The sequence below is a fragment of the Hermetia illucens genome, chromosome 1 (assembly GCF_905115235.1).
Source record: "Hermetia illucens chromosome 1, iHerIll2.2.curated.20191125, whole genome shotgun sequence".
NCBI classification, from domain to species: domain Eukaryota; kingdom Metazoa; phylum Arthropoda; class Insecta; order Diptera; family Stratiomyidae; genus Hermetia; species Hermetia illucens.
The window spans coordinates 93,094,373-93,238,551 of record NC_051849.1 but is presented as its reverse complement, the minus strand read 5'-3'; the positions used below and the strand labels follow the sequence as shown (position 1 = coordinate 93,238,551).

Genomic DNA, 144,179 nt, shown 5'->3' with positions numbered 1-144,179 from the left:
CTATTGTCGCCTGCCACCGTAGAGTAAGATCCCGGGAAATGAGTTCTGAAAAACAGGTGTACCCTGTCCTCCTCATTCTCGGTAAATGTTCCCTCTTCATTTTTCAAGCAGACAGAGGATATTCCCCCGTCTTTGGCTACAGCCTTGTACAGCCTGGTTGCTTCTGTGATCTGTTCGATGCCTTCACAGAATTCCCTGAAGCTGTTCCGCTTCGCTTTCCTGATCGCGTTGCTATACGCAGTCATTTTTGTACCTCTGCCAGTCCCTGGTTTGTTTTGCCCAGTTAAAGAGTTTTCGTGCCTCACTCTGGTTAGGTTCATGTTCCACCATGGTACATCCCTTGATGACTTGACTGTCTTAGCCAGACAGCTGGCCTCATATGCGTCAATGACGATTGTGTTGAGGTTTTCCACCACCGTTTCTATTCCAGTTTGCTCCTGATGTCACCGCCCTCTTGAAGGTGGGCAATGTTGTTGCTCAAGTGCGTTGCGTAGGATTTCCAATCCGTTCTCTTGGGATTCCTTATTATTCTTTCTATTTCGGAGTCACCCTCAATGTCGAATCTGATTATCCTGTAATCAGACATTGAGGGTTCATCCGACACCCTCCAATTCCTGATCATTCCGTTTATTAGGGTATTTCCTAGAATTATATCTAGTACCTCCTGTCTAGTGCTGGTCACAAATGGTGGAGTGTTCCCTACGTTCCTATTTCTAACTTATTGCTAAGAATAAATTCAAGAAGGTACTCACCTTCCCCAGATTTCGTGGTGGGCGTTGGCATCGCAGCCGTGAAGAAGTGGTAACGCCCTCTCCTCGCAATACTTCGTCAGTTTTGCGACTTGTTCCGCTGGAGCCCGGATTTCGTCTCCTGGGAAGTATCCCGATGCCACAACTGTCTCTCGAGTGCTCCTCCCGGCTTCTAATGAGATTTGGATAGCCACAAGGTCCCCGGTTAAGAACTCTGAAAGACATATGTATTTTAAATTACGTTTGAGAATTATGCAAGCTATTGGTTTTTCACAAGAGGAGTCCCAAATTACCTGCATGCTTCCTCCTTGCAGACCGCGAAACTACCCCCGATATACCCAGGGCTCCTGAGCCAGCACTATTCCAATGTTCTCCTTGGAATTTGCCCTTGCAATCATTGCAGATGCAGCTCTCGCATGGTGGAGTTTTATCTGGGCTATCTTAGTGCTGGCTATTGGCTCCGTTACTGTTTGGAGCTCTTCTCCACTGTCGGAGTGTCACCCTCCTCCTCCGACATGGCGCTTTCCTGCGCATCGCTGTCCACCCCGAGCCCTAGGAGTCCTAGGTCTAGGTCGTCCAGCTTCTGCCCTTCACTGGGCAGCAGGTCTATTTCCCTGGTTGATCCAGTCTTTTCCGCCTCTATGGCTTTCGAGACTTCTTCAGGAACCTCGGCATGTTTTCCACCCGATGCCTCCTCCGAGGTATCTTTCCTCGGCTTTTCCCTGTGCACATGCACGGGTATGTTGCCAAATCGATAGTTGATATGACAACTCCAACGTTTAATTGCCTCCAGGGATCGGTCATCCACCCCGATCGTGAGGAGTTTACCCTTGCCCTCCACCTTGCTTCTGAAGACTCTCCATAGTCGGGTATGGAGATCTTCATTCTGAGCAATTAGGAGGCTCATAAGGTCTTCGATTTCTATTGCCGCGGCTTTTGGCAGGAAAACTGTTACCATGTGGGCTCCTGGTATATCTTGTTGACAGTTCCACCGCTTCCCAGCCTGACAATCTAGGAACTATGGTTCTAACCCATTCTGCGGTGTCTTCCGTCGCGCAGTCCACCAGTATAAGGCCTGGTCGAAAGCGTATCCTGGTGAATATCAGTTTCGACGTCCAGCCCTTGATCGTCTGCTTGGCGACAAGGTCCTCAATGATTTCCTGCTCCTCACGAGTGAGTATTTGCTCGGGAAACCTTTTTGGCAGTATGGCCAGTCGAATGTCCTTGACCGCATTAGCATAGCTAATGGCAGGCTTCCTGGGTCCTGCCTTCACTCCTGACCTGCCTGGGTTTCTCCCCCTTGGGTTCAGGTTTGAATTTTTGGGAGCATTCCCTTCATGCGGGCTGATCTCTGCTGCTCCCCGACTCCCCAGTCTAGATCCGTAACGTCTTGTTATTAGTAGGGTCACCTCGTACAGGGTGTGGCTATCACCACTCACTAACGGTCTTGGTAGAGGCTTGGCCCCTGAAAAGGCACACACCGTCCCACAGGAGAGACAGCTCATCTTCAGAGAGAGATAGGTTGGCTTCAGGGAACTATGTTCCGCGTCAGTCTATCCTGCAGTGCACTGCTTGACCCCTTCAAACCCCTTCAAAACCGTAAAGGTACACTACATGACCGGAGTACACTGTAAGAGGCAATATGGTCAACATTGCGCTCGCCCGTTATTAGAACCCTGATTTGTCTAAGGTACTCGCTCACAGCTAGTGGACTGGTATCTGACATCCAATTACGATACAAATCTCTCCACCACCAGTAGGATTTGAACCGCAACTTAAGCTATTCAAAAACGTCACATAGCACAAGAAATATATAAGTGTATAGTGTATATTACATATGTATATATAGAGAATAAGACGACATAAGGGTTGAGCATAAGGCAACTGGCACTCAAAATTAGCTTAAATGAGAACCATCATACCATGAATTATTGTATTCATGTATTGTATCCGTAAGATTTACATTCAATTGGCTGTCGGTTAACTAATACTGATTTCAAAAGCAGTAAATAGAAATCTATAATATCCCGAGGAACACTTAGAGAATATCTGGTGTCGAAATAGTGTTGGTATTACATTCATTCGCCTTTCTAATTATCACTTCTGTGCATACCTCAAACTGCTTTGATATAGCCCCAATCAATGCTAACTTAATTCCCTGATAAGTCTTTCCTTAATCTCATTACGGACTTTATCCCGCAAACCCAGCGAAATTTTCATACTCCCGTGAGTAATTTGCAATCGATTTATCAATGATAAGGTAGCTGATAAAATGACGTTTAATATGACTAACTATTCATATATTAATGTTTTATTAGTTACAACAAATATTCCATAATTAGGCGTATGTCCCTAAATTGCGTTTCCTAAGCACTTTCCTTTTATTTTTGGCAATGCAAAGTTAATCCCTTTCATTACACAGATTATACAATTCAAAATACCCATTCTACGGCTATTTTCCATGCACTCCTATCTTAGTTGTATATCACTATCTAACAACGAATTCGGCATGCACAAATGGGCTTTCGTTAAAATGAAAGCTTCGATAAATGTGAATATATAGATGCTTGTGGAAAATAAACTAGACAGCATAATCGAAGTTAAAAAATTTAGATAACACACTTTTGTATGTATATCTACAGCGTCTTGGAAGACTTGAGACTTGGAGTAAATAATATTCAGTTTATTAACTATCTTCAGTTACACTGGAAGGCTGTGCGGACGGGAGCCTCCAAAATGGGAAATACATTGCGTCTTGTTTTTGTTTTTATATTCGCGTCGTTGATTGTAAAAAGCGAATCAGCCAAAATTCTGGGTTTGTTCGCAACATTTGGCAGATCGCATCTCATAATAGATGAAGCGGTCATGCAGCCGCTAATTGATAGAGGACATGATGTTACGATCGTTACTACGTTACCTCTACACAGCCCAATTAAGGGCTGTCGTCATATACAGTTAAACGTTCCGCCTCCACCGAAAAATTTAAGATCAGGTGCAAACATGGAGTCCGGAAAATTCACGAACATGTGGCAAAACTATAAGAAGTTCATGGAGTTTTCTCTCCAATATGGCAATAGAACTCTTAATGATCCAGCAATGAGACAGCTAATGAGCGAGGAGGTTTTCGACCTGGTCATCCTCGATGTTTACTTCAACACTTTTCAAATTGGTCTGGCTGCCCATTTCAAGTGTCCATTTGTTTTCATCATAATGCAACGGCCCATCAAACTTTTCGGCGATCTCGTTGGGAATCCCTTGGAGCTGACTTACGTACCTAACGTGATCATGGGAAACATACAACCGATGAGTTTCCTAAATAGAGTTAAGAACGTTTTAGCAACATTTGTCGGAGAATATGCTTCAGCTTGGTATCTAAACTACAGAATGGAAGAGTTTTATAAGTAAGAGGTAAATTCGTTGAGTACCAGTTCTGCAATTTTAAATATGCTTTTTATCTTACACAGCTACAACTTCCCATCGGGACGATTCCCCAGTTATAAAGAAATGATCAGGAATATTTCACTTATTTTGACCTGCAGCCATTTCTCAGAAGGAACCGTGAGACCAAATGTTCCAGCTGTGATTGAGATTGCAGGAATTCAAGCGAAGTCGAAACCATACCCACTTCCAAAAGTAAGTATTATTGCAATTTTGTTGATCTAAGTAGCTTTACTATATTTTTGGCTTTTAGATGATAATGAATGGTGCCTATGAAAATAAACTAATTTTCATCAACGGCGCAACAACCGGTATCCGGTCTAGGCCTGCCTTAATAAGGAACTCCAGACATTCCGGTTTTGCCCCGAGGTTCACCAATTCGATATCCCTAAAAGCTGTCTGGCGTCTTGGTCTAGGCCATCGCTCTATCTTAGGCAGGGTCTGCCTCGTCCTCTTTTTCTACCATAGATATTGCCCTTATAGACTTTCCGGGTGGGATCATCCTCATCCATACGGATTAAGTGACCCGCCCACCGTAACCTATTGAGCCGGATTTTATCCACAACCGGACGGTCATGGTATAGCTCATAGATTTCGTCATTGTGTAGGCTACGGAATCATCCATCCTCATGTAGGGGGCCAAAAATTCTTCGGAGGATTCTTCTCTCGAACGCGGCCAAGAGTTCGCAATTTTTCCTGTTAAGAACCCAAATTTCCGAGGAATATATGAGGACTGGCAAGATCATAGTCTTGTACAGTAAGAGCTTTGACCCTATGGCGAGACGTTTCGAGCGGAACAGTTTTTGTAAGCTGAAATAGGCTCTGTTGGCTGACAAAAACCGTGCGCGAATTTCATCATCGTAGCTGTTATCGGTTGTGATTTTCAACCCTAGATAAGAGAAATTGTCAACGGTCTCAAAGTTGTATTCTCCTATCCTTATTCTTCCGGTTTGACCAGTGCGGTTTGATGTTGTTGGTTGGTTCGTCTTCGGTGCTGACGTTGCCACCATATATTTTGTCTTGCCTTCATGGATGTGAAGCCCAAGATCTGGCGCCAATCGCCGCCTGCTCGATCTGGATGAAAGCAGTTTGTACGTGTCGGGTGGTTCGATTCGATGATGTCGATATCGTCAGCATAGGCCAGTAGTTGGGTGGACTTAAAGAGGATCGTACCTCTTGCAGAGCATCCCAGATCACTTTCTCGAGGGCCAGGATAAAAAGGACGCATGATAGGGCATCCCCTTGCCGTAGACCGTTGTTGATGTCGAATTGTCTTGAGAGTGATTCTGCTGCTTTTATCTGGCCTCGCACATTGGTCAGGGTCAGCCTATAAACTAATACATCTTCTAATTTGGAAGACTAAATAAGCAAAGCTCAAAACTGAAGTGATTATTATTAATTCATACCTGCTTGTCTACTACGAGCTGTAACCTGGACCTACGGAAAAATAACAAAATCCATTCTATTTGTTATTTAATAGGCTTTGCTTTAGTTTAACATCATTTCTACATGAAATCTATGGTTTTCGAGTAATTTGCGAAAAATCGTTGAAAAACAGGAATTTTTTCGATGAAAAACCGACACGTTTGAACATGAATAACTCGAAAACTAGTATTTGTACTTTTTTCATTGCATTGTGTAACCTTAATAAGTTTTCTTTTTTATTTTTCTCTATGATGTGTCAGGAAATCTTCCTTGTTTTTTTTCATTTATGGCCTAAGGTAACTTTTCCATTGTTACATTTTTGAAGTTGTATGTAAAACAAAACCTTACCAAAATGAGTTCATTGCCTCTCTGTTCGTTTCTCCGCCTAGCTCTATGTCTGCTACACGTTCTTTTCTTGGTGGAGGAACTGTGAACGGACAGGCAAGCAGTGAGTTACATTCTTTTATATTTTTTTTTTTTTTTTTTTAGGGTAGAGTAGGTAAATGCATTTACGCACATAATGTTGGATTTCCGCAACGATGGGGAAACGGACTGCCAATTAAACTCTTCTCCCTTGCGTTTTATGTGGCTTTACACTCCTTAGCAAAAAAGGCAACGGGAATCACTTACACAATCACCATCCAAGCCGGATCAGAGACAGTTCGGCGGGTAGGCGCCACGCGCAAAACCTTTCACCTCTGCGCTTGCTCAAGGTGCCTACGATATATCTTCTTGCCAACAGCATCAGCCCATACCTCCCCGTCGTAGAGCAGAACATACTGGATTGTATTCATTAGGAGACGTCGCCTGCGAGATGTACGGCCCCCAAACTTCTGCTGCAGCCTTGTCCTGTACTGTCTTGATTTGCTCGGAAAAACTCATTTTTGGGTCGAGGTATTTGACCGGTGGTTTTGACTCAATTATCTGCTCGCCGATCGATATGGGAAGCAGAGTCTGAACTCTCTCGCAGTGAAGATGACTCTTCCGTTTTTACCAGTGTAAGGGTTTCTTGCACTCTCTGCCTCTGCAGAATGTTCCCAGATTTGCAAAACTCTGCGAACACTTCAGCCGGGAAACCACTGAATAGGTGATTTCCGGGGATAGGAGGATAGGAGAAAAAGTTTCTGAGAAAACTCCATATCAAAGACAGACGGGCAAACAGAAAAACGGTAAGCCAGTTTTAATAAGGTTTTACTTTACATAAGACGGAGGCTGTTCTTACACAGCTCGTAGAAGAATTATGTAGCCATAATTCTAGATCAAGGATATATGGACAAACCAACTACAGTAAAGGTGACTACCGCCAATAAACCACGATGCAACACTGGCAGAAATGTAGATAATGCCAAATTTGTTTGCTCCTATTCGCAGATGAACAATGACCGAGAAGTATTGTAATGAATGTAATGAAGTTGCCACACAAATAATTAAAAGTTTGTAATGCAGCCGAAAAAATTCAAATTATGCCGAATAAATTATAATATTGTTGCGCTGCGTCCTAAAAGAACTACTGTGTCTTTTTGCTGGTTATAGTATACTTTTTGACGAAAGTATGTCAAACAAGCCTATAGCTCACAAGAACTTTATTATGTTCCCTACTTCCAAGCATTTCAACTTGGCATTTAGTATTAAATATTCTCCCACGCGCCTCAACCCACTTTCAGGACACCGTCCTAGAACATGTGTGGAGGTTTCATCACTCTTCTCATAGAATCAGTGTCCGTGGATATGCCTAACTTAACCAGGTGATAGTTTAGCCTGCAGTGACCAGTGGGAATTTCTATTGTGAGGCGGAGGCTTTCTTTGGCGAGATTTAAACAATCTTTCGAACGCTGGGTTCGTACCCTCCTCAGCCGCTTTTCTTTGTTTTTTGGCGTGGTAGCCATAAACCCATTTCAAAATTCATAGAATCGTTCTCACCCGTATAACGGCACTCAAGCCCCCTACCTGGGGACTCATTTTTGAGTCGAGAGTCAGTCCAAGGTATTTGACCGGTGGTTTTGACTCAATTGTCTGCTCGCGGATCGATATGGGAAGCAGAGTCTGAACTCTCTCGCAGTGAAGATGACTTCTTCCGTTTTTTCCAGTGTAAGATTGAGCAGCCATCCATCTTTTTACCTGTCACATCAACATGTCAAATTTACTTTGCGCCTATTTTACAGTGCATCCGGCAACGAACGCCGCAACTGCATCTTCATAACTGACCAGATGCGACTCTTCTGGCATGCCGAGTCTTAGCAGAGTATCGTAGGAAGCGTTCCAGAATTGGGGCTCTAGAATGGATTCCGCGCTATCCCGACGAGACCTTCAGCCGCCTCTGACCCTGTAGCGTCTCAATGAGCGGGGAGCGGTTTCTCAGTTAATCTCTGAAGGGAAGCTTCTCATTTAGAGCCAAACCAGTTGCTCAAGTCTTTAGAGAACAAGTGGACCTAAAGAAATCTTCAGAAAATGTGAGGCTTATAAGTCTGCTACTCATCCCCTCAAAGGTGCTTGAAAAATTACTGCTTTAAAAAGTATCACCACATTTAGTGGGAAACAAAGTAATTCCTAATCAGTTTGGCTTTTGAGAGAAGCATGGCACTATATCGAGTATCGACCGACACTCTACGTCATCTATACCTCAGGTCAACCAATTGATATCAATTTTAATCTTAACTTCAACGTTTGCAGATGATACTGCCATTTTGAATCTCCACACCGATCTCAGTTTGCTTCAAAAAACTTACAAATCCATGGAAAATTCGAAAGCCGAAGTTGCTGAGATCGCTCTTTGCACTCTAGCCGATAGAAAATGGTTGAGCATACCATTGTCCAAATACTTTTATAGAATAAAATCCTCTCTAGGAAAATACAATATAAAAGTGGTCGGACACATCAGAGACACAACACTTAAAAGACAATTAGGAAGCGAAAAAGACCCATTAACGGAAGAGGAAAAAAGTGGAATTTACAAATTTAATTGGAAAGATTGCGAGATGGCCTACATTGGCCAAACAAAATGCCTTATCACGACTAAGTTTCAAAAACACTTAAAGAAAGTACAGAAGGGGGGTGGGGACGAGGTACCAACACGGTGCGTTCATCGGTAGCGATGCACGTCATCGGGGAGGGTCATTCTGTGACGAGGCCAAATCTGGAGCTGGTACGATAAGTGAATAAGCCAAACACCTTGGACGCATGTTAAGTCGTTAGAAAAACCTCCTGGGCATGGAAACTTTGGTTATCGGGTTCATGAATTGAACAATGTCAGCTATAGCGCCACCACCCCCATGGAGTGTCCTCCAGCATGGCCTCATTTGCTCTCAGAGCTTCAACAAATCTGCCGGTCTTCACTTTCGCGACGTTCTTCTCCCAGAAAGAATGCCCGTGTTGCGCACACCGAGAAGTGGCGCCAACCACTTCGAACGCGATATATTGATGGTTGCTTGCCGAGAAGTCTTTCAGAACTCGCTACTCGTCCACCAGCGACACCGGCGAGTCCGGTTGCGTTTCCCTGGCAGCCTAGACCCCGGAACGTTGGGGTGGATCTGGTATTCAAAGCTGCGAGTTCTGTTTTGGCCGCAGTTCGAGAATTCGTTTCTCTCTGGAGTCGAGATGAGGTAAGCCTTTAAGTCACCCCGACCAGAATCAATCGACAAGTTTGTGCCGGTTTTGCCGTTCTGAGTCTGACTTGCCTCACAACGCCTCCCGGATCTCTAAACGACTCGGTTACTGGCGCCATGCTACGAATCAGTGTATAGTGGACTCTTCCATTTGTAGCGTTTTTACAAGTCGCCTTAGTAATAATTTTTAAATTTCGATCAAAGCTTCCTTTGTAACTCCTGGCTCTTACGCCACCGCTTCATTGCGGGTTTTCTCTGAAAGCCCGTCCCATTTAACATGGGAGAAGACCACGTTGAACTGGGAAATGTACTGTGGTTAACACCTAAAGATAATCTTGATTGCTCAAGGGGTTATATTGGTCTACTATAAAGAATGGCTTCCCAAATACATACTGCGGTGTATTAACCCCCAAAAGTCACGCCACGGATAGCATTCTTTTCAAGTACCCAGAATGGTAGACTGCCTCTGATTATTAGTGTCCCATGTGGTAAATGAGCCACATTATAAATTCCTTCAGTCTTCGACCCGTTCTTCAATTGAATGGTCTATCCAACAATTGAGAAGAAGAAGAAGAAGAAATCAAATATACTTTGAAATGATTTAAACTAACTCAAGTCTCTGCTAAAGGTAGTAATTTCTTGCACCGGGGAGCAAGGACAGAATCGATTCTTCAATAGTCAACCCTCAAAATGGTACGTACTTCGACTACGATCATAGCATCCAAAATCTCTCAGGACCGGCAAAGTAGTATCACTGGGGCAAGTGAAATGGGCATTCAATTCGTTCCATAGATAGAAGTCTGTAGTCTGTATGCATATTCGGAATATGTAACGTGCATGCCAAGCACATGCATATATTCCAATTAACAGGCGTGACCGCTTGAATGCAACTCTGCATGTAATCCACAGCTGGTGCCTCTGTAACAGACTCACGGTGAACGCTAAGAAGACTGGACAGTTCACTAGGAACGTCAAGTAGGGCAGTTACACGCTATTCACTTTAACAGAAGCGGAAATCGTAGTGGTGCAAACAGTCAAGTACTTAGGAGCATGTCTTGACTCCAAACTAATGTGGAAGCACGATATCCTGGAACATTATTAGATTACTCCAGTGCAGTACTGCGATATATAAGACATGGGAACTTTCGCTGCAACGGATTCATTGGATGTACGTATTCATAATAATAATCGTTGGCACAACAATCCAGTTGGATCAGGGCCTTGAAGTGCGTTACAGCACTTCATTCAAGACCCTAACGGTACATTACAAGATTACAGTACGCTGTAGAGACAATGTGGTTAACATCGCGCTCGGCCGTGATTATTACCCTGGCTTGACCCAGGTATTCATTCACAGCTGAGGGAACTAATATCCAACGTCAAGTCACAGTACAAATCCCACTGTCACAAGCGAAATTTAAACCACTTCCGTACGAAAGCCTAGTGCGCTAACCACTGAGCTATCCGGAGAAATATATCCATAATAAAGCAATTTAAATGGATTCCAGACGGAATATATTGCCATTCCATTGGCAGCAGAAGAATGCTCTCGACAATAATGGCAGGTTCACACCATTCGAGTCTGTTCCGACAGTGGGACAGCGTTATCAGCACTAAAAAGCAACAACATATCAAACCATTTGGTGTGAAGTTGCCACCAGTTGCTACTGAAACTTGGCGGACTAAACGAAACAGTCCTGATGTGGGTGGCAAACCACTCAAACATCGCTGGTAATAAGGGAGCTGACTGACTGGTTCGTCAAGATTCTGGATCCACAATGGTGGGGCCGCAGCCAGTTTTTGACATCCGTTCATCCACTGGGCCCTACCCTGAAAGGTGAAATTGCAAGGAGTCAAGCAGCCGAGTGGAAAAAATCTATGTGGAAAAAATTGGGATGATAGTTTCAGCTATATGCAGCCAATCTGAGGAAGAGGAAGAGAAGACCCTGCACTTCATATGAAGCCGTCGGGCCTCCTCAGATCTAAGACGAAGACGGTAAGGTTTTCTTCGAAGGAGAATCTGTGCACTCTCTGCCTCTGGAGAATGTTCTCAGATTTGCAAAACTCTGCGAACACTTCAACCGGGAAACTATTGAGTAGGCGATTTCCGGGGATAGTACAGTGAGACGTGCTCTATTTTATAGCCTATATTACTGCAGTGTGTCGTGATTCTAGGATGAACTTAATAGGATCTGCAAACAATTTCTAAAAAATATAGTAACATACTGTTATTAACTTTATTAGAGCAAATGTTAGCATGTAGGGTATTTTTGGATCCACTTTCCAGCCCCAAGGCTCACTCCTCTTGTATCAAATGCTGGAACTGATGCCAGCTTTGAAAAGTACTAATCTATAATAAATCTTTCATTTCATGCACCACATACTATGTTTGTATGTATGCCCCTCCCCCTTAAACTCAACGTAGAACAATGTTACTTAATGCATCCGTGGGCGTTGAGAGTTTCTACTTTCCCAACAAAAGTCACATCAATAGGAGAAAAGGTTTCTGAGAAAACTCCATATCAAAGACAAACGGGCAATAAACCGCGATACAACACTGGCAGAACTGTAGGATAATGCCAAATTTGTTTGCTTCTATTCGCAAATGAACAATGACCGAGAAGTATTGTAATGAATGTAATAAAGTTGTCACACAAATAATTAAAAGTTTAGAATGCAGCCAAAAAAATCAAATTATGCCGAATAAATTTTTTGCTTTGCTGGTTATAGTATACTTTTTGTCGAAGGTATGTCAAACAAGCCTATAGCTCACAAGAACTTTATTATGTTCCCTAATTCCAAGGATTTCAACCTGGCATTTAGTGTTAAATATTCTTCCAGCGCCTCAATCCACTTTCAGGACACTGTTCTAGAAGATGTGTGGAGGTTTCATCACTCTCCTCATAGGATCAGTGTCCGTGGATATGCCTAACTTCCTCAGGTGATAGTTTAACCTGCAGTGACCAGTGAGAATTCCCACTTTGATCCAGAGGCTTTCTTTGGCGAGATTTAAACAATCTTTCGAACGCCGGATTCGTACCCCCCTCAGCCGCTTTTCTTTGTTTTTTAGTGTGGTAGCCATAAACCCATTTCAAAATTCACAGAATCGCTCTCACCCGTATAACGGCACTCAAGTCCCCTACTTGGTCATCTCGTCTGTTTCTTTATTTCCTTCTAATCCAGACTCTGTTGAGGACTTCCACTACTTTTTCCAACTCTATTTTCCTCCTAATGTCACCACTCACGCGTTGGTGAACCATGTTCTCAGTCAGGTGTACAGATGTCCCAATCTGTTCTTCTGGGATTCCTTATTATTTTATCTGCTTCCGAGTTGCCTTCAATACCGAATCTAATTATTCTGTCATCTGACATAAACGACTCATCCGACATCCCCAATTCTTGACCAAGCCGCGCCTCAGAGTGTTCCATAGAGTTATGTTCAGTATCATGGCAAATTGAAATTGCTATGGTCACGAAACCATCCTCAGTGGCCACACATAGTGGGTAGTTCCAGGTCTTAGTGCACGCGAAACAGTCTAACTATCAACGTAGTTGCATAGAGTTAGCGGGACTACCTTTTCCTCGCGAGGCCTTTCGTGTCGTTGTCTAGGTTGCACTACTTGTGGCTGTCCTAAATGAATACACATGGTTGTATTAGGAACAAATTGAAGATAAGAAGAAGAAATCACACCTACCCGTCTTGGCCCTGGACGAAGCCGAAGGTGGATAGTCATGGGCATAGAACAGCATGTCAACCACATGCGAAGGCGAAGCTACAACCTTTTCCAGCTGCGCACTCACGAGCGTGGAAATTTCCGCTAAATTTCGTGCGCGGAGCTCTTTCCGTTAGGTGTGCATTCTCAAATATATGAACCAATTACGTTTAAATACAATGTCGATGTTCCCTTTTGAATGGTCATGTAACATTCAACATATTATATACAAATCGACAATTTGGAAGAAAAGATGAGAATATTGCATATTAGCGGATGCATTCCCTTTTTGGTCGTCTCTAAAAAGGCGAAGAAAGGGCTGCACCTTCCGCATAGACGCGGACACTACCTCGATTGACGTCGATGTTTCCCCAGATCTCATAGAGGACATTATCGAGAAGTTCTGTGCCTTCCTCTTGCAGAAATTTGCAAGTATAATGACTAATTCCCGTGAGATCTCGATGTTGTCCCCTGGGAAGAATTCTGACGCCTCGACTGCCTATCAAGTTGCTTTGCCGACTTCCAGTGCAGCTTGGAGAGTCACGAGGTTTTCAGTTAGAAAGTCTGAAAGACATATATAATTTGAATTTGGCTTGAGAATAATACAAGATCTTGGCTTTTCGCAAGAGGAATCCGAAATTACCTGCATGCTTCGCTTGCTAACCGCGAATCTGCTCCCGTTCACCCAGAGTTTTGGAACCAGCACTAACTGTACGTTATCCTTAGAACTTGCTCTTGCAATCACTGCCGATACAGTGTATAGCGGAGGTTTATTTAAGCTATTTTAGTGCTGACCATCAGTTCCATTAGTACTTGGAGTTCTTCTCTAATACTGGAGTATCTTCGTTTTCCTCCGACATGGCACTTTCTTACATTTCGTTGTCCGATCTGAGCCCTAAGAAGTCCAAGTTTAGGTTGGCCAGCTTCTATTCATGGCGGCAAGTCTACTTCCCTGTGAAATCCAGCCATTTCAGTCTTTATGACCTTCCCGAAGATCTCTGTTGGTTTTCCCCCGATGTGTCCTTAGATATATCTTTCCTTGGTTTTTTACTGTGCACGTGCACAAGTATGCTGCCAGATCTATAACTGATAAGTCAGTTATAATCTGTAATTGCCCCAAGGATCGGACGTCGACCCGGATGCTGAAGAGTTTGCCTTTGTCCACCTACGCGTAGAGGTTCCCCGTACCAATCGCTGTGGCTTTGAAAAGGTCGACCGCCACCATGTGTACTTTTGATATATCATTCCCAGTACATGTCTGTTCCTTGCAATTCTGCCAGTTTAGGGACCATAGTCCTAAGGCAATCGGCCGTGTCCTCCGTTGTGCAGTCTACCAGTATAGACGAGCTCCTTATTTCCTCCCTTACACATCTCCGTTACGATGAGGCCCTCAATTATATCCTGCTGTATGTATGATCAATGTAGTCACTATAAACATAAATAATATTTCGTAATTACTATCCTTTTACCAGACTTAATGACAGTTGATTCAACTATTTAATATTTTCATTGCATTGCTCATCAAGATAATTACTCAGAAAAATGGTTTCACTCAAAGCATCAATTCTTTGTTACATTTTTGAGGCAGATTTGAAGGCGAAATAAACTAAGTGAAGATCAGAAAAGATAGAATTTTATATTTTCATAAAGTAGAACATTTGAAGCTGAGCATTTTTTGAGTAGAGATTTCAGAAATTATTCACAGCCTAATATCAACTAATTAGTGTTCTAACATAGCTGTAATGTTTGAAACAATTTACATCCTATTTACTTCACTAAGTAGTTGAAACTTATCTTCAGTTTAAAGAAAATAGATGCAATTTTAAAATTAATATTCCGTACTCTTTCTCCATAGGACATTAAGGAGTTTTTGGATAGCGCTAAAGATGGAGCAGTGTATTTCAGTCTTGGTTCGAATATTCGCAGTGTTGATATGAATTTAGAAAAAATCAAAATTCTCTACAAAGTTCTTTCTGAATTGAAACAACGTGTTATATGGAAATGGGAAGAAGGCGCACCTCCTGGCCGTGCATCCAACATTTTATTCAAACAGTGGTTTCCTCAAGATGATATTCTAGCACACCCCAACGTCAAACTGTTCATCACACATGGCGGACATGGCAGCGTAGTTGAATCGAAGTATCACGGAGTGCCGATGGTTGGTATTCCACTTTTCTCTGATCAGTTTTCGAACGTGAACGATGTAGTGAAGGCTGGATACGGTCTAAGCTTGAGAATAGAAGAAATTACTGTCGAGAAGTTTAGGTCTACTGTCGAGGAAGTCCTCTACAATCCCACATATAGGATCAAACTTCAGGAGTTTTCCCGAATTTACAGAGATAGGCCTATGAGCCCCAAAGACACAGCCGCTTATTGGATAGAATACGTTATTAGACATAGAGGTGCCAAGCATATGCAGAGCCCAGCTGTACACATGAATTTCATTCAATTGTATGGGCTTGATGTGTTTGCCTTTTTATTTGTAATACTTTATGTAGTATTTAAGGTTTTATTCTTTGTGTTTAGGAAGGTCGTTCATTTACTTTTCGGCAGAAAATATAAAAATCAAAAGCAGGATAGTAACAAGCAGAAGAAAAATCAGTAAACGTCGACTTTGAAATTTTGAGACTTTTGAGATTTTTGAGACTATTTTAAATAAATTTGTATTTTTATAAGTAGAGAAGTCTTTGCTGAGTGTTTCATTGACTACTTCTGGTATATCTGACAGGGGTCGTATGTGACATGACAACTTTCAGCGCAAATGCAACACTTTCTCTATGCCTGACGACAGGCAACAAGAGAAAGAATGGAGTGTGAATAACAAAATTAGAATTGCTTCCTGAAAAATACAGGTATTTTAGAGATCTATCTATTAAGTCGAGTTTGTGTCACTACACCTTAATAACAAGGAGAGAAAGAAAAAGACAATTAGCGAAACATATGCCCAAAAAGGAAGCGGAGTTTATGTTCTCCGCGGGCGTCGCGGGCGAGAGTGCCAAACCAACACCATTGTATGCTAGAGTGATTTTAATGAGTTTTCGAACGAAAAATCGAAAGCCAAAGTCCTATATATCAGTATTAAAGAGATACAAAAGGGAGGGACATTCAGGCTTTAAAGAAACTGACTAGAAAGAAACTTAACACACGGAAAGGGTTAACAGTTTTATTAAAATAAATAGGAATAACGTTGGAATATTTCGTTACACGATGACTTCTTTGGTACGCAGCTTAAACTCACACAAATTAGGCAATTTAGACCTACCATAACGCACATCCAAAAGATTTGACATACAGCTGGTAGGATCAAGTCGTATTTACAAGCTAAAATCCCAGCTGGCTAAGGAAAAGGGCCGAAAAACGGTAGAGGAGATGACCGGCATATATAAAATCTCTTGCTCAGATTGTCCGAAGGTGTATATCGGACAAACGAAAAGATTGGTAACTACCAGATTTAGGGTGCATACGAAGGAGGCAGAGTTGGCTGTCAAGTACTACAGAAAACTAACAAAATCCACGGTGGCTAAACATATGGTGGAATGCGGCTATAAAATAAGCGCCGATGATTTGAAAGTTTTAAAACAGGTAAGGAAAATTAACCAGCTGGACGCCTATGAAAGCTTGTTCATTAGCAAACAACCGGTAGACACTAGGTTGAATTCAGATCTGGGTAGTTGCTAGTCATCATCATCAACGGCGCAAGAACCGGTATCCGGTCTAGGCCTGCTTTAATAAAGAACTCCATCCCGGTTTTGCGCCGAGGTCCACCAATTCGATATCCCTAAAAGCTGTCTGGCGTCCTGACCTACGCCATCGCTCCATCTTAGACAGGGTCTTCTTTTTCTACCTTAGACATTGCCCTTATAGACTTTCCAGGTGGGATCATCTTCATCCATACGGATTAAGTGACCCGCCCACCGTAACCTATTGAGCCGGATTTTATTCACAACCTGACGGTCATGGTATCGCTAATAGGGTCCCAAAAATTTTTAAGAGGATTCTTCTCTCGAACGCGGCCAAGAGTTCGCAATTCTTCTTGCTAAGAACCTAAGTCTCGGAGGATAACATGAGCACTGGCAAGATCATAGTCTTGCACAGTAAGAGCTTTGACCCTATGGTGAGGTGTTTCGAGCGGAACAGTTTTGTAAGCTGAAATAGGCTCTGTTGGCTGACAACAACCGTGCGCGGATTTCATCATCATAGCTGTTATCGGTTGTGATTTTCGACCCTAGATAGAAGAAATTATCAACGGTCTCAAAGTTTTATTCTCCTTAATTATTAGCCATTAGAATGTAATTAAATATTTTTCCTTTTACAGGACCTAAATATAAGTTTTTTTAATCTAATTTAGCCATAATTATAATAGTATAGTACATAGTATAGATTTAGACAAGTATATATACAACTAATAAGCCTACTGATGAGCAGACTTGTTAGCACTGATGAAGGAAACAAGTGGTTCTCGAAATATCAGTATTTGCAAGAATAAATATCTACACCAACGAAAAAGAAACAACAAGTTTTTCATTATTTCAGACTACCATAACTTTTTTAATATTATTGAGATGGTATCTACCATAATAGCAGCATTGAACGGAAATACGTGGAGAAGAAAGTCAAACATGAGGCACTGGCTCGGAAAATGAAAGAAATTTAGCATCCCGAAAAAGCGGTTGTAGTTTAGATAATATTGCCAGTCACAGGTATTGTACTAAAAGCACTCATGGCTTCCCTTGATATCCTGGAGCTTTCACGGAGTCTGGTTCAAACCATGCAGAATTATACCATCCTGCATACGTGTTCGTTGTTGCGGGGAGTTCTCGATGGATTCTTCCATTAACCAACGACCACCAGAGCCCCTTTATCTTCTAAATGGGAAGGATCGTCGGAGCCTAAATGCTTGGCACTTAATGCTAGTACTAGGTAAAATCCATCATCTGCTGTGATTGTGACAACTTGGAAATAAGTCCTATGATTTTTTTCAAACTTATCCTTGTGTAAAGTGATCCCAGGTTAAATTTAAGGGAAGTTTTCCAGTAAAATTTAGAAATATACTCCAGGGAACGAGACAGCAGGTGGACTACAATTTCCAGTCTGGAAGCCCTTGCCGTCGAACTGTTCTTTTTTGTTTTTTAACTTCATTTATTATTGTATTTTCCGTTTTTTGCAGAACTAATAATATGTAATCGATCGAAGGTTAGCTTACGCAGAAGAAAGGCTAGATGAATAGATTAATTTTGACACTTAATTTTTATTATTAAATTATTTAACAATTTACTGGCAAGAACTTTTGGGCGATCTTTCGGTTTTTCTTAATAATTACTAGTTTGAGTCAGTATTTCGTCATCTAGGAGGGAAATATTTAGATCCCGATGTAAGCTACAAGTCATGACGAACCTAGTCTTTCTAGAGCAGTTTTATGTCGAAAATGTTTGTTACATCTCATAGTTAAATTCTATAAGTCTAGACGGGATTAACTAATGACTTGTATAAAAGTAATTTGATATCTGACTGCAATTTCGATTGATTGGCAAATAGATAATTTTTTCTCCTAGTTTTATTGGCGATGTTCCTTCTCCAAGTAAATAGTCGATGAAGGTGGAAGCCAAGATATATGACGTTGTTACTTGCAGAATACCGTTTTCCGTTTTGTTCAAGGGTTTTAAAATAAAATTCCAGGAATTTCGAGGAATCTTCAGGGTTTTTATGAGAGCTCAGGAGCCCCGTATCATCCGCAAATGAAGATATAAGAGATTATCGCCAACAGGCAGACTGAAAACATATATCACATATAATAATGATCCTAGTAAGCTTTCTTGGAGAACACCTGCTTTTCTAGGATGAACTACCGAACAATATTTTTTTTGGTTGAAAGGTTGTATTATTGTGGAATCGATGCGGCGCACCTGTTCTGTTGAGCCATACTTTTCCCAGTAGCCGAATTGACGGTCGAGGATTAAATTGCGGCTTGTTAGGAACGATGGAATCGTTGATGCCAACCGTTTTTCAAGCACTTTCTATAAGGTAGGAAGCAGACTTATCAAAAGACATGATGCTACTTGCGTCAGATTTTATCCCCCCGGCGGTCCCCGGGCGGTCGTTCGGTTGTAGTTTCGAATTCTTGGACGGGGCTAATTGGTTTCTGTTTTACTACGGCGCATACCGGGCATTATCGATAGTTGACAGTATGTGGTCCACCACACAGTATGTGGTCCAGCACTCGACGTCACGGGTGCCCCAGAAATCGATTGCAGATAAGAATGGCAGCTGCCGGAAGCGAAGAAGCAGAAATCCGATGGAGTTCTACTCAAGAGCAAGTATCAGAAGGCTTTCTGAACCTATTCTGAACCAGATTGTAAAGAACAAGGAGACCGATACATTCGACGAGTGAAACCAAAAGTACCTCGTTAAATCCGATTTAGTATCAGGCACGTTTTTCAAGGAATATGATAAAAAACACGTAGAAAATCGACAGAGCGAAACCCATTGGTTTCATCTCACAGTGAGGTCAGAAGAATAGAAGAAGAAGCTCAGTTTACTAGAGCTCGGACGGAAAGCAACCACTGCAGATAGCCAACCAGCAGAATCGGCTGCCCGGATACGTACTGCGAAGGCCTTCAGCGATGTAGCCAGAAATGGCTTACAGATGGTAATTTCGTGATCAACACCAGCTTGCTCGTTGAGAGCACATATGTATATGGTTACATTGAAATGATCATTATAACTGAATGAGGAGCCTGTTCGAATCAAAGATTGTGGCTTTTTAAAGTCTTGTATCAAACAAGTCCTTATAAATACCGAATCAATGAATGTCTATCCGTCTGCCCGTTTATTTGTTTGTCCGTCCGTCCCCTTGTTTTTTTTTTTGTAAAGAGGTGGAAATCAACAAAAGACTCTGGCTTAGACACGTTAGAGTGTGGGATTTTTACCCACTAAAACCACAATCGACTCCCCCTTGCCCCGTGAACCAGGTATCACATCACGGGGAGGAGTTAGCAAACTTTAGTTATTTCCCCTATCTTCTATGCACATTTTCCGTTATCAATGCTTCACCTAAAGTTTTCTCTTTCTTTTTCTTTCGTTCCTGAATTTTGGACAGGGGGAGAATATGTGATCTGGGTTCTCGGGGATTCTCGCGCCGTTTGGATAATTGGGCGAATTGTCCAATTCGAACCTATAAAGGTACTGGCGAAATCAAGTAACATTATACTTAATCTCCTTATGTTGTCTCCTTAGCCACTCTTTAATGGTAAAGATCAGCTTGAGTGTAAACCGGCTCTTCCCCGAGCGGTCCCAACGCTCCTACCATCTATTTACGGATATCTCCCTTTCGGCGTCCTTCGTCTGCCACAAAGGAGAGACTGACTTCAGATTGTATGTATGTACTCGTCATCTTATCTGCAAAGATATCAATTGGCGTCATTCCGGAAATAATGCAACCTCATCTGGGCTCCTATAGATTGCACTCAGCTTATGAGCATTACATAATATGCGAAATACCTTCCCCCAAATAGGGGCATAAGGCAAGTTCGTGCTCCCCACTCTGACAATAAGTAGCCTATAAGTGTACCGCGACCCTCCCACGTTTAGCATTAACCTTCTATCATGACTCCCAAGTATTTGATGGTCCGATGGAAGTGATGATGCGATTCCCGATTCTAATTCGGGCGTAATTTCGCTTCCGGCGTTTCGTGATGAGGACCGTTTCCGTTTTTTTCTCCGCAGATCTCCAACAGCTCGTCCGCAGTTACTGCAGGAATTGCCGCCACATTCAGAAATCTTTGAAATATATCAGTGCCCCTCTCTTACTGAGAAAATCACAACTGGATGGTTTGTAGGGATGACCGGCCTCTCAACTGTCCAAAATTCACATCCGTTTCCGAGCAGAGCTCTTTAAAACATTCTCTTGCTCCGTTTGGATTGCCAGCTTGAGGTTCTTGCGGGGTATCTTGTAAACATGTTGCTTTTGTCACTGTACATTCCTACCTACTGCCCTCTGAGCCGTTCGTCTGACTCGATGGTAGACTGATCGAAGGCTGGCCAATCCACTATCCTACCAGTAGTTGGGTCTTCTACTGGGGAATGAGTATCTCCTAGTGACACACACATGCTTGGCGATGCATTGTGTAACATGAAAAGCTCTCTCTTTGGGACTGCCTGCTTTTGTAGATTGGTCTAACCAAACTTCCAAGAAGTTTCCGTAGTCCAATGTTTTTGCACATCAGCCTGATGCCCTGCTCGTTTTTAGGTATCCTGTTTCTTAGTTCAAAGATGATTGCCTGGGGATCGCTGCCGGTATAGTTCTCGCTAACGTACCAGTGTTGGGCTGGTAAAGGTCGGTCTTCGATTGAGGAAGATTTTCCTTTGTGAAGAGGGCTTAGATCACTTTCATTAACCAAAACTAAATCTAACTGGATAAAATAGACCTTTAATAGACTTCGACCCCTTGCACCACTCACCTTGCTTCCCCACTCAAGGGCCCAAGCGTTAAAGTCACCAGGAATCACATTTGGTCTTCGTTCCCCTGCATAGAGAATAAGGTTGTCTAACATGCCTTAAAATTCCGACAATGGTTGGACACGTACATATCGTTTATTTTCTCCCACAAAAAAATATTGGCTGACTCACTCATGGAGCATTGTATAGCTTGACGACCGCACCCCAATATCTTAGCTCGACCGGTCGAGCATGTGACCCATACACCACGGTCATGGTTTCTGTATGGTTCACTTATGATAGCAATTTCCATCTGAGATTCATAAGTGGTCTACTCAAATAAGTCGTGATAATGCAATAATTGAGGTTTATTTGAATAAACCTCATTTTTCCATTGCAGTTGACGTCTTCTTGAATTCAGGTAATTTACGCATCCGACAATTTGCCGGTTATCTCTTCCTTTCTTTCCCCCGCTCAATAGGCATTTGGGTTCCCTATTGCACTCCTTGGCAATATGTCCTTCATCAGATCGATCGGATCAATTAATGCCCCTGGTGCATACCTTCGTGAAGTGTTCAACCATGACGCACTTGAAGCACCTTTTTAATGGAACCTGATCTCGTGGGTGGCAGAAAACGCATCCAACTCCAACCTTTCCGCCGACAATAATTTCTGCGCTGCCTCCAGTTACCATAGGGTTTTCTCAAGCTCATGATGGATTATTCTTCCAGTTCCTCCAAAATAAGTTGCTCTTCTTTTCTGGATGTCATTTCGTCAAGATTCTTACACTGTATGTAGATCTCATGCTATTGGGCCTGAACTGTGACATTCTCCCCAAGCCAGTTCTTCCCTTGTTTGCGAAAGCCTTCAATTTTGTCCAGGTTGGATTTTTTCAGTTCAAAGATAAGATCGCCTTTCTGGGTCCCTCAGATTAGACCTTTTTTAGAATCTTCCCGTATGACAAATTGCCCCTGGGCGAATTCACATTTTTGTTTTCTTCTTCGCCTTTTTATTAACGGCATTCTTCCATCCACTATTTTCGTTCCCCTTGGGATTTCCTTTAATTGCTGGCGCTCGCAGTTAGGGCATCGGTTTTTAAGTTCCGTTCTTCGGAACTGCTTGTGTACTTTTTTTTCTTCTTTTTTTCCTATGCTCTCCTCTGTGATTCCCTAGAAGATCATTATCTTTCTCTCGTTCTCTTTTCTTTGCTGGCAGGTCGCTAGCACTACGGTTCGGTGTCAATTAGGTCATGTGAGACACTGCTGGAATGGCAGGTTTTGACTTTCCTTTGTGACCCTTTTCCTTTTCCTGCGATCTACTATAGAGAACCCTAATGGCTCTCACCATTTTTTTAATAGATTGGTGCACGTTGTGCTCGTCCTCGATGATTTCGGACAGCTCAACTATTTTTACTCCAAGCTGCTTGAAAAGTAGTTCCTCTAGGTCAAGCCTCTATTTTCAATGATTCTTGGTTAGATTACTTACCTTCGCCCATAATATTTAACGTACTTTCTTGCGTTTTATTTTTTCGCATCCCTGGCATTGGTGGAGGTCGAAAGATTGAGGAGCTTCTCCTGAATGGATCAATTTCTTGGCCTCGGTGAATGTCAAAACCGCCTTATTTGGAATCCCCTTTCAACCCATCATTTTTACCGTTATTGATATTCTTGGCAAGGCTTTGCTTCTCATGAACACTGCCTTCTCCAACTCTAAAGCACTTTTAGTATTAGATGTCTGTCTCTCTTTCTGTCTATTATATCCGATTCACTGGGAAACCGCCCAGCCTATTGTTACGAAATTTGGTGAGAGCGTGTTGCCTGTGATTCATTTTACATATAGCAGCTGGTACCCTTTTCCGTTGAGTTTAAGGGGGCTCCGCATACATGAAAAGAGAGAAGAAAAATTAGTGGTGGGGGGAGGGCTTCCGAATACTTCGATCTCTCACTTGTGATTGTACGAAAATTCACATGTCCTTTCCGATGCGCGAGTTTTTATCGGATCTCGAAAAATAAACAAACAAGGGGATTCGCACAAAACTACCGAACTACCTGTCAAGGTAACACACGCGAGCTAAAGCTGAAATGAAAATAGAACAAGTCGGAATATCGGAAGTTGGTGCTTCGGGTATAAGGGTTTTGTGTTCATCTTATGTGAGAAACTCAACGTATTCCATCATATTTTTTCAAACTACACGATATACGTACATATTACAGCCGTAGATATTATTCTTACGTTAAACAAGCAAATATCACCTATTACCGAATACTGTATTCTATTTGCATGTATATAAATTGATCGTGCATCAACTGTCAATTTACTTCCAGTCTAAAAGTATACATATGTACGTATAAAGGACATATATTGAATACCGCTTGTTCGATTTACAAATGTGAATTAGGCACTAACCCAAAGCATGATTTACATATACATATAAATACATACATACGTAAATGATTAAAATGGAAAACGAAATGTTTGCCTGCACCCTCCCATTTACGTAAGCTTACTTTGTGTGGGATTGGCGAATTGATATGTTATGATGACCCTGCATTCTTAACAAAAGAAGTCATATTGGCCTAGTTTAGGTCTGAACATACGACGGATTTCACTTCAATATAAATTACACTTATGTCGTGTTTACGATTATAGCGGGAAACACAATTATCATACAATGCCTGCGGAATGGGGACGAGAGAAGCTGCGGACCGCACGCAGCTTTAATGTACAATGAAGATTTTAGATCGGCAAAGTTCGCTCCACGTCGGCAAAGTTCGTTATGATGACAGATTACGCCATTTACAATTTGCCAGCACTTTTCGTTTGCGGTTCTACTTCATAATGTAATTAATTTGAATGAATTCGTTTTGAGAACTGGGGAAGGCACTATTTGCGTTGGCAGTACTAATTATTAATGTCACTTGCTTTAGTTCCGATGCTTCCATTCATAAAAATTGGATTTAAGTCGGAGGTATACATATACACTCTTAGTGGCATTTAATTGTATGATTTTCATAACATAAAATATGCACGCAGATCGATTGCCCGCGCACAAAATCGCGGCATTGCATATCATTTTCAAGTTTCTACAATTAGCGTATACAATGAAATGCCACTAAGAGTGCACATACGTCCGGCTAATGCAAGCGACATTAATAATTAGCATTTGCGACACAAATAGTGCCTTTCACAGTTCTCAAAACGAATTCAATCAAATTAATTACAATCAAACATAGTAGCCGAAAATAAAAAGCGCAACCATATTGCAAATGTCACAACAAACTTATCTGTCATGCATCGCAAAAGTTCAATTTTCCGAACTTTTGTACGTGCCGCATGTCGCATTGGACTTCTTGTATATTACCTCATAAAGTCCGTGTCACAGTAGATCTACTATAGGCAGTACCCTTACAAAAATGACCCTACTTGCAAATGTGCTTGCAGAAGCTTATCTGTACACATCAGAGACGCTAAACAAGGAAAGGGCATAATCTTCGTCAAATCGTATTGGTAAGAGAGAGATCGGTAAGCTTCTGCTATTCTGATACTACGGCGTGGTCACCCACATAGCAAAAAGTTGTTTCACGTATTCACTTATCCATAAGCAAAAACTTGCCAATCTCACCAATACATTGGCAAGTCCGGGCGGTATGTCAAACACAGCCGATCGGGTTTTCGGTACATCTCGCTCATGCTCAAGGGCAAAACAATTTGAAATCGTGTGTACTCGCACTGATTTCCGCCCTTGAGGGGCAAGGGGGAGTGAGGTAGCTGTCTAGTATCTAACTGTGGTCCGTGTAATGAACTTAATTTGACAGCTCTCTTTCGCATGCAGTCACCCTGCTGTTGTGTTTGGGTCTTATTTATAAATGGAGGGATTACCACCCCTCGCCACTTTCGCCACGCTGCTCCCAGGGCACAGTTCAGGCAGCGTCTGATGAGTTGCCCCTGCGCTGGACGAAACCGTCAGTCATCTTTTTGGAATACTTGATATTCATCCCAAAAAGAAAGATCCGTGAACCACAACTGATTAACTTTATTTATTTAAACAAGAAATGGTTGTTTATTTTTTCTATTCAATTTCCAGGTTTAGCTCGCATGTGGATCTGTCGACAGGCGTGAAAATTCTCCTGTTGCATTGCTTAAAAGGACACTTCAATTTTTGTGTGATGACTTGTGAGGGATCGAAGTGCTCAAAGACTCACCACCCCTTTTCCAAGCCTGCCTAGCATAGAGGCATGCAAGCACGTGTCGAAATAAACCACTAATTTGTAATCAGTATCCTAAAATATCGATTTCTGGGCGATATTAAAGATATATATCTAATATGGCAAGTCGAATACATCGATACATTCATCGCTTGTTGCCATCCTTAGATATTCTCCATTTCATATCGTTGGTCATAAGCTTAATTTTAGGTTTTGTGTAATGATTTCAGCGCAATTCATCAGCTCGTTAGCAGTAACTTTACAGAATTATCGTGATCTTTTCTCATTTAGCTCAACATGTGAGCAACATAGCTAAAACTTTTTCTATCTTTTCCTATTGTATGAAAAGCTTTCATAACTCCCAGGTTGAAGCTCTTTGCTAAGTACATTAGCCGATTTAGAGGGTCACCAGCTTCTTATACGTTTATACACTCATTCTTCATTCAGAATAGATCAATGTATCTAAACTAAACTGTGGATAACTTGAAATTGTTGGCATTTTGATCTTTGGTTAGTATCTTTACTACGAAGTTCGAAACACTTTCCGCAATCATCATCAAATTCTGGGTTTGTTCAGCACATAAAGAAAATTCCACCTCATCATCAACTCCACAGTTGCTAGAGTATTTGCTGAGAGAGTCCACAAGATCACTGTTGTAATAATTGTTTCGCTTGATGAATCGAATCAAAAACATCGCCATATTCAGGAAAAGAACATTGCTTACGGATGAATCTGACACGGTTAATGGATGGAGGCAATCAATCCCTAATCGACTTAGCTCTACATTTGAAGTGTTCGCTGGTAATGAGCTTCATGCAAAGACTAACGGAAATACTCAATGTTTAGATACACAATGGAGCCTTTGTACGTTTGCCGCTTTTATTGGAGAATGTGGTCGCGAGGTTCCTAGACATGCCATGGTTCGCATTCATTCAACATAAGGTGAAACAGCTTTTTGAGTATGTTCTTTAAAACCTTGAAGAAACTGTTTAAGAACAACAAGTTTTTGTCATATTGGAAGACTTTGAGACAATATTTTCCACTACATAAATATCCTACTTATAAAATTATGTGGAAGAACAATTGAACCAACAAGAGGTGGGACTTCACTGAATGTAATACGGTTCTGAACCCTGGTGAAATGCTTCCTCTTCAACTGCTTGCTGCTGTATACGGTTTTGAAATCATTGCTTTCTACGGCAATTTCTGCTTGCCTGATCAGCGCAGTAATAAATTTTCTCTTGCCACGACTGACACTAAGCTGAACTTCCTAGAATTTCGCTCGGCATCGGAGCTCGAGCGCATTACTCTCGCCACCAGCGATTCTCACTATTATCGTTACGGTCACCAAGATGCTGTTTTCCCATCACATATCTGAGCAAAGTATTGGCAGAGTCCACCTTGGCATTCATCTTTAGGATGTCTCGCCTGGACTGAATTCAATTACTTCAACTACTTCTCCTTTTCCACTGAATTGGAAATCTCCTTTGGTGCTTAGCATTGAACTATTGTGTCTCATGTTGGAACGGAATCTCGGAGTCATTATCCTATCGGAAACTGGCTCCCAACTAACCTTGCTATTTCCATAGGCATCATTAATCTGGATTTATGTTTGCTTCCGTCAAATATTCTTAGGTACAAAAGTACAGGAGAGGTTTGCTCTTCAGAGTCGCAACATCTAGTTTTACTAAACCCCGGTATGTCCACCTTGTAACGCACACTCAAGTGGGAGAAAGCGAGCACTCTGGGCAGCCCTCGATACCGTTGTCGAAAAAGGAACGCACATTTCAAAAGTCAACTCGTTTTCTGAAACGATAGTAAATAGTTGTTATTATCTGTCTACCTTTATCTGTTTCTGTCACAAGATTGCGAAATAGTCAAGTTTGCTAAGAACTTTTCCCTGGCGGACCTGGTATTACTCTTCTTTCATCGAAAAAAACTGTAAAATATGGTATATAATAATAATCATTGGCTCAACGATCCAATTGGATCAGGGCCTTGAAGTGTATTAGAGCACTTTATTCGAGACCGTAACGGTACACTGCAGGATAAGAGTACCTTATAGGAAGCAATGTCGCTCGTTCGAGATTATTATCCTGATTAACTCAGCTACTCATTCGCAGCTAAGTCGACTAGTGTCCGACGTCAAATCACTATACAAATCCCACTGCCACCAGTTAGATTTGAAATAGTATATATTCTCTTAATTGCGTTTATCTTTGATACCAGCCCAAGATTAAAATTGAACCATAATTCCATAGTAGTACTGGGAAGTTATAAATAAAACAAATCAGGAAACCGCTTCAGGTATGGAAGGTTTTATGTATTTATTTTATAAAGACATTTGAATGGGCATTTGACCCATTAGTACGTAGCACGTGATATATGCATATATTATGTGAGAATATCCACATTCAGATGATATTGACATTCAAAGTCTTGAGTTTGCAAAGAAGCGGCAACTTTGACGTATTACAACTTTGTTAGTAATAGTACGATTTCCACCAAAACTTGATAGGATCATGCTCTATGTTATACCCTACATTCGTGCTAGAATGAACTTAAGGGTGTTTTGCGGCTAATTACTAAAAATTATAGTAAACAGTTTATTTTAGCCGTTTTGTAGAAAAGTGCCTGTGACAGACAGACAGATAGGCAGTGAATCGATTTTAATAAGGTTTTGTTTTACACAAAATGTTGGGGAGAAGTAGATGGTTCATGAATGGAATTTTAATATTTCAAAAGAATGTCAATTATTCTCGTTAATGATGACGTCAGCATCTTATTTGTATGGCTTAGGATGCGGTATATTGAACTGCTATAACTTTGGCGTTAATGGTCAGATTTCCATGAAATTTGGCACCTCTATATCTGTACTGATGCGAAATTCGGTAGACCTATGATAAATTTAAGGGGGGTTTTTGGTTAATTTCTAGTTGGTAATATACTATTAGTAAATTTATTTGAGCAGATACCGAAATGGAACGTATTTTGAGGCCTAGATTTCATCTAAACGTACTTTCCTGATTTTTTTCTCGGATTTATGGGCTGGCTAGTTTCTGAAAATGAGCCCTGTCTCACTTTAAGTGTGTACATTTTCATTCCTTACTCGCGCACTTTACAATTCACGTCAAAGTTAATAACAGATTCTATACTAATTGAGACCTGTCATTTGATATCCCACATGACTACATACATTTACATGTATGGGGAGCCATCCTCTAATTTCTCGTTCGGACCGGTTTAGCTTTTTTGGGAAAAGTGTATATGGCACATATGCAGACAGACATTGAATCGATTTTAATAAGGTTTTGTTTTACATAAAATCTTAAAAACGAGAATAACCCGTTCTCCCAGGTGCAGTTCGTTTGAATTCAAAATTCGTGGTACTTTTTGATCACTGGTAAAACTGTCGCAGAAATGTTTTAACACGAACTACTTGTTATCTTTCCAACGTTTGATTAAATTTATATAACGGAAAATCAAGGTCACTAAAGCCATCAATTTGAAAAATAATGGATTTCTTTTTACTGTACTTAATATTATAGAGTCAGGGCATCACCGACAAGAGAATACAATCTTCCAGGAGCTTGACTGATTGGCAGATTATTTCAACCAACTACTTAAAAGTTTAGGTAATAGTAGTTTCTAAATGAACAGAAATATTAAAAAAATTTATGCGCAGGCTTGTTTGCTAATGTGAAAGTATGATTTTAAAAACTAAAATATATTTCTTTTATAAATTAGGGTTTTGCTAGATTCCCCTTTTAGTCGATGACACCTTTCAGCATTTTTATACAGATTCAAGCAACTTCCGTGTAGTTTGGGGAATTACTTCCTGCGTTATTTAATTAAAACTTTTGTAGTGGCCACGGCTTAGCGACATTGACAAGATTTGTTTCCCTTCCTTGTCCAGGGACAATCTGACGGCAGAATGCATTTAATAATATGCATTATTCCTCCGTTTTCTCCCGTCCTAACACTCCTTAGCTTTCCAAATTTACTACTTTCAGTTTATCCACTCCCATCCCTACATTCCAATTTTAACTTTCAACTTCAACGTACAACCTTTAAATTGGATAATTTTATTTTATTTTATTAAAACAAAAACAAAAACATTTGCATAATTTCAAACTTTATTTTAATTTCCCAAATAGTGCAAGCCAATATTGAACGGTCATAACGAATATTCACTTCAATTGCATTACCTACATACTTTTGGAACGTTGCTGTTTTTGCAACCAACGTACCAGCATAGCGAAGGGATCACGGTGTTGGTGAATGCATACTCTAAGCCGGCATAAACTTCAAAGTTGAAGGCCAGGTTTAACGGGGCTGGCTGATCGGAGAGACAGCTAACGAGTAAGGGACGTGGAAAGGGAGATCGGTTTTTCCTTGAGAAGGAGGTTGGTGGCGAGAAGTTCCGCTGTGCTCTTCTTCTTTTTTTTCAGCCTTTATCCCGTTCACAAGCGGGGTCCGCTCGTCGTGATCGGCTTCGCCATTTGGCTCTATCGAATGCCTGCAATATCGAGGCTTTTAAATCCCCATCCAGCGTATCAAGCCACCGTTGTTTAGGCCTACCTGTTGGTCGTTTACCATCGACTTCGATGTTCAGACCAAACTTGCCAAATGAATTCTCATTAGCGTGAATTGCGTGACCACACCATCGAAGAGGCCTCTTTCGGAATTTTTCCACGATCGGTGCAACCCCATAATGATCGCGGATATCCTCATTCCGGATGTGATCAGAACGTGTCACACTACTAGCCCAATGCAACATCTTCGTCTCCATCACTCGATCGCAAAGGACACCAGTTGTGGAACACCACTTCATCCAGGTTGCGTTAATACGTGAAGCAATTTCATAACGCAGTTCTCCATTGGCTGATAGCGTTGATCCGAAGTATTTAAATCCCTCAGTTCTGGGCAGATCACTGCCGCTGACAGTGATTGTGCTTGTTTCATGGGGATTGGTTGTCAAAAATTCAGTTTTGTTTAGATTCAATCTGAGACCGTGTTGCATGAGGCAATCATTCCATTTTTGGATAAGTTGCTCGAGATCATTTTTGCAATCAGTTGCTAGAAAAACATCATCTCCGTAAAACATTGTGTAGGGCGCTGGACGTTGGATGTCCCGTGTGACGGTGTCCATAACAAGAACAAAGAGGAGTGGTGAGAGGGCGCTTCCTTGATGAACACCAACAGAGACACGAAGCGGTTTTGATACACCCGCCATACTTTGAACTTTACTTTTCGGATCGTGGTAGAGCAATTGTTGTCGTGAAGCATACCAGATGAGTTCGTGTGGCGCACGATCAAACGTTTTCTCTAGATTCAGAAATGCAATGTAAAGAGGGCGATGTTTCTCACGGTGTGTCTCCATGAGTAACCGCACAGCGTGTACTGTGTCAGTAATTCCGCAGTTTTTGACAAATCCGGCTGGATTCACGGTTATTTCAATGATTTCGCGAATATGGTGGTCAAGAATGCGTTCAAAAATCTTCATAGTATGGGAAAGTAACCGGATCGGTCGGTAATTTGAACATTCTACTGAACTACCTTTCTTTTTCCATGTTGGAACAGTGGTACCTTCTTGCCAGTCGGATGGTGTTCTTCCTTCCTGAATAATCCGATTAAAAAATTCACTGAGCCACAGTGTTGGGCCCCAGCTCTTCGCTTTACAGAACTCAGATGCGAAGTCATCAGGTGCTGTGGTTTTTCCCGATTTCATTCGTTTTATTATCTCCTCGACTTCAGTTGCGCTGACAGTTAAGTCCTTGAGTGTTTCACGTGAGCACCTGTCTGAAAGACGTAATTCCACGGTCTTCTTAGGACACGGATTGATTTTGTGACCACAATCAGAGCCCCGCTGAGACTAGCAACAACGGTACCAGTCTATACCAAGTGGTATGGCTTAGCATTCATACTGGTGGATGCAAGACCTACCTAAATCTCTACCGAACTAAGTAGTACAGCACCCGTGTTGAAACGCAACACCACGCCGAGACCCGAAGGTCTCTTCTCGCTTGAGCATAACCAACAACCCCCGTGAAGCTCCCACTAGGGGGTTAACTGCAAACAGCCGAGCTGTACTCATATACAACGGGAGTTCACCCGAAGTATGAGAGTCCAGGGGCTATTCCGGTTCCCATGGTACCAGTAAAGTTTCGTGTCCAATTTGTCACTTCAGATGAGTCCCCGTGCAGACTCGGGTCTGATCGCCCTGATTAGGCAATTGGCGCACTCGCCTACTGCATCATAGCCGGCAGGCCAAAGTGAGTACAGCGTCTCCCGGTGCCACCACTATGGAGGTTCTTGTCGGCCACTTGGGTTTGATTTGGCCGACCGGGTTGCGGTCCAGTCATCCTCTCCGCCACATCTGAGCACCAGTTGCGCTGACAGTGAAGCCCATAGTGTTTTACGTAGGCACCTGTCGTGAGACTTAATCCTACGGTCCTCTTAAGACACGGATTGATTTTGTGACCACAATCAGAGCCCCGCTGAGACAAACAACAACGGTACCAGTCTATACCAAGTGCATGGCTTAGCATTCATACTGGTGGATGCAAGAATTACCCAAATCTATACCGAACTATGGAGTACGGCACCCATGTTGATATGCAACACCATGTCGAGGCCCGAAGGTCTCTTCTCGGTTGAGCATAACCACAACCACCATGAAACTCTCACTAGGGGGGCCAACCGCAAATAACCGAGCTGTCCTCACGTACAACAGGAGTTCACCCGAAGCATGTGAGTCCAGGGGCTTTCCCGGTTCCCATGGTACCAGTATACCCCTGGTAAGGTTTCGTGACCAATTTGCCACTTCAGATGAGTCCCCGTGCAGACTCGGGTCTAATCGCCCTGATTAGGTCTTTGAAGCATTCGCCTACTGAATCACGGCCGGCAAACCAAAGTGATTACAGCGTCTCCTGGTGCCACCACTATGGAGGTTCTCCTCGACCACTTGGTTTTGGTTTGGCCGATAGCGTTGCCGCCCCATCTTCCTCGCCGCCACCTCTGAGCACCAGTTGCGCTGACAAGTGGAACTGGTCCAAATGTCGGCAATGATTGTGGAAGTGAAGGATGAGCAAATTCTTCAGTTGAAATCTGCTCGAAGTATTCTCGCCATCTATCCGTTGCGGGTCGATGAATGGTAAGCAAAGCACCGTTCTTGTCATTAACGCAACAGAAGTGTTTGATATCCTGTGTACGTTCGTTACGGATTTTAGCAAGTCGATACAGGTCTCTCTCGTCATCCCAAGTGTCCAGTTTATCGTAAAGATTTTTGTAAAGGTTCGCTCGGGTGACAGCGACCGCTTTCTTTGCTTCTCGGTTGGCATTCTTATAAATTGGCCGGTATTTTATCGTCGAGAAATTTGTGGTAGAGGCGTTTCTTTTCAGGAACCTTCATTTCAGCACCATCATTCCAAATCCAAGTATCTCGGTTGATGTACCGCTTACCCGGCTTGGTGATTCCGAGGGTTGCAGGGGCCGCTTTGTGAATCGTGTCTATCATTTGGTTCCACGATCCTTCCACATTGGTAATGGTCGGTAATCGTGTGTGCGAGATCGTTTCTTCTTTCTTCTCACCAAATCGCCGCCATTTAATGCGCGGCGGGCCAGTGCGTTCCTCACACTGTTTTATCGGTGGCTCAATTCGCAGGACGGGTAATCAATAGGGGACGGCTTTGCCATCAATGACAGTGGTAAAATGAGAAATTAGTCGATTTGCGTTTTACTGATCGCACTATAAAATGTAGGAAGATGAGACAAACGTTTGATGAACCATGTATTCATAAGTACAAGGTCATGGGTGCCCGCAAAATCGATTATACGCTCGCCACCCTCATTGCCTTCTCACTCACATGACCATTAAGGTCGCCGGCAATTATAATATAGTCGTCAACAGGCACGCGACAAGTCTTTTCATCGAGAAGTTGCCAAAAGGCATCTTTCTCGTCAGGTCGACCTGTCTATGGTGCGTACGCGGTGAAGAAGTGCATAGTGCGATCAGCTGATATAATGGTGAGGTTCATTAACCGATCATCAAATCGTTCGACTTCTTTAATGGCATCACGGAGAGCCTCTGAGATGGCAATGCCAACACCATATTCAGTCTGTGGGCTACTAAAATAGAGAAGTTTGTAGCCATTTTTACCGCGGTCACGTTCAATGTTGCAGGTTTTGGCACCAGACCATCGTGTTTCTTGCAGAGCGCATATATCAACGCGCCGTTTCCGAAGGGCTCTTGCGAGTCCCTCGGTCTTTCCACTTAGGATACCAACATTTAGCGTCTACGCGTCAAGAACCCTTGCCCATTTCTCGACAGGACCGGCCCGTCCTGCCGCGTCGACTGAGGTGAACCCGCTGGCATTTCTCCGAGGCTTGTGACTCAATCCGATCATCATGTTTGTAACGGCATTGTATGCATTTTTTTGGTCGGCCTGTTGCGGGACCTGTCACTAAAAGAGATCGGGAAGGATTTAGCATAGTAGAATAACTCCAACTATACTCTATTTATTTCTTTCCCTGATCTCAGCATTTTGTTTTACTCAGGATAGTACAAAGTACGTTGCCTTAAACCCTCCTCCTTTACCTGGGCTTGGGACCAGTATACTATGTTTATAGCATGGCGGAGTTAGAAGTCCTGCTGTGCCGACGTGATAGAACTGACTTTTGACTGTTGGGGAATTAATTGGCGATTGGTGACAACAAGGCGTTACAATGTAACGTGTTAAGATTTAAAATTATGGCGATTATCGGGAAATTTTTAGTACATTGTGAAATTTTTAGCACGTTGTCTTCAATTGTGTTGTGCGCATTGCGAGAACCTTTTTTGGATTATATCGGCCGCGAAAAAAATTGGGGAATACTTCTGGCGACCAAGTATAGGCAGCGGTTTCAATTTGACTTAAGCGACAAGTGGACATTTGGGAATTATGAAATCCTACGCATACAGAAAGTGACTTAAGGAGGTCATCCCGTGTGTCGGGTTGGAGAAATCGATTTTTTTTTTCATGAATTGTATCTATATATAGTGGAGAATATGTGGGCAAAGGGATTTTCCGATATTCCGAGCCGTTCAGAAATTACAGGGTTAAACAGGTAAGGAGTTTGCAGTCGCGGCTAGAGTACTCGATGAAAAAGAACATCGAATCTTTTTCTACCTGTTAGTTTTTTACCTGTGCCTTATAAATTTGAACACAAGTAGAGATATAAAAAGATGGAAAACCAATCAACTGTTTAAGCTTATTTGCTGTTTGGAATAAAAAGGATAATTCAGTCTAGAGTGACCACTGAAAGGCTTTCAAGCTATATTCAGTTATATTTTGTTGTAAGTATTATGCTGTTTGTGTGTTCACTGATTTTTTAAATGGATCGTACGAAGGGAGATCGCTTTAACGTTCAACGTCATGCTCGCACTAAAAAACGAGTATTTCATCGGAATCGATACTTATCAGAGAAGAAAAAGGACTTCGCATCAACATCAGCAAAGAAACTTTTAGCAAGCATGAACATGGATGTTCCAATTGCGACAAGTTTTGTATATTGTATATTGGATTTTGGTGGAGTTTTCTCCGGTATTTCTGCAAATTTCTGCAAATAATAAAATATACGTAGTAGTAAAAAAGGAATGCGTAGGATATGTCGAGAAAAGAATAGGAACGCGACTTAGAAATGCAAAGAAGAATCACAATGGCATTGGTGGAAAAAGGGCTGGAAAACTTACTGATGAGGTTATTAACGACCTCACTACATTTTTTGGGCTAGCTATTCGTCGACACGCAAATTCGATAGAAGGAATGAAGCAAGAAATTTGGGCAACTTTCTTCCATAAATTTTCTACAGACGAAAATCCTCAGCATCAAAATTGTCCAGCAGGCGAGGACAGTTAGTGCAAATGGCGCAAAGCGAAAGCTAAAGGAGAACTGGATAATTTCCACCACGAGAAGGCACCTTTGACCGAAGAAGTTCAAACAGTCATCAAACCAATCTACGAAGATTTGTCACGAGATGATCTGTTGAACAGATGTTGAGGAGCAGAGACCCGGAATAAGAATGAGTCGTTAAATGCATTGATCTGGACTTTCGCTCCTAAACATCTTCATTCTGGGGCCAAGGTCGTACAAATAGCCACTTTTCTGGCTGTAATTATTTTCAATGAAGGATTCAATGGCATTCTCAAAATCGTAGTGACAATGGGATGTCAAGTTGGTCACATATGTCAGGTTTATGTCGCCCGCCGTAATGAAACGCGAATTTGCCGGTCCGAACGACGGTCGACTGACCTCGCTAAAAGGGCCAGAATTGAAACCAGAGAGCAACAATCGGCCTTACAAGACTTTTTTGAAGAAACGGAGGGTGCTCTCTATGGACCAGATATAGAAGATTAATGGTGAGTTAAAATTTTACTGTTGATAATTACATTTAAATTTTCAAATGCGTTTTTCTCGAAACTGCATCTTGAAAATCGGCTGCCACCATAGCTCAAAATCTATCCAACCAAATTCTTTGAAATTTTCACGACTTCTTTAATAAATATTTCTACGGTCCGCAAACTAGAATAATTGCAAATCGTAGAAAAACACCAAAATCTAAAAAATTAAGTTTAAAAGCCCACCAAAAATTTACCTTTTAATATTTCCTGATTATCCTAGTTTGGGGACCGTGGAATATTGTCCACATTAGAATGCCGTTTAGTTTTTTTTCCTCAGATGAACACAGCACCCTCCAGCGTGGCAGCAGAAAAACACCTTTTTTTGGAGATGGGAGCATAAATTGACACGTATTCCAAAAACTAGCTACGATATCAAGCTGAAAAATTTATCACATATATCAAACACATGGTGAAAAAATCACATTTCTATCTTTATCCAGTCCTTCAAAATAATTTTTCAAAAAAAGGCAAAAACAAGTCGGGAAACCGGAAGCTAAACGCTTCAGGTACGAAAGGTTTTGTGTATCTCTTAGTACGTAGCACGTAATATATCCATATATTATGTGAGAGTATCCACTTTCGGGTGATACTGACATTCATAGTCTTCAATTTTCAAAGAAGCAACAAATTTGAGGTATTATAACTTTGTTAGTAATAGTGCGATTTCCACCAAACTTGGTAAGATTATGCTCTATATTATAGCCTATATCACTGCAAAATTTCATGGTACTAGAATGAACTGAAGGGGGGTTTCTAGCCAATTACAAAAAATTGTAGTAATATACTATTATTAACTTTATTTAAACAGATATCGGCATGGAAGGTATTTCGGAACCCAGGCACCATATAGTGGCAGCCTCCTGATTTTTTTCAGATTTTTCGGTTTGGTAGTTTCTGAGAATGGCCCCCTTAAAGAAGTGATCACTTTCAACCCCCCACGCTCCCCACCCTTCCAACGAATGTCAAAACTAAGATCGGCTTTGAAAAGTACTAATCGAGACCTTTAATTTGGTACCCCACATGACTATATTTGATGAAAAAAAATTTTACACCCCCCTTTTGCATGTATGGAGACCACCCCTTAAATTCGACGTAAAATTATGTAATTCACTGTATGCGTGAGCGTTCACAGTTCCCACCTTTCTACCAAATTTGGTATCAATCGCTATAACCGTCTCCGAGAAAAATGCGTGTGACGGACAGACAGACAGACAGACAGTAAACCGATTTTAATAAGGTTTTGTGTTCACACAAAACCTTAACAACGGCCTTCACACGGGATGACCCCTTAAATTTGTGTGTAGTTTAGTGGACCGCTGTGGGTTTCTCCGCTGAATCTGCGGGGTTTCAGCGGGGGGGGGGGGGGGAGTGATGTGACGGTACAGCGGAGACGTGAGCCACCATCTGCTTCGCCGCCACTGTGAACGAGGCCGGTGCGTTACGCTTCAATCTTCTAGTTGCAGTCGCCGAGTGTATTTATTTTTTTTTCTTGCTTTTGTTTTGTAGTTTAAATTGACAAAAATGCATGAATAAGTCTACATATAAAAACATCCGAGTTTTGCGCAAGACATTTGTCTCTTTCTCTTTTTAAATTATTGTGTTGAAATACATATAATTTAAAAGCTTGTGATCATTACATTTGAGCACTACAATGTTTGCATTTGGAAAGATATAACGTATATACAGTTTCCTCTCTTTTTACAAATAAACATTCATTTTCTAGAGTGAAATACTAGTTGCGATTCAAGATTTATTCCAATGCTCTAGTTATCGTAGTTTTATAGTTTTTATGATTTTAGTGGTGTAAAGACGACAATTTCTTTTCAAAATAGAAGCACCTGGTCTGGCAGCTGTTGCCACTGCCCAACGTGTCTGGCTGCAGTCCTCTGTCCTCCGCCCTCTGTCCCCTGGCCTCTGTCCGCTGTCCGCTTCACTCTGTCCTCTATCGCCTGTCCGCTGTCCCTTGTCCCCAATCCCTGTCTTCTGTACTCTTTCTTCTTATAGTAAAGTATATAAAATTCAACCTTTATACTAGGACGGAGATAAACCCACATATTATTGAACTTTGGGATGTTTGGCGAGGGGTTGCCACCATGATAACTATGTAGCAATATAAAACTTGATTTCTAACATTACCCCCATTCCATATAAAAAAAGTTTCCTTTATACGTTTTAAGTAGGAATTTTACTCACCTTTGTTACCTGCCGAGCCCACTGCGACTCATCCTTTATAATACACAGTTGTTCCTATACGCGTGGGGACTTCCAGTTTTAATTTATTTATTTATTTATTTATTTAATGAGGACAATACACAGAAAGCTAATTTCTTCTTACTTATGAATACATGGTTCATCAAACGATTGTCTCATCTTCCCACATTTTATAGTGGGAACAATAAAACGCAAATCGACTATATTCTCATAAGACGTCAACATTTTACCACTGTCACTGATTGCAAAGTCGTTCCCTATGAGACCATCGCACCTCAACATCGGCCGTTGATTGCTGTCCTGCGAATTAAGCCACCGATAAAACGGCGTGAGGAACGCACTGGCCCGCCGCGCATTAAATGGTGGCGATTTGGTGAGAAGAACGAAGAAACGGTCTCACTCATACGATTGCCAACCATTACGAATGTGGAAGAATCATGGAACCAAATGAAAGACACGATCCACAAAGCGGCCTCTGCAACCCTCGGGGTCACCAAGCCGGGTAAGCGGTACATCAACCGAGATACTTGGCTTTGGAATGATGATGTTGAAATGAAGGTCCGTGAAAAGAAACGCCTCTACCACAAATTTCTCGACGATAAAACGCCTGCTAATTGGCAAATTTATAAGAATGCCAACCGGGAAGCAAAGAAAGCGGTCGCTGTCACCCGAGCGAACCATTTCAAAAATCTTTACGATAAACTGGACACTCGGGATGGCGAGAGAGATTTGTACCGACTAGCTAAAAGCCGTGATGAACGCACACAGGATATCGAACACTTCTGTTGTGTTAATGACAAGAACGGTACTTTGCTTACTGATCGTCGAGCCGCGACGGATAGATGGCGAGAATACTTCGAGCAGATTTCAACTGAAGAATTTGCTCATCCTCCACTTCCACAATCATTGCCGACATTTGGAGCAGTTCCACCAGTCAGCGCAACTGAAGTCGAGGAGGCAATAAAACAAATGAAATCGGGGAAAGCAACAGGACCTGACGACATCGCATCTGAGCTCTGGAAAGCGAAGAGCTGGGACCCAACACCGTGGCTCAGTGAATTCTTTAACCGGGTTATTCAGGAAGGAAGAACACCATCTGACTGGCAAGAAAGTACCACTGTTCCAATATGGAAAAAGAAAGGTAGCCCAGCAGAATGTTCAAATTACCGTCCGATCCGGTTACTTTCCCATACCATGAAGATTTTTGAACGCATTCTTGACAACCGTATTCGCGAAATCGTTGAAATAACCGTGAATCAAGCCGGATTTGTCAAGAACTGCGGAACTACTGACGCAATACACGCTGCACGGTTACTCATGGAGAAACACCGTGAGAAGCATCGCCCTCTTTACATTGCCTTTCTGGATCTAGAGAAAGCGTTTGACCGTGTACCACACGAACTCATCTGGTATGCTTTACGACAACACTTCGTGCCAGAAGAACTCGTGCGCTGGGTTCAATTGCTCTACCACGATCCGAAAAGTAAAGTTCGAAGTATGGCGGGTGTATCAAAACCGCTTCGTGTCTCTGTTGGAGTTCATCAAGGAAGTGCCCTCTCACCACTCCTCTTTGTCCTTGTTATGGACACCGTCACACGGGATATCCAACGTCCAGCGCCCTACACACTGCTTTATGCAGATGATGTTTTCCTAGCATCTGATAGCAAAAATGATCTCGAGCAACTTGTTCAAAAATGGAATGATCGCCTCATGCGACACGGTCTCAGATTGAATTTAAACAAAACTGAATTTTTGACGACCGATCCCCATGAAACAGGCACAATCACTGTCAGCGGCAGTGATCTGCCCAGATCTGAGCGATTTAAATACCTCGGGTCAACGCTATCAGCCAATGGAGAGCTGCGTTATGAAATTGCTTCACGCATTAACGCAACCTGGATGAAGTGGCGTTCCACAACTGGTGTCCTTTGTGATCGACGTATCAACGAACGTCTCAAATCTAAAATTTACCGCAATGTTGTCCGTCCAGTAGCTCTCTATGGTTCTGAGTGTTGGCTGACCATAAAAGACAATGAACGGCGTCTCGCGGTAATGGAGACGAAGATGCTACGTTGGACTAGTGGCGTCACACGTTTAGATCACATCCGAAATGAGGATATCCGCGATCGTTATGGGGTTGCACCGATCGTGGAAAAGTTGCGAGAGAGGCGTCTTCGATGGTATGGTCACGCAATTCGTGCAAACGAGAATTCACTTGCAAAGATTGGTCTGAACATCGAAGTCGATGGTAAACGACCAAAAGGCAGACCTAAGCAACGGTGGCTTGATACGCTGGATGGGGATTTGAAAGCCTCGAGATTGCACCCAGATCAGGCATTCGATAGAGCCAAATGGCGAAGCCGATCACGACGAGCCGACCCCGCTTGTGAACGGGACAAAGGCTGAAGAAAAAGAAGATATTGTCCTCAGAGGGAGGAGCAAGTAAATGGCATATTTTGCGCTTAAAGCTAGAGAGGGACATAGAGTCAAATGAACCAAGCTGTAGGGCATTGTACGACCGGCAAAACCTCGGGATCAGAGAGTAAAAGTAAATCTCGAGCTCGGCGAAGGGCACATCAAAAATGTCCGCATTACGTGTGTCATGAGACGAGGCGATACGGAGAGTAATATCCGAGTTGGCGGAGCAGTCCATCAGACCATTGCAGAGTTTGAAAAGAGTACACATATCAAGGAAAATACGGCGTTGCTGTAGGGAGGGGAGATTGAGGGTGCGGAGTCGTGACGGATAATCAACCCGTGGAAGGTTCTTTTTGTAAAAGAGGGTCCGGGTGAATTTGCGTTGTACAGCTTCAAGAGCGCGGCCGTCACGGATGCGGTAGGGGGACCAGACTACAGAGCAGTATTTAAGGATGTTTTTGACAAGGGAATTGAAGAGTGTTAAGGAGGGCTGGATTGAGGTAAAGTCGGACGAGGAACGTAGGATAAAACCAGACATTTTGGAAGCTCTATTGATGATGTCAACGTAGTGGGAATTGAAACGAAGTTTATCGTCGAATATTACACCCAGGTCTTTGAAGGAGGCCAGTAATGAAAGGGGTTGACCACTGACAGAATAGGAAAAGGATGATGGGGAGGGTTTCAGGGAATAGCGCATCCAGTGGCATTTGTTGACATTCAGTGTTAACTTGTTGACCGAACACCAACGGGCTAAATTATCAAGGTTGGATTGTAAGAGAGCACAGTCCAATGGAGAGGAAACAGAGGCAAACAATTTAAGGTCGTCTGCGTAAAGCAAATACGGACAGGTGAGGATGGAGGCGAGGTCATTGATAAAAAACAGGAAGAGTAGCGGGCCAAGTATAGAGCCTTGGGGAACACCAGAGGAAGGAGAGAAGGAACGAGATGAGTGACCATGAAAAGAAACTTTGCAGGAACGGTATGACAGATAGGAGGAAAGCCAGGAGATGACTGAGGGAGGGAACTCTAGCGAAGAAAGTTTAGAGAGGAGAATGTTATTGTCAACGGTGTCAAAGGCTTTGGAGGAATCAGTATAAACAGCATGTACCTTCTGTCGTGAATTCAAGCGTTTAGCAACAAAGTTGGTAAAGACCAGAAGATTTGAGGCCGTTGATCTATGTTTCACGAAACCATGCTGCTCTTTGACAATGAGGTGACCGAAGTGCGCGGTCAACCAGTCGTTGACGTATCTTTCTAGGATTTTGGAGCAAGAGGAGAGAAGGGAAATGGGGCGGTAGTTCACAGCAAGGGAAGGGTCTCTGCTCTTGAGGATAGGAATGATAAGGGCCTCTTTCCAGAGACGGGGAAAGTAGCATTCGTCTAGACTTTTGTTGTAGATTATACACAGGGGGAGGGAGTCTACAGTTAAGGAGGAAGAGATTAGGAAGCCCATCGGGGCCAGGTCCGACATTGGGGTCAAGGTTACCAATGAGGAACTCAACCAAGGAAGGCGTAAGGAGAGGAATGGCTAGTGATTCGGAGGAGTCTGTGGTTATGAAAGATGTAGAGGGTGAAGGGCACGAGGGAGAAAACACTGAAGAGAAGTAGGTGCAGAGAAGGTCGCAGGATTGTTGTGGGGAGTTGGCAGTGGAGTCAGCGAAGCTGATAGAAGAAGGGACAGAATGAGTTGGATTACGAGAGTTGCGAGCGTGAGACCAAAAGAGTTTTAAGTTACCGCGGGCAAGGGCGGCTTCGACGCTCAATAGGTACCTTTTACGCGCCTTTCTGACCATTGACTTCACAGTAGATCGTATAGCTTTAAAGTGAGCAAGGTCGGCGTCATTTTTAGAAGCCCGAAACTTCTTCCTCAGTGTATGTTTCAAGCGCATGTTAATATGAAGTTCCGTTGTGAACCAAGTTGGGAAAGGGGAAGAAGGGACATAACAGGAGAGGAGATCAGAGAGGATATTGTAGAAGGTGTTAAGAGCTTGATCACACGATGAATTACTTAATATATGAATCCAGTTGAAAGACGCTAAAGCTGAGTTCAGACCGTCAAAATTGGCTTTGCGGAAGTTGAACTTAGTGGGTTTGCGCTTGGTTTTGGGTTTTGAACGAGTGAGCTTCGCTTGAAATTCAACCGCGGGATGGTGAGCGTCGGTTTTTACATACGGGGATGTGCCAGGAAATAAAGAGAGGTGGCGCTCGGGGAGGTTGGAAAGGAAGATATCGAGAGTGCGGCCCAAGGAGTTTTTGGTGGTGTTGAAATTCAGGGCCGAGCAAGTATACATAAAGGAAGAAAGTGGGAGGGAAGAATGGGAGAGGTTGTTGGAAGGAATTGGAAGACTAGGATGATTAGGCCAGTTGAGCATGGGGAGGTTGAAATCTCCACAAAGGAAGAAAGGGAGGGAAGGGAATCTGACGGTAAGGAGTTCAGACAAACTGTCAAACAATTCTTCATACAGGTGAGAAGGGCTAGCACAGGGGACATAAACACAAGAAACAATGAACGGGAGGAAGATATTATGACGTAGGTCTGGGATCCGCGAGCTCTCACTCTAAACGTCCGTAATGAACAAAGAACTGGGAAAGGGACAATGGGGTAGGTGTTAATGTCTCAAGAATACGTAAAAGATCCTGGAGTGTTTTAATGACCGTTTGTATTGTACTAAACTAGTACATAGACACATACATTAAGCGACTCATTGGGTGTCCAATATGCATATGCAATCTATATATATAAAAGAAAGTCGTGTTACTTGCACTATCTATAACTCAAGAACGGCTGAACCGATTTGGCTGAAAATTGGTGGAATGGTAGCTTAGAACCAGGAGACGTTTTGCAAACAAAACCTTAGCAAACGCATCTGACATGGAATAGCAAAACGCAAATGACAGCTAAACGTAATTTTGTCTATGGTTAAGCAGAAAATTTGATAATATAAATTTTGTCAAAAATATATAACCATCAGTAATTTGTATTCTCTTTGAATTATCATTAACAATGCCGCGACCAAGACGATCAAATTTTTCCCGACACTTGGAATGCTTAATCGAAGAATTTTCAACGACGGAAGCAAAGTGATACGGTTCCTGGTTATCCGGATGCTCTTGGTCGTGTGTATACAGTTCATCCAAAGAATGATGAATGCTTCTTTTTGCGGTTGTTGCTGGTAAATGTGCGTGGGCCAACATCATTTCATTACGGACTGTTAATTGTATAATATTCCCAATATATGGTGCTGCAAATGAAGAACTCAATTTACTAAAAAACGATACCCGTTAGGATACGACAATCGTTGAAGCCATTATCGCTACATCTCCAAGTCAGATACATCGAACTCATCTAACCAAGGATAATATGTATTTTACATCAAGTTCGTGTCAGTTCCAGAAATCCCGATCTTGAGATGAGCGCAAGGCTGTCGTACGGTCGCGGTTCAAATCTCACTGGTGGCAGAGGGATTTGTTATCGTGACTAGATGTCGGATGCCAGTCGACTCAGCTGTGAATGAGTACTTGAGCCAAATCAGGGTAATAATCTCGGGCGAGCGCAATGCTGACCACATTGCCTCGTAGTGTATCGTTACGGTCTTGAATGAAGTGCTCTAACACACTTCAAGGCCCTGATCCAACATGGATTGTTGCGCCAACGATTATTATTATTATTATTATATAATCGGACTTTACTCTTGATCGAAGACATGTGTTACCTTATGTACGGTAGTTTATAAGTCAGGTTAGGAATGCCACCGCCAAATCGTGAAATGAATGACGTATTTTATAGAGAATTGGAACGGGAACGTGAATGTGATCACCAGGAATTAGATTTAGTATTCAAATCAATGTACCACTGTTGAATCCCCAACAAAAGGAAGGATACAAGGATACATTAATGAAGGCAATTGATGATGGAAATGTGGTTTATATTTCCTGGATGCCCCTGATAGAACTGATAAGACATTCCTCATATCAGTAGTTTTAACCACTGTTCGTGCGAGATCCAACATTGCGTTTGCAGTTGCTTCTTCTGTAATAGCGGGTTAGAGTGATGTTGTACGGCTCATTCAGCATTAAAGTTGCGGTTAAATCTCCAAACTATTGAAGAACCAACATGTAATATTTAAAAAAAAAAACTCCGTAATGGCCAACCTTTTATCAGCATCGAAAATCTTCATCTGGAACGAATGCACGATGGCGCAAAAACGTGCGTTAAAAGCACTTAACCGAACATTGAAAGATCTATGCAATGACTCGAGATGTTTTGGAGGTATAATACAATGATTTTACTGTCTGGCGATTTACGCCAAACACTGCCAGTAACTCCAAGATCAACGGTAGCCGACGAAATAAACGCTTGCCTCAAATCATCGAATCTATGGCGCTATCTCAAGAAACTTCAACTGACAACAAACATGAGAGTTGCATTGCTTAATGATACATCTCCTGGAGATTTCTCTGAGCAATTGCTGACTATCGGTAATGATCGAGTACCGGTGGACGAATCAAGCGGATTGATTTCATTTCCTCAGAATTTCTGTAATTTTTTCCCATCGAAAGACGAACTTATCAACAAAGTATTCCCAAACATCATTACTAACTACAAAAATAGTGAATGGTTGAGTGAGCGAGCATTTTTAGCGGCTAAGAATAAAGATGTAGATGACCTAAACTACATAATTCAGAATGATATCATCATGATCATCACCACACAATTTACGCCTAAACGTTGGCTCCATAGTGATCAAATACTCAAAGAAAAATTCAAAGGTGAGGAAGTTTTCATTCCGAGGATTCCGACGATCCCAACCGATATGCCGTTTGAGTTTAAAAGAATTCAATTTCTGATCCGTCTTGCATTCGCCGTTACCATTAACAAATCATAAGGCCAATCCTCGAGAGTTTCTGGTCTGAATCTGGAAAATCAATGTTCAATTACATGTTCACGGGTCGGAAGACTATCTGCGTTGTTTGTTCTTGCACCTGATAATAAACCAAAAAATGTCGTGTATTACAAGATGCTTAACTGAAGAGTGCAGCCTATTAAAGAATCATTGAAATACTTGATTAATAAAAAAATTAACTTAATATCAAAAATTTGCTTATTTTTTGCCTCTAAGGCGGAACAAAATTTGAAGGGTCAGCTAGTATTGTATAAAAAGTGCAACAACTTCAGAGTGCTCATATGCTCCTCTATTTCATTCAAATTAGTGGAGATGTTTGTAGTAGCGCTTTAGCCCTCTCTTACTAAAAAATTCCACTCATAACTAGAATATATTTAAGAAATAGCTTTGGAATCCCAATTGATCCAGGTTAACTCGATTCCAAAATACAAGCATATAAACACCTATATATGTATATAGATGCATAACGAGAAACTCAACTAATTGAGAAAATCGGCACCATCTTTTCAGTATTGTTTTCCGCAAAATATTTAGAGTCACACGCGGTGCGTACAAATCAATTCTGCTTTCTTAGAATGGCTCAGGCTAAATTGCTAACCTGATCCGGCAGCTACCTCTCCATTAGTCACTTATCAACCTGTTTTAACTTCTTGCCGGTGAGGTGGTGAAGTGCTTCCACGTGCTCCGAGCACGTCTCACCTTGACCGAGAGGCGCTAACATACGCTGATTAGCATTCAACTTAACCCTAAGCACACATCGTTGCTTTACGATTGGACTGAATGAATTTAATTGATGTTAATTGTGGGTTGAAATGTTCGTAAAGATTGTGTTATTTGTTTAAAATAAGTCTCTCACTACAAATTGGCAAGGTAGTAACTGATTGCCAATAAATGAAAATTCCTCATGTTTGCGTTGACGACAATTGAAATGCGCACTTCCGCTAATTTTAACTCTGCATTTTCCTATATTTTAATTCTGCTATAAAAAGGATTATATGATTGTAAATATTGTCGTGGGAATGACCCTTTTGAAAGAGACAACTATGCAACTATGTTGGGAATTATTACTCATCCTATAGTACATACATAGCTGAGTTGAGGTGCTGTGATTTCCCTGGGTACTTGAAAAAGTTTACAATTCGAATTGTTGATGTTTTCATTAAATAAACCTTATTAACTCAAGTTACAAATTCGTAACGCACTAGAAGAACGTTAGGGGTAATCATAAATCAACTTAATCCATTTTAGAAAAACTCGGTTTAACCAGTTATTCCCAGTTACCATAGAATTGCGCGGTTTGTTGTAGGCGGGCTGCTTCACTGGACTTTAACATTGAAACTCACACTCGAAAAAGGATACACTCGGCTCGAAGTTCTCAAATAATAAGATTAGATAAGATAAGGTGTTTTATAGAATCACATGACAGAAATTTTTAGTCTAATCTAATAATAAATAGAAATTGTTGCTTTCCACTAGAAGCTAATATTGGGACCTTGGTGATGTTTTATCTATTTATAGCAACTTGTCTACCATTGACAATTTTATGTGAGTTTCGAAAAACAATGCATTATATGATAATATTTAAGCACGTAGTTGGAGATACTAATTAACTTTCACGAAGCATTCCAAAACGTACGTACTGGGAGTATTGCATGTCATAAGTTCTTTTTCCTATATATTGAAACATATTCACTGTATCGGATAAAAAGGGAAAACAATGATTAGTAGTGGTGCAAACACCGGTGAAAAATTAAACTAAATTCTGTCTTAGTATTTGTACTCACATGATAAACGTGAAAATCATATTTTAAGTTGAAAGACGTTTGACTTTTGTTTTTATGCAACGTTGATTGCGGAGGCCAACCTTATTGACTATGCTAAATCAGTATGTACCCATGTTGATTAAAGAGTCTGCATATGATAGAGGCAGGCTGCACCCAAACAGAGGATAGAAAAAAAAACCGAGGAGCGAAGTTTTACGTCCAGGGAAGGTAACAATGGTGGTCAAAGGGTAGTATAGATCCCAGGGTGAAACGTGGATTTGTACCCACAATGGAGCATAAAACCTGGCAAATGTCTGCTGAACCAACACCAACAGCTCTACTACCTAAGCCTATCTCCACCTCCACGTGGTGACCGCTGAGATCTCTTTCATAACGAAAAGTTGCAGACGGAGAAGGATGAAGGCGAGTCTCCCGCGCCTAAAAACGGGACAAATTGTACCAACTGGTCCTCCAGGTTGGGGGTTGGGTAGGGCTGACAACCCTACACGGAAAACCGATGTTACGGAGCCACGAAAGGAGCCTCGGACTGCATGGACTTTAAAACGACAGAGATAAAGCTGATGAGCAGCTAGCCCATACCATGTCCCAATATAGGGCTGATATAACAGCGTTACAAGAGATGCGATGGACAGGGACCGGTTTCCTGGAGAAGAGCCACTACACCATATATTATAGCGGTCATCCAGTAAACCATGTGCTCGGAGTAGGTTTCTTAGTCAGCCAGAAAATGAGACCTGCTGTTATCGGCTTTGAAAACATAAGCAAACGGCTATGCACTCTGCGCTTGCGAGGCAAGTTTAGAAATATAAGCCTCATTAACGTTCACGCCCCTACAGAGGAGACTGCAGAGTCGGAGAAGAATACCTTCTACGAGGCAGTAGAACGAACCCTCGAAGCCAGTCCCAGATATGATATTAAAATCATACTTGGGGATTTTCACAGCCAAGTAGGGAAGGAATCCATATTCAGGCGATACGTCGGCTCCCATAGCTTACATCAAAATACAAATGATAAGGGATTGCGGATTATTCAATTAGCAGGTTCAAACGAAATGGTTGTTGGACGTACCTGGTTTGCGCGGAAAGCGGTCCACAAACGTACGTGGGCCTCTCCAGACGGGACCATTTTCAACCAAATCGACCACGTGCTGATTGAACGCCACTATCTCTCAGCCTTGATGAATGTCAGAACATATAGGGGGGTCAATGTAGACTCGGACCACTATCCCGTTGGCATGGTGCTCCGAGCTCGAATTACGACACCACCTACAATCCCCTCTGACAATCAGGTGAGAGTGAACACTGAAGCCATCCACAACACAACCCTCCGCGACACCTATAAGAGGGAAATGGATGCCGCTATAACTGCAGCCAACAGAGGATCTGAATATGAAGCATTAACAAATGATCTTCACAATCACCTGAAGAACGTTATCATGGATACGGCCACAAACATACTTGGCCCCAGCCGCCAAAGGAGTCGGAACGGCTGGTTTGACGATGAGTGTAAGCTAGCAACGGAACGGAAGAATGCCGCATACCAAGTAATGTTGCATTCTCAAAGAACGTGGGCACGTGCAGAGACTTATCACGAACTCCGTCGAGCGGAGAAGCGACTTCACAGACGGAAAAAGGAAGCCTGGGAGAACCAACAAGTCTGCGAACTAGAGAAGTACACTGAGCAACCGCACCAGGCGCGGAAGTTTTACCAATAAGTCAGGAGGATGAAGCCTTATACACCTCCATGCTCATCCTGCCGAGACAAAGATGGAAATTTGATTTCCGACAGAATGGGCATATTAGAGCGATGGGTTGAGTACTTTGATTAACTACTAAGCAACCAGAACATCGAGGAGTTGGAGGTCCCGCCAACCGAAGACAACGGGCAAATACTGCCACCACCAAGTTTAGGAGAAACAGTCCGTGCAATTCATCGGCTAAAAAATCATAAGTCGATAGGAGCCGATGGAATTACAGCCGAATTGGTTAAATATGGAGGCGACCAGTTACACCAAGTGATTCATCAACTTGTGCTCAAGGTATGGGAGAGCGAATCAATGCCTAACGATTGGTGAAGAGGCATTATCTGTCTCATACATAAAAGGGGAGATATCACACAGTGCAGCAATTATAGAGCTATCACGTTGCTGATTACCATCTATAAGATATTTTCCGCTATCTTGCTAGGCCGGATAGCCCCATGCGCCCAGAACATCATTGGCCCATACCAAAGAGGCTTCACTCCTGGCAAATCAGCAACAGATCAGATTTGCTCTCTGCGGGAAGTGATGGAAAAACTGTTGAAATATGGACAACAGTTGCACCATCTGTTCATCGACTTTAAAGCCGCCTATGATAGCATAGCCAGGGAAAACCTGTACGCGGCCATGAGAGAATTCGGTATCCCGATGAAATTATTAAGACTGACTAGGCTGGCCCTGACCAATGTGCGAGGCCAGATAAAAGCAGCAAGATGACTCTCAAGACCATTCGACATCAATAATGGTCTACGACAAGGGGATGCCTTATCATGCGTCCTCTTTAACCTGGCACTGGAGAAAGTGATCCGTGATGCTGACGTAAATGCAAGAGGTACGATCCTCTTCAAGTCCACCGTACTACTGGCCTATACTGACGATATCGACATCATGGGAAGAACCACCCGAGACGTACAAACTGCCTTCATTCAAATCGAGCAGGCGGCGCGTGATCTTGGCCTGCACATCAATGAAGGCAAGACAGAATATATGGTGGCAACGTCAGCACGGAAGACGAATCAACCAACAACATCAAACCGCACTGGTCAAACAGGAAGAATAAGGGTAGGAGAATACAACTTTGAGACCGTTGACAGTTTCTCCTATTTAGGGTCGAAAATTACAACCGCTAACAGCTAGGATGATGAAATCCGCGCACGGTTGTTGTCAGCCAACAGAGCCTATTTCAGCTTACACCATAGGGTCAAAGCTCTTACTGTACAAGACTATGATCTTGCCAGTCCTCATGTATTCCTCGGAAACTTGGGTTCTTAGCAAGAAAAATTGCGAACTCTTGGCCGCGTTCGGGAGAAGTATCCTCCGAAGAATTTTTGGCCCCCTACATGAGGATCGACGATTCCGTAGCCTACACAATGACGAAACCCATGAGCGATACCATGACCGTCCAGTTGTGAATAAAATCCCGTTCAATAGGTGACGGTGGGCGGGTCAGACCCTGGCGATGGCGTAGGCCAGAACGCCAGACAGCTTTTAGGGATATCGAATTGGTGAACTTCGGCGCAAAACCGGGATGTCTGGAGTTCCTTATTAAGGCGGGCCTAGACCGGATGCCGGTTGTTGCGCCGTTGATGATGATGATGAAAAGTAACAATAAAGAACTAATTCGCATGATTATTGAGTGAAGCCAGCTATTAGATAGAATGGCACGATCAGAATCAAGGCTTTGGTCGCATGAGGATAAGATCCGTGCGGTTTAAGTGATGTCTGCTTAGGTTGAATTGAACAGCGGGGCGGGTGAGTAGTGAAAGAACTTGAAAGAAGAGAAGGGTGGAAGAAGTTATTCGGGAGGGGCGGAGGATCGAGAACTTTAATCTAGTTCAGCACTCGATTACCCGTAAACTCACCCTGAGCGATGAATAGAAGAGAGAAAAAAACTAATACTCGGAAAATCTATCAAAAAGTTCTTCGTAATATACATGTGAGACTATCTGGCTTAGTCAGAAGACATACACAGGATTTAGGGAATTGACTTGCATTGGGCCATGGCAGTGTATGGTAATCCAACCACAATAGCACGGAATGGAGACTTAACAGTAATCCACCTGGGTCAGTAACCACACCCAAAACTGCGTGGCCAGTATCACATCAAGAGACAAAGTCGTCTCTAAGTAGCTTAAAATCCAAACCGGCTAGGCTTCAAAAGTGAGGATGAAGGGGTGCTGATAAGCTAGGGCAGAGAGCGCAACAGTTTGGTCCTTAGACTTTTCGCAATTCGATAGAAAAATCTGAAACTGATAAACGGCTCATTTATCCAGTTGACGATGTAGGAGGGTAGCACAGAAATTTTCCCTTGGAATGCTAAAGTTTGAAGAACGGAACGACAGGGTGAACTGACTGTTGGATCGCCGCTAATGCCACAATATGTTGGGGCAACGGCAGTGATGCGCAACAGTTAGTAGTGACTAACGACTAATGAATGAAATTAATTCACTCAAAAGTTAGTTGCAACTAACAACTGGAAAATCGATCAACAGTCTTTTGAATTTTATTTGTTGTTCGAACAATTTCAATTAACTAACGATTAGTTATACGAAAATCAGTTAACTTAAAAACCAGTTAACTAACGAATTATTTAGTGGTTTCTGATTCATCATCATCAACGGCGCAACAACTGGTATCCGGTCTAGGCCTGCCTTAATAAGGGACTCCAGACATCCCGGTTTTGTGCCGAGGTCCGCAAATTCCATATCCCTAAAAGCGGCGTCTTGACCTATGCCATCGCTCCATCTTAGGCAGGATCTGCAACGCCTCCTTTTTGTACCATAGACATCGCCCTTATAGACTTTCCGAGCTGGATCATCCTCATCCATACGGATTAAGTAACTCGCCCCCCGTAATCTATTGAGCCGGATTTTATCCACAACCTGACGGTCATGGTATCGCTCCTTGATTTCGTCATTGTGTAGGCTACGGAATCATCCATCCTCATGTAGGGGGCAAAAAATTGTCTTGTACAGCAAGAGCTTGGACCCTATGGTGAGACGTTTCGAGCGGAACAGTTTTTGTAAGCTGAAATAGCCTCTGGTGGCCGCCAGGCTCAGCATCACGGATCACTTTCTCGAGGGCCAGGTTAAAGAGGACGGACGATAGGGCATCCTCTTGTCGTAGACCGTTGTTGATGTCGAATGGTCTTGAGAGGAATCCTGCTGCTTTTATCTGGCCTCGCACAATGGTCAGGGTCAGTCTAGTCAGTCTTATTAATTTCGTCGGGATACCGAATTCTCTCATGGACGTGTACAGTTTTACTCTGCCTATGCTATCATAGGCGGCTTTAAAGTCGATGAATAGATGGTGCAACTGATGTCCATATTCCAGCAGTTTTCCAGCGTTTGCGGTAGAGAGAAAATCTGATCTGTTGCTGATTTGCCTAGAGTGAAGCCTCTTAGGTATAGGCCAATGATGTTCTGAGCGTATGGGGCTATCCGGCCTAACAAGATAGAGGAGAATATCTTATAGATGGTACTCAGCAACGTGATACCTCTATAATTGCTGCACTGTGTGATATCTCCCTTTTTATGTATGAGACAGATAATGCCTCTTTGTCAATCGTCAGCCATTGATTCGCTGTCCCATACCTTGAGCAAAAGTTGATGAACCACTTGGTGTAACTGTTCGCCTCCATATTTTGATTTTGATAGATAGTTAAAAATTGAATATTACTGGAAGGTAGGCCTTTCAAACGTAGGTTTTATGATTTTCTTATTAATTTTGTAAAAATTGCGGGTCGTCGTTGATTTTTTTACTGAGTTAATCGTTGTCGCTCTTGATTTTGTTGATCGTAACGGGGTTGCCGTTGGAAGATTTTCGGGGGGAATCAAATCCAGATGGATAATGCTTTCTCACGTCCGGAATTTTCATTTAAGGCGTCCTTTGAGGACATTATTTTGTAGTTGGTTTTTGGCATGTTGATTCAGGTCTCCTTTGTCGCCTTTAGTTTTAATCATTTTCACATTTCAAAGGTGCAAAATTTGCAATTTCACTTCAAACGCCAACCTTTTTTCTTCTGTCGAAAACGATTCGCGATTCGCATCGATTAACATGAAAATTTTTAAAAAATGCAAAAGCAAAAAAAGCTTTGTATAACGTTAATAAAATATTCACTTTCGACTTGCATTCATGATTCTAATAAAATTAATTAGAAAATTAATTGCCATCTGATCAGTTGCTTCCGGCCTGGACGAAACCGTCAGTTAACTTCTTCTTGGAACTTTTCTTGGAAAACTTGGGTGTTTAACCCAAAAAGAGGAGTCCGTGGACTACAAAAGGGGAAGTAAGTTGCTTCCCAAGTGGTCCGGTCCATCACCAAGTGAATGCGGATTCAGGACTTCCGGCATCCTCAACAAAAAATAACAATTGATTTGTGGTAATCATGAGTGAACAACTATTTCTTTTCGACTTTTTAAGGTTTTGTGTAAACACAAAACCTTATTCAAATCGGTTTACTGTCTGTCTGTCTGTCTGTCCGTCACACGCATTTTCCTCGGAGACGGTTATAGCGATTGACACAAAATTTGGTAGAAAGGTGGGAACTGTGAACGCTCACGCATACAGTGAATTACATAATTTTACGTCGAATTTAAGGGGGGGTCCCCATACATGCAAAAGGGGGTGTAAAATTGTTTTTCATCAAATATAGTCATGTGGGGTATCAAATTAAAGGTCTCGATTAGTACTTTTCCAAGCCGATTTTAGTTTTGACATTTGTTGGAAGGGCGGGGAGCACGGGGGGTTGAAAGTGATCACTTCTTTCCTGGGCTCCGAAATACCTTCCATGCCGATATCTGTTTAAATAAAGTTAATAATAGTATATTACTGCAATTTTTTGTAATTGGTTAGAAACCCCCCTTGAGTCCATCCTAGTACCATGAAATTTTGCAGTGATATAGGCTATAATATAGAGCATGATCTTACCAAGTTTGGTGGAAATCGCACTATTACTAACAAAGTTATAATACCTCAAATTTGTTGCTTCTTTGCAAATTCATCACTATGAATGTCAATATCACCCGAAAGCGGATACTCTCACATAATATACGGATATATTGCGTGCTACGTACTAAGAAATACACAAAACCTTTCGTACCTGAAGCGTCCAGCTTCCGGTTTCCCGATTTGTTAATTGTTAGTTAGATTCAAATAACGAATAAAAATTGGAAAAATTAGTTGCTCACTCGTGATTACGATTTATAAATTATTAGTCGATTGTTGCAATTAATAACTGAATCAATTATCAGTCGAATAATTAGTTAGACACTTAGTGGGTAACAATTTTTACAGTTCCTATCGCGGCCAACAAATTAAGAGCGGATCGAACCCGGGTTTTTATAATAGTATAGTGTGTCGCATAGACCGGCAAGGACGATGCCATAAAGCTTAATATGCAGGACCAGGACCTACGTCTACTAAAATACTTTGTAGGAACTTTTTTTAGGAAAGAAAAAAGAAATTAAAAGTATGGTCTGCCTTAACTTTCAGTCGATGAGAGCAATTTTGCGGGGCAAAGTTTCTCCCCACTATCGTATAAAATCTATTTGGGAATGATTGTCCCATTGCGTATGGAATTTTTCGTTTATAATACCTGCATATGCAGGGGAGTGAAGTGCAGCCAGTATAGGGCGAAAGGGGGCTTTAATTTCTCGCGTGGATGGGCACGAGTCTGATGTAGTTTAAGCAATAGTGGAAGGGAACCAAAACAATAACGATTTGACTTCAATTGTCTCTGCATCGAAAAACGGAATATATTTTTGGATCCTGAAATATGCAAGAGATTGCAAAGGTAAATTATTTGCTTAATCTCTTCCAATACCTGGATTGTGTGGTTAGATCACAAGGCTATCGTATGGAAGGTGTCGGTTCTTTCACTGGTGGCAGTGGAATTCGTATCGTGATTTGACGTCGGATACCAGTCGACTCCGCTGAGAATGAATACCTGAGTCAAATCAGGGTAATAGTTTCGGGGGAGCACAATGCTCACGACATTGCCTCCTACAGTGTAGTGTAATGTACCGTTAGGGTCTTGAATGAAGCGCTCCAATATGGATTGATACGCCAACGATTATTATTAGTGTGGGGCAGGAGATTCTCCGGTGAGGTCCGTTCGATCGTACAGTCGTTGTATTTCTTTCGCCAGAATCTCAATCGGGATCATTCCTGCTATCACACAAGCTGCTTCATTAGAAATTGTTCTGTAAGCGCAACACGTTCGGAGTACACTTATGCGATACGCAGCTCCAATCTTCTTCTTATTTATTTTCCAGTGCATCTGCCCATACTGGGGCTGCATACAGTAGGATTGAACTGACCACCCTTGAAATAAGGAGTCGACGGCTTGGCCTTGGGCCACCTATAATTGGTAGCATTCTCGCAACCAGCGCTCCGATGTTATATGCCTTGGTTGCTGCACCCTTCACATGCAATCTGAAATTCAACCTCTGGTCAATCATTACACCTAAGTACTTAAGTGCAGACTTGGAATAAATTGTTTGCGTTCTAACTTTGATCTTCATGGAAGTGCACTTTCTCCGCTTGGTAATAAGTACTACTTCCGTCTTATGCTCTGCGAGCTGTAGATCAGCATTCTCTAACCAGGATTTAATCTCATAGACTGCTTCATTTCCATAGAGCTCGGCTTCCTCGAGAAGGCGTGCAACAACCGTCACACCAATATCGTCCGCGAAACCAATGGAGGCCACACCGGTAGGAAAGTCTAGGGTTAGTACCCCGTTATACATAATAATCCACAAGAGTGGCCCTAGGACAGATCCTTGTGGAACTCCGCATGTCGTTTGGTAGGATTTCATTCCTTCATCTGATTCGCAGCACAGAGTCCTATCGATTAGGGAGTCGGCAACAATACGCACCAGGTACTTCACCACGCCTAAGTTAAGTAGGAACTCAAGTATCTTGCTCCATCTAGCGGAATTGAAGGCATTCTTCACATCAAGTGTAATCACTGCACAACGTTTGCCCTCGTCAAGTGCGGTCTTAGCTGTGTTAGCTACTAGGACAAGTGCATCCGTTGTAGACCTCCCCTTTCGAAAACCGAACTGATTTTCGGAGAGACCGCCATCCTTTTCGGCAATTCGAATTAATGTTATAGATTACTCGTTCGAATAGTTTGCCAGTATTATTTAGGAGGCATATTGGCCTGTAGGACGAAGCTTTACCCAAAGGTTTGTTTGGCTTGGGGACTAGAATTAATTTCTGCTTCTTCCATTGTGTAGGAAATACTCCTTCTTTAAGGCATGTGGTGAATGCCTCGGCAAACATATTTGGAGCTATTTTTACTGCTGCCTTCAGAGCTTTATTGGGGATGCTATCCAAGCCAGGTGCTTTATTTCCAACAATTTTATCCGCAGCTTCGAGGACCTCCTTTTCGCTTACCATGGGAACTTCGGCGGTGTCTATCTCGACAGTGGGAAGGTTAGCGGTACTCACATTCTATGGGAAAAGATCCGTTACTATTTCATCAAGCAAAGTAGGGGAAGAGATCGATGGGGAGCGTTTGCCTTTAACTTTCGATATTACGGTTTTATAGGCGCCACCCAAGGGGTTCGTGTCAGCTTCATTACACAGTCGCTTAAAGTGTTCGCTTTTACTTTTCATGATGGCCACATGTAGTTTCTCCCGAGCGTTTTTATATTCCTCGTGTAATTGCTCGTATCCAGATCGGTTTCTATTTCGCTGACTGCGTCTTCTGGCCTTGAGGCAGGCCTTGCGGCATTCTCCGATTTCAGAATTCCACCAAAAGTTCGCAACTCGCTTCTGTGATACAACATACCTTGGCATGGATGCGTCACATGCTCGTCGCAACTTTTCGCCAATCTGCATTTATTTTCTGCGCTTCCTTCAAGCGCTGTATTTTGCTGCAGAACTTCTCCGAAAATCTCCTCGTCAAACCTATTAGCTGCCCACCTTTCAGCTCTCGTCCGAGACCATTTCATTCGTTTACCATGTCTGGTTTCAAAAATGATGGCCTGGTGGTCGCTATGTGTATATTCGTCACTGACATGCCACTGCAGATCCTTAGCTAAAACATCGCTAACAAAAGTGACATCTATCACGGACCCCATTTCTCTCTTACGGAAAGTGTTCATACATCCAGTGTTAGCCACTACAAGATTCAGACGAGAAAGAGCTTCAAGTAATATACGTCCTCTTGCGTTCGTTTCTCGGCTGCCCCATTCTTCAGCCCATGCGTTGAAATCTCCAACCACTATCTTAGGACTATGGTTGTGTGCGTTTGTTGCTAGCCTCTCACCAAAGAATGGAACTCCTCTGTCGTAAGGCTTGGAGCCGCATAACAGCTGTAAATAGATATTCCGCCTATTTTTGCTCTAGTGAAGCCATTCTCGAGGATCTTGGTGATTCCTTCTATGGCCCGATTTCCACATGTCCATATGGCTGCCTTTCCGCTCTTATCCGCGACCCATACTCCACTATCTAGGTTTTTGTACTGCTCGCAGATAATAGCAACCTCGATTTTGTTTTCCAATATCGTCTGGGAGAGCAGGTCCTGAGCCGCTTGGCAATGGTTCAGGTTTAGCTGTAGGAACCTCATTTGCGCATAGTATTGATCGCCTTCCTATACACCGGACATGTGCTGTTGCCTGTAACATGGGCGCTATCAATGTCCTTTATTTGCCTGCAGAACAGACAATTGGGTTTTTCTTCGCAGGTTTTTGCAATGTGGCCTTTATTTCCGCATCTACGACACAGGTCGGACCTATCGTGAACGCTAGTACATTTCTTCGCCACGTGCCCAAATTCCAAACACCTGAAGCATCTTTTCAGAGTTATCTGCTCTCGTAGTCGGCAGACGACCCAGCCGATCCGAACTTTACTGGCTGTGATAGCGCTTCTGGTCGCTTCAAGTGTTAGGCTTATGGACGCAGTTTGTGTGCCGCCATATGCCTTCCTCAGCCGTAGAATATCTCGCTCTTGGATGGACTGTATTCCCAACTGGGATCGTAGCGCTTGACAAATTTCTTCCTTCGTTGTGATCTCGTCCAAGTCTTTACACTCAATAACCACACGATTTTGACTGAGCTTCACTTCAGCGGCCTCCCCCAGTGACGACTCGATTTTTTCCTGCAAGTCTTCTGACTTGTTTTGACCTGGTTTGAATTCCAGCAATAGGTCGCCCTTCTGTGTTCGTCTTATGCGGTTCACACTTTCACCTAGCTCCATTAACGAGGTGTCTGTTTTGACCTTGCGCAGAATATCAACGTACGTAAGCTAGCTTGTTTTTGTTATTATTAGCGCATTGGACCTGCTTCTCTTCTGCAGCTTTTTCTTCTTTTCCACCTTAGTCCAAGTGGAACCTTGATTGGAGTTACTGTCTTTCGCCGCAGGGTCTGGTAGTAGGTAAGTTTTCTCCATTTTGCGTTTTTGGCTACGTCGAGGAGATTCCGGTTCCCCATTAGACTCTCTCGGTCTTTTACGGAGCTCCGGAGATTCCTTAATAGTGAAGGGGCTGCCCCTAGATGGAAGCAGCACTCTAGGCGTTGACTGCAGTGCTGCAGTTTCTCCCTGTTTCTTCCCTTCACTACTTTCTTTTAGTTCTTCTCGTACTTCAAGATACGCAGCTCTAATAGCACGCACTTGGTCTTTAATCGCGTGATGGACATTATGTCGAGCGTTTACATACTCCATGAGGTTTTTTATCATTGCCTCTAGCTAAGTTATCGCCTCCGGCACACTACTCGCATCCCTGATCGAGGCGCGTTGGCTAATTTTGTGAGCATTATCGGGCTTCGATGTCGGGGATCGCATTACTCTACTGCTCCTCTTAAATGGATCGCCTTCAATATTTACCAGTGGATTCTTCTCGCTGACGCCCTTACTAGTGGGGACCAGGCTGGATGTTGTGTTACCATCCAAAGTCCGGGCGGATTTCTCTTCTTCGGCTTGATTATATTCACCTTCCATTTTTTTCAGATAATCTACTAATCAAAACAAATCAAGCAAGTTACCTACCGTAGCACTGCATTCCATAGTGTTTGTGAAGATAATAAGCTGTAATATTTGACGAATAGAAAATTTAAAATTCGCTTTCAATGGGATTCAGACCCAGGGTGGAAGTGGAATTCTGGTGAATGAGTATCAGTAAGTTATACGCAGAACTATACGAACAAAGCAGACAAGCTCGCACCGCACCACGTATATCACTATCGTCAGTCTCCTTTTTAAGGTTTTGTGTAAACACAAAACCTTATTAAAATCGGTTTACTGTCTGTCTGTCTGTCCGTCTGTCTGTCTGTCTGTCCGTCACACGCATCTTTCTCGGAGACGGTTATAGCGATTGGTACTAAACTTGGTAGAAAGGTGGGAACTGTGAACGCTCATGCATATAGTGAGTTACATCCTTTTACGTCGAATTTAAGGGGGGCTCCCCATACATGCAAAAGGAGGGTGTAAATTTTTTTTTTATCAAATATAGTCTTGTGGGCTATCAAATTAAAGGTCTCGGTTAGTAATTTTCGAAACCGGTCTTAGTTTTGGCATCTATTGAAGAGGTGGGGAGTGTGGGTGGTTGAAAGTGGTCATTTTTTTAACGAACCCATTCTTAGAAACTATTTAACCGAAAAATCTGGAAAAAATCAGGGGGCTGTCACTATATGGTGCCTAGGCTCCGAAATACTCTCCATACCGATAACTATCAAAATGAAGTTAATAATAGTACCTTACTTGAATTTGTAGTAATTGACAGGAAAGCCCTCCTTAAGTTCACTCTAGAATCACAAAATTTTGCACCAATGTAGGCTACAGCATGGAGCATGATCCTGCCAAATTTGGTGAAAATCACACTATTACTAACGAAGTTATACTAGGTCAAAACTGTCGATTCTCTGCAAATTCAAGACTATGAATGTATTATAAATATTACTTGAAAGTGGAAATTTTCACATAATATATGCATATTTTACGTGCTACATGCTAATGCACACCCAAATCTCTTTATAAAGGAAATACACAAAACCTTTCATACCTGAAGCGCTGAGCTTCCGGTTTGCCCACTTGTTTATTCACTAGTCAAGTTTGTAGCCGCTAACACATTCAGTAAACGGCTAATTAATATCTAGCTCAATACAGAGGGCAAACAAAGGAAATGAAATGAACAAAGGGAAAATTATCACTGAAGAGTCAATGAAGAATTTCTTGCAAAGTATTCAGATAATTATACACTTTTGTTTGTCACTTTCACCTTATTCACCAACTTTCATTGTTTTTGTTTTTGTTTTGCTCACTGCTTCCAAAATTGTTATTAAACACCAAATAGACGCGGAGCGTTTTAAAGTTCGCCTGGCTCAGTCGACTGTTGATGTCCGTCTGTCTGTCTGTCTATCCGTCACACGCATTTTTCTCGGAGACGGTTATAGCAATTGGCACCAAAGTTGGTAGAAAGGTGGGAACTATGAACGCTCACGGATATAGTGAGTTACATCATTTTACGTCGAATTGAGGGGGGGTCTCCATACATGCAAAAGAGAGGTGCAAATTTTTTTTTCATCAAATATAGTCATGGGGGGTATCAAATTAAAGGTCTCAATTAGTACTTTTCGAAGCCGGCCTTAGTTTTGACATTTGTCGGAAAGGTGGGGAGTGTGGGATGTTGAAAATGATCATTTTTTTAACGAAGCCATTCTCAGAAACTATTTAACCGAAAAATCTGAAAAAAATCAGGGAGCTGACACTATATGGTGCCTAGGCTCCGAAATACCTTCCATACCGATACCTGTTCAAATAAAGATAATAATAGTACATTACTATAATTTTTAGTAATTGACAGGAAAACCCCCTTAAGTTCACTCTAGAATCAGAAAATTTTGCAGCAATATAGCCTACAGCATAGAGCAAATTTGGTAAAAATCGTGCTATTACTAACAAAGTTATATTCGGTCAAAACTTTCGCTTCTCTGCAAATTCAAGACTATGAATGTCAATATCACTTGAAAGTGTAAATTTTCACATAATATATGCATATTTTACGTGCTACATGCTAATGGGACAAATGCACACTCAAATCTCTTTATAAAAGAAATACACAAAACCTTTCATACCCGAAGCGTCTAGCTTCCGGTTTCCCGACTTGTTTTTATTCGTTCTGTCCATAACCTGTCTCCTCTCTTCAACGTATTCTCTTTCTGGAAGGCCTTGACGTCACCGTTGTTGGCCAGAACCAGATCGAACTGCAACTGCGGAAAAACTTCTAATAAACTGCGCTTTCTTGAATTTGCTTGAATGCCCAAGCCTTGAAGTCGCCGGCAATTACCTTTGCGCTTCATCACGTTCTGCCGAGATTGTCAGGCATTTCCTCAAATTCAGACAGTGTCAGTTTTGATGGGGTGTAGCGGCTGTATACATACATACCACCTACGTTCTTCCACATGAAACCACTGGCTGTTTGCCTCATGATATATTCTATTACTTATCGACCGCGAGAATATATTGCCACTCCTCCAGCCGAATCTGCAACCCATACAATACCGTCGCGCTTTCTATTTGTATCGCATCGCAATTTCCATTTCAAAGGCCTTTCAAGGCAAAGGCAATCTGCTCAAGTAAATGCTAAGCGTTCCTGCATTGATTCAGGTCTATTTGAATATATTTTTTGTGAGTTTTTTACCTTAAATGCGAAAACCATCAGTTTCGCCCACACACTTTCCAGCCCCAGCCCCCTTTTGGATTCTATTCACATTTCCGCTCAGAGTTGGTAGCATTAGATGCCACGGTGAACAATTTGTTCACCACTGCGGTCAAGAGGTATCGAACTGGCTGGATGTAGTTTAAAATCTATTGCGCCGATCATTTTAAAATTTGGTACACTTTTTCTCCATATAATTCACGAGCAAACGATGTCCATTTTTTATTGTTATTTTTTATTTTACTGTAGCAAATATACCGATTATTTAAACGAAAATCGCGTTTTTTGAATTTCCAGTATTACCACAAATCAAAAAATCGGTATGCTAGGTGATTCCTCATGTAATTCTAAACAAAGAAAAAAATGCTGTCCCAGGCATTTTAATTAAAAAAAATCATCCTCAAAATACTAAAATCGCAATAGCTTAAAAACTATGATAATTAGCGAGACGCAATAAAGGCTGGATCGTAGCCAACAATTTTTTTCAGAAAACGAATTATCAGCTTTTATTAATAAAGTAAGCCGTTTGGAACTAATAAATTTCCAATCGTAACTATTGTGTTTTTCTCTCCCAAAATAAAGACAATGTACTAATTTTCTTGCAAAAAATTAATTTCAATTTTACTGCCCTAAGATTTGGTTCTTCTTATTTTTCTTCAGCCCTTGTCCCGTTCACAAGCGGGGTCGGCTCGTCGTGATCGGCTTCGCCATTTGACTCTATCGAATGCCTGATCTGGGTGCAATCTCGAGGCTTTTAAATCCCCATATAGTGTATCAAGCCACCGTTGTTTAGGTCTGCCTTTTGGTCGTTTACCATCGACTTCGATGTTCAGAACAATCTTGGCAAGTGAATTCTCGTTGGCACGAATTGCGTGACCATACCATCGAAGACGCCTCTCTCGTAACTTTTCCATGAACGATGCAACCCCATAACGATCGCGGATATCCTCATTTCGGATGTGATCTAAACGTTTGACGCCACTAGTCCAACGTAACATCTTCGTCTCCATTACCGCAAGACGCCGTTCATTGTCTTTTATAGTCGGCCAACACTCAGGACTATAGAGAGCGGCTGGACGGACGACATTATGGTAAATTTTATATTTGAGACGTTCGTTGATACGTCGATCACAAAGAACACCAGTTGTGAAACGCCACTTCATCCAGGTTGCGTTAATGCGTGAAGCAATTTCATAACGCAGTTCTCCATTGGCTGATAGCGTTGACCCGAGGTATTTAAATTGCTCAGTTCTGGGCAGATCACTGCCCTAAGATTTGGTTAACATCTCTTAATCCTAGTAGTTGTATAACAGTTTAGATGCAAACCCACTCATTGCAAAAATACCGTCAATACCTAAAACCAAAGATATAAAACAGAGAAAATACTTATATAACTCCTAGATAACTCACATAATAATTTTTTGTTAACATTGATCCATTGGAAGACACCATTAATACTTCAGGGTAATTGAGTTTTAACTAGCAGGAAAAATTACTAATTAATTCGGTTGCCATTTTTAGTAAAATCATCGTAACCTGAAATATAACAAAGTTTATTGACACGATTTCAAACCGAAGTGGCCGAGAATAGTAGAGGTTCCAGGGGGTGGGTGGTACCCACTAGCATATAACCTGGGAAACACCTGTTGAACTAGCACCAACAGTTGTACTACCAAACCCTATCTCCACCTCCACGTGGTGATCGCTGGAAGTTATTTCTTAATGAAAAACTGCAGACGGAGAAGGATGAAGCCAAGTTTCCCGCGCCTAAAAGCCGGACAAATTAAACCAACTAGTCCTCCAGGTTGGGCTTGGCTAGGGCCGACAACTCTACACGGAAAACAACTTGTTACGGAACGAAAAAAGGAGCCTTGACCTGGACTGACAACACAACGACCAACTAGGCAATTCATTTTCTCATGGAAAGTGCGCTCCCTGTACAGACCGAATATTGTTTAGCAGCTAGCTCATACCTTGTCTTAATATAATGCTGATGTAACAGCGTTGCAAAGGATGAGCTGTACAGGGACCGGTTTCATGGAGAAGAGCCACTACACACAACGATACCTGCTGTTATCGGCTTTGAAAATATAAGTAAAAAGCTATACGCTCTGCGCTTGTGCAGCAAACTCAGAAATATGAGCGTCACCAACGCTCACGCTTCTACAGAGGAGACTTCACAGTCGGAGAAGGCAGTTGAACCGACCCTTGAAGCCTGTCCCAAGTATGATATTAAAGTCATACTTGGAGATTTCAACAGTCAAGTTGGGACGGAGCCTATATTCAATTCAATTCAGAATGCTGCATACCGAATAACGTCGCATGCTCAAAGAACGCGGGCACGCGCAGAGACTCATCACGAACTCTGTCAAGCGGAGAATCGACTTCACAGACGGAAAAGGAAGCCTGGAAGAACTAACAGATCTGTGAACTCGGAAAGTACAGGGAGCAAACGCACCAGGCGCGGAAGTTTTACCAACAAGTCAGCAGGGTGAAGCCTTCTTCACCTCGATGCTCATCCTCCCAAGACAAAGAGGGAAATCGGATTTCCGACAGAATGGGCATATTGGAGCAATGAGTTGAGTATAACAACAAAAATATCGGCGAGTTGGAGGTTGCGTCGACTGAAGACTGCGGATAAATGCTGCCACCAGCAAGCATAGAAGAAACAGTCCGCGCAATCCATCGGCTTAAAAATTATAAGTTGCCAGAGGCCAATGGAACTACAGCCGAATTGGTTAAATATGGAGACGACCAACTACACCAAGCAGTTCATCAACTGATGCTCAAAGTATAGGACAGTGAGCCAATGCCCGATGGCTGGCAACGGGGCATTATCTGTCCCGTACATAAAAAGGGGGATATCACGCAAGTATCAGGTTGCTGAGTACCATCGGGCGGGTCACTTAATCCGTATGGATGAGTGTGATCCACGCCGGAAAGTCTATAAGCAGGCCTGAGATAGAGTGCTGACGTAGGTTAGGATAGCAGTCAGCTTTTAGGGGTATCAAATTGGTGGACCTCGGCTCAAAACCGGGGTGTCTGGAGTTCCTTGCTAAGGCAGGCCTAGACCGGATAACGATTGCTGCGCCGTTGACGATGATTTCAAGCCGAAGTGAGTATGCTTTTGCGATTGGATGCAAAAATAGGTCTGGGAAAATTCTGTATTGACTAAAAATATTTTATTTATTGACGAATGTCTTTTTACCTAACGAAGGATGGAATTTAAAAGCTTGAACTGGAATTATTGCGGGCAACTAATAGGGAAATCGAAGAGGGCGAAGCGTTAGTCTCTTTCGACGTCAACACTCTTTTTCCGGGTATTCCGCTCAAAGTAGCAACAGCTTTAGTAGAGGCTTGGATTCTTTAATCACATGAAAACCAATAATTGAGTGGTGAAGTAAGTCTTGGAAACGGTGTGTGGACGATATCTGCCCTGAAAGAAAAGTGATATTTAAAAGACGTTCGACTTCCAAATAAATTGCACCCCAGTATCGAAATCGCCCTGGTCATGGAAAAGGAAGCTCAGTTACTTTTCTTGGGCCTGCTACTGAGAAGTAACCAAAAGAAAGACCTGAAAACCTGCAGAAAACCGACGGATGCCAATCGAATTATTCTTTGAACCGTGCCTATCGACAGAAAGTTGCCACTTTAAACAACATGATTCACCGGAAGCCAATTTTTGAGGTCGTTAGACTAAACGGATACACTACTCCGTCAGCAGCTGGCCAGCGCTCATCAATCTAACCCCGGATCATTAGCCCAGATGAAGGATAGCTTTGGAATTCAACGAAATTCCCCTTTCGTTGACACGAAAATTGGGGTGACATGGTTTGAACGTCTTCTTCGGCAGCAGGAAATCAGTCGAAAATCTAGAAATTTAAAAACACTGGAGGATGAACTTCTTAACTGGGATCAAAGCAACGGTTACTCCTGGCTCTTCAAATACATCAGGAGGAATAGTCGTGGACAGAATTATAATATTAGTTCATCGGGGAGACGAGTAATTAGGAGGGGAACGAATGAGGGTTTAATTTTTAGCTACAAGCTAGCGTTTATAGCATTTCCCTAGTATTAATGACGATTTTTTAAATTGAAATGCTTGGGGCCGCTGAAGAGTTAACAAATAGAAAAATAATTTACATTTGTTGCTTAGAATTACATGGGGAATCACCTGGCATACCATTTGTCCAGTTGTTTTGAAACACTCTGTATATACTGCACAAATGTCCACTTCGATAGATGTCTAGCCTGCGAACAAAATATTGAAGTTAGCCTAAGGTTTTTGTCTATAAAGAGGTAACCACACTATTATAGTTTTGATATAGGGTCTTTAGGTATGGGGGGTCACTTGCTACTCCAACCTAACGGTTTCGTTTTGGACACATAACTCCTAGAATTCAGGTCTGTTTTCCTTATGTTGACAGCGCCTTTTAGCTTTGCGAGTACTCTTTGGGCGTTCCTATATTTCGGAATTCCACCAGAAATTAAGATTTACAGTGTCGAGGCATAGAGGTATTGTATATTCGTTGTCGTTTTTCAACCTTCTTTTTCTTTTACGCTTTAAAATTAATTATTAAAATTATTCTATTTATTGACTTCATATTAGTTGCATGCGAAGTTTGGTAGATGGTAGGTTATAATTGCTATGCCTGTACTCCTAGCTGCCTTAACGTTTGAAGTCCTTGATTGGTGTATCGCTAACGGAGGTGAGGTTGACTACCAAATACAATTCTCTTGACGAAGAAGTATTGCCACCTTCAAACTTCGCAGGTATCACATTCAGTTGTAAGAATGATTTCGGTAATATCTGCCCTCTTGAATTACTTTATCTACTACTCCGTACTTGAGTCCATAACTTGAGTTCACTAACAACACTGGTCAACAAAAAAAGACAGACACTCTGATGGGTGATCTTTACTAATTCTGGATCGCTGAATTAGGATATGACCTCCGTTTTTTTCCATTACTCTTCCTTTTTCTGTTACACCCCTATTTTGGCCGAAATTGAGATGAAATCGGTAAATTTCGGCTAATCTGCTCATTTCACAGCGAAGAATGCCAACTTACAGCCTAAAATTGCAGTAAAATAATGATAAAGACTTTGTCCTACGCCAAACATCTTTGGGATCCGAGGGGGTCAAAAAAGGGGGTAAGGGGTATTTTTATCAAAAATTCAGAAAAAATCATTAAAAAAATAGCGTTTTATGACAAGAAAAGGTCAAGGTTATAGCTGAGTAATTAATAAGTATGAAAAATACAAACGTGTCTCTACTTTGAAGTTTTTCTCCTTTTGTAGGCGTCCTCCGGTGTTTCTCGAATTTGAGTCCAACAGTAGTCCGTCTTTTACTTTAGGCAGGTCTAAAACTCGGACTAAGTCGTTCAATTCTTCTTGTTTGACAACTTTTGGTTGAAATCTTTATTTCCTCTTCCGTCGGTAGTGCATTCTGTTCAGCTGTTGATTCTTCATCATCAAGGGTGTAGTTTTCGGGTGGTGAGGGGACAGGCAACAAATTACTATGGTCTAATTGCCGAAGGGACATTCGGATAAGTTACAGCAGGTTTCGATTTTTGCGAGAATGCAGATCCTCAGAATGAGCGGTGGGCTCACGCCAGACCATCATTCTTACAATTACGCGGCATTATTTACTACACCAAAAAATTTATGAATTATAAAGAAATGTATTTGAAGAACAGAAACAAAAAGCACTTCTGGTAAACGCAAACACCGCACTTTTTTCGAAAAAGAAAAAGGAAAACTTACGAAGTAAGACACAGTTTGTCTGGAAACACACGCTCATTTGAACTGAGAGGCTGGCGAATTCAATGTGTTTGATGAGTAAGCGGACAAGTTGCAACTTATAGTCATGAGCATGTCACTTCTTGCACTTTCTTGGAGCAAAGTGTTTCAAATCCAGCATGCGCATACTTTTTCGTCTTATATTAACGAGAATTGCGACACGGAGCTTTTGGTTAATTTTAAGCTAGTAGTTGGCATTCTTAGCTGTGAAATGAACAGATTAGACGAAATTTACCGATTTCACCACAATTTAGGTCAAAATAGGGAGGGTAATGGAAAAGGGAGGTAGGATATGAGTCAGCGACCCAAAAATAGTAAAGATCACTCATCAGCGTGTCTGTCCATTTCCACGTTGACCAGTGCTATTGTTGTGACGGTGTAGCTACCTAAATGGAAGGATTGTACTGTACTCGCTTGATTCCTCCCTTTTATAAGGCTCGGATCTGCATAACAGCTATAGTAGATGGTGAGCTGGCTTCAGACTCGTTACACGAATAATCTTATCTTGGAATGGGTGGATTGTTGCCGGTGAAGCAACTGCCTGTCTTACAGAGATCTATAGGAGAACAAATGAGTGGGCGGGCTGCGAAATCTGTGAAATTTTCGACAAAGGAAAGCTAGTTAATTGGTAGTCCCCCAGATATTGTTACAAACATACAATGATGTGGAAACAAAACGACAGGATGTTGTAAAACTATATTAATGGTATTTATTGTCAATATACTAAGGAATTAGAAAGTAAAGAATATTAGTGGAAGTGTCCACCTTTAGCCTCGATACTAACATTCAGACGGATGAGTCAGTCGTCTAATTGTTCACTACTCGTTTTAGTACTTTCTTAAGTGAGGCGATATTGGGATGTCTTTTGAGCACACTGTCCCCTCTAAAATTGACCATAATTTGTAGTCCAATGGATTAAGATGTGGACTAGTAAAAGGCCAATTGCCTGCAGACAAAAAACTGGGGACGAGTTGAGCGAGCCTTATGCGTAGACTCCCGATAACTGAGAGTTTTACAGTGACTTCCAAAATGCCTGCTTGGGACACCGTTGACGATGCTTTCACCCCATTTGCCCAAAAATCCATGCTTATACCCTCGTAATTAACATTACACCAAAGTATAACTTAGCAGGGAGGTGACCTCGTTGAACTCTTGGTATTAGTTATTAAATAACTCTACGTTGATTTCTTTCTCTTCAGAAGAAAGTTCTCTGTCAGCAAATGTTTCCTATATCTTTTGGAAGCTTTTAGTCCTAAGTGTTCGTTGATTAAGCGAGACATTGAATTATTCTCATTTCCCGGGACATCATCTTTTGTTTACGCTACGGATTTCGTCGGATTCGACCATCGACCGCTTGTTGGCCTGCCGTTTCCGATCTTTGACGGTCTTACACATAACTAACGTCCGCAAATAGTTTTGTAGCAGGCTTATTCGGAGTTTTCTTCTGTTTTAAATATCACACTTTCTTCCATCACGCGCTCCATTGCGAAACAAACGAAAACGGAAAAGCGCTGCACTAATGGAAATATTTTTAGATCTGAATGAAATTTGCCTAAATGTCTGACAGCTATAAAGTATTTATTTACTTAAAACTGTAACTATCTTTATGGGAGTACTAGGTAGTTGCCCGGGTTAACTTTTACATTAACATCTAGTAAGGATCTACAAATACAGGAAAAATATTGTCAGAAGACTAGGTCGAAGATAAAGGGCTATCAGAAGACACAAAATAGCAAAAAACTCGTAAAACTTGCAAATTAAAGAGAACTTAGATAATGTGGATTAACCACCATTATATCAGAAGCCAAAGTGGAAGGGATCCCGACAGTTTGAGAGTACATAGTGGCGGACGACAAAACCAAAGAATCACGAAAATTCCAGCGTATAAAGTGCGAGACCGTCTTTCAGCACACAGCGCAGCTCTAAGCAACCGATTGCACTATTCTTACCTTTCTTACCCAAAATACTGCGAATATTCTTTACATATTTAGGAATCACTAAAAAAATATTATTAAATTCCCAGAATTTAGGCGATAAACACTTTTAAAAAGATACTACAAAAAAATTATTTTATATCAGAAGGCAGTATTTTGAAAAAAAAATCAAGCGCTGCATCCACAAAATTTTTCTAAAATACAGGATTTTCTTCATTATTACATATACCTGAAGATATCGTTGTCAACTGAAAACAACACGGCTTCTTCTTTTCTAGTTAAGGCTTTGTATAAAACAAAACCTTATTAAAGCCGGTTTACTGTCTATCTGTCTGTCTGTCACACGAACTTTTCCCCAAAACGGCTAAACAGATCCGAACGAAATTTGGCGGACATATGGGAAATTCCACGCATGTATTGAGTGACATAAGTTTATGTATAGTTTAAAGGGGGGATGTAAAGTTTCTTTCATCGAATGTAGCCATGCGAGGTATCAAATGAGTCCTTGTCTCACTTTAAGTGTGTACATTTTGACTTCTTACTCGTATGAATCTGATATTAGTGTTCACGTAAATTTAAATTGCGCGGGTAAGGAGTCAAAATGTACACACTGAAATTGAGACAGAACTTAAACTACCCAAGCCAAAAATGTGGAAAAAATCGGGAAGGTGCGCCTTTATGAAATATAGGCCTCAAAATATATCCCATTCCGATATCTGTTCAAATAGACTTGCTAATGGTATATTAGCAACTTTTTGAAATTTGCTTGTGTAAATAGTTGCTGACGAAGAATTCCAAAATGATATCTTTTACTAATGACGGCAACAGTAAGCCTTTAAATTACAGAAATTTTTTTATTATTTTCAGTTGGCCCACATCTTGACGGGAGGGGGTTCAAATTCTAATGGATCACATAATACTTTTTTGCTAATTACTTCCTTAAATTTTAAGTCAAACACACTCAATCTTCCTTGCTTGTAAAAAGTGTAAAAGGCAACTAAAGGGATGGAACGTTATGGATTAGCAACCTACAAATTTCGAAACATTACAAGCGCCTCAGATCTCTATCTGAGGTTGATCTCGCCGCTACGACTTTTTGGTTATTGAAATCGGTTTATGATAGGTATCTGAAATGAGCGCAAATACCTGTATTTCTACAACAGTAGCGAGAGTCCTCAGAATGCTTGCTTTCTCCAATTCAAGAGATATTTCTAACTATATAAGTTCTGCCTCCTCCTGTCTGGGCCTAGGCGAAAGAAGACGGCGAGACCACGTAGAGTACACATCTCCCTTTTCGACAATGTGCTTTTGTACTCTGTTAGTGACGGCTACCGCTAAGTGCGCTGTCTTCACCTGGGAAACGGTTTCTGTAAGATTTCTGACTGTAACATTCCGATCCAGGCTAAGGAGCATAACAGAACTATGCACCAACGGAGACTTCCGATATACGTCAAGAATGCTTTTTTGAGCAATTACAGGCATTTCAGAAAAGGCTTCCTGCAGGTGATACTGTGAATGCAAAGGTGGGCTTTAACTACACCTAGCTAGGATATGTGATGGGAAAATCCGGTCTTGGCATTGTGGGATTCTGGATTAGTGGAGCATGCACCGCCAAAGAATTTGCCATAAGTCAGACGTTGTCGTGTTGATGTACGTAATAAGAGAGCCGCTGACATCGACGTTGAGAGGAATTAGGATTTGATGGTCAATTAGTCACTCACAACAGACGGCAGATATCTTGGGTAACCCGCCTGAAGATATCCATTGGCCCGCCATTAAAAATAGTGGGTTACTAGGTGGTCTGTCACAATCGTGAGAGCGAATGAATGAACGGAAGTGGGTAAAGGCTGCGTGCGTGACACGCTCGAAATTCCACGCCATGCGAAATCCTGGGAAGTACTCTGCGTCATGACAAAAGGGAATTTGTTGTTGCATTGGCCACGGAAGTGGAAGCTGCCGGTGGACACAATGTTTTTAGAACTGTATACCGCATCGCGACAGAACTTGAATCTTTTCGCAAATCTTCCAATGGTCCTGTGAGGGACGATAAGGTAGATCAGCCGAAGAGATAGAAATTACATTTCACCGCCATTCTCAATCATCCCACGTTCGGAGAAATCCCGCCTCTTTTGGATGAAATGATTAGTCCTAACATGGACTGCACCTCCAAACAGAATAGAATTCATCTCGACCATCAATGTAATCAAACGGAATAGAGCCGCTGGGTCTGTCCCTCCGAAGAGTTATTCATCGCAGCAATCGCATTTTTTGCAAATTTGCTGTTTTCACGAGTCTTTCCCTAGAGAGCGGAAGAAAGGGATGACCGTTAAGATTTCAAAAAAGGGCACCCATTCTGATTGCCATAATTAGCAGATGCCTGCAAAAATGTTAGCTAAAATAATTCCGAAACACATCAGAGAACATCTCGAAAGCTTGATCGACAGAAAGCAGGCCGGTTTCCGCTCTAGATCCTTCTGCATTGGCCGGAGGTCAGCAAACTTACATCTTGTCACTGATATTATTTGTTCTTGTTATAGAAGTACGTGGGGTGGACCATGACATTCTTTCTCGAACATATCGATTTCGCTGATGCCATCTGGTTGTTTTCTCATCGGTTCATGGACTGTGGTCGAATGGATTTGGAAAGAGGGGCAAGTAGAGTGGGCATGGAGTCGAATGTGTATTGATTAATTTGTATATCTAGGTGGCGCTATTCCTGTCAACGGATGTTTGGATCTCGCTCAAAGCATTAATAACGCTTGATCCATCTTCGTTGTCTCATCTAAAATCTGAACATGCAGTTATTTCAACATCAGGATCATGTTGAGAGTGGTTTGTGCTTTCTGTGTTGCTCTGTGGCAGTAGTATATGGAAAAAAAAGGTTAATCAAAAGTTTCGAACCTCCATGAGAGTCTGGCCGATGAGTGGGTCACCCCAAGAACACTTAGTACTGAACAGCATATGAAAAGTTCGTCCCAATGAAAATAAACTGGAGAAAAGTAACGATTAAGAGAAATAGACTCTGTGGACGTCGAGTGGCTTTCTGCCGCACGCACTTCGTTTGGAAATGGTTAGACTTATTGATACTCAATGTGAACTATGAATTCCCGTGCATGCAGAGAATGACATTGTTCTATGTTGCGTTTAGGAGAGGACTCATACATCATCGCGCATATAACTCATTTCTTTACCCAAATGTACCATTGAACGGTATTAAATAACTAGTAGTAACATTGTTAGCTGAGAGCCTATAGTAACCAATTGTGTTAAAGTCCTGTTTCTAAAAACCGCTTGGCAGGAAATCTAAAAAAATTGACGAAGTTCAACATTACATCTGGGACTCAAAATGCCCTGCGAAATACTAAGGATCTGTTCATGCCTACTCCCCTGGGTTTTTAATCAAATCGAAAAAGTTGTTATTTTGTCATTCATAGCCTTCAGCGAATATTAACGAAGGCAACATATTCTCTGGTTTGCTAGAATTTGAAAAAATTAACCCTTCGATCGGACCCCATGCTACCTTATCGCTTGAGCTACAGTTAATCAGTTGTTTGTGCGTCCGTAAAACTTTGAGTATTTTCAAAACTTTTGCGGCCATGCTGCCCTTCAACATTGAATTTTCCTTAAACAATACGAAATTAACCTGCTATCCTAAATTTTCAATCATTATTCGAGACAATATAGATTCCATCTTTTCTGCTGAGTCACTTTTGTACATATAACAACTGAGATGGAGGCATCTATAGATTAAAATTAATCCTTCAATATAAAGCTTAACAATTATAAATTTATAATTTAATTTACAATCGGCATATCTGTAAACCCCCCCATATTTGTATTTGTAGAGAGGCCGCCGTGTATTGATAATACTAGACCCAGCTAGACAGATGCTTTTAGCTTGTATTATAGTAAATGAAGCGAAGTTGAATATCAGTGCGAGTTCTACTAAGTTTGGCGGCGGTCAACTGATCGTTTTGCTGCTGATTCTGCTCCGTCTTGAAACAACTAGCTTACACGTTCCAATATCTAAGTCGATCTTTCTGAAGAAGTATTAAAGTTTTTACGGGAATATGTTGTGTGAAATTGAGATGAAATAAGAGTAATCAATAAAGATATGGTGGTAGTTTAAGTGGCCAAAGTAAAGGGAATATCTGTTCAGTGATTATTACATTTGTTTCTGTAACACTGAAGTGTGTGGAAAACAAACATAAGGAATATTATTGGCTAGAATAAGTGCTGGACTCTACATTGTACAATGAATACAAACTATCCATCCACAAACAGCCAGTTTTCTTCACAATCAGATGATTTGAATGGTATGTTACTATTCACATTGAAATCTATTCTAATTGCAAATGTATCTACACAATTTGAGCGGTACTTTCAATTGACGGGGGTGTACAAATACGAAAGGAAAGTAGCACCTATTGTGTTTGTAGTTCATTATCACGACCATGCTAATGACTGATGTCAATTGACAATGTTTATCAACAAGGACTGTGCAGTTTTCATACAAATATGATTTACTCGTGTGCATTTAGATTACAGATACAATATTTACTGCTAATTGAGCAATTTTTAATATTTGTTTTGCTCAGCTCATCGAATAATCGTAGCGGCTCAGTTGAAATTAAATTATATTTAAATACCATTAAGATATTTTGTTCCCTATAGAATATTGGAACGCTGCTGTTTTCTTCATACGAAATTAGATAATAAATATCGGCAACCTGACCTGTACGAGTAAATATTAGCAAACTATGTATATGCTCATTCCCTCTTACGAAATGAACTAATCCAAGCTTAAGAACCTTCTGGCTTCTGAGATCAATTTCTTGAAGATAAGCTTGTGTTGGTAAAGAAACGCAAAGTCTGCTCTACCTATCTGGTGCTTACGAAAGTAGACAGGTTGGTTGAACAATAGTTTCGTGGAATTTCCATGCGGGGATTTTCTGGATTTCAACTAGAAAGCTCAATAGAGAATTGAATGGAATTCCAAGCATTCGTGCATGGAGAGAAAAATTATCCATTAATTTCTACTCTCCAGTTGACGTTGCAGAGAAGGAGTTACAGAAACAAGCATGTGTTCACTTTCCGGGATATCTATATACCAGACACATGTATTACCTTAAAATTAACACAAGCAATAAGCAAATATAAAGACCAAGCACCTTCCGTTTAGTATTTTTTTACAAAATGATTAGAAGTATACGTTCATTCATTAACAATGAAAGCCTTACTCTAATTTTTTATAATCATCAACAGCGCCTGATTGAACAAGGAATTCCAAAAAGGTTTTTTTTTTTGCTCAACTGTGCAAGCGTATACAAAAACCAGTTTACGAGAGCAATCTCTTCCGGCTCTAGCAGCTCTTACATTGAAAATGTACTTTATTGTAAAGTGTGCAAAATACGAAAGTGAAATATTAGACTTTCTTGCAAGTCTTCTTCCAAGGAGTCCAGAGGATGTAGCTATACTGTACCGCTCACTTCTACTCGCAATAGCTATACATTGGACATCCTTTCTTCATCCTTCAATTTTTGACTTAAAATCTTGATTGTAGTTTCTAGGTGGAAATGAAACATCCAGGATAGACTCATCTCCAGTGAAGTAGCAATATGATCATCATTAACGGGGCAACAATCGGCATCCGGTCTAGGCTTGCCTTAGTAAGGAACTCCAGACATCTCGGTTTCGCGCCGAGGTCTACTAATTCGATATCCCTAAAAGCTGTCTGGTGTCCTGACCTACGCCATCTCTCCGTCTTAGGCAGGGTCTGCCACGTCTCCTTTTGTGCCATAGACATTGCCCTTATAGACTTTCCGGGCTGGATAATCATGATCCATACGGATTAGGTACCCCACCCACTGCAACCTGTTGACCCGGATTTTATCCACAACCTGATGCACATGGTATCGTTCATAGATTTCGTCGTTATGTAGGCTTCGGACCGTCCATCCTCATGTAGGGGGCCAACAATTCTTCAGAGGATTCTTCTCCCGAACGCGGCCAAGAGTTTGCAATTTTCCTCACTGAGAACCCAAGTCTCCGAGCAATACATAAGGACTGGCATGATCATTGTCTTGTACAGTATGGTAAGAGGTTTCGAACGGCACAGTTTTTTTAAGCTGAAATAGGCTCTGTTGTCAGCCAACAACTGTGCGTGGATTTCGTCATAGCTGTTATCGGTTGTGATTTTTGACCCTAGACTGAAATTTTCAACGGTCTCAAAGCTGTAGCTCCCTATCTTTATTGTTTGATCAGTGCGATAGTAGCAGCAATATACTGGTCAACAATTTTTCGAAGGTACCGATGCCAGAGGCGAATTATCCTGACTTTTATAAGCACTTCGTAAGGAAATTTTCGTCTGTTCATTATCTGAAAAACTGTGCTTCACCTGAACAAACGCTATTGAAAGTTTGGAATTATTTCCAAAACGGGAAAAACTGATGAAACTCAGTCTTGCGATGAATACTTCTATCTTATTCGCACATTTTGTTTCCAAGGTTTGCTGACAGACAAAATCTTATTAAAATCGGTTTAATTTCTATCGCATCTGTCTGCCCGTCAATCAGTCAAATGCAGACCGAATCGCTTGTGAAATTTAAGCATGCAGAAAGTTACATAAGTTTATAGAAAGTTTGAATGGATGCAATTTTTTTCCGAACATTTCAGTGGGAAATATTAAATGAAAGGTCTTGATTAGTACTCTGATCCGACCATGGTTGCGAACAAGGGGGCTGAAAAAGGTTAAAACTGCCCATCCGAACAAGTTGAAACAAAAATCATGATCATCTCTCATTTTGCTTTCTGCTCAAATAAAGTTAATGAAAGTATATTGCCATATTTTTTAAGTTAACTTGAAGTTCGTACTAGGAGTATACAATTTTATACAGGCATAAACAGGTGAGATGAAAAGGTCGTAAGGTAATATCGAAAAACAATTAGATTTTATTAGTCAATATAGTTAGCTTCGAGGGCGGTATAACGATTTTAGCGGTTATGTAATTTTCCGATACCATTTTTGTAGTACGATTTGCTTTCAGCCTCAAAATAGGCCTCAGTTTTGGTGATTACATATCCAACGGCACTAAATTTCTTTCCAGTGAGCAATCTCTTGAGATCTGAGAACAGGAAAATGTTGCTGGGCCTAAATCTGGAAAATACGGTAGATGCAATTCAATGCCCAATTCATGTAATTTTACCATCGATTTCATTGATTTGTGATTGTGGTACAGTGTCTTGATGAATCAGTACTTTCTTTTCCTTCAAATGGGACCGTTTTTTTGCAATTCCATCCTTGTAATTGTCGCTGTTGATGGTTTTCCCTTCTGAAGATAGTCAAGTGATGAAATCCGCGCACGGTTTTTGTCAGCCAACAGAGCCTATTTCAGCTTACAAAAACTGTTCAAAGCTCTTACTGCACAAGACTATGATCTTACCAGTCTTCATGTATTCCTCGGAAACTTGGGTTCTTAGCACGAAAAATTGCGAACTCTTGGTCGCGTTCGAGAGAAGAAACCTCCGGAGAATTTTTGGCCCCCTACATGAAGATGGACGATTCCGTAGCCTACACAATGACGAAATCTATGAGCGATACCATGACCGTCCGGTTGTGGATAAAATCCGACTCAATAGGTTACGGTGTGCGGGTGACTTATTCCGTATGGATTAGGATGATCCAGCTCGGAAAGTCTATTTTGGCAATATCTATGGTAGAAAAAGAAGACGAGGCAGAGCCTGCCTAAGATGAAGCAATGGCGTAGGCCAAGACGCCAGACAGCTTTTAGGGATATGGAATTGGTGGACCTCGGCGCAAAACCGGGATGTCTGGAGTTCCTTAGTAAGGCAGGCCTAGACCGGATGCGGGTTGTTGCGCCGTTGATGATGGTGATGATAGTCGATGAAATACCCTGTCAGTCGACTGTTGCATCTTTACACACTTAAGAGTCGGTTTACCACGTGCAGTTCACTCAGATGATCGTTTTGATTTTGGTGTCAAATAATGGGACCATGTTTCGTCCATTGTCACATATGGAAGCTTAGATTCGGTTTTTTTTTATGGAGAAAGACTCAGTATCGTCAACTCGTTATTGTATTTGGTCGATTGTAAGCATGTATGATGTGTCTAATATGTTTAACAAAACCGAGCCTTGGCTTCAACAGTATTTTTTTTTCGCCAAAAGCAATGCTTTTTTAACACGCGAAATTCATTTTTATAAATTTTTAAACTAACAAAAGTTGCTTCCATCGAAATGTTCTATGCCACAAACTAATAGTCCGGAAGTAGTCAAATTTGTCTTTTAAAGGTTAGGGTGAATTAAAAATCATATGGATTTAATACTAGTAGCGTCATCTATGTGTTAACCTACGAACTTATCAGCCCCTCTAGTGTAGAGAAAATCCTGGGAAAGTTTCATGAAAATAACATTATCACCTGCTCATTATAGAGTATTCCGGTCCAGAATTAAATTCGTAGAGGTCTCAGGATTTCATCAATCCCCAAACAAAAATGAAACTATCAGGCCTTATTTCATTTAATGTCTGTTTGTCGCAAGCATTTTCCGCGGAAAATTTGGTGGATATATGTATTGTAGACTGTGAAATCCCACGCATACAACGAAAGCCACGATTTTGTGTGAAATGTAGGAGGCCTTGCTTCCAAGCAAAGTCGGGTGCCATATATATATATATATATCTGGATCGGCTGGATCTTGTCCTTAAAACTGAGCTGTACGGGAAAAATAAAATCATGGCAATCAACACCTTTGCCATTCCCGTCCTTCTATACACTTCCGGTGTGATACAGTGGAGTAATACTGATTTAGAATCTGTCAATAGACGGGTAAGGGTAGTTCTTGCAAACAACAACATGCACAATAGAGCTGCCGAAAAATTGAGGATCACTATCCCACGTCATCAGGGAGGAAGGGGGGTACTTGATTTAAAAACGATGCACTACAATCAAGTGCATTCTCTTCGTGAGTTTTTCTATGAGAAACAATCCTCTAGCCAAATACATCAGGCTACCGTCATGGCAGATAATAAATTATCTCCTTTGAACTTGAGAAACAGAGAATGGGATCCCATGTCGAATGTTACTTCAGTCCAACAGAAGATCGACATGTGGAAAGAGAAACCCATTCACGGAGGTCATATAAAAAATTTGTTGTTGTCAGGCATTGACATCGAAGCCTCCAACAAATGGTTGACAAATGGTGTACTTTTCTATGAGACCGAAGCATTCCTAACTTCAATCCAGGATGCTTCGCTCCCAACAAAAAATTATAAACGGTACATTCTTCACGACTCCTCAATCACCAACTCCAGTTGTAGGTTATGCAACTGTGAAGAGGAGACCATCCAGCACATAACATCTGCGTGCAGGATGTTGAGCGGTACCGAGTACACCAATCGTCATAACTCCGTCTGCAAGATTCTCCATCAAAACCTTGCGTTGAAGTATAACTTAGTGGCAACCTACCATCCTTACTATAAGTATACTCCGCAGAGAATCTTGGAAAATGATCGGGTCAAACTACTGTGGGATCACACTATCGCCACCGACCACAGTGTTAATCATAACAGACCCGATCTAGTTCTGCTTCTGAAGGAAGAACGAGCGTGCTTTATAATCGATGTAGCCGTACCGTTGAACCGGAATACTGTTGAAAAACAGCACGAAAAAATCCGGAACTACGGCCCCTTGGCAGAAGATATGAAGCAGACTTGGAGACTACAAAAGATCCAAGTAGTCCCAGTAATAATTTCAGCGACGGGATTAGTCCCGCAGAACTTACATAAAGCGCTGAAAACGCTCGATCTTAGGGCTGGACTATACATGGAGATGCAAAAAGCTTGCAACCTGTGCTATAGTCCGAAGAGTCCTGTCCGGTAACAAGTTGACCTAATGGGTTTCAGTCTTGATCCGCACTGTTTTCAATATAAGATCCATGTCTCTGTAGTGTAGGACCTCCGCGTCATTGGCTGAAGTGTTTGCGACAATCGGGATGTAGTAATACATTTTCGCATGGTCGCACACACTTTGCGTTAAAACGCATCATCGCTGTGATGCGGGCCTTTGGATGTTGCCTTCAGCCCATCCTTAGGTTGGTCGCCCCTCGGTCCGGTTGGGCGGGAAGAGGGTCCGTGGGCTTTTTGAAATATATATATATATATAAAGGACTCTTCGGATTGGTTGCAAGGATTGTCAATTTTTGCATCTCCATCTATAGCATGACCTTTAGATCGAACGCATTCAGCGCTTTATGTAAATTTTTCGGGACTAATCCCTTCGCTGAAATTACCACTGGGACTATCTCGATCTTTTGTATTCTGAGTCGGATTTTTTCTGGCTGTTTGTCAGCAGTGTTCCGGTTAAACGATAAGGTTACATCGATTATGAAGCAAGCTCGTTCTTGCTTGAAAAGCAGAACTAGATCGGGTTTATTTGTGTCAGTGGCAATAGTGTAATCCCACACAGTAGTTTAGCCCGATCATTTTCCAAGATTCTCTGCGGAGTATACTTATAGAAAGGCTGGTAGGTTGCCACTAAATTACACTTCAACGCAAAGTTTTGACGGAGAATCTTGCAGACGGTGTTATGTCAACTGGGGTACTCGATACTGCTCAACATCCTGCACGCAGATATTATGAGCTCGATGATTGGTGGTGATTGAGGAGTCGTAATATACCGTTTGTAGTTTTTTGTCGGGAGCGAAGCATCCTGAATTGAAGTTAGGAATGCTTCGGTCTCATAAAATTGTACATCATTGGTCAACTGTTTGTTGAAGGGTTCGGTGTCAATGCTTGGCAACAACAAATTTTTGATATGACCTCCGCGAATTTTCAAGGAAATAATTCATTATCTGCCAGGACGGTAGCTTGATATATTAGGCTAGAGGATTGTTACCCATAGAGAAACTCACGAAAAGACTGCACTTGATTGTAGTGCAGCGTTCCTCTCTGGTGACGTGTGATGGTGATCCTCAAATTTTTGGCAGTTCTATTGTGCATGAGCTATTTGCAAGAACTACTCCTACCCGTCTATTGACTGATTCTAAATCCGTATTACTCCAGTGTATCATACCGAAAGTATATAGAAGGACGGGAATGGCGAAGGTGTTGATTGCCATGATTTTATTTTTCCCGGCCAGCTCTGTTTTCAGGACCGAATCCATACCCTCAATTTGGATGTTATTCTGGTTGTATCCCTAGTTGTCGGTGTGTTTTCCCTGAACAATTGTTTTTATGCGATATTTCCAACTCCATGTCAGTATCCCTGCTGAACCGGGAGGCAATGTTTAGCAAGGAACGAAGTTGATTTTCAGCTCTGGCATACAATTTTCTGTTGTGAAAATACATCAAATGACAACAATATGCCATGTTGGACTTGGAACCCGTATTTGCTTTCATGCAAAAGTTGGGATAGTGAATTCAAAGCCAAACAGAACCACAGCGGGCTTAGATTTTCGCGTTGGAAAATAACACAATTAGTATCTCTTCTGATGTTTGTGAGGGTACCGATAGTTTCGTGCTACAATTCTTCATCACTGTTCTTAGGAGAAGAACCACATTCGGGTTGATTTTGTACAAGCATAACACTTGTAGTATCCACAAATGCGATATGGAGTCAAAGGCTGATTTATAATTGATGTAGGCTGTCGAGAGTTTTGGTTGACGGCTTGCTTTATAGCGACCGTATCGATTATAAGCTGTTCTTGACAACCTCAGGAGCCGTTTGCTTATAGTTTTCGCGCCTCCAATTTATGAACATCAAGATGTTTGTAGATGGTAGCAAAACAAGTAATAGGTCGACATTTTGAAGGGCAAGAGACACCGTGCTTTTTGCGGGTGAGAAAAGTTGTCCCCTTAGTCACTGGCTGGGTTGGCTCCAAACACTTCTGAAGAAGTCTTCTGCCGCATTCAGATCGAGGTTACTTCCCGCTTTGAGTTTGTTAGATTTTTATAAAATCGCCTTTTGGTTCTGGAAGTGGTGCTGTCCTTCGCTAGAAGCTTTTTGGTGCATGCCACAAGTTTCTGCCTCAGCTTCTCGAGCATTTCTTCGATTGCATCTCATTGGACAGGTGGTAGATTCCAATGATGTTCGTGACGCATCTGAGCAGTCTTAGTGATGGATTTTCAAGAAGTGCTTGCGTAACACAGCCAATCTTCTTTCTCAACTTTTCGACTCTTTTGTTGAGTGGAAACACCCAGAAGTCATCCTGCGCAGACCTCTGTTATTCGCTCCAAGATGTTGATTATATATATATCAATATTTTCTTAATAAGATATCAAATTTCACATCGGATTGTAGGAGTTGAAAAGTATGAACTAAAAGTGAGACAGAACTTATTCTCAGGAATTACGCAACCCAAAAATACAAGAACAACGCGAAGTTGCCTCTATAAAATATCTAAGCTTCGAAATGCATCCCATAATGATCCCTGCTCAAATAAGGTTATTAATATTGTATTACGATAGTTTGGAATTTAACTGGTGGTTCCTCCTTAAGTTTACTCTAGGATTATAAAATTTTGCAAAAAATAAAACACATTACTGTGCATATTACTGGAAAGTTGGAAAGGAATTGTACCATTATTAACCACGTTATAGTAGATCAAATTTGATTATTTCGTGTCAAGTCTGACTATCTATTTCATACACACTGTGAGTTACTAGCTACGTACAAATGGAATCGCTGTGTAATTAAATATTCTCACGTATGAAATACAAAAAAAACTTTCGTATCTGAAGCGCCGATTTCCCACCGATTCCAATTGTATCTTGGGGAACATGCAAAATATTTTTCGTGCGCATTTTTGGCGCGTTTCTGCATTGTATTGCATTAGTTAGTAAAATTGCAGAAACCCGAATGGTTTCAACAACTACCACAGTTTGGTATGGTTTATGGAACATTGGTCCATATTTCTTCAAAAATCAAACCGGAACGTAATTGTCAATGACGACCGCTAACAAGCCGTGGCTTGCTTGCAAACCGAAATTGAAGCCCGTGCTCTCAGTAAGTTTTGTTTTCAACAAGATGGCATTACTTGCTATATAGGATGACGAAAGAGGAACTTATTTGAAAATCATTTTGGTGGGCGTTTCATTTTGGCTTCGTGAACTTGCGGCATAGATCTGGCGACATCACTTTTTTGTAACATTTTTTTTAAAGTTTTGTCTAAAACAAAATAAAACAAAATAAAACAAAACAAAAAACAATCGGTTGGAATCATGCAATTTTGAGGTAATATAGATTAAAATATAAAGCATTATCATACCAGATTTTGTGGAAATCGCACTACTAGTAGCAAAGTCATAGTAGGTCAAATTTTTCGCTTCAGTGCAAATTTTAAAACTTTGAATGTAGGCATCGCGATGAACTGTATATTCTAACATGATATATTATTATATTATACAGTATGCGCTGTCTTTTATTGAATGTAAAGAAAAAGCGCAAAATAGTAAATATATATACATCTAATTTGAATATCGCGATACACTCATCAGCAATATTTAATTGAAAATAAGATGTTCTCAAAAGGTTTTTATTATTATTGTGGTGTTCATAAAAACATAACATAACAAAACATAAAAAAAACGTTGCCCTAATGTAATTTTATTAGGAATGGAACCGTTTCTAACAAACTTTCCAGAATTACGGTTTATAATACAGTCTCTATTCGTGCACTTCTAGGATAAACTAGGGAGGTATTTTCTAATCTTTAAATATGCTATTAAAATTTTTTTGGACAGATACCTAAGTGAGATTTATTTCAGGGCCTGGATTTTATAGAGAGATACGATTATTTTAAGAATTTTTGGTCAGTGCCGAAAACTTTCACTTTATGAAGCGTTGGTTTAAGTTCTGCCTTCCTTACCTTCTAAACGATGTTAAAAGCTATGTAAGTTTTAAACGATATAAATTGAAACCTTGTCGTTTTGTTGTTAGGCTTCTGCAGAAATCCATTTTATTGCAGTATGTGTGTTTCCCTAGTGTACCGTTACGGTCTTGAATGAAGTGCTCTAACACACTTCAAGGCCCTGATCCAATATGGATTGTTGCGCCAACGATTATTATTATCCGAGTTATCACAATCTCGGCAGATGCCGGATTTTACCTAATACTAGCACTAAGTGCCAAGCATTTAGGCTCGGACGATCCTACCTACTTAAAAACTAAAGGGGCGCTGGTGGTGGTGACCGGTGGTAGGTCAGTGGGAGAATCCGTCGAGTACTCCCCGCAACATCGAGCACGTATGCAGAATGGTGTACTTCTGCATGGTTTGAACCAGACTGTGCGAAAGTCCCAGGACATCAAGGGAAGCCGTCAGGGATTTAGGTACAATACCTGTAGCTCACAATATTATGGGAACTACAACCACGCGCTCGAGACACCAAATTTCTTTGATTTCACGAGCCAATGGCTCATAGTTCACCTTCTTCTCCACGTATTTCCGTTCAATGTTGCTATTATGGAGGATAGCAACATCAATAATATACGCGGAGCGACCCGTCTTGTCAACTAGCAGTACGTCAGGCTTGTTGTGTGCGGTATGGCGATCAGTCAGAACTTGCCGGTCCCAATACATGCTGTAAGCAGAACTATCAAGTACTGCTTGCGGCTCATATCGGTAAACCGGACATGTTCCCGTGATCGGCCCATGCTTATATGCAAGGTTTGATGGATAACCTTACATACAGCATTATGCCTGGTGATGCATTGCACCGGTGCCATAACAGTGCAGCCAGAAATTAGATGGTCCAACGTCTCTAACGCCGAACCACACATTCTGCACTGGTCGTTCTCCACCCGTTCTTTCATGATGAGCTTTTTATAAGCTCGGGTGGCGACCACGCCATCCTGAATGGCACACATGAACCCCTCCGTCTCAGCAAAGAGCTCCACAGCACACAGCCATCTGTTCGACAAATGCAAATCGACAAATGGCTGCCAAAGACAATTCACGTGTTTACCGTGCATTGCCTTCGACTTCCATTCCTCGATCCGCTCCTGGTCCGACTTCACCCCACTCAGAGGATTGAAAGATCGATCCTTCAAGTTAAGTGGAGTCAGTCCACAGTCTGCCTTACAGACAGCCGCATGCAAGGGGCTCGTCTGCTCTTTACTGTAAAAATAAGCGCGCAGCGAGTCGACTTGGCGATGATGTTGTGCCGCCACGTCAATCACGCCCCTACCTCCGATGTCACGAGGCAGGTTCATCCGCTCCACGGCAGACTTTGGGTGATGCATTCGGAATTTGGACATAGTTGTCCGTATCCGCCGCTGGACGTTTTCCAGGTCGGTCTTCGTCCACGGCAATATTCCGAATGCATAAGCCAGTGAAGGAATAGCGAATACATTCAACGCGCTTATTTTATTCTTCCCCGAGAGATGCGATTTCAGCACCAGCTTTACACGTCGCAGGAATTCGGACAGCAGAGCTTCCTTCAGATCACCAACTCGAGCATGGGTTCCTTGCAGAATTCCTAGGTACTTGTAGAAGTCTGTCTCGGTCATAGCTTCGATGTGGAGGTCACCAATGCTATGTCCGGCATGCGGCTCGAGATGACCTTTGCGAATGGCTTGGATTCGACATTTGTCTAATCCAAACTCCATCCGAATATCACGGCTGAACATGTCTATTATTCGCAACAGACTTCTAAGATGGTCGTCAGTACCAGCATACAGCTTGATGTCATCTAAGTACATCAAGTGTGTCAGTTCGCACTTAGCACGTAGGCCATATTTTATTGCAAAACCATGCCCTCTAGCATCATTCAGTAGCCATGAAAGGGGGTTCAGTGCCATGCAAAACCAAAGAGGACTCAATGAATCCCCCTGGAAGATGCCCCTCCGTATACGGATGGGCTCTGATGTATTAGCATCCTCAGATGTACGGACTGATAAGGTGGTATGCCACCCTTCCATGACTGTCGCCAAAAACTTTATTAGCTTCGGATCAATGCGATACAGATGTAGGATATCAATTAGCCAGGTATGCAGAACGCTGTCGAAAGCCTTGGCATAATCGATATAGCAACTGAAGAGGTTTCTTCTTTGGCCTCTAGTTGCTTGTCCTACAACTACCGAGTCGGTAATGAGTTGCTCTTTGCAACCCCGTGACCCAACTCGGCAGCCCTTCTGCTCCTCGGACAAAATGTTGTTGGTCTCGAGGTGCGCATTGATCCTTCCACTAATAATGGACGTGATGAATTTGTAGAGGGTTGGTAAGCAAGTGATCGGTCTTGTGTCTGCGGGGTCCTGCACCGTGTCCTTCTTAGGGGTAAGGTAGGTAATCCCCGCAGTGAGGAAAGGTGGAAATTCCTCCGGCCGACTCATGACCTCATTTATACGGCGTGCCAACCGACTGTGTACGCTGGTAAATTTCTTATACCAGAAATTCTGCACCCGATCCAGACCTGGGCCCCTCCAGTTCTTCGAGCTGTTTATGGCTCGTCGAACTTCCTCTTCGGTAACATCCGCGAAATTCATGCCAGGTGTATTGGCATGGCGGGTGCCTTCGGCGGCGATCCACTCAGCATGCTCAGCATGCTGGGTAGGTAACCCCCAAAGTCCACCCCAATACTCTTTCGCTTCCGTCACCGAGAACTGTATTGTCTGGGCGCTCTGTTGGGATTCGTTGAGAGATCTGAAAAAGCTCCGCTGGTTCCTCGCGTATGTTGCATTCTGGACACGTCTGGAATGACTTTCGCCATACCGTCGTAACCGACTGCATATGACAGAAAGTTTCTGTTTTAGTGTGACCAGAATTTCAACAACGGGTGTCTCACAGAGAATAGCATAGTTCCGGTAAACCCTCTGCACTTTATTTCTCACCCGTCGGCTGGCATTGCCAGTGCTGATCTGAATCAGTCTAGCAATGTAATGCCTTAGTGAGTCCCGCCGACGTTCCAGACGAATTTTCCATGGTGGATCTCTTTTGTCACTCAAACCAATAACACGAAAGCGAATCTTCTGACCGTGCAATCTGATAGCCGCAACTGCACCACAATACACAAGTGATTGTAGTTGCAGCAGCGACATATCAACACACAGTCGAGACGCAATCTCATCATTGATTTGAGATAGAATTCCCGGAGTTGCTGGAGATGCATAGAGCCTGGGAATACCTGGTCTATGCAAAGGATCCATATCCGAGAATTCTATACACGCTCTTTGGAATTCGTCCCGAACCTCAGCGGAAACCTCAGCTGGACGGTGGAGAAGAGTGCTTCGCGAGTACTGAACCTGTTGCCTGCAGTGCGGCGCGGTGTTGTTGATGCCGCCGCCTCTGCCCCCATCGACTCTCGGTCACCAGTTTCCCCGATGACTTCAAGTCGAACACGTTCCCTGATGGTGGCCGGGATTGTGTCGCTGCGAGTGATAAAGCGGTACTGGTCTGCGACTCGCTGCACAGTCACGTGCGCGAATTGCGGGAAACGCTCGACGAATTTCTGGTGCAACAAGGGGCGGTAAGATGTTGTACCCGCCCCCGCCGTTATTTCGTAGTAGGAGCGGATGATGAAGAGGTTCATTTCTTCAGTCCATTTCATCCGCTTCCTACGCGAACCTGCTGAAGTGGTCGCCACAGATTGTGGCGAAACAGCTGCAACAGGCGGAGCTGTGCTCCTGGTCGTCGTGGCGCTTAGACGTCGAACCGCCCCACGACTAGCGGTTTCGACGCCGTGCTGTCCATTACGAGAGCCCGACCCAGTCACCAAGTCAGACGACTCCCGCCGGTTATCCGTACCGGACCTTAAATTTCTCCTTCTTCTCATTTTTTGGTGGTGCATTTTATCCCTAGCTGCCAAGTGTGTAGAGAGCTTCCTTAGTGAGTAATCTGCAAGACTGCAAAGTTCCTGCACTTTCCTCACCTACCCCCTGAGACGCTGCGGTGGCGTACAGCCATTCAGACTGAAGCTATCCATCCCTCCTCCTTTCACAACCGGGCTTGGGATCGGCTTCGGCGGAGTTATTATTATTATTATTATGTGTGTTTCCCGTCCTCTGTTTAGTGGAGGTTGGAAATCACATTTGATGTTCATACTGACCGTGATTCAGATTCATTATCGTCACACATAATGCTATTCTAGTGATAAGCCTACAACGACGGGACTGCACAAAAACGAACACAAACATCCATGAGCAAGCTGGACTTGAACCAGGCCAGCAAGATTAAAAGGTTGACGTTCAACCAATGCGCCAACAGCACCAGCAATTATTATGAGCCTAGACATTTCCATAATTCCTTCCCAAATTTCTTTAAGAGCTGAACCCCATATGTTGTGCATGATTTTTGAAGTATCATTATGTCATCTTGAAGTAATTAATTGAAAAGGCCTTTATATATGGCCTCAAAAAGAATGCATTTTTATTTTTATGATTTGTGGCAACCATAATTGTGGTGAACTGGATGATCGGAAGCAACAAATTTCGATGAATTTAGTGAAATAACAATAAAAGCTAGTGCTTAATAGAATGATTTAAAAAAATAAGTATTTTTCAAACAATTTTCGAACGATTAGAAATTACATTTCTTTTATAATCGGTTCACTATCTGTCTGTGACACATATTTTTCTCAGAAATGCTGCATTGATCGATATGAAATTTGGTAAAAAGGTAGCAACTGCAAACCCGTACACATGTGGTGAATTACATAGCTGCACGTTGAACTTAATTGGGGCCTCCATATACCTAGAAGGAGGGTGCAAAATATAGTCATGTGGGGTATCAAATGAAAGGTATCGATTTGTAACGAAACAGATATTAGTTTTGACATTGCTTGCAAAGGGGAGAAGTTCAAGGGTCAAAAAGGGATCGATTACTTCAACGACCCGTTCTCAGAAACTAGCTAACCGAGAAATTTGAAAAAAATCATAACATATCTAGGCATCGTAATAATCCCCGCTACGATATCTCCTTAGAATAAAGTTAAGAACAGTATATTTTTATACTTTGAAAATTTACTGTAAACCTCACTTTATTTCATACTAGATCCGTAAACTTGCAATAAGATTGACTATGATAGGAAGCACCATACTGGAAAGTTTGGTGGAATTGCTACTGTCATTAACTAAGTTTGTTCAAAATTCATGTGGAATTGCTACTCCTTACGACATAAAAAGCTGGTACCACATCGAATTAAATATCGGGTATATTCAATGTGTATATACTATTATACTATAGCTATATATAAGTGGAACCATCGTGTAGCCAAATATTCTTGTTACGTATTGAGTAGGCCAGCCCAGTTTTCAAAAAAGACAGTTTAGTAGTTTTCGAATAATTTTGGCCAACCATATTGTTTGTAGAAAAATGCGTTTATACTTCACGTCATTTACGGTACGGTACCTCTTTCAATGATCATATCCCAGTCAATTTTAAATTTTCGGATCGACTTGAAATTTTAAGGACGCACTCTCAGTTACTTAAACTTAAAAAAAAATGCAACAAGTCGGATAACCGGAAGTTGAACGCTTCAGGTATGAACGGTTTTGTGTATTGCTTATATAAGGATATTTTAATCGGAATTTATCAAATTTGTACTTATAATATAGGGTGAAACGTAAGGGAGTGAAGGTTTGAAATGTGCGCCCTGAAAGTGTAACAGTTCTCATTCTCAAAATCTACCCAACCAAATAAAGTGAAAAAAATCAAAGTTGTGGTTCTGCATAAAATCTAGGCTTCAAAATACATCTCATCCCGATACCTGCCCAAATAAAGTTAATAATGACATGGTATTACCATATGTGTATTAGAAATTTTACCGAACCTTCCCTTACTTAAGTTCATTCTGGAAGTACAAAATTTGGCACCAGTTCTCGAGGTATACTAAAGAAGAAACTCTGCAAAGTGAGGCAAGAATGCGGCCTAGGAGCTTAAACGTAAGAACATTAGTCAAGTGTATGCGGAGCCTAGCCAGGAAGAAACTTACGAAACTGATGTATATTTCACACACACACACATCGAAACGAAGTCGTGAGCCGGAATAGACTACTTTCAACAGGTTTATTATCTGGAATCTAATGAATATTGGGCCCAAGTTCAGTTGTTTTTAAGGTTTTGTGTAGAAGAAAACCTTATTATAATTGGTTTACCGTCTTTCTGTCTTTATTTTCCGAAACGGTTATTTCCATTGATACGAAATTTGGTATAAAGTTGAGATCTGTGAATCCCATTGCATGCAGGAAGCACATTGAGTTTAAGGTGGGGTCTCCATATATGCAAGGAGGGTTATAAAATTTCTTTTCACCGAGTATTGTCGTGTGGGGTATCAAATGAAAGGTCTCGATGTTAGGTTATGGGAGGAGTGCAGGGGTCTGAAAGGAGTCGTTTACTTCAAGGACCAGTTCTTAAACCCAGCCCAAAAATGTGACCCTGGTGGTCCATACACATGGTATCTATAGCTCAAAATACTCTCCATACCGATATAGGTTTAAATAAAGTTAATAATAGTATATTACCATATTCATTATAAGTATATTTTTTTGAAATTAATTGGAAACCCCCTTAAGTTTATTATAGAATCAAGGGATCACTAATAGCAATAATGTGATAGTTTCCCTTTCGACTACGTGGAAACGGTCCCAGATGATCAATGTGTAGACATCGGAAAGGGATCGGCTCGATCTCTTCGAAGTACATTTTTCCCTCACGTTTTCCGGTTGGTATCTTGTTGAAACAACATTCAACACACGACGCTAAATACGACTTCACATAGCGACGCATCATTGGAAACCAAAAATAATCTCGAAGTCTTGCCAGTGTTTTCTCGCAACCAGGGTGTCCAACATCATCGTGGTGACTGCGCACTACTCGCCAGCGCACAGGATTGGGTACGACAAATTTTAGGTCACTGCCCAAGCGTCGCATCAATCTCCCGTTTTTCAGTTTATAGTCAGTTTTAAGCTGCGATTCTTGTGTGGACTGTGTTTTTCCGGAAAGTACATCGATAATTCCCTTCAAAACTGGATCTTGACGTTGCATTGATGCTAACCAATCGTTTTCGTTTATCTCGACCACCATAATAAGATCGGCAACGGTATTGGGATGGGCAGATGGCTCGGCTGGCTTACGGCTTAATGCGTCTACGTGATGCATTCGGCTTCCGGAACGATGTGTGACTTCAAAATCATACTCTTGAAGTTTTAACCACCATCTGGCCACTCGATGATTTAATGGCGTCGTCGTTTTTGTACTCGATATCGCATTACAGTCTGTGATAACTCGAAACCTTTTCCCCAGCAAATATAATCGAAAGCGTTCCAGTGATTCCACTATTGCTAACACCTCCAGTTCGTTGCTATGGTATTTCTGTTCTGCGTCTGAACACTGTCTGCTATAGTAAAATACGGCTCGCCATGTAAGTTGGTCTTCTGACTGCATGAGTATTCCGGCCAAACCAATCATGCTTGCGTCAGTGTGAACTTCGTGGAAGGACGTCGGTTTATATAGCGCCAACACTGGTTCTTCACTCAGATGCTTCTTCAGCAAATTAAAGGCGATTTCACACTCTTCGGTCCATTTGAATTCTCGAATTTGGTTTCTCAATAGAGACGTTAACGGCTTTGCTATTAGCGCATAATTTTGCACAAACTTTCGGAAGAAACCGGTAAGACCGAGAAAACTTCGAACTTCGGTAATTGAGGTCGGAGTCGGGAAATTCACAACGGCATTGATTTTACAAGTACCGGGCATGATACCATTTTCGGAGACGGTATGTCCTAAAAATTCTATTTTTCGAGCGAAGAATGTACACTTCGATGGTCGTAGGGTTAAGCCTTCGTTTTTCAGGATAGTCAATAATTCTCTCAGAAGATCCATTCCTTCAGCAATATCTCGGCAACCAATTATAACCTCGTCGATGTAGTTGATCACACGTTTCGATTTCATTTTTCTGATGATTCCGCTTATAACACTCTGAAACTCCATTGGAGCATTAACCAAACCGAACGGCATAACATTAAACTCATATTGGCCGTTATGAGTTATGAAAGCTGTATACTGCTTTGAGCTTTCAGTGAGTTCTATTTGATAGTAGCCAGAAAATAGATCCAATGTTATGAAGTAGGTACTGTCAGCAATTTGAGACATGATCTCATCGACAGTTGGCATAGGATACGGGCGTTTTCTTGTTGCTTCATTAATCGCTCGATAGTCGACGCACAATCTGTCTTCACCATTCTGTTTTTTCACCAATACGATGGGTGAAGAGTAAGTCGAGTTGCTGTGACGAATAATTTCATTATCTAGAAGCTCCTGTACGATACGGTCCACCACTTGACGTTTCGCTAACGGGATACGGTATGCGCGGCTTTGGATTGGTTTATCGTGTATCAGTTGAATATCCATCTGCTTCGTTTGACACCTTCCCATTTCAGGTATTGTTTCGGCAAAGCACTGTCGAAATTCCGTAATCATTTCGTTAAACTGTCGTTTTTCGTTGCTTGACAATTCTGTTTCAGGTTTAATATTTAACGGCTTAATAGTTTCGAAACGGCATCCATCGGAATCGATAATCATTCGACGGTTTTTACTCAGTAATACGTCAGAACCTAGTAGTAGCGCGTTAGGAATTAGGTTGTCATTCACAACGTAAATAACAGCGTTGACAACGCACTCGTCTATGGTAATCACCGCATTTATTTTTTTATCACAAACGAACGAACCACCAGCAAATCCCTTAAGAATGATGGGGTCACACGGTATTGAGTTTCTTGCAACTGATTCGCGCACTAGAGTTCTGTCACTGCCCGGGTCAATAAAGGCATCGACGACCATATCGTCTAATAGAATGTTTTTCGTGATGCGACCGGTTTCCCGAGACACTTGATCTGGCATTCCGTCCGATACCACTTGATTAATATTGCGACTCGCGGGCAAGACACTTTTACAAAATTCAGTTGTATGTCCTGTCTTTGAACACTTTGCACATCGTTCAAGTCGCTGCGGCTGAGGGCAATTCACAGAAATATGTCCCGGCTTAAAACAATTATAACAAACACGGTTCGCGTTTTTCACTGGGGTAGCTGTCAGTTTTTTAATCGGTTCGAAATGTCCGTCGTTTTCAGGTTTTCGTTGCGATGCCTCTGGCAATCTTTGACGGTTCGCTAAAAATCGGTTTACCGCGTCTAACAATTCGTTCGTTGTTTGAAAATTTAATGGAGCGATGGCATTTTGAAGAGGGCCATGATTCAGCCCACGTCGGATATACTGGATGATAGCGGCATCCGATGTTTGTCCTTTTCTTCCCTCGGCGTAAACTCGGTAGAAAAAGTCGAGGACTGGTTCTGTCGGTTTTCGTATATACGAACTCATACGAAAATGAATGTCGGCTTCGTTCTCCACATGGGGAAATTCGCTCTCTAATGCTTCGGCAAAATCTTTTAAGTTTTCGAATATTAATCCACAAGAGTCGAACCACAATTTCGCCGGACCGTTGAGTTTCGTTTGTACTGCAAATACCACAGCGGCTTCGTTCCAGTTGTATGCTGTGGCTAGTTGTCGGACTCGTTGAATAAACGCTTTGGCGGTTAATGACGAAGTTTTTGTCGGTTCAAAATCAGGAAGAAGTTCAACGATATCTCTGATTGAATGAGAATGATTGAAATGATCGTCGGAGACGATTTTCTTAGGGATATCCGAGTTGTGCTTCTCCGATTTGCTATCAATTTTCTTTGAAAGGCTCTCGACTGTGGCTGCAAGAGAGCTCACGACATCTCGGAGCAATTTGAGCTCATTGCTTTCGTCTTCGATATCGAATTCGTCGGTGCCAGCGCCTTCAATAAGTCGTGTTACTAACTCGGCTTTTGTTCCTTTTGTCGATAAATCTCTCTCCCGTAGCAGTTCTCTCAATGTTCCTACTTTCAGAGATTCCGCTTTTATCAAAGGCATTCTGTTTAGAATGATGAACGGCACAATAAAAAAAAGGGTTTTTAAAACACAAGCGAACAAGGCGGCACTTCGTTTGTTTCCGTGAGTACGACGAAGAGACACACGGCGGTTTCGCGATGGTTGTTTCGAAAGCTAAACGAATATACAACGGCTTAGCAATATCTGTCGTTTGCTAAGCAGCGGCGTCGGCGTACGGTGGATTGTGACGATATTCGAATCGCCAAGTTTGTTTCGGTGAATAGAACGACAAACGGCAAAGATAGTCGGTGGCTGAGCGAATGTTATCGATGACTAAACAATGGCGGCGGCGGCGGTTGATCACGTCGAAAACGAAAATGTTACTTTTTGTTACTTTTCAATTTTACGATTACGATATTACGGCGATTGTGTATTTAACCAAAAGATCCCACTTCTGATCTGTCAAGGATGTGTGGACATGGGATTTTTGGTATAATAAATCACAACACGAGAATTTAAATAAACGGACACGCTTTATTCGAACTTGTCGCTCCCGTTCCTCTCACTCGACTCACTTCACGGCAGGGTTGTACTTTCGGTGTCAGTGCTTGACAAATGTGAACTGTTTATATAAGCAATACACAAAGCCTCTAGTACCTGAAATGATTAGCTTCCGGTTTCCCAACTTATTTCCTTTTTGTTCTTTTACTCCAGTGAATAAGTGAAAAAATTTCGGTCTGAATAAATACTGACATTAAATGTGCAAACTGACTTACTCACTGTTGACATTTGGCTTGTTCATCCGATCCGCGCAATTATCACTTGAATTGTAGTGCGTTCGAAAAGTAATCTGCGAATCTGAGTCACATCATCTTCCAGCTGTAAATTGTGAATATTGTATAAACTAATTGCATCGCAATCATTTCAATCACAGTCGCTCCGATCAAGCGAAAATAACTCATTATAAAAATGAAAATTTACTTGTAAGATCGAAAAACCATTGATACAGCCTACGTGCCTGAGGTTAAATTTGTAAATATTATGACTTCGTATCGACTGCGATTATGACTTATATACGGCATTCGTTGCGCTAAGTGTAATGATCCCGCATCACTGCAATCAAGGTTTCTGGACACTGATGGCTATTGTGGGAAGTTATTTCACATAAAAGATCTGGGCATCCTTGTTGTGTTCCCCGAGATTCGCGCGAAATTCCCATAAACATTAAATATCACTCCAATGCATGTACTGGTGCTACACTTATCGACGCAATTTAATTGTTTCATCAGCAGTCTATAACTCTTGCTGCTATACAGCAAGTTGATGACATTTCTGAGAGCATAACTCAGTTATCCAGCAACACTCCGTCGGGAGCTTCTTCGGCAAAATCGTGTGCTACTATGCCGCTAGTCCTAGAGGAATCGAGCAGTGCTAACCGCGAGGGTGCAATGCAGGAAAATTGTAGAATGTAAAATCGGCGCTGTGCCCAAAGTCCTCCGCTCGAATTATACGTTATTTTCACATAGCGTCTTACGATTTGACAACGAATAAGCAAGTCGGCGAGTGAAGTTAATCCCCGACTGGTACATCGAATTCGTGTTTTAACGTACTGATCCTGCAAACTGCACATTTAGAGTTGTATACTAATAACTCCACCCAAAGTGCGTTGCCGACTGCGTTGAGCGGAGATATTACATTGCAAACTAACTAAGATAACAATCCGGATCGTGTTATTGCATCGTTTAAAATTACATATTCACGTAACGTTGATGGGTTGAATCTCAACTTCCAATTTCGATAAATACCATATTCTTTTATCCTATGCCGTTTCAATTCCTCTTTTGTCTCCTGCCATTGTTAAATTTCTTATCGACAATTTAGATATTAACAGCGATTGTGGTACTAACGGTCTTCTTAATACAAACAAAATATTTCCATTCCCCTTTCTTCAATTTTCAACAAAAGTTTATCTGAAGGTGTCTTTTCAGACAATTGGAAGAAGGTAGGTATCATCCCTAACGCAAAAAAGGCTATGCCACTTTACACTCCTTTGCTCTGTATATAAAATTCTGGAAAAATATGTCAAAGACTGCCTTTCGTTTTGCTTCAGACATCTCATTGTGAAGGAGCAGCATAGGTTTCAAAGGGGCGCTCGACCGTAACGAATTTATTGGAGTTTACCAACTTTGCTGCTTTCCCCAATTGATTTCTCCAAAGCTTTCGACTTCTTTGATCATATCTTGCTTCTCAAGGAGGCTCGGTTCGTTTGGTTTTCCACCATCTGTAACCTCTTGGTTAAGGTCTTAATCATGTGGTAGAGCGAAAAGGGTCTCCGTCAATAGTGGCGTCTCAACTCCGTTTTTCCTCTCATTTGGAGTCCTGCGTCCTTATTCATTAATGATCTTCCCTCCTTATTTACTTATCTTTGTCCTTTGTATGCAGATGAATTGAAACTAACTATTGTTGACTAGCCTGCAGAATCATCTACCATCAAACTCGACGCTTGTTAGTAAATGTTTCACGTTAATTTTTTCCCTGAAATTTCCATTCCCTACACCTATTTATTATGTGGATGGCCAGTCTCTTTCAGTTATTTCCTCTTATAGGGATTTTTGAATTACATTCCACAGTAACCTTAGATTTAATTGCCATTATGTTGATATCCTCAGCCGAGCTTAGTGAACTCTGCTTCCAGAGAAGTTCGCAGCCCAGAAACAGAACAAATAGATTCTTGCCAATTGGCCCGGTCCTTTACCAAGTCGAGGACGGGCTCAGGACTCTCTAACGTTCCTAAAACTTAAATAAATAAATGTTCGCTAATATTACGTTTCGTGGTCAAGCGAGAGCTTTCTCGAATACACCTCCTTCACCGTGCTCACTTGTGCCTTCAAGTATTCGTCTACTAGGATGACTTGCCCCTCAGAGAGCTTTAATGAGCACTTGTTATTCATAAGCGAGGTGGCTGTCTGAATGGACGCACTCACCTGACATTGAACATTTGTTATTCTGAGTGTAATTATGCGGTGTTTCCAGCGATTAATTATATGAAATAATAAAAAACTTGTTTTTCCTAATTTCAAACATTTGTTATTTGTTATGATCTGTGCCGATCTTGATAAGGCATATGCTATCTCGGGTTTCCAGCGTCCGAAGACCGTTAAATAACTGAGGCAGTTCATTACAATGTGTGGATTCTATTAATGACGCGTGCCTAATTATGCTTCGATAACAGTATCGTTGACCGATATGCTTCAGAGAAAGTATTAGTTTTGATGATTTGAGGAAACTATTTCGGCCCTCGATGTTCCCCAAGCGTTCTTTGGGTTCTGGTCTTAGAAAGTCCCCACTTCCGTAAACCTCTGACCATCCATTATGATGCAAGTCAGCATGACAGTTGGCTCCGATGCAGAAGACAGACGAAAGAAATGGGGTTATATAAAGTATATGTCGACGAAGCTTACCTAGATTCAGGCATTGCGTAAATTTGGAGCGTTCATTCGTTCAATCATTCAAAGTGGCAACTGATAACTCTTCGCGCAAATAGCGGATGAACCAGGCAGAACTTCACAATATATTGTTGTGAATCATTGAAACTTCAGGTATTTCTCGTTGGTCGGAAAACGTGACAACTTAGGATTACTATTTGATTCTATTTCTTCGGTCACATTGAACAACCTATTTACGTGAGAAGCTGCTGAATGACAGTTGCTGTATATCAACGGATTCCATGTCATCATGAATAGCAGCAATGATGGAGAAATGGTAGAAGAAGATTATAGCCAGTTGGGATTCGAAATACCTGCCGTAATTGTCTTTATGAAACATTATGACGGCAAAGTCAGTGGTAATGACCTCAAGCTGCGCTTGTAGGTGGCATGGCTACGCATTGTTGATCGTGGTTACTGCATTTAGCATTGAGCAAGGGGTGTCATCCTGAAATCAAAATCGCACCAACTTCATGACTGAAATCGTTCGCTGCAAACACGATTTTTTTTTCAGGATGGTGAAGCCTAGAAGAAGATTTTTAATACACTAGCATGTATATAGTTAATACATTATAAACTGTGAGAATGATACAATATCTAAAATATTTATTCTACAAATATTCTAAACAAATTATAAGGTTGCGGGACTCAGACGAGCGTGTCTGGCTGACACTCGATATACATACATACATATATCTATCAAACTTATATGTCTACCATGGTGTATAGTTTTTTACATTTTTCGAAAAGATTATATCATCATCATCATCAACGACGCAATAACTAGTATCTAGTCTAGCCTTCCTTAGTAAGGATCTCCAGAACTGCTGGCTTTGGGCCAAGGTCCACCGATTCGATATTTATATACACATAAGTATCGTAACTGTTTACCGTTTTAGAAATATTGATGTGATAATTCCGGAAAAGCTTATAGTTAATTCCAGGTTAAATAGGATCGTTTTTATTAAGGTTTTGTGTAAAATAAAAGCTTATTAAAATCGGTTTACTGTCTGTTTGTTTGACCATCCGCCTTTATTTTATTCGGCTTCGGAAGGTGGAAATGTTCAAAACCTACTGCTGGCTCCTGCACGTACTCACTAAAACCATCTCCTTCTCATTCCACTCTCCCCACGGAACTCTCTTAGCCCACCAATGCTCGGTAGTATCCTCGAGATAGTTGTAGCGATGGAAGACGCTTCAGTTACGGCACACTCAATGTGGTTTTTGAAGTTGAACCTTCTGTCAATTATGAAGTAATTGAGCGGTGGTTGTGTTCTTTCTTCTCTTGCTGATGAGAACTACTTCTGTTTTATGTTCAGCAAGTGAAAGGCCGAAATTTCTTAACCAGGAATTGATCTCCCATATCGCTTCATTTTGTAGATCAGGATCTCGTCTTGATGCTTTGTAACTACTATTTTTCCGATATCACGGGCGAAGCCAATGGTTGCCACGTTGTCCGGAAGGGGTAGTGTCAACACTCCATCATACATTATTACTGTAGGAGACCTAGGACAGAACCCTGTGGCACCCCGCAAGTTGTCGGGAATATGTTAAGCCCAACGTCCGAGTCGCAATACAGTCTTCTTCTAAGGAGAAACTCAACAACAATGCCTACAGTGTATTTCGAGGCCTGTAGCTTGACAAGTGCCTCGATGTCGAGGGTTATTACTGCGCAGAATTTGCCTTCTTGTATTGCAGCCTGTTTGTCTGTTACACGCATTTTTCTCGGAGACGGTTATAGCGATTGACACCAAATTTGGTGGGAAAGTTGGAACTATAAACGCTCATCTACACAGTGAGTTACATCATTGTAAGTGGAATTTAAGGCTGGGTCCCGATACATGCAAACGGGGGTGTACATTTTTTTCATCAAATATAGTCATGTGGGGTATCAAATGAAAGGTCTCGGTTAGTAGCCGGTCTTAGTTTTAATATTGGTTGAAAGTGATCATTTCTTTAAGCGACCCACTCTCAGAAGCTACCCAACCGAAAAATCTGGAATGTTTCGTGAAAACCGCATTATTACTAACAAAGTTATAGTACTTCAAAGTTGTTGCTTCTTTGCAAATTTAAAACTTTGAATGTCGATATCACCCTGAAGTGGATTTTTTCACATAATTTAGGCGTATATTAGATGCTACGTACTGATAGGACAAATGCACACTCAAATGTCTTTATAAAAGAAATATACAAAACCTTTCATACCTGAAACATCTAGCTTCCGGTTTCCCGGCTTGTAATTTGCTTAGAAACAAAATCTATAATCATAAATGCATTCATATCAAAACTTGGAAGCGTATACACACATAAGTATAAATTCTGCGTGAACAACCGACTTTTTGTAAGAAATGAATATGAATCGACCAATTTGTTCGCTGCTTATGTTTCTGTTTGTGACTTCAATCGTCCACTACACTACATTATGCGTTCTAATGAAAATCTTGAATCTAATCCTAGTTTCAAAGCAATTTTTAACGTTGCATGCATGGCTTACTTATAACGCTTAGACGTAAGATATCTAACTGTCAATAGTGCATTTTACATAAAATCTTAAAAGCGCAAATGTAAGGAGTTGATTGAAATTAATTTTGATTTAAGTGTGTCAATAATCTCCTTGGTGCCTAGGTGAGGAACTAACCACTAAATGGATACTTTAGCTTCTCATCTTAAAGGTTCAGCTGCGGCAACAACGCTCAGTTACGATAATGATCTAACAAAAATTGGATTTACTTTACTAATTTTCATAAATTTAATCCATGTGTGATAGCGGTATCGATTCACTACTTTGGCAAATCTGGCTAATTGGTCTGTTTCAGGAAAACTATCATTGTTAATTGAATCCCTCAATATCCACCGAGTAATACTAAACCAAGGAGGCGATAAAAACTTACTGTGTTACTGGGGGCCATGTCCATAAGCTCAGAATAAATCACTTTGACACATGAGATTAAATTCTAGATATTCATTAGAAGGCGTAGAAACAGTTGATAATTTTTTACTTTTGACTTTTAACTATTTTTGTGTTGAATTTCTTATATACCGGCAGAGACAAGCATATTAGTTTTAAAACTCTTCAATATATTGTTACAAATACAGCAAGAAGATAAAGTGTACCTAAAAATATTAAAGTCTTTCTAAGATTATTTATATTTAACTTTAAATCGTTTGCTGACTGACGATGACTTCTTCTTCCCTACACAGTATCCTGGTATTATAATGTAAACTAATCAATTCGAAGACGCTAATAAGTAGTGCGGGAATGCTTCAACAAAAACTCTGAGAGCTAAATTGCAGTCGCATCATTGCATTTCTTATCCATTTTACTTGAAACCATAAGGAATTTGGGTACAATACCTGTTGCTAACAATATAATGGAAATTAAAACAATCTTTCGGGACGCCAAATTTCTTTGATTTAGCGAGCGATTGGCTTATGGTTCACCTTGTTCTCCACGAATTTCCGTTCAATGTTGCTATTTTGGGGGATAACAGCATTAAAAATGTATACGTGAGCAGCACCTCAAGCTTGTTGGGAGGAAAATGGCGATCGGTTAGAATGGGTTCCAATACATGCTGTAAACAGAACTATTAAATACTGCCTCTGGCTCATATCGGTAAACTGGACACCTACTTAGCGTGCATTGTCTTCGAATTCCAAATATCGACATGCTTCTGATCTGACTTCACTCCCGTCAGAGGATTGAAAGATCGAGCCTTCAAGTTAAGTTGAGTCGTCCCGGAATCTGATTTACAAACAACCGCATGCAGGGAACTCGTCTGCTTTTTGCTGTAAAAATAAGCATGTAGCAAGTGGACTGGGTGTTAATATTGTTCCGCAATGTCAATCGTGCCCCTCCGATGTAATGAGGCAAGTTCATCCGTTCTACAGCACAATATAGATGTTGGATTCGTAATTTTTAAGACAGTAGTCTATATCCGCCGCTGGAGGTTTTCCAGATCCGTTTTCGTCCACGGCAATATTCCGAATGCATACGTCAGCGAAGGGATAGCGAATATGTTCAGATGTCAGCACTAACTTCACACGTCGCAGTAATTTGGACACCAGAGCATGCTTCAGATCACCAATTCCAGCATTTGCTACTTGCTGAATTTCTAGATACTGGTAGAAGTCCGTATCGGTCATAGCTTTAATGTGCAGGTTGCTACATGCCTTTCCGATGGCTTGGATTCGATATTTTTCTAGTCCAAATTATATCACAATTTCACTGCTATACATGTGTACTATTTGCAACAGATTCCTGAGCGCGTTTATGCTAAGTGCCAACCGATCATATTTACTAACTACACCCCTCTCTAACTAACGTTCGCCATACCGTCACAACCAACTGTATATGACAAAAAGTTTCTGTTTAAGTGTGTTCAGAATTTCAACTATGGGTATCTCACCGGAGATGGCATAGTTCGGGTAAATCCTCTACACTTTATTCTTCACCCGTCTGCTGGCATTACCAGTGTTGATTTGAGTCAGCCTAGCAATGTCTTGGTCACACCGATGTTCAACATGAATTTTCCATGGTGGATTTCTTCGGTCACACAAACCAATAACACAAAAGCGAATCTAACAGCCTTAACTACACTACAATACAAAAGTAATTATAGTTAAAAAAAATGTCAGGCGATGACGGCTTTCGGTTTCTGATCAGGGCAGAGGCAAATCATCTGTGGTCCGGTCCGGCATCAAGTTGATACGGACTTAGGACCCTACAATTCACAAAAAAAAATATGATTATAGTTGCAACAACGACCTATAAGTGTCGAGATCTCATCATTTTTCTAACAGAATTCTTGGAGTTGGTAGCGATGCATAGATGATAGGAATACCTGATCTATGCAAAGGATTCATTTCAGAAAATCCTATATACTCTCTTTGTAATTCATCTTGAACCTCAGCTGAGACTTCAGCAGGACGGTGAGGAAGGGTGCTTCGGCGAATACTGAAACTGTTGCCTGCTGTTGTTGATACTGCCGCTTCTGTCCAATTCGACTCTTGGCCGCCAGTTTCGGCACTGACCTCAATTCGAACACGGTCCCTGATGATGCCTGCGATTGTGTAGCTGCGAGTAACAAGGCCGTACTGATCAGCAAATTTGCTTCACGGCCATGTGCGGGTATTGTGGGAAACGCTCGACGAATATTTGCTGCAGAAATGCCTCCGCCGTTGTTATCTCGTAGTGAGAACGGATGGTAAAGAGGTTTTTACCCTAGTCCACTTCATCCACCACCTATGCGAACTTGCTGAGGTGGTCGCCACAGATTGTAGCGAAACAATTAGAGCAGGCGGAGCTTCGTTGGTGGTTATCGTGGCGCGTAAACGTCGAACAGCACCAAACAAAACTTTATTAAAATCGATTCACTGCCTGTTCTTCTGTCCGTGTGTCTGTCACACGTTCCTTTCGCCAAAGCATCCAAACCGATCCGAACGAAATTAGGTGGACTTATGGAAACTGTGAAGTCCTACTAACCTCCTTAAGGTCATCCTAGAATTACGAAATTTGGCAGCAATGTAGGCTATAACACAAAGCATTATCCTACTAAGTTTGGGGAATCGCACTATTACTAACAAAGTTATAATAGGCCAGAGTTGTCAGTTCTGTGCAAATTCCAGACTTTGAGTGCCAATTTGACGCGCAATTACATATTCTCATATAATATATGCATATATGTCCACTGAACTGTTTTTATGAAAGAAATACATAAAATCTTTCATACCTGAAGCGTCCTGGTTCCGGTTTTCCGAGTTGTTTGTGTCTGTTGTAGGTTAGCTTCTTCACATTTGCTAATAATATTGAACTGATAGTTTGAAGCGTACGAGGTTGGCTATTATCGATATAGTGTTTGCAAGATCAAATTATTTGTGTAATTGGCTTTTTAAAAAACTAGAAACTGTTGGCTTTAAAGAGGGGCTCACCTTACATGCGAAAGGGGAAGAAACATTTTTTTCGCAGAATGTGGTCATGTGGAGTATCAAACGAAAGTGCTAATTTAGTGCTTATCGAAAATGATTTTATCTCTGATATTAGGTAAGACGCAAAGGAGTGAGGACTCGAAATGTGTGCCCGAAAAAGTGAAACAGGTCTCGTTCACAGAACCTATTCAACCGAACAATCTGAAAATAATCACAGTGGTGCGACTATACAAAATCTAGGCTCCCAATATCTGCTGAAATAAAGTTGATAATAGCATATTACTATATTTTAGAAATTTATCCGAAATCCCCCCTTGAGATTATTCTAAAAGTACAAAACTTGGCATTAGTATAAGTGATATCATAAGACACAGAAGAAAGTTATAGAAGGTCAAAGTTCTGATTTCGCATGAATTTATTATAAAATGATATAAAGTGAACTCACATCACACGCCATCTATTGGCGGCCCGTGTTAATCCGCTCCGCTCTTCAGTAGATGGAGTCGTCAGAGTCACTTACCCCTAAACATAAAGTAGTTGTATTAGCTGAAACCAGCATAGGTGACGAGTTAGAACAATAATTCATACCTCTTTCAGGTTCCGAATTAAACAAAAATACAGTAAAATGTCACCCGTTGCCAGTTTCGGTCACGGTACCCTCGGGGTGGTGGCGCGGGGCAGCGTATGTCTTCAATATGTATATGTATGTACATATCTAATGTTTGGAAATATATGAAGGAATATTTTCTAATTCGCAGCTATCTTCGAAGAGAAAAACGTACATCGAAAATCTACCACATATGGTGCTATATGCTATATGATTGGTATTCTTCGTTGGATCAGAAACTGATTATATAGGTGGAGCAACAATTTGTTTGGAAAAATATTTGTGTGCCGTCAACTAAAATCACAGTAATGAATATTAGCTAGGGCAGTGAAATGGTGTAACAGTAAGGAGAATATTTAATTAGAATGCTTGATAATAGATTGCTCGAATGTCAGTAAGAAGATCTGTATTTCTAGTGAAACATTCAAATACCTTTTTGGAATGCTCGATGAACTGTATTTACAGAAATCTTGGGCTTAGAACAAAGGGGGTTTTGAAGTTCTCAGATTTCAACGTTAACCAGATCGAGTGCAGACAAGTTTCGGCATTTAGCTAGGCATACCATAGGTTTCTCGATGAATGAGATGTAGTCTGACTCCCAACCTACATATAACTATTTTGACGATTAAAGAATCACGGCGATCTGAGCAGGGTGCCTGTTATAGAGGATCACGTCACCAGAAGGTGAAGGCAACCTCTCATGCATTTTTATTGTTAGTGTCCATCTCTCTATATAGGATTCTCGCAACGAGCGCTAGATAAATAAATAAGTTTATGAACTCCAGCGGCTTTTAAGATTCAGAATCCGCCGAATAATTACATCCTTGGGACCCTACAACGGCTTTGATTATCTTAGTTGTGGTGTTACAATTGAGAAGCACAGGCGCCTTCTATTCATCTACCTACCAAAATCCTGAATCCGATAATACCTATATCGTATTGAAAATTGATGGAACTTACTGCACATTATTGATATATTGATCAACATCACTACTACTTGACGATTCATTCATTCTTTCTTATCGCCTTAATACCTACATATATCAATCCGCTTGCTTAATCGTAATTATAAGATTAGTTAGGCCGATTTTGATATTGATGATTAAGTTGATAGCCGGATACTGTATATCAGGTTGATCGTAAATCTATCAGTAGCCGATTCAAGAAAATCTGACGGAAACCGTTTAGACTTTGTCATATCAGCATTTATGTGTTTTTTTATTTACCTTATTTGGTTAATTAATTTAAATTTGATTAGAGCAAATTTCAATAAGAACCAACCGTGATCACATTAATTTAATTTTCTAAAAACAAGGGCAAAATTTTCAAGTTTCTCGTGATACAAACACCTTTCTAAGATTCACCTTTACTAGGCTCTTGAATGTAGCATTTGCTCGCAGCTCAGGTCTACAAAAGGCAAGTCTTCTTAAAAATCATTTCCGAAAGGCATTAGAGGAATGCTGAAGACTTTCTTTTTCTTCAGCCTTCAGCTTCGCCATTTGGCTCTATCGAATGCCTGGTCTCGGTGCAATCTCGAGGCTTTCAAATCCCCATCCAGCGTATAAAGCCACCGTTGCTTAGGTCTGCCTTTTGGTCGTTTACCATCGACTTCGATGTTCAGACCAATCTTGGCAAGTGAATTCTCGTTTGCACGAATTGCGTGACCATACCATCGAAGACGCCTCTCTCGCAACTTTTCCACGATCGATGCCACCCCATAACGATCGCGGATATCCTCATTTCGGATATGATCTAAACGTGTGACGCCACTAGTCCAACAGCATCTTCGTCTCCATTATCGCAAGACGCCGTTCATTGTCTTTTATGGTCGGCCTACACTCAGAACCATAGAGAGCGACCGGACGGGCGACATTGCGGTAAATTTTAGATTTGAGACGTTCGTTGATACGTCAATCACAAAGGACACCAGTTGTGGAGCACCACTTCATCCAGGTTGCGTTAATGCGTGAAGCAATTTCATAACGCAGTTCTCCAGTTCTCCATTTTTGCTATCAGATGCTAGAAAAACATCGTCTGCATAAAGCAGTGTGTAGGGCGCTGGACGTTGGATATCCCGTGTGACGGTGTCAATAACAAGGACAAAGAGGAGTGGTGAGAGGGCATTTCCTTGATGAACACCAACAGATACACGAAGCGGTTTTGATATACCCGCCATACTTCGAACTTTACTTTTCGGATCGTGGTAGAGCAATTGAACCCAGCGCACGAGTTCTTCTGGCACGAAGTGTTGTCGTAAAGCATACCAGATGAGTTCGTGTGGTACACGGTCAAACGCTTTCTCTAGATCCAGAAAGGCAATGTAAAGAGGGCGATGCTTCTTACGGTGTTTCTCCATGAGTAACCGCGCAGCGTGTATTGCGTCAGTAGTTCCGCAGTTCTTGACAAATCCGGCTTGATTCACGGTCATTTCAACAATTTCGCGAATACGGTTGTCAAGAATGCGTTCAAAAATCTTCATGGTATGGGCTGGGCTACCTTTCTTTTTCCATATTGGAACAGTGGTATTTTCTTGCCAGTCAGATGGTGTTCTTCCTTCCTGAATAACCCGGTTAAAGAATTCACTGAGCCACAGTGTTGGGTCCCAGCTATTCGCTTTCCAGAGCTCAGATGCGATGTCGTCAGATCCTCTTGCTTTCTCCGATTTCATTTGTTTTATTGTCTCCTCGACTTCAGTTACGCTGACTGGTGGAACTGTTCCAAATGTCGGTAATGATTGGGGAAGTGGAGGATGAGCAAATTCTTCAGTTGAAATCTGCTCGAAGTATTCTCGCCATCTATACGTTGCGGCTCGGCGGTTGGTAAGCAAAGTACCGTTCTTGTCATTAACACAACAGAAGTGTTCGATATCCTGTGTGCGTTCATCACGGCTTTTAGCAAGTCGATACAGATCTCTCTCGCCATCTCGAGTGTCGAGTTTATCGTAAAGATTTTTGAAATGGTTCGCTCGGGTGACAGCGACCGCTTTCTTTGCTTCCCGGTTGGCATTCTTATAAATTTGCCAATTAGCAGGCGTTTTATCGTCGAGAAATTTGTGGTAGAGGCGTTTCTTTTCACGGACCTTCATTTCAACATCATCATTCCAAAGCCAAGTATCTCGGTTAATGTACCGCTTGCCCGGCTTGGTGACCCCGAGGGTTGCAGAGACCGCTTTGTGGATCATGTCTTTCATTTGGTTCCATGATTCTTCCACATTCGTAATGGTTGGCAATCGTATGAGTGAGACCGTTTCTTCTTTCTTCTCACCAAATCGCCGCCATTTAATGCGCGGCGGGCCAGTGCGTTCCTCACGCCGTTTTATCGGTGGCTTAATTCGCAGGACGGCAATCAACGGCCGATGTTGAGGTGCGATGGTCTCATAGGGGACGACTTTGCAATCAGTGACAGTGGTAAAATGTTGGCGTCTTATGAGAATATAGTCGATTTGCGCTTTATTGTTTCCACTATAAAATGTGGGAAGATGAGACAATCGTTTGATGAACCACGTATTCATAAGTACAAGGTCATGGGTGTCCACAAAATCGATTATACGCTCGCCACCTTCATTGCGCGTTCCGAACCCCCTTCCCCCATGGCACCTGTTACCGCCTGCCTTTTCACCCACATGACCATTAAGGTCGCCGGCAATGATTATGTAATCGTCAGCAGGCACGTGACAAGTCTTTTCATCGAGAAGTTGCCAGAAGGCATCTTTCTCGGCATCAGGTCGACCTGTCTGTGGTGCATACGCGGTGAAGAAGTGAATAGTGCGATTAGCTGATATAATGGTGAGCTTCATCAGCCGATCATCAAATCGTTCCAATTCTGTAATGGCATCACGGAAACCCTCTGAGATGGCAATGCCAACACCATATTGAGTGTGTGGGTTACCAAAATAGAGAAGTTTGTAGCCATTTTTACCGCGTTCGCGTTCAATGTCGCAGCTTTTGGCACCAGACCATCGAGTTTCTTGCAGAGCGCAGATGTCAATGCACCTTTTCCGAAGGGCCCTTGCGAGTTCCTCGGTCTTTCCAGTTAGGGTACCAACATTTAGCGTGCAGACACGTATTTCTTTTGTTCGTTGTGTGCGGACTAACTTGCTTACGTCCTGACACCGTCCATGCGTCAAGAACCCTTGCCCATTTCTCGACAGGACCGGGGCCCGTCCTGCCGCGTCGACTGAGGTGGACGCCCTAGCATTTCTCCGAGGCTTGTGACTCAATCCGATCATCATGTTTGTAACGACATTCTATGCATTTTCTTGGTCGACCTGTCGCGGGGCCTGTCACCAAGAGAGATCAGGTTGGATTTAGCATAGTAGAATAACTCCAACTATACTCTATTTATTTCTTTGCCTGATCTCAGCATTTTATTTTTGTTTTACTGAGGATAGTACAGAGTACGTTGCCTCAAGCCCCCCTCCTTTACCTGGGCTTAGGACCAGCATACTATGTTAATAGCATGGCGGAATGCTGAAGACTGTGAATGAAATTTCCCTACTTGTAACCCAATACTTTTGCAAAGTCATGCATCGTTACGGTAGATCCATAATTGGATAAGTACCTAACATTTAAATTAAAATGGTTGTTCAAATCTGGTTGAGTTTTATTAGAATTCGTTCATTTTTCTTACGGTGCCAATACTTTTGCTTCACTCGGTTGTGTTCATTTTTAAGGTTTTATATGAAACACAACCTTATTAGAATCGATTGGATGTCTGTCTGTTCGTCTGTCTGTCTCTATTGGATGTCACACCCACTTTATTCGGGACGGAATCGCTTTACATATACCAAATGACGCCATTTTGTGTTGAGTTTAAGGGGGGGGGGGCTCCACATACATACGAAAGGGGGCTGAACATTTTTTTTCATAGAAAATCGCCATGTTGGATATCTGATATGATTCAACTAGTACTTTTCGAAACTGGTGCCATATTTGATATCGGATGAAATGTAGGGAGGACTGGGGGCTCAAAATATGACCCTTACATCTCAGAGCCTATTCATCCGAAAGATCTTTAAACAGGTCGGAATACCGGAAGCTGGCGCTTCAGGGGGGAATCACATTCGGAAAGTACTAATTGAGCTCTTTCATTGTCCCCCCTTAGACTTAAGACAAAATGGCGTCACTTACTGTATGTAAAGCGAACAACTGATTACACATTCTTACCAATTTTCGTGACAATCGGTCTAGCTGTTTCCGAATAAATCGGGTGTGACAGACAGACAGACATCGAATTGATTCTAATGTTTTGTTTGACATGAACCCTTAAAAAATCACACAGTGTATCTGAACGAAATCTAGGCGCGTCTCATTCCCATATCTGCAGAAATAAAGTTAACAATAGTATATTAGCATATTTTAGAAATTTACCCGGAAACCCCCCGGTAAGTTCACGCTAGAAGCGCAAAATTTTTCAGTGCTTTAAGGGATAATATATGTAAGTCATAACTTTGGAAAGGAAACCCAATTATTTTTAACAAAGGAGCCCAATTACCGCTTTAGTGCGCCGTTTGATGCCAAAAACTCCTAAGACCATGATTGTTGTTATGGGAGCAAGGAGGCAGAGTCCAGCCGGCTCGGATCTTCAGAGCCAGCCCGTAGCATTCACGAAGGAAAGCAGCTCTCCCAGCCTGCAGCTAGAAATCTCTCTGAGGTCCTCAAAGAATGGTCTACCCAGTGTTCACAGCCTGACGCTAGCCAGAGCTGGGCAATCGCAGGATTTCCCTTCCTTCGCCGCAGCTTCGGCAATGCGAGTTGTAGGGTATGCTGAGCCTAGCGGCATGGTCCCCTATAGGCCAGTGCTCCGTGCAGACCGCTGTAAGCTTGAATGCATTTATATACATGCATGTGTAAGCATAGTATTCGCTGATAGGTAATGTTTGTTTACGGTGACCATAATATCTACGTCTGTGATATGTAGGTATATCTTGCAGTTTGAAAAAAATATAAAGCAATATTTTGGGTTTTTACCATATACGAATGGAAAAATATGCGTAGAAAGTTTCTTACATAATATGAACACAAAACCTTTATACCCGAAGCACCAGTTTCCGGTATTCCGACTTTTTTTTAGTTTGTGTCATCTGTATTACGTGGTAATAAATGTTTTGATCTTTCTATTTTATCGTCTTTCCAACTTCTTCTCTTCTAGAACAGTTTAACATGCTCCCGCATACCAGGCTAGACGATGTATTACATTGATGCGAAAATAAACTAAACCAATTTCTTGGCGATAGTCATAGAAGGGTTTCACACTACGTTGCATAGCGGCCATGTGAGAGTAGCAATGCTTCAAAGTCAACCTCCATGAGGGGAGGTATTTTCCATTGGGATTTATTGGGCCCTCTTTGGTTTTTATGGCACTAAACCTTCCTTCATGGCTACTAAATGATGCAAGAAGGCATAATTTTGCAGCGGAAGGTGGTCTACGTAAGTGTGAGATGACAACAAACTGTATTCTATTCCATCTTATCGTCTTAGTTGCACATGGTTGGCATGTTCAGGCGTGATATGCGGATGGAATTTAGTTTAGATAAACCTAGACAGATTTTACATTGGTTACTTAATTTGTTGGCCGATACCGACTTCTCCAAGTACCTAGGAATTCTTCTAGAAACCCGTCAAGTATGTTCTGTTATACCAATTCCTGTAACTTTGGGAACTGGTAGCGAAATGACATCCCCAGTTAATGTGTTTACTATGACCATTCCACTGCCACATACATCTGAAAAAGGTTAAGTGGTGAATACCAACCAACCAAAGAAGATGCCTAAGATGGAGCGATGGCGTAGGCTACGACGCCAGACAGCTTTTAGGGATATCGAATTGGTGGACCTCGGCGCGAAACCGGGATGTCTGGAGTTTCTTATTAAGGCAGGCCTAGACCGGATACCGGTTGTTGCGCCGTTGATGATGATTATGTCCAAATTCTTAATTCATCATCCAAATTCTGCCGTGGTTGACGTTGAGGCACGCACTCATTTTTGAAACAAGGGGCAGGCGATTCTTTTGTGTGCAGCTATCTGTGAGACAGATTGCAGGCTAACTGCACTTAATTTGAACGATCGATTTTTCAATTCTCTGAGTGGGGTGAAGTCAGACCAAGGATGTATCAATGAATGGAAGTCGAAGTCGGTGGACAGTAAATAAGTAGACTGTCTCTGGTAGTCATTTGTAGAACAGATACATATGTGCTGGTGAGACGGAGGAATTTATGTTCGCCATAATAAAAAATCGTAATGTAAAAGCGAGTGGAAAACGACCAGAGTAGAATTTTTTGTTCGGCGTTACAGATGCTGCATCATCTGATTTCTGGCTGCAGTGTAATGGCACTGGTAAAAGGCACGGCCAGACATAGTCATTGAACAGAATCTTGCATACAAGCATGGGCTGAACATGGGGACAACACGAAAAGACGGGCGGTTTTGTCCATGTGATTAATGTTACTATTGCTCATAATAGCTTCGTAGAAAGTACGTGGATAAAATGGTGAATTACAACTCACTGATTCGGAAAATGATGAATCCATGGACCCATATAACAGAATAAAACTTAACGTTCTTGTCGCGCTGAATTGCGGAATTGAAACGACACGTACTCGTTTTACAATACGGTGGAATTACTCTGGGTACCTGGTCACTGTGGCATAGAGGGAAATGAAATCTCGGACGCTTTAGCGAAAGAGGGGTCAATCTCCCTTATGTCGGGACCGGAGCCAGCAATTGGAGTATCAGTAGCATTGGCTAAATCTGTTTTCAAAAACTGGGAACAAGTTTCCCATAATGACAGGTGGGAGAGCCTAAATGCTGCTCGACACACCAAACTTTTCCTGCCAGAACCGAACATACGTACCGCAAAGTTTATCCTGTCGAAAAGCAGGAGGACTTGCAGGTGTATTGTGGGCATTCTGACAGGCCATAATTCACTAGCTGGGCATATGTTCAGAATAGGAATTACCGAAGATGATACGTGTCCCTCCTGTAATGAGGAAGCAGAATCCACGGAGCATTTCCTATGTGAATGCCCCACCTATGGACGCATCAGGCATCAGATCTTTGGTGCCGATGTTCTCCAATTGCGACGGGTAGCATCACATCCACTAACGGAAATCCTACAATACGTTAACGAATGCGGAATATTCCGTTAGACGGTTGAGGCGAAAACAATGGGCCAACACGGCCTGAGTGCTCAGAACAGTAGCTTCTCCCCACCATACACACACACACACACCTGTTTTACACAAAACCTTAAAAATGGGTCATGCGATAAAGGGCGTTTTTAGGAACTCATAGTTGAATGACGACATCCTGCAATTACAGGCGACTGACGAGTCACCATGTTCTCTCTATCTCCATTAAGGGGTAGAGGATCGAAGCTATTCCTCAATACGTTTTTCTAGGAAGTTTCGCTTCTAGCGACGGCTGCACCAAACTGGTAGTCGTTTCACGCATGAGTAGTCTCAAATCTGGAAATTCTGTTGCGACTGTTCTGCGCACATGATAAGTGACCACCGGACACCACCTTGTCCTGGTGGAGAAGCCTGTAGTAGTTTACTATTCTACTAAAGGTGTACAAAAACATGGATATGGAAGCTTGGATTTGAATTCTCCAAGTAGTATGAAGTTAAAGATTTGGAATTCAATTCCGATGACGAGACCGCGGCCGAGGCACAGATTTTGGAGGCCTTACCAAATCCATTTGCCCCTACGGAGAAATCGGCTTGCATTTAACGCCTACGGTACAGCTGCCCAGAAAGGAAAATACGGCACCCTCAACTTAGGAAAAACTGGAAACGCGACGATGACCGGGTCGCCCGTGGTACTACTGCCCAAATTTACCTATAAGCGGAAGAGGAAGTATCGACAGAAGGAAACTTACGCCACTAAGGATGGGGTCTGCAGGCTGTATTCTGCCAAAACCTTTTCCATCGCCCTCGCCAGGAAGTTTAGAAGAAAGTGAAGCTGGTGACGTGGAGGTTACTGGTTAAACGCCTGTATGTGAAAAGAAGTCAAGCGGTACGGACACCGTGAAATTGTTATGACGTCAAACCGGCGGCAGAAGAAGGCCCTGCGGAAAAAGGTGAAATACCTTCGGAATGATGACATAGACTGAACTCTAAATGCGATAATGCCCAAAGAAATCAGACGCAAGGAAGCGAAATCGTTGGTGGAAGTTGGAGATAAACTGGTGACCCACTAAGATTAGGACCGGTGTGCCCGACCGTTACCGTGGGAGTTTTATCCCAGGCAAAATGTCAGAAAAACAATTTACCATCTTTCAGAAGTGCTTGTTGAATCTTATCAATCAAGGTTATTATAATGGGCTCTTGTGTGCTGATGAGGCTGCCATGAACTGGCTCCAACAGGTAATCCCAACTTTGAGTTCTATCGCTCGGCTTAGATTCACTATTGTAAATACCGAGCTGCGCAAGACAGAATATGTTGGTTGTTGAATGGCTGGCCCTCGAAGGAGTGCAAGGGAAATCATCAGCACACAGAGTGAACAGAACCTGGTATGCACATCAGACACTAGAGGGTAAAGTTCATGAATACCAGCAGGGACTAGTCTATAAACGTGGAGAGTTTTGCTTGGTATTCAAAGAAAAGTCTGCAGGTGTCCAGGGATAATCAATCGACAGGACCTAGCGGCCATCTTACAATTATTGCCGAGAGGAAAAACATCATAGTTGCTTCTGCTTACTTCCCTATAATTCGTTGTGGCCTCCACTGACGCAACAACTAAGGGAGTTGGTAGCATATGAAGAATCATGTGGTCTCGGACGCTTAATGAGCTGCGATGCAAACACTTAACATGTTTGCTGAGGCAGCAGCAAATGCAATCGCAAAGGAGAGAAGTTATTTGAATTCATCACTTCAGACTCAAGACGATAACAAGTCGGGAAACCGGAAACTAGACGCTTCAGGTATGAAAGGTTTTGTGTATTTCTTTTATAAAGAAATTTGAGTGTGCATTTGTCCCATTAGCATGTAGCATGTAAAATATGCATATGTTATGTGAAAATAGCCACTTTCAAGTGATATTAGCATTCATAGTCTTTGAATTTGAGGAGCGACAGTTTTGGCCTAGTATAACTTTGTTAGTAATAGTGCGATTTTCACCAAATTTGGCAGGATCATGCTCTATACCGTAGCCTACATTGTGGCAAAACTTCGTGATTCTAGGGTGAACTTAAGGGGGGTTTTGCTGTCAATTACTAAAAATTATAGTAATATACTATTATTAACTTTATTTGAACAGGTATCGGTATGGAGGGTATTTTGGAGCCTAGGCATCATATAGTGGCAGCCTCCCTTTTTTCAGATTTTTCGGTATGGTAGTTCCTGAGAATGGGTTGGTTAAAGAAATTACCAACCCGTCGTACTCCCCACCTTTTCAACAAATGTCAAAAGTAAGACCGGTTTCGAAAAGTACTAATCGAGACCTTTAATTTGATACCTCACATGACTATATTTGATGAAAAAAAAATGTCCACCCCCCTTTTGCATGTATGGGGACTCCCCCCTTAAATTCGTCGTAAAAGGATGTAACTCACTATATGCGTAAGCGTTCACAGTTCCCACCTTTCTAGCAAATTTGGTGTCAATCTCTATAACCGTCTCCGAGAAAAAAGCGTGTGAAGGACAGGCAGACAAACAGACAGGCAGACAGACGGACAGAGGGACAGACGGATGCTGGTGATTTCAATGCTTGGGCCCTAGAGTGGGGTAGTAGGGAATCAAATGCTAGGGGGCGCAGTTTATTAGAAGCTTTTGCGCAGATGGACATGGTTCTGGCCAACGAAGGTGCTGTAAACACCTTCCAGAAAGGGGGGTCAGGCTCGGTTGTAGACCTGACCTTTGTCAGCCCTTCGCTGGCGCGTGGTATGTCCTGGTGCGTCAGTGAACGCTACACCCACAGCGATCACCAGGCAATCTTCTTTGAGACATGTGTCGAGCCACATGCCAAAGAGCTATCATGCCCGAAACCGAGAAAGATTTCAGGCTGGTCTGCAAAATCTTTGGATGAGGAGACCTTCATAGAGGTGTGGTTAGATCAGCCTGATAAAGCAGGCACCTCTACGGAAAGAGCCGTCCATCTGGCTCAATGCATTGCCAAAGCGTGTGACGCGTCCATGCCTAGAAGGTGTTCATTCCCCAGTAGAAGACCAAACTACTGGTGGAATGATGAACTGACCGGCCTTCGATCAGCCTGCCACCGAGCCAGAAGAGTGGCTCAGAGGGCGGTAGGTAGAGTCGAACAGGGACAAAAGGAGCGCGCCTATAAGGCAGCCCGCAAAAACCTCAAGCTCGCCATCCAGCGAAGCAAGAGGGAGTGCTTTAAGGAGCTCTGCTCAGAAGCGAACATAAACCCGTGGGGGAATGCCTACAGAATCGTGATGGGACGATTCAGAGGCCGTTCATCTCCGCAGATCACGTGCCCCACCCTCTTGCTAAAAATCATCCAGGGGTTATTCCCCCAGCAAGAGGAGAGCACCGACATATTCCAACCACCTCTGAATGTGGCGGCAATTCCGCCAGTCACCAGAGACGAGCTGTTGGATATCTGCGGTAGAATAGGAGACAACAAAGCGCCGGGCCTGGACGGAGTACCGAATAAGGCCCTTAAGCTTGCCGTGAAATCCAGACCGGACATGTTCGCTGAGTTGTTCGAAGCGTGCATGTCCGAGGGGATATTTCCAATGGCATGGAAGCGGCAGAAGTTGGTACTTCTGCCTAAACCAGGTAAACCTCCAGGTGAACCGTCGTCATATCGACCCATATGTCTCCTGGACACGGTGGGGAAAATGTTAGAGCGGGTAATCTACAATAGATTACTCCCGGTTGTTGAGAGCCAAAGCGGCCTTTCGGATCGGCAGTATGGGTTCCGTAAAGCCAGATCAACCATTGATGCCATCAAATTGGTTACTGGCTTGGCAGAAGATGCAATTCACGGAAAGGGTAGTACCAGCAAATATTGCGTGGTAGTAACCCTGGATGTGAAAAATGCATTCAATTCGGCCAATTGGAATCTAATACGGAAATCTTTAGCGAAGGTTGGTATTCCCGCCTATCTCGCTGCTATCGTCGATAGTTATTTAACTGAAAGGAGGCTCTGGTATGACACCGATGACGGACCGCAGGAGTACGTTGTTTCCGCGGGTGTCCCGCAGGGCTCCGTATTGGGCCCACTACTGTGGAACATCATGTACAACGATGTATTTAATCTTCCCCTTCCGGGGGAAGCCACAGTGGTGGGTTACGCTGACGACATAGCGCTGGTTGTTGTCGCAAAGCATCTTGAAGATGCTGAGTTATACTCAAGTGAGGCAATCGGTGCTGTTAAAAGTTGGCTAAAGAGCTCTGGTCTGACACTTGCGGAGGAAAAAACGGAAGCGGTCCTCATCACTAAGCGCCGGAAGAGAGATTACGCCTGTATTAGAATCGGGAATCATATCGTCACTTCCAAGCCGACCATCAAATACTTGGGAGTGGTGATAGACAGGAAGCTTAGCTATAAGCAACATGTGCGGTATGTTTGCGACAAATCATCCACTGCCAGTATGGCCCTGGCAAGGATGATGCCGAACATTGGAGGGCCACGGCATACCTCTAGGTTGCTTATAGCCAGGGTGGTGACCTCGATCATGCTCTATGCGACCCCAGTTTGGAGGGAGGCGTTGTGGATGTCAGGGAACGCTACCAAACTGAGTTCAGTCTACAGGAGGACAGCCCTGAGGGTATGCTCTGCCTTCAGGACTGTCTCAGATGATGCAGCATTCGTCATCTCTGGAATGATGCCGATTGACATCTTGGCAGATGAGATGGCGAACATATACAATGCAAAGCCAACCTCTTCCTCATCGCGGACGAGGAAGACTGAAAGGGAGAGATCCATAAATAGATGGCAAGAGCGGTGGGAACGCTCGGGAAAGGGCCGGTGGACGCACAGGCTCATTCCTGCCATCAAGGAGTGGTTGGAGAGACGACACGGTGAGATTAATTATAATCTCACCCAGTTTCTCACGGGGCACGGAGGATATCTCCAATACCTTCACAGGTTTAAATTGGAGACCTCACCCGATTGTCCAAATTGCAATGGAGTCCCAGAGGACCCAGAGCATGTATTCTTCCACTGTCCGAGATTTGTGGAAGAAAGGAGGAATCTAGAGGAGACTCTAGGGGAGGTGCTGGTACCAGAAAATCTGGTGCCGAAAATGCTAGCACATCAAGAGAATTGGGATGCGGTAAACTCCATGATCGCATCTATCCAAAATAAACTGCGAAAAGCAGAGGAGAGGAGAAAAACGCGGTCACGTGCGCCGCATATAGAAGAAAGGTGACAAAGCTAGAGTGAGCTGACTCCGCCCCGTGATGTAATACCTTATGGTGGTTCCGCGGGGCAGGGAGGGAGTCGGGGGTGGTTTTAGTGGGTAAAAATCCCACACGCTGGTGTGTCCAGACCAGTGTCTTTTTGAAGATTTCCACCTCCTCAACAAAAAAAAAAAAAAAAAAAAAAAAAAAAAAAAAAAAAAAAAGAGGGACAGACGGACAGACGGACAGACGGACAGACGGACAGACGGACAGACGGACAGACGGACAGACGGACAGACGGACAGACGGACAGACGGACAGACGGACAGACGGACAGACGGACAGACGGACAGACGGACAGACGGACAGACGGACAGACGGACAGACGGACAGACGGACAGACGAACAGACGGACAGACGGACAGACGGACAGACGGACAGACGGACAGACGGACAGACGGACAGACGGACAGACGGACAGACGGACAGACGGACAGACGGACAGACGGACAGACGGACAGACGGACAGACGGACAGACGGACAGACGGACAGACGGACAGACGGACAGACGGACAGACGGACAGACGGACAGAAGGACAGACGGACAGACGGACAGACGGACAGACGGACAGACGGACAGACGGACAGACGGACAGACGGACAGACGGACAGACGGACAGACGGACAGACGGACAGACGGACAGACGGACAGACGGACAGACGGACAGTCGGACAGACGGACAGACGGACAGACGGACAGATGGACAGACGGACAGATAGTAAACCGATTTTAATAAGGTTTTGTGTTTACACAAAACCTTAAAAAGTGAAGTAATTGACCTACCAATCTGCACTTCAAAGGTGTTAGAGTTGATGAAATCTCACTGTCAGATCATTTGCTCCGACTATTGCAAGCGATAAGTCTGTAATATAAAGGCGGAATCCTAGGAAAATAGATTGGACAAAGTTCAAGTAACTTCTTGGCAACAAAATGCAGTTCACTAGTAGATTGAGGTCTTCTGAATTGCGAAGTCTGGATCACACACTTTTAGAGTGCTTCGATGTTACCTGTGGCAATGAATACATCATATATTGGCAATGAATGGATCACATATTAAGGCCCACTTGGTACCATGCAAATCTAATCTTTTCGTGAAGTAATAATCAAGGGTTTCTTCTGATATCTTTTCGAGAAAACTAAGATGTACCCCTTCTTCGATTGTATGGGTGCTTCCTTAAATTTCGGACAAAATTCTAATGTGTACGTGGGATTTCAGAATCTGCATATGGCTACCAAATTTCATGTTATCTCAACTAAATGTGGGAACATTCCTTGAATTAGTATATTGGTCAGGTTTTGTTTCTGCCCCAACTAATTGGAAAAGTCCACAACCTTTATCCAGTGAGTCAGTCTCTTCAGCTCTTTAGGTTTGCTATGGTATTTATATCAATATCTGATTATGTTATCGCTTCGGCAATGAAAAAAAAATTTTGAAACGGTATTTTCACTTGTTTGGAAACAATACCGTGGGCTTACAGCTGTAATAAAAAGTCTGTCTATTTTTGGATTAAACGTATGTGAAAGTGTTATTGACTTATTTCATAAATTAAATGCTAATAAAACTGTTAGCATAATAATCTCCAAGCTGTGAAAAGATTTGCAGGGGTGTGGATGTCTGGACCGTAATTATCAATGATCATTGATAATGAAAATATGTATCAATCAGAATGAATGGATTTATTGGTTTTCAATTTACCGATTATATCAGTGGTATTTTACATATGTAGTAGAAGTTAACGATATAGGATTTTATTTTTATATTTTTAATATTACTCGCATGCAAGAACAAAGGCTTTACTATGCATACACTCGTGCTTATGCAAAGTCTTTTTCTACTCCAGGAAATCTAGATAGATACTACAAAGAAGAATTGCCTGATGTCCTAGGAGCTGTAAGACGGAAAGCACGCAATGGCTGCGGGAAAAAGTTGCTTTTTGAACGGTTGCCCATATTAAAATGGATGCCGGAGTATCGCCTCAGCTATTTGCCACAGGATTTTCTTGCAGGATTAACTGTGGGATTAACAGCTATTCCACAAGGAATAGCGTATGCGGTAGTAGGTGGACTAAGACCACAATATGGCCTCTATTCTGATTTTATGGGGAGCTTTGTGTACATTTTATTCGGCACTTGTAAAGATATTACTATAGGTGAGCATATAAAAGACAATATAAAACGGATTTGATAAACATTCACGAATGCTGTTCACTATAATTTTCACAGGACCAACCGCTATCATGGCGCTCATGGTGCAGAAACATACGGAGTATAGTCCCGACTTTGCTGTTCTTATGACTTTCTTGGCGGGCTGTATAATTTTGTTGTTGGGTTTGTTGAATTTAGGATTTCTAGTTCAATTTATATCAGCCCCCGTGATTGCTGGTTTCACATCTGCTGCTGCCTTGACGATAGGCAGTGCACAAGTTAACAATTTATTCGGACTCGCGAGTAAGTGACTGCCAACTTTAACTAAATATTCTTCAGTAACATGAGCTCTAAACAGAATTTTAAATTTTTGGCTAATTTCAGGTAAATCGAATGAATTTATTGATGCGTGGGAAAATTTCTTTACCAATCTTGGAAGCATACGGCTATGGGATTCCCTTTTAGGGGTGTTAACTTTAGTATTTTTACTGGTATTAAGGGTAAGTAATCGTCCATAATATGAGCCTTACATAGTTAGCTGTAAAATGCATTGATCCATACTAAATTACTGAATAATACTATACGAAGATAGTAAGTTAACATTATCTGCCAGACCACAGAACCAGTAAGTCAAATTAGAATCATTAACGGTTAGTTGCTTTAGAAGATTGGGAACGATGATCAATTTGCTAGAAAACCAAAAATTTATAAAATATACTATATGCTCCTTGCTTTTGCAATGATAAGCTTTGGGCGCTTGTTCGACTTCAAAGTGATGCCTCCTGTTCGAGGGCACAATATCTGTATCTTATTCGCTCCCTTGTGGTATCCACATAGTCACATTACTTAGCGATGTGTGAGCACTATGGCTGGAGAGGCACAGCATAAAGACGAACACACACTTTCTTGACGAACAGATTGACTTCCAATTGTAATTCCATAGGAATATACTAAAACGACGTGTAAGCACGATGGGCAATATCCAGTTCGGTATATAATGTTATCGACTTTAAGCCAAGAACATTGCGAGTAGCAACACGAGACAATCCTACGAAGTAAGGAAGTGTTTTACGCTCTGTAAAGGTAACAAATCGGGAAACCAAAAACTGGACGCTTCAGGTATAAAAGTATGTACTTCTTACATAAAAACATTTAAATGGACATTTGCCCCATTAGTACCAAGCACATAATGCATATATGCATATATTATCCCAGAATATTCACTTCAGCGTGCTACTGACTGACTGACAACTTTGACCTTATTATTATTATATTAGCCCGTATTACTGCAAAATTTCATGATTCTAGAATGCACTTAAGGTTTTAGAGTTAATTAGTAAAAATAATAACAATATGCTATTATTAACTTTCTTTGAACAGATATCGATGTGGGGAGTATTTCCAAGCCACATAGTACAGTGACAGCTTCGTGATTCTTCCAAGCCTAGGCATCATACAGTGGCAGCTTCGTGATTCTTTTCAAGGTTTTGTGTAAACACAAAACTTTATTAGAATCGGGTCGATGTCTGTCTGTCTGCCTTCTTTTTTATATACGTTGGAAGGTGCAATGGTCCAAAATCTTCCGCTGGCTCCTGCCATACGGTTATGTGAGAATTTTACTCACTAAAACCACCTCCTTCGCCTTCGTTTACCCCGCGGGATTGCCATTTCGGTACTACGTCGCGGAGGAGGATCAGGAGGCTAGCATGTGGTCCACAATATCGTCGAGTGTCAACCGTATCATGGCGTCAATTTCCGTCTCCACTCTGCGGCGAACTGTAGGTAGTCAAAAATAACATGCTCCGCATTCTCCGGAATTATCACGCATGTCGGGCAATACAGGAAGTCGTCATTTTTCCTAACAGATACCCAATCTTATTGTACGACATTAAGATGCGTTTATGCCAGTGGTGGGTGGTGCACCTGGCATTTTCTCATTAAACTGGCGACAATTTAGTTGCAATTGATATAAGCAAATGCTTGGAGGCAACAAACTATGCTGAAGTTATTTTTATGTTTGAATTTTTACTTTAGTTTACTTATATTTGTATTTTGTAGTTTTCGTGATTCTTATTATTTAATTTAAAATTTTCTATTATTCAGTTGATATTTAAGGATTCTTTTATTTTGCATTTTTCGAAACAATTAACATTTAAAAGTATCGTGTTAAAATGAAAATTCAAATAGAACTAATAATAATTATAATAATTTTTATGAGTTGCCTGGATCAGTCAAAAACCCTTTCCCCAGTCTTTCTTCTGCGAACTATTTAACTTTGACTCCTCAAGAGAAGCAAGACTCAACGTAGAAAAGTGAAATTATCGCAAATCACAAGGAGACAGTCATTGCTGACCGCTAACTGAAAATTGCGTTTTTCTCAAAACGATTTTTAAACATTGCATTGTAAGTTTTTCCAATATTGATTCACTGATTTGTCTCAATTAACTACATATTTTATACAATAATAATAATTGCTATTTCTTTTAGTGCTCCCCCGAATCTTTCCTTCCAACCAATTTGGTTTTAATTTAATATTGATCTAGTCATAATTTATGTTTTTGCTGGATTTGTATTATCTATTGCTCTCTTAAATTCGTCTTTTATCAGATCCAGATTATGGTTTTATTGTATTGTTATTAGGGATTCATTTATCTATCTTGTGTAATTTTTTATATAGGTGGATAATTTTTTGTAATGATCATGAGTCTGGTTAGTCTGGTTAATAATAGATATGTCTTTATTTGAATTATTTGGAAGTACGTCATTCATTTGTATTAGTTTATGTTTAGCTTCTACCAAGGCGTCATTATTTGCTCAATTATTTTTAGATTTTCCATTATTTCTTTACAATCATCGTTTGTAAATATTGACTGTTGGGTCAATCAACTCTTTCTAATTTGGCATTTGTCTTCAGAGTAGCAAGTTTCAGATAGTAGACCTGGAATTGAATTAAACAGTCTGGTTGATTAAGGTATTTTGTTTTCCGGGTTGTTTTTGTTTGTTTTTCACTTGTTGGTTTTGGAGCTTCCATGCTTATTGAATAATATTAATCTTCCTTTCATAAATTTATATGGTTTCATGTTATCATTCTTTCTTTGGCGCTCAATTGCTTCTCTGCATATCAGAAGGGTGATTATGCTAAATATGACTTTTACTAGAACAAATTGTGTTATTATTATTATTATTGGCATGAAATTTCATGAGGATATTATAACTACGAACTCGCATGCATACTGTAAATCATATCATTTTACATTGCGCTTCAGTACTTTTTGGAGAAGATCTTCTTTCTAATCTCAGTTTTAAAGAAATAGAGAGATTGTTTAAAAACAGCCATTTGAATCAAGGGTACATTCTCTAAAACTTTCCAAATGTCAAACACCAATATCATATTTTGAAAATTAATTGGAACTTGGTTTCCTCATTCCCACTGAGCATAGCACTGGAAAGTTTGGGGAAAATTTTCCTAATATTATTGACAAAATTATAGTAGATCAAGCTTTCTCCTTCGTATAAACCTACCGCTTCTGAAGACATAGTAAAATGTCAATACTATATTAAATGTGCGATTGACAGCTTTCGGCTTGTTACATGCTGTCTTGTGAATAAAAAATTTTATTAAAATTGGCCAATGTGTGTCTGTTTGTCTATTTATCTGGCATCATGGATCATGAAGGCTTCAATCAACTTGCTTCATCCAGCCAGAAATCTCTGGGCCATGTGGTAATTCAATTCTTCCTGTGTTCACTCGGCCCATTTCTCAATATATAGGATATGAGGTTCGTCGGAAGTTCTCAATCACTTCAGTCGGATTTTCCCTTCTCCTCTTGTAGAGGTAGTGTGCCTCATTTGATAAAATGTCCAAACGAATCCTTCTGGTGATGGCGAACACTGCCTGATGTGGTACAGTCCTATACGGGCTGTACACTCTCAAGAAGATTGGCCGATATGTTGAACTCATCCGTCTTCGGTTTACAGCATTATTCGATGCTCATATCTAAACAAGAGCCGATTGTAGAAGGATGCGTTCACTACTTCTGCGATAAGACACCGGTTATTGCTAGGAATGAATTGGCCTATGTCGCTTTCTCTCACTCCTAATCCCAGTGGCTGTTGAAGTTTATTTTGGCATCGATTATTACCTGTAAGTATTTCATAGTCGATTTTGAAACGAGCTCGTGATCATCAACTCGGATGTTGACAATTTTAGTTTTCCCGCAATTAGTAATGCCGGTACGACTTTCTGCTCATCTTTCGTAACATCACATTATGGCAGGAATGATTTCCGCGTTTTTTGAAATTGTAACCATCGGTAGGTAATCCAACAAACCAACCGATGTTAACTCCTTCCATTGTTGAAAAATGTACATGTGAATGCATTAGATCAATTTAAATCAATTTAAATTTAAATGGAGTTGTATACGGTAACAGGAAATGTTGGTTTGTTTTAATATGTACATAGATATTATATGCATGCCAACTAACTTTTTAGAAAATTGTGATTTTGGAGATGTCGGCTGTGCGTATTTTTAATGTTTAAGGCTGTCATCCCATGTGTCGGATCTGCGGAATCGAATTTTTTTTTTTTGCATTAATTGTATCTAGATATAGTGTAGAATATATGAGCAAAGTGTTTTTTTTTATATTTGGAGTCGTTCGCAAATTATAGTGTTAAACACGTGATAAGTCTCATGTCAGATTTATGTCGATCGTCGTAATAAAGCTCGTATTTATCGGTCCGAATGCAGTTCGAATGACTTCGCTAAAAGGACAAGAATTGAAGCCAAGGTTGTACATGTGTTTCTTCAGGAAAACTAAGGTGTATGGATTAGGCATAGCCGATTAATGATCAGTTAAGATTTTATGGTTACAAATCGCATTCTACCTTTTAAATGCGTTTTTCTCGAAACAGCATGTTGAAAATGGGCTGCCACCATAGCCCAAAATCTATCCAACGGAATTCTTTGGAATTTTCACGACTTATTCAAAACATATTTCTACGGTCCGCAAACTAAAATAATTTCGATTCATTCAGTAGTTTTTTTTTATTCAATAAAGAAGCCTTTAAAAAACGACAAAATACACAAAAAAAGTTTAACACGGCGCCTAATTTTAGTTTTCAATGTTTTTTAATAATCCTAGTTTGCGGGCTGTAAGGTGATCATAGCGCCCTCTACACTACTACTACTAAACACCTTTTTTGGAGATGGGTGTATAAATTGCTTTGTATTTCACTAACGAATTATGCGATCGGGCTAGGAAAATTACCATGCATGCTCAAGATATTAATAAATCCCACAAAAAAAATTCTAAAAAAAGCCAAAAAACGGCCTTCACACGGGATGGCCCCCCTTAAGCCAGTGCCACATGAATGTGGGTTGATCATAGTATTTACGACAATGCAGTAGGTTGTCTCAACAAAGCCGCCAGACTCCACCGCAACGGTTTTACTACGTCTTCAAAAGAACAGAGTGAATCTTTTGGTGCGTGCAGACGCATACTCTTTGCTACAAACCCCAACCCTTCAATAAGTATTCACCTTGATTTTGAGTATCAACATCGTCTTCGTATGCAAGTGCCAAACGAGTTGTTGGTTGGCGCGAGATTAGACGTGTATAGATAAGATGCAGCTGCCGCAGCCTGACCGGCCAATCGCAGCTTCTCCACAGCCATGCAATTTCGCTGCAGCCGCAACTTGCGGACAAACGTGCAAACAACAACCAACTTGACAACTTGCTAATACGTACGTGCCTGGTTTTAAGCCGGTTCAACACTTCTGCTTGCCGCAACCCAGCGGGAACCAAAGTTTACTTGAAGATGAATGGCCAATGCTGTTAATGGAATGTGCCGGAGAATGATGCTTCAATATTCCTCTGTAGGAAGCTTGGTGGAAGTACACGAGCATGTTCATTTTTAAGGTTTTGTGTAAACACAAAACCTTATTAAAATCGGTTTACTGTCTGTCTGTCTGTCCATCTGTCTGTCTGTCTGTCTGTCTGTCTGTCTGTCCGTCACACGCATTTTTCTCGGAGACGGTTGCAGCGATTGACACCAAATTTGGTGGAAAGCTGGGAACTGTAAACGCTCACGCATACAGTGAATTACATCCTTTTACAACGAATTTAAGGGGGGGTCCCCATACATGCAAAAGGAGGGTGTACATTTTTTTTCATGAAATATAGTCATGTGGAGTATCAAATTAAAGGTCCCGGCCAGTACTTTTCCAAGCTGGTCTTAGTTTTTACATTTGTTGGAAAGGTGGGGAGTGCGGGTGGTTGAAAGTGACCATTCCTTTACGGGGGCCATTCTCAGAAACTACCCAACCGAAAAATCTGAAAAAAATTGAGAGGCTGCCACTATATAGTGCCTGGACTCCGAAATACCTTCCACACTGATATCTGCATAAATAAAGTTAATACTAGGATATTACTATAATATTTAGTAATTCGCTGCAGAACCCCCCTTAAATTCATGCTAGGACCACGAAATTTCGCAACAATATAAGGTATAATATAGAGCATGATCTTACTAAGTTTTGTGGAAATCGCACTATTACTAACAAAGTTATAATACGTCAAAGTTGTCGCTTCTTCGCAAATTCAAGACTATAAATGTCAATATCATCCGAAAGTGGATATTCCCACATAATATTAGGTTGTTGCAAATGAAATGTCGGATTTTTCAATGAAGTGAAGTTAGTTATGATTTTAATGTTTAAAACTGCCGCAAGGTGACTCCGGTGGTATGGGATAATTGAGTATAAATAGTCGTTCGTTCGATCAAGGAGTCATTTCAGTTTCAATCGTCGTTGAAGTTTCAAGTAAAACTCAAAGAAACAAGCATGGAAGGGAGTCAAAAACGTCTACTTTTTCTATATGAATTTAAACTTGGTCGCAACGCAGCGGAGGCAACCAGAAACATTTGCAGAGCATTTGGAGCTGACGCAGCAAACGAACGAACGACACAGCGGTGGTTCGAAAAATTCTGATCAGGCGACATGACCCTCCAAAGTGAACCTCGTGGACACCCAGGACCATCGATCGACAACGACGAGTTGCGTTTGATAGTGGAATCTGATCCCCGATCATCGATTCGTGACATTGCAGAGAAAATAGGCATACACTATTCGACAGTATCTCGGCACTTACAACAGCTTGGAAAGGTGAAGAAGCTTGATAAGTGGGTTCCGCATGAACTCAACGAGCAAAACATTGCGCTGCGAATGGAAATATCCAGTTCTCTACTCAACCGCAACAGGAACAATCCCTTTTTGCGCAGAATAGTGACATGCGATGAAAAGTCGATATTGTACGACAACCGTCGCAGATCAGCGCAATGGCTAGATGCCGATCAGCCTCCACAACACATGCCAAAACCGAGCCTTCACCCGAAGAAGGTAATGGTAACTGTTTGGTGGTCTGCATCTGGAATTATTCATTATTCGTTTTTGGAGCGTGGTGAAACAATTAATGCAGAGAAATATTGTGCCAAACTTGATGAAATGCACGAGAAATTACGTGTTCAGCGGCCTAGATTGGTCAACAGAGATGGAGTGATACTGCTCCATGATAACGCCCGACCTCATGTTTCCAGAATGACGGTCCAAAAATTAAATGAATTACGATATGAGACTCTTCCTCATCCACCATATTCACCCGACCTCTCGCCAACCGACTACCACTTTTTTAAGCATTTGGATCACTTTTTGGCGGGGAAACAATTCAGCAATGAAGTAGCTGTCAAAAGTGCCTTTGAAGAATTTCTTAGCTCTAGAAACCCAGACTTTTACGAAACTGGAATAAATGCCCTTGTATCTCGTTGGGAGAAGTGCATTGAAGCTGCTGGTTCTTATTTATAGTTTTTTGAAATTTTACTCAAATATCCGACATTTCATTTGCAACAACCTAATATATGCATATATTACGTGCTGCGTACTAAGAAATACACAAAACCTTTCGTACCTGAAGCGTCCAGCTTCCGGTTTCCCGACTTGTTATTCTTCTATTTCTGTTTTCATTTATGAACTTTTTAGAAATTTTTGATTGATCTAAGCCACTTACTCAAGGGCAGTGAAACGAATCGAAATTTTAAGTGCAACAGTGCAGTGTTATAAATATAGAGTTTATTGGAAAAGCGGAAATTTAATATTGCTTAATATTGATGGTTTCGAAGCTTTATCATGGATGAAAATTTTGTGAAAATTACCGCTAAGCTAAATCCATTTGCGAATGTTTGGCACTTCTTACACTCAGAATACGAAAGTATCAAATACAATATTAAAGAAACGTCTACAACGTGGATGAATCAGTCTCCTTCCTCGAGATACACTGGCATATCAGAACGACAATATTTCTGAAACGAACATGTGTAAGCATAGACTAATGTCGACTATTATGTCCAGTGTCGATTGATCTGATAAGCATATTTTTATAATCGGAAACGCCAATTATCCGTACTCTTTTAGATGCAAGGTGGTGCCAATACTATATTATAATTCTAAGAAAACTTGTATGAATTATGCCATTTGGAATGAGATTATTTATTCGACAAGAATGCGCCCGTTAAAGAAATCATCACTCTCCACCCCTTTCACTTCCCAACTTTCTAACAAATGTCAAAACTAAGACCGGCTTCGAAAAGTAGTAATCGAGACCTTTCATTTGATATACTTACAACATGACCATATTTGGCGAAAAGAAATGTTACTCCTCCGTTTGCATGTATGGGGAACCCCCTAAATCTCATCATAGAAAGATATCACTCACTGCATGTCTGGGCGTTCACAGCTCCCATCTTCTGAGAAAAGTGCGTGCGACAGACAGACAGACAGACATTGAACTGATTTTAATTTAAGAAACAAGCATATGTCCTTTTAGCGAATTCTGTTGGTGGAAAGAGCTCCATGAGCGAAATTATCGAAAAGTTGAAGGATCTGTTTGTTTCCGCACTCGAGGTGGCGGCTGGAAGGGGGTGTGCCTGCGTGTGCTTGTGGTTGCTCGACGGAAGCATATCTCCAATCTCTTCCTAAATATGAACAATCCACACATGCTTACCTCGAGAAACAGTTTGGTCCCGCTAACACCATGCAGCGGTGTTGCTAGCAGGGCTTTTTCGCGTCCATAAAAATCCAGGATTTAAATGTCCAGGTAGGAAAATTAACACATGTGTTTGCATGGAGTTTTACTGTAATCAACAGAAAATGTCAAAATAATCCCCCGAATTGTCGGTGGAGGATCAAGCACTCCAGTCTTCCACAGTCAGTGCTTAGTCTTTGGCCAGGCAACATAAAATGCTTTACTTGCTTGCTTACGTCTTCTTCATACTTTTAGAACACTTATCCATTGAGGATTTCTTATTATTATTCATAAATTGAAATATTTTATTTCAGAAATTCAAAGATCTGAAAGGTCGTTGGGCAAATTTTGGAAAATACCTTTCACTTTCTCGTAACGCGTTGGCAGTAATAATTGGAACGCTGCTGGCTTATATCTTAAGAGATAGTCAGCCTTTTCGATTAACTGGCCAAATGGATCCCGGACTTCCGCCGTTTCAACCACCGCCTTTTTCAACAACTGTAGACGGCAGTCCTATAGATTTTATCGGTATGGTGACGCGCCTTAGTACCACAATAATTGCGCTGCCGATAGTTTCGATTCTAGAAAGTGTCGCTATAACAAAGGCATTTTGTAAGTACATTGTCAAAAGTGCAACTTGAATGCGTTTCAGTAAAGGAAAACGTTTTATATTGAATAGCGAAAGGTAAAATCGTCGCTGCATCACAAGAGATGGTCGCCTTAGGAATGTGCAATCTTTTTGGGTCCTTTGTGTCATCGATGCCTATCACAGCCTCATTTACAAGGACAGCAATCAATAATGCGAGCGGCGCGAGGACCACATTAGGTGGCATAGTAACTGGCGTGTTGGTACTTTTGACCTTAGGCTTTTTAACTGACGCCTTTTATTACATTCCGAAAGCTACACTGGCGGCAATTATCATTTCAGCTATGATTTTCCTATTCCACTATGAGAAACCTATAGAGATTTGGAAAGCAAAAAGTAAGATCGCCGTCATTATGTTAAAAAATGCCAATATTTTATCGTTAATCTATTTTTCCAGAAATAGACCTTTTGCCGTATTTAATTACAGTACTTATCAGTGTCTTCTTGGGACTCGAAATCGGAATTGGTTGCGGCATTGTTTTGAACTTGGCATTTATTTTATATGAAACGGCAAGACCGAAAGTTCATTTTATAGAGGAGAAGGTAAGCCTCACATTTATATTAATCAAATATGATGATGAAATCATAAATTTTCTGATCATGGAAGTGTTAAAGTCCATTCAGTAAACTAACTGCTGGGCTTAATGGCATAAACAAAACCCAAACTTGTTGTGAACTAGTTTTGTCGCCTTTGCGAATTTAAGTTATCTATTTCTTACAGGTTAGTGGATGCGAAGTAGTTATTGTCAAACCGACTCAGGGTATACCATTCTCGGCGGCCGAAAACTTAAAATATCGCATAGTAAAATATGTCACAAATATGGGCTCAGATCAGAAATATGTAGTGATTGATGGAGAACTTATCCGATCGATTGATACAACTACTGCTTGGGTAGGACATGTCTTTCGGTCTACAATTATCATTTTGTTTATGTTTCGAATTTTGCCTTTTTTGATTTCAGAATATTGTCTCAATGTGTGAAGACCTACGACTGCTCAAAGCAGAAATTATATTCTGGAATTGGGAGAAAAATACGGCCGGTGTTATATACCGCCTATCACATAGTATTGGCAACCATTTAAAATCCGGAACGAACATATTAGAGTATATTAGAAAGGATATACAAAATAAGGTAGCAACTACAGATACAGAATCTTTACCGTGATGACCCTACACAACTGTGAATTTAAGAATTAATAAGGAGATTAAAGCAGAATATAATATTCAATATTTCTCATCAAATTGAAATAAATATTTAAAAACATGTTTTTTCTTTTTCAATTTATTATTTTAAACATTTTTTTAAAAAGAATTGTAGTTGACTGAAATGGATTGCGGAAAAATAGTTATTTCTTTCATACAAATTGTAACAGTGATTAATTTACAAGAGAAATGGAAATACTATCAATTTAATTGTAAAAGATAATACACTTTCTGATTGTTAAAACGACTTAAAAAAGGTTACCTCGAGTCAACCACATCAACTCTTAATCGAGCAGCAGCATAAAAATTGTATAAAAAAATAAAATATTCACTAGGACTGGAAAAACTACAGTTAACCAATAATGTAACATTTCCTGTAATTTTCAGCCACACTCCTAAGACCGTGATTCCTGTGGGAAGAAGAAGAGCAGCAGAATTCACTCGAATCAGATCTTTAGAGTCAGCCGATAATATTTACGGAGGATAGTAGCTTCTCACCTTGCAACTGGGATCCTCAAAGAAATATTTGGTTAGTTTCCGTTGCCAGCCTCCAGCTAGAGCTGGCCTTTTGTAAAGGAGGTGTCTAGGGGTTTCTCCTTTCTCTTCGCAACATGAACAATGTCTCATGCAAACCGCCCTAATGTTTCACCCATTTGCATGCAGGCTCAAAAGCTCCCGCAATAGAGACTTATAATAGGAGAGTTAAATTCCTACTTAGATTAGGAGAACGGCATTCTTTCAACAATCGCCTTTAAGTGGATATACAGGATGAGCCCTAGCGTCTCCAATATGAAAGATGTGAGAGTGATTGTCCGAAAGTACTCCGCGGAATCATGGCCGCTCATGCCAGTCTCCAGTCAATCCTCTTGAGGTTTCTGAAAGGGTCGAAGAAGCGCAATCCAGATGGAAAAGTATCCTGTGTTTTTGAAAACACAGGAATTTAACGAAGTTGTCCGTATCGATGCCGGTCTTCTGCAATCAGATGTGTGCCGCTGGTCGCCTGGGAGTTATGGTGCCGTTGCTAAATTCGCTATTTTTGCTTTATCTAGAATCTGAAGATGCAAGTGTATCATCAGGTTAAGGCCGTTTAGAGTTCATGTCTCATGTTGCAACGACGCATGAAGAAATTTTTTCTGCGCAAGGACTAGATGCCCTTGGACATGTTGATCAGAAACCGAAAATGGCAGTGGTGGAATACACATTGAAAAAGAGCGACAACTCTATTGCGTGGGCCCATCATCCCTCGATGCCTGACCAGTGCATCTCTAGATGCATTTCGCCGGATAGTGGAGGAAGAATATAAACTTCTTCGCAAATATTTGCAGGAGCTGAAGCGTATTGCCCGGAGACAACAATGGTGCACAGATGTAGCTGGTGCGCTGTGCCCTACATAGGGGCTCATGGCATTATGAAGTAAACTTGCGTTTCTATAATAAATAAGTTAGAGGATTTTGTTGGGCGAAAGAGGTTTATAATTGATGATTGTTGAAAGATGTCCGGAATATATCTGGTTATAACAGGACAGAATGTCGTCTTAGAACAAACAATTCTCATTGTGTAGCGGAGTGGGTGATAAACGAAGGTGTATTTATATTTTTGGTGAAGATGCGGGCTTCCTATTAGGAAATATGAGGGGGATATCGTTGGTAGAACATTCCTTGAGGAATTTTATGAGGACCATCGTTAGGGTATACCAATGAGTGTTTAGTGCATTATTGAAAATGAACGCAACCACATCCTTCGGCAGTTTGGTACATAACGTCAAAAGCTATCTATTACCTCTGCGAAGTTTGATAATTGGTGTAATGAAAGGTCACACCAGGCTTTGAGATTCTAGGTGAATAAAGGGCGAGTAAGCGGTTTGTAGGAAAACAATTTTACTCGTGTTTGTATATGTTTGAAAATGTGCCGAGAATTGGATATTGTGGTTTGATAGCTCAAATTATGCTTTCATGTATGCGATTACATGGTGAAAGGTTTTTATTGAAAACGATATGGAAGTACGTAGTGTAGTGTCTACGGCTTAGTGATCTGAGAAAAAAGTGTTGTTGCTGGGCCAGTGTGAATTTTTAAGTTCAAGGCCGTGTTCAGCGGAATCTGAATTAGCGGGGCCTGGTCCGGTTAATTGGGCGCACATCTGATCAGCTGGACATAAGGAGATCGTTTTGCTTCTTCGAGGGGTGGAGACATAAGAATCAGCTGGGGCGGTGAAGTTAATGAGAAATGTTTAAGTTCACGTCGTTTTCTTTGTTGATGCATTGATATGTGGGTATCTTTTGGATCCCAATTTTCCAGAAGGTGGATTTGTATTTCGACTTTTCTTGCTCACATGGAGGACAACATCCGTCAATTCATCTGCAGAAGGTGTTTGCAGATAACAGGTATGTCGAAAAACAATTACACCACTTCTAGCAGCTGCCAAAGCGATTCTAGACCAGAAGATAGGAATCCGCTGTCGAAGAAGGCGAAGTCATGAAGTGAAAGCAGTGTGGCAACGCCGGAGGAACCTTGCTGTGGTGACTTGACGGAGCTTGCCTCTGTGGATTCAACTGTTGTTCGTTAGCCATCTGCCAAAAATATTTGTGAAGATCCTTTGTTCAACGAAGTCTACAAGAAGGCGTATATTCTTTTGTTTCCTGGATTATAACGGCACATACATGTGACCGATCGCATCTCTTCTAACAGCAAATACAGTAGTTTCCTTTGATCAAAATTTTTGTATTATATATAAGCAATAAGCAGTTTCCTCGAGGAAGGGTGGTGGAAGTCTATGATCTGGTTTTGTTCCTGTTAGAGCACGAAAGAGAAACATTATTAACAAGAAGCTAACAAAGAATTAAAAAATCAGTGAGAACAAACGCACTTTTTCCTTAATTTTTAATCGTTACTTGAAATCGATATCAAAAGAAATGACGCTTTAATCAAACCAGGCTCTGGGTGAGGTATTTTAGGAGGCATCCCGTGTGCCGGATCCGAAGTATTCACATGTAGTGTAGAATATTTGGGCAAAGTGAATTTTCAATATTTGGAGTCGTCCAGAAATTACAGTGTTAAACAGGTAAAGTGTCTTATGTGAGGTTTATGTCGACCACCGTAATGAAGTGCGAATTTACTGGTCCGAACGACGTTCAAATGACTTCGCTTAAAGAGCTCAAATTAAAGTGTTTTTTAAGAAACCGAAGTTTTATTGACTAGGTATAGCAGATTAATGGTCAGTTAAGATTTTACATACATTATAATTTTTAAATACGTTTTTCTCGAACCTGCATGTTGAAAATCTGCTGCCACCAACAAAATCCATAAAAAATTCTTTGGAATTTTCACGACTTATTAACATATAACATATTTCTACGGTTTGCAAACTATGATAACTATGAGGGAACCCCCCGCAACATCGAAAACGTATGCAGAATGGTGTATTTCTGCATGGTTTGCACTAGACTGTGTGAGAGTCCCCGGACATCAAGGGAATCCGTGAGGGATTTAGATACAATATCTGTAGCTGACAATATTATGGGAACTACAACCACTCGCTCGAGACCCGTCGCAACCTGCTGGTCCTAATGCTTGCTGTAAGCAGAACTATCAAGTATTGCTTGCGGCTCATACCCATAAACCGGACATATCCCCGCGATCAGTCCATGTTTCTATGCAAGGTTTAGATGATTCACCTTACACACAGTAGTGCAGCCAGAAATGAGATGGTCCAACGCTTTTTCATTATGGACTTTTTATAAGCTCGTGTAGCAACCACGCCATCCTAAATAGCACATATGAATCTCTTTGTCTCGGGGAAGAGCTCCCCAGCACCCAGCCATCTGTTTGACAAGTTCAAATAGACAAATGGTTGCCAAAGGTAATTCACGTGTTTACTGTGCATTGCCTTCGACTTGCCATTCATCGATCCACACTTGGTCTGATTTTACCCCACTCAGAGGATTGAAAGATTGACCCTTCAAATTAAGTGGAGTCAACCTACAGTCTGCCTTACAAGCAGCCGCATGCAAGGGACTCACCTGTTCTTTATTGTAAATATAAGCGACCTGGTGATGATGTCGCATCCGCACGTCAACCACGCGCCTGCCTTCGATGTCACGAGACAGGCTCATCTGCTCCACGGCAAGGTCTGGATGGTGCATTCGGAATTTGGACATAGTAGCCCGTATCCGCTGCTGGGCATTTCCCAGATCGGTTTTCGTCTACGGCAATATTCCGAATGCATAAGCCAGTGCCAGGGATAACGAATAAATTTAACGCCCTAATTTTATTCTTCGCCGGGAGATGCGATTTGTAACTTTATATGCCGCAGAAATTTGGACAGAGCATCCATTAGATCATGGGTTTCTTGCAGTATTTATAGGTGTTTGGAGAAGTGTGTCTTGGTGATAGCTTGGATGTGGAAGTCACCAATGCTATGTCCGGCATGCGGCTCGTGATAACCTTTGCACGGCTGGAAATATCTACTATACCCAAGAGACCTCTAAGGTGTTCTTCAGTACCAGCATATAACTTGATGCCGTCTAAGTAAGTCTAAGTTCAATACCATGCAAAGCCAAAGGGGACTCAACGAATCCCCCTGGAAAATGCCCGTGGCCTCTAAGGTATTGGCACCTCAGATGTACGCACTGATAAAGTGGTATGTCAGCCTTCTATGACTGTCGCCAAAAACTTTATTAGTTTCAGATGAATGCGATACGCAGTCAAAAGCCTTGGCATAATCGATGTACAAAACCGTAACCCTGAGATGAATGCACTGATAAGGTGGTATGCCACCCTTCCATGGTTGTAGTTGCCTATTCTAAAACTATCGCTCGTTGCAACTCCTTGAGCCGACTCGGCTGGTGTTGTTGATGCCTCCGCCTCTGCCCGTGTTGTAGCCAACAGTTTCCGCGATGAATTCAAGTCGATCGGGGCTCCTGATGATGGCCGCGATTGTGTCGCTGCGAGTAATAAAGCGGTACACTTGCGCGAATTGCATGAAGTGCTCGACGAGTCTCTGATGCGACAAGGGATGGTAAGATGTCGTACCTGCCCCCGCCGTTATTTCGTACTAGGTGCGTATGATGAAACGGTTTATTTCCTCAGTCGACTTCATTTGCTGCCAACGCGAATCTGCTGAAATGATCGCCACGATTAGCGGTTCCGACGCCATGCTGTCCATTACGGGAGTCAGACCCAGTCAGCAAGTTAGAGGGCTCCCGTTGTTTATCTGTACCGGATCTAAGATTTCTTTTCTCCTCATCTAGTGGATTCGTGTTTCATCGCTTACTGCCCGGTAAGGTATTTTGTATTATTTTGTTTTGTTTTGATTTTAAGATTTTCCTTTTCTCGTATAAGTTTATTTTTCATTTATTCCCTTTCTAATTTTTGTTCTTCTTTTTTTACGATTGAGTTGAATATCGTATTTTGATTATTAATTTGATTAATGGTTGGGAATATATTTTTAGCATGAATTTTAGCCAAATTCTTTTGAATTTGAGGACTTCCTCTTCCTCTTCTCTTTTGTAACCCTACAGTACTCACATTATAGATTCATCCTCCAATTGAATCGCCTGAGGATGCCAAGGCAGAGTGGGCTCCTTTAAGGCCACACCTCATCGTAGATCCGAGGCAGGAGGAACGTCGATCGAGGATGTGATTCCTCGTGCATCCTCCTGCTAGGAAATTAACGTAGTGTTTCGATGCAGAACTTCTTGCAGACATTGAGGAACCTGATATGAAATACTCTAAATAATTATTCTATGTATAGTACATACAGTTTTATTGTACTTTTAACTCATGTAAGAATTTTCCAACTACTGGCCTATACTGACGATATCGACATCATAGGAAGAACGACCCAAGACGTACAAACTGCCTTCATCCAGATCGAGTAGGCGAGACATCACATCAATGATGGCAAGACAAAGTATATGGTGGCAACGTCAGCACCGAAAACCAACCAACCAACAACATCAAACTGCACTCGTCAAACAGAAAGAATAAAGATAGGAGAATACAACTTTGAGACCGTTGATAACTTCCTATCTAGGGTCGAAAATCACAACCGATAACAGCTACGATGATGAAATTCGCGCACGGTTGTTGTCAGCCAACAGAGCCTATTTCAGTTTACAAAAACTGTTCCGCTCGAAACGTCTCACCATAGGGTCAAAGCTCTTACTGCACAAAACAATGATCTTGCCAGCCCTCATACATTCCTCGGGTTTTTAGCAAGAAAAATTGCGAACTCTTGGCCGCGTTCGAGAGAAGAATTCTCCGAAGAATTTTTGGCCCCTACATGAGGATGGACGATTCCGTAACTTACATAACGACGAAATCTAAGAGCGATACCATGACAATCAGGTTGTAGATAAAATCCGGCTCAATAGGTAACGGTGGGCGGGTCACTTAATCCGTAAGGATGAGGATGATCCAGCCCGAAAAGTCTATAAGGGCAATATCTATGGTAGAAGAAGAAGATAAGGCAGACCCTGCCTAAGATGGAGCGATGGCGTAGGTCAGGACGCCAGACAGCTTTTAGGGATATCGAATTGGTGGACCTCAGCGCAAAACCGGGATGTCTGGAGTTCCTTATTAAGGCAGGCCTAGACCGAATACCACCGTTAGTGATGATTTTGTTCACAACATGTATATTTGCATTTCAATCAATAACTCATGTTAATACGTGTATGTACTCAGGTAGATACGCTATTGAGCGATGTTATCATACGCGAAAATGATTACTAGAATGAACTATTTTTATAAAGTCATAAAATCATTCTGGTTTGAAAGTTCTCTGTTTTTTTGGGAATTTTGTCCGGATCCTGTTATCTATTACTGGCCATATTTAAAGATATTGTATCCATATGAAGGTAATATAAAATATAAAATAAAAAAATATTTAGTAGTTCCAGTATATTTTTCAATTTATATTTTCTACTACGTATGTACATCATATATGGCATATGGCATTATAAACAAGGTCAGTGTTTTCGAAAAATTCATTCACTATGATATGGAATTGCATCTTTTATTATAGCAATAATTTCGATGATTTACTTTTTCGTATCGTAATTTCCTGTGTTTACGATAGTAACCAGGTAAATAACCTTTGGATCGAATTTTTTTGGAAAGCAGTTTTCATTATTGCTCTTTCTGATTCATATTTGTCGGTTTATCTACCTTCGAGCATAATCGCTGTATTTTTAAATTATAAATTGCATTTTTGTAGCAATAAAGATTTTATCAGCATATCTGGTTGATTGAAAAATAAATCAGGGCTTAAAATCATACACCAAAGGTTGTTGCTACCTTCTTTTACTATAAGTAGCAAGAACTTATTTTCACCAATTAACTCTTCAATGTCATATAAGAATTTGGTATCCTAACGAAACTGGTAAGACTCATTAGATTAATCCCAGATCTCGGCATTTTTCAAAATTTAATTGGTAGAAAAATCATTGCGGATCTTCGTGCCTAAGCTCTGATGTTAATGCTGTGTATGTGATGCAGTGCATTGGTGGGTGGTGCACATGGTTGCAGGCATGTGGCATTGCACAGGTGTTTATGGGTTCTCATATGAGATGGGGAAATAAATGAACCACATAGGCCGAAGATAAACAATCAGATTCCGTGCCCTTTGGCGCTGGATTTGCTCTTCTTGCATACAGTTTTCTTGGATTGACGCATACCAAGGTACGAGGAAAGATCGGCGTTCCGCGTGATTCGTGACGCTAAGGTAGGTACCAGAGGCGCTATTCCCTTCAAGTTCACACAACTGTGTGGCTGTTGACGGTGTCAACTTAGTCAGAACTACAATATAAGATAGGACCCTCATTCAGATCTAGTAGGTGGCGTAAGACTCATTGGGGACCATTAATGAAGGTAGGACAGCATGAATGAAATTTACTATCTGAAAATCAAACTGGTAATAGTAACGATGAAGCATGGAAATGAAAATCTTGTCAGTATTCACGTATTCCTCAGAGGCTTGAATTTTTAGCAAGCATTTTTCGTTCCCTAGAAGATGGACGCACAAATAAATCTACGAGCTGCATCACGACCGATTGGTTTTAGATAAAAAGAAAAAAATCTTAGTAAACCCTGCCTCAGATAGAGTGATGCCGTAAACCTGAATGCCACATAGTTGGAAAGTAAATTTAATTTCTATACCTTAGTGCAAAGTCGAGATGTTTGGGGTTTCTTCACTGTTGGACGGCTGATGATAATAAATTAGGTAGGTAATTTGAAATCTACTTTTTTGAATAGGAGGTTGCCAACAATTTTGGGAAACAGGACACTGGAATTTCATGCATGGGCCTGTTAAAGGATCTGTGCAAAGCAACGTACTCGTACGAAAAGTGTTTATAAAACATTTCTTGTTAAGAATTGACCATTTAGTCGATTTCGAAAAAAAATCCATAATGGGTTTTTCTCAGAAACGCGATTGACACCAAATTTGATGGCGATTGACATCAAAGGTGGGGAAAATGAAAAAACGGTGAGTTGTATCACTATACGTTGAATTTAAAGGTGGGTGGAAATATACATGGAAAAGAGGGGTGTACATTTTTTTCATCGAATATAGTCATGAAAGGTCTTGGTTAGTTCTTTCCGAAGCTGGTCGTAGTTTAGACGATTTTGGGGAAAGGTGGGAAATGCGGTGGGCCGAAAGTGATCATTTCTTTCATAGACCCATTCTCAGAATCTACTTAGCCGAAAAAATATGAATAAAATCGAGGGACTTCCACTATTTGGTGCCCAGCCTTCGAAATACCCTCCATACCGATAACTGTTCAAATTGAGTTAATAATAGTATATTACTATAAGCTTTAGTTATTGACTGCAAAACCCTCTTTAAGTTACCCTGGAATCACGAAATGCAGCAATGTCGGCCAACATTGAGCATGATTTTACCAAGTTTGGAGGGAATCGCGCTATTACCAACAAAGTTAGAATAGGTTAAAGTTGTCGCTTTTGTACAAATTGGGGGTTTTGTATCTAATAACTAAAAATTAATATAATATATTATTATTAACTTTATTTGAACTGATATCGGTATAGAGGGTATATCGGACTCAAGGCACCATTTAGTGGCAGCCTCTTGATTTCATATTTCTCGTTTGGGTATTTTTTTGAGAATAGCTCCGTTAAAAAAATCACCAATTTCGACCCCCGGCACACACCACCTTTCTAACAAATGTCAAAACTAAGACCGACTTCGGAAAGTACTAATCGAGAACTTTAATTTGAAACCCACATGAATATATTTGATGAGAAAAAATGTAGAGCTCCCTTTTGCATATACGGGGACCCCCTTCTGCATATATGCTGCGCCGAATTTCCCATCTCTGGGATGAACTTAAGGGGGGATTTCGGGAAAATTTAAAAAGCATGTTTTTAAAACAAATAAAATAATTTGCTTCATTTGTTCAGATATAGGAATAGGATGTATTTGGACGCCTAGATTTCACATAGATGCATTACTGTGATTTTTTCAGATTTTTCGGTTGGATGGGTTCTGAGAACGACTTGTTTTAATTCCTGGGACACACCTTTCAGCCATCTCCTATATTTTTCAACCAAGCTCAGAAATAGCACCATTTTCGGAAAGCACTAATCGAGTCCTTTCATTTGCTACATGTATGGGAAGCCCCATTTCAAACTCAACACAACATGACGCCACTCGCTGCATATAAAAGGACATACAGACCACATTTTCTCACCAAATTCCGTGACAATCCGTTCAGCCGTGGAATTTTAATATTTCACTGGAATGTCAATTATTCTCGTTAATTATGACGTCAGCATCTTATTTGCATGGCTTGGGATACAGTAAATTCGCACGAAATTGTTAAGTTTGAACTGCTATAACTTTGATATTAATAGCCAGATTTTCATGAAACTTGGCATGCGCATGTGGGATACTGTCTATGCCGATGCAAAATTTAGTATTCCTAGGATGATATTAAGGGGTTTTTCATTCAATGTCTAAAAGTTGGTAATATACTATTAGTGAGTTTATTTGAACAGATATCGGAATTGGACATATTTTGAGGCTTAGATTTCGAATAAGCGCACCAGCCTGATTTTTTCAGAGTTTTGTTTTGGGTACTTTCCGAAAGTGAGTCCTGTCTCACTTTAAGTGTGCACATTTTGGCTCTTCGCTTTCGCGTTTTGAAACCTATCATCATTATCATCAACGCGCAACAACCGGTATCCGGTCTAGGCCTGCCTTAATAAGGAACTCCAGACATCCCGGTTTTCCGCCGAGGTCCACCAATTCGATATCCCTAAAGGCTGTCTGGCGTCCTGACCTACGCCACCGCTCCATCTTAAGCTGGGTCTGCCTCGTCTTCTTTTTCTACCATAGATATTGCCCTTATAGACTTTCCGGGTGGGATCATCCTCATCCATACGGTTTAAGTGACCCGCCCACCGTAACCTATTGAGCCGGATTTTATCCACAACCGGACGGTCATGGTATCACTCATAGATTTCGTCATTGTGTATGCTACGGAATCGTCCATCCTCATGTAGAGGCCAAAAATTCTTCGGAGGATTCTTCCGAATTCTCTCATGGCCATGTGCAGTTTTACCCTGGCTATGCTATCATAGGTGGCTTTAAAGTCGATGAACAGATGGTGCAACTGTTGTCCATATTCCAGCAGATTTTCCATCGCTTGCCGCACAGAGAAAATCTGATCTGTTGCTGATTTGCCTGGAGTGAAGCCTCTTTGGTATGGGCCAATTATATTCTGGGCGCATGGGGCTATCCGGCCTAGCAAGATGGTGGAGAATATCTTATAGATGGTACTCAGCAACGTGATACCTCTATAATTGCTGCACTGTGTGATATCTCCCTTTTTATGTATGAGACAGATAATGCCTCGTTGCCAATCGTCAGGCATTGATTCGCTGTCCCATACCTTGAGAACAAGTTGATGAACCACTTGGTGTAACTGGTCGCCTCCATATTTAACCAATTCGGCTGTAATTCCTTCGGCTCCTGGCGTCTTATGATTTTTTAGTCGATGAATTGCACGGACTGTTTCTCCTAAACTTGGTGGTGGCAGTATTTGCCCGTTGTCTTCAGTTGGCGGGACCTCCAACTCGCCGATGTTCTGGTTGTTCAGTAGCTCATCAAAGTACTCAACCCATCGCTCTAATATGCCCATTCTGTCGGAAATCAGATTTCCCTCTTTGTCTCGGCAAGATGAGCATCGAGGTGTATAAGGCTTTATCCTGCTGACTTGTTGGTAAAACGTCTGCGCCTAATGCGGTTGCTCCCTGTACTTTTCTAGTTCACAGACTTGTTGGCTCTCGCAGGCTTTTCCGTCCTTTTTCCGTCTGTGAAGTCGCTTCTCCGCTCGACGAAGTTCGTGATAAGTCTCTGCGCGTGCCCGCGATTTTGAGAATGCAACATTACTCGGTATGCGGCATTCTTCCGTTCCGTTGCTAGCTTACATTCATCGTCAAACCAGCCGTTCCGACTCCTTTTGCGGCTGGGGCCAAGTATGTTTGTGGCCGTATCCATGATAACGTTCTTCAGGTGGTGGTGAAGATCATTTGTTGATGCTTCATCTCCAGGTCCTCTGTTGACTGCGGTTATTGCAGCATCCATTTCCCTCTTATAGGTGTCGCGGAGGGTTGTGTTGTGGATGGCTTCAGTGTTCACTCTCACCTGATTGTCAGAAGGGATTCTAGGTGGTATTGTTATTCGAGCTCGGAGCACCATGCCAACGAGATAGTGATCCGAGTCTATATTGGCCCCCGCATATGTTCTGACATTCATCAAGGCGTTCGATCAACACGTGGTCAATTTGGTTGAAAGTGGTCCCGTCTGGAGAGGCCCACGTATATTTGTGGACCGCTTTCCGCGCAAACCAGGTACTTCCAACAACCATTTCGTGTGACACTGCTAATTGAATGATCCGCAGTCCGTTATCTTTTGTTTTTTCGTGTAAGCTATGGGAGCCAACGTATCGCCTGAATACGGGCTCCTTCCCTACTTGGCTGTTAAAATCCCCAAGTGTGATTTTAATATCATATCTAGGACAGGCTTCGAGGGTTCGTTCTGCTGCCTCGTAGAAGGTATCCTTCTCCGACTCTGCAGTCTCCTCTGTAGGGGCGTGAACGTTAATGAGGCTTATATTTCTAAAGGCTTATATTTCTGCCTCGCAACCGCAGAGTGCATAGCCGTTCGCTTATGTTTTCAGAGCCGATAACAGCAGGTTTCATTTTGTGGCTGACTAAGAAACCTACTCCGAGCACATGGTTTACTGGATGACCGCTATAATATATGGTGTAGTGGCTCTTCTCCATCGCATCTCTTGTAACGCTATTATATCAGCCTTATATTGGTACAGGGTATCGGCTAGCTGCTCATCAGCTTTATCTCTGTACAGGGAGCGTTCCATGAGAAAATGAGCAAATCGTTAATCCGTTGTCGTTGCTGGGTTCGTCGTTGTAAAGTCCATCCTGTCCGAGGCTCCTTTCGTGGCTCCGTAACATCGGTTTTCCGTGTAGGGTTGTCAGCCCTACCCAACCCCCAACCTGGAGGACCAGTTGGTACAGTTTGTTCCGTTTTTAGGCGCGGGAGACTCGCCTTCATCGTTCTCCGTCTGCAGCTTTTCGTTACGAAAGAGCTCCCAGCGGTCACCACGTGGAGGTGGAGATAGGGTTTGGTAGTAGAGCTGTTGGTGTTGGTTCAGCAGGCATTTTCCAGGTTTTATGCTCCATCGTGGGTACCAATCCACGTTTCGCCCTGAGACCTGTACTAGCCTTTGAAACCTATACCAAAACTAATAGTGTTTTGAAGTACTAGTCAAGGCCTTTCATTTGATACTTCACGTAATTACATTGTTTAAAAAAAATGTACACGCCTATGACAGCCTATGACGCCTATGAGAACTTAATTGGAGCAGATATCGATATGGAGAGCATTTTGAGGGCTGGACACCATATAGAGACAGATTCATGATTTTTTTCAGATTCTTCCGTTGAGTAGTTTAAAGAAATCATCACTTTCCGCCCCTCCCACTCGCCGCCTTTCTAACAAATCTCAAAACTAAGACTGGCTTCGAAAAGTACTAAAGACCTTTCATTCGATATTCAACATGACTATGTTCGGTGAAAAAAAATTTCGCACCCCCCTTTTGCATGTACGGGACCCACCCCCCTGAAGGGGCGCTCTTCATACATGCAAAGGGGGGATTCAAACATTTTTTTCACCGGATATAGTCGTGTGGGGTATCAAATAAATGAGTTGCAAAATGCATGAGTAAGGAGTCAAAATTTACGCACTTAAAGTGAAACTGGACTCATTTTCGGAAACTACCCAACCTAAAAATCCAAAAAAAAATCAGGGTGTAGCGCTTAGATGAAATCTAGGCCTCAAAATATGTTCCATTCCGATATCTGCTCAAATAAATTACTAATAGTATGTTACTAGTTTTCAGAAATTTACTGAAAAACCCCCCTTAAATGCATCCAAGGACTTCCGAATTTTGTGTCAGCATAGAGGACAATATTCCCTATATACGTGCTAAATTTCGTGGAAATCTGGCCATCAACGCCAAAGTTATAGCAGTTCAAACTTATAATCTAATTCTCGCTAGCCTTTTTAAGTTTTTGTGTGAAACAAAACCTTATTAGAATTAAGTCAATGTCTGTCTATCCGTCTGTCTGCCTGTCTGTCTTTTTTTTTGTTGTTATGGATGGAGGTGGAAATCTTACAAAGACATTGCCGCGCCTGGTTGCAGCAGCACTAAAACCACCCCCACTTTCTCCTTTTTCCGTCCCCGCGGGACCGCCGCAAAGCATTACTTCGCGGGGTGCACTGCGCTTTACGCGACCACGCCTTCCGTTCTTCGCGTCCTCTGTGCGCGCACCGCTCTTCCAAGTTCCTCTTGTATTCGTTTGATTGCGGCGTTCACCGCACACCTGTTTCCCTCCGATTTCAACATTTCCCCGACGATGTTCGGCGGGCTTAGGGTGGTTTTCAGGGAGTCTTCCAGACTCCTCCTTTCTGAGAGAAATCGTGGACAGTGGAACATAACATGCTCAGGTGTGCAAGCACATTCAGGACACAAGGGAGAATCATCCAGCCTGAATTGGTGCAAGCACTTCCTGTAACCGCCATGAATTGCGTCAGATGGTAGTTAATCTCACCGTGTCGTCACTGGATCCACTCCTCAATTCGGGGAATCAAAGTGTGGGCCCAGCGACCCCTCTGCGAGTCGTGCCACCGTTTCTGCCACTTCTCCAGCGACTCTCGCCTTGCCGCCTTTCGGTATTCTGCATCCTTTTCAAGAGGATTCATTTTCCTTCTCTCGTACAAGCAGCGTGTCTCACTTGCCAGAATGCCTATCGGGATCATTCCCGCAATAACACACGTTGC

The 144,179-nt window shown here is 41.7% G+C and overlaps 2 protein-coding genes across 5 annotated transcripts in view; both read left to right on the top strand.

The window, feature by feature from the left end:
* Positions 1 to 15,597, top strand: part of LOC119661157 (UDP-glucosyltransferase 2-like) — an 18,896-nt gene extending 3,299 nt beyond the window's left edge. The window contains exons 2-4 of one of the 4 annotated variants that reach the window (XM_038070371.1): positions 3,392 to 4,150; positions 4,214 to 4,382; positions 14,783 to 15,597. In XM_038070371.1, coding sequence (XP_037926299.1) covers positions 3,392 to 4,150; positions 4,214 to 4,382; positions 14,783 to 15,532 — 1,678 coding nt within the window. In that variant the 3' untranslated portion in view covers positions 15,533 to 15,597. The remainder of the gene's footprint in view (positions 1 to 3,391; positions 4,151 to 4,213; positions 4,383 to 14,782) is intronic. The other 3 variants (XM_038070372.1, XM_038070369.1, XM_038070373.1) reach the window with 3 other exon arrangements.
* A 57,806-nt stretch (positions 15,598 to 73,403) lies between these two features.
* On the top strand, positions 73,404 to 129,855 carry LOC119646209 (sodium-independent sulfate anion transporter-like). Its single transcript, XM_038046592.1, has 9 exons — positions 73,404 to 73,797; positions 118,569 to 118,877; positions 118,951 to 119,175; positions 119,257 to 119,372; positions 128,261 to 128,558; positions 128,626 to 128,928; positions 128,990 to 129,135; positions 129,314 to 129,484; positions 129,555 to 129,855. The coding sequence occupies exons 1-9, from the start codon at positions 73,737 to 73,739 to the stop codon at positions 129,756 to 129,758; spliced, it is 1,833 nt and encodes a 610-aa protein (XP_037902520.1). The 5' UTR covers positions 73,404 to 73,736; the 3' UTR covers positions 129,759 to 129,855.
* Positions 129,856 to 144,179: the final 14,324 nt, after the last annotated feature.

Coding starts and splice junctions, on each gene's coding strand:
- LOC119646209 (XM_038046592.1), top strand. CDS start 73,737: ATGAATACAAACTATCCATCCACAAACAGCCAGTTTTCTTCACAATCA. Junction 128,929..128,989: donor AGAGATTTGGAAAGCAAAAA/GTAAGATCGCCG, acceptor CTATTTTTCCAG/AAATAGACCTTTTGCCGTAT. Junction 129,136..129,313: donor TTCATTTTATAGAGGAGAAG/GTAAGCCTCACA, acceptor TATTTCTTACAG/GTTAGTGGATGCGAAGTAGT.